The 144,179-nt window shown below is 44.0% G+C and overlaps 2 protein-coding genes across 4 annotated transcripts in view; one reads left to right on the plus strand and one right to left on the minus strand.

Moving 5' to 3' along the window:
• Positions 1-5,352: 5,352 nt before the first annotated feature.
• LRRC9 (leucine rich repeat containing 9) lies at positions 5,353-85,457 on the minus strand. 3 transcript variants are annotated; one of them, XM_083167270.1, is made up of 34 exons: positions 85,226-85,457; positions 80,136-80,250; positions 77,707-77,798; positions 74,127-74,345; positions 71,960-72,100; positions 71,670-71,733; positions 69,220-69,290; positions 67,259-67,441; positions 65,219-65,374; positions 61,715-61,929; positions 60,330-60,461; positions 58,304-58,483; positions 54,946-55,057; positions 54,390-54,501; positions 51,094-51,240; positions 49,573-49,694; positions 48,832-49,005; positions 47,524-47,643; positions 46,060-46,251; positions 43,749-43,874; positions 39,127-39,267; positions 34,659-34,836; positions 31,643-31,863; positions 29,562-29,684; positions 29,049-29,179; positions 25,624-25,732; positions 19,852-19,985; positions 17,674-17,810; positions 16,925-17,142; positions 14,784-14,852; positions 12,402-12,527; positions 10,325-10,508; positions 7,473-7,650; positions 5,353-5,585 (listed from the first exon to the last, which is right to left on the minus strand). In XM_083167270.1, the coding sequence occupies exons 3-34, from the start codon at positions 77,752-77,754 to the stop codon at positions 5,546-5,548; spliced, it is 4,503 nt and encodes a 1,500-aa protein (XP_083023396.1). In that variant the 5' UTR covers positions 77,755-77,798; positions 80,136-80,250; positions 85,226-85,457; the 3' UTR covers positions 5,353-5,545. The 3 variants fall into 3 exon arrangements, with proteins under 3 accessions (XP_083023396.1, XP_083023398.1, XP_083023397.1); XM_083167272.1 differs by lacking the exon at positions 85,226-85,457 and adding an exon at positions 85,173-85,191; XM_083167271.1 differs by lacking the exon at positions 85,226-85,457 and adding an exon at positions 82,791-82,912.
• A 54,248-nt stretch (positions 85,458-139,705) lies between these two features.
• The window catches only part of LOC146049530 (uncharacterized), a 7,254-nt gene continuing 2,780 nt past the window's right edge, over positions 139,706-144,179 (plus strand). Inside the window, exons 1-2 of the mRNA XM_083166066.1 lie at positions 139,706-139,839; positions 143,643-143,810. Coding sequence (XP_083022192.1) covers positions 139,755-139,839; positions 143,643-143,810 — 253 coding nt within the window. The 5' untranslated portion in view covers positions 139,706-139,754. The remainder of the gene's footprint in view (positions 139,840-143,642; positions 143,811-144,179) is intronic.

The following is a 144,179-nucleotide window of genomic DNA, read 5'->3' on the forward strand; positions in this document are numbered from 1 at the left end:
GTGTCCTAAGTATAGGCCTGTTAGTGAACAAATCATCTCCCAGTGGCAGATTTATTAAGCTCGGTGAAGTGATAAAGTGTCTGGGTTTTTATCACCGGCCAATCAGCTCCTAACTGTGAAGTTACAGGGTTGGTTTGAAAAATGACAGGTAGGAGCTGATTGGCCGGTGATAAAAACCAGACATTTTATGGCTTCACCGAGCTAATAAATCTGCCCCCCCCCCCCCCCCCCCCCAGTTCCATATGATTTCACAGCTGGTTAGTAAATTAGGAATCACCATTCGAATGTATGGTGATTCCTATTCGTATTCTTTTGATGGTGTATGCGTTCGTATTCCTGAATAGGACTACGAATAAGCCTGCCAAAAGAATACGAATGGCCTTATATCGGCCATAGTAAATTCGGAATATACTAATTTACGGCCATATACGGCCAGAAATGGCTATGAATAGGATAGTCGTAGCCATTTCTGCTTAGTAAATTTCCCCCAGTAATTGAAACAGATTCACTGGATTCCGCAGCCTGAATTTCACAGCCATCCAAAGTAACCAGAGGACTGATGTTAATCTAGATTGTCTGATAATTGCGTCCTTGTGCACAGCAGCAATCAGAGAAGCTGGCAGAAGGATTCCATTTGCACAAGACGCCACCTGCGGCTTTAGCATATTATCATACAAAGACACAGTGGCTGTGTGATCTATGTCCTCCTCTGAATCGGGCCTAATATTGTACTATAATATTTTACACATAAGACGTACACAAACACTGAAATATGTCACCGCTAAAACAAGATAAAAATCCGTTACCTTCCAAGAATTTGCGCGCAGTGCTCAGCAAATGAAGTTATTAAGCAATGAAGTTAGCGTAAGCATCATGATCATACGGAACATGTCAGATGTGTATTATTTTGTCGCTTCATATGATAAATGCAGGGTGTCTTGTCAAAACACCTTGTACTGTATTTGTTATATTGGTGCAAGCTGGAGAGCATTTCTTTAAAATGATTATCTGTCAAGAAAGCTGTCAATGTCAAGTAGCATGCTCTAGAAAAATAACTAGCTACAAGAGCCGTCCAAGCCTCTTGAAATGAGCGTAATAATGGATTCCTGGCAGAGCCTTCGACCAGCTCTGGGGATAATAATAGAGACAGGAATTCTGCCCATTATACAAAGGGTAATATTAACCTTTTCGCAGCCCAGCTCCTACCAAGAGGTAACACTAGGGGTAGATTTATTAATTAGTAGCTTAGAACACTTTGTTTGTGTTTCCGTCCATATTTAGTCCTGTTAAAAAATAAAATAAAAGAGAGATTCAGAGTATATTTATGGCCTGCTTGGCTGCACAGGTTCAAAAACACTAACACCATCATGTCCAGTCAGTAATACGGTGTGAGAATAAGAAAGTGATAGATTCTGGGAGAGTATTCCACTTATTTTTAAAGCGGCAATCATACATACTTGACGATGTATACCCTGAAAGATATTGATGACCAATTTCCCCAGTGTCCTGGACGAAAGATGTTGATGAAAGACGAGCTACAGTCTATAGGCTTTTTTTTTTTTAAAGATATCCAAATTGAGTCAATGAAAAACCTTGATGAACAACTGGCGGGTAAGCGCATCATCGTTCATCGTTTGAAGCATAAACACTGAAAGATATTTTGACTAATATCATTCAGAAGGGCCAAAATGCATGATATTGGTAAAAAAAAAAAAATCAAACAGTGTGTATGCACATTTACACTGCAAAACCAGGTTGATTTTGCCATGTAAATGGTTGCCGCTTTAAAAAAAAGTTGGGAAACTCTCCCAGAATCTCTCACTTTCTGATTCTTACACTCTATTACATTTGGTCCACAATGTCCTATGTTCTAATAGAAATGCTTAAATCAATTTGAATTGAGGGGAAAAAATAAAATGTTGTTAAAGTTTTCGGTTATTTTATTTTTTAATAAAGCATTGCATTGGTGCTTTGCCTACACAGCATATAGGGTCCATGAATCAGTCAGTGGAAACATGTATAGATTCTAATTGATTGCTATTGTCAACTTTTCCACTCCTTTCACTGCTTGATACATCAACCTTTAGTCACAACTGAATTTGCAGGCAAGCGTATGGCTAATGGACTGCATATCTCTGTATATGGAAATGCAAGTATCCTAGGATAACAAAATAAATCTACCGCTCATCCGGTACAGATTGGACATTATGGTGTTAGTGTTTTTGCAGTGACTGATACACTCATTCCACTGACTGGTATAAATTTACTAAGGATGAATGGCTGCGAATGCCCGTATTCGGGGACTATGAATGGCTACAGATGCCTGTATACCAATCACCCAGTTCGGGGGAGGAGCCTTGAACATAAACATACATTCACAGTTTCTCCCGTTAGAGGGAACACATGTGCGATTTGTTTTTTACCTGCTGGGATGCCTTCTTCGGAACCAAGAGGACGTGATCTTCCCCAGAGGCCCGGGCAAGTACCCACAGGGATTTCTAAGAAGACGACTGGCCATCGTTGGAAGCCGTAGGTGCGTATAGTATGAATGATTGTAGAATATAATAAAGATTTATTTTTCCATGTGTTTGTGTTTTATTTAACTATTTGTTCTGCTGTAATACTACAAGTACCAGCGGGTCCTTTAATGCCCACATGCTTGGACTTGTGGTTCTCCAAGTCCCTGCATGCTGGGCAAGCTTGCTGAGTCTTGTAGTTCGAAAGCAAAACACAATAGTATTATATCTATTTTTCAAACTATACCATCATCCCGGTGCCCACTGCCCTGGGGCATCGGGGACAGCCCTGGGCTACAGCCCAGAAGGGGGTATCGTGGAGGGGGACCCCTTTATTGGGGGGTCCCCACTCCCTCAGGGTTATAGTTGTGGGGGGGACCCCACGCTGTTTTTTTCAATAATTATTATTATTTTTTTTTTTTACATAGGGCAGCATTGCACGGATCGGTCTGATCCCTGCAGGCTGCTGCTTCATATGTATTTGGCGGCTGTAAATACGTCCGCCGAATACGAATGGATACAGCAGATTTGTAAATTTGACCTGTTTACAAGTCATATTTTCCCTGGGATACAGCTGATGCCGGTCGCATCCATTCGTACCCGAAATCGGCCATATCCCGGGTTCCTGGTAAATTTTTCCCTATATGCTGCATTGGCAAAGCTTCAACACAAACATTTACAGTATCTGCAGTAATCACTGTCACTAAGTCAGATTCCCACTTTCAATGAAGAGCTGGTAGGTCCAGTGGTGAGACCAGAAACCGTGTAAGGTAATACCATTGGATCATATTCGAGGGACGCGCTAGTCTGAATACGTCAGTATATTGCAACTTTTAGCAAACTGCGGACATGAAGCAACTCCAGCAGCTATAAGTGATTCTAAATCAGATACAGATCACTGAATTTTCACTGATGGTTGAAAGGGCATTTGCGGATTGCAACAGAGAACATAAGGATGTGTCTTATGGGCATGTAAACAGAGTTACTGTACTGCATATTCCTATTTGGAGTGTGCATGCCATTTTCAGTTGTATCCTCTGCACCCAGAGTTGGTGTAAGTGTTGTTACTAGAGAAGATGGCTGCTCTGGCGGTATTACAAGTGTATGAATAAATGGTACTTGTGTATTATCACGGCGCCCATCGCATCGCATACCATAAGGCATACGATGGTATGCAATGTGATATCGCGCGATGTTGTACAATGTCATACAATTTTAAAATTGTATGACATTGTATATGGCATACAATGCCATACAATGCGATGGGATGCGATTAAAAATTGTATAAGCACCCTAATGGGTGCTTACAATGTTAAATGCACGACCACGCCACCCCCCACTATAAACGTGAACCCGAAGCGTGGCGAGCGCAGCGAGCCCGCAAAGGACGGCGGTACGCGTCCTACGACCTTATTATACCACCACTATCCACTCGAGGTGGAGTTGATTTTATATAGTGTGGCGAGCGCAGCAAGCCCCGCGAGGGGATGCGCATAACTTCACAGGTATACACGTGCGCTCGCCACACTATATAAAATCAAAATCAATGTGGATAGTGGGGGTATGAAAAGGTCGTAGGACGCGTACCGCCGCCCCTCGCGGGCTCGCTGCGCTCGCCATGCTTCAGGTTCACGTTTATAGTGGGGGGTGGCGTGGGGGTGCATTTAACATTGTAAGCACCCATTAGGGTGCTTATACAATTTTTAATCGAATAGGGGTCTAAAATCGCATCGCATGCTTTTGGGTGTATGGCATGCAATGCGATAAAAACATTGCGCGATCAATATCGGGGGCGCCGTGATAATACACAAGTACCAAATGAATTGCATACGATTCAGATTATTGATGGACAGTCGCATAGGACTGAGTATTGCTGTGGGCACCTGGAATTGCATCTGCATTGTGATTGACTCTGAATCAGGCCCAAAGTAAATGATGCTGTGTCAGTAGCCAAAGTGGAACAATTACATGATGGACATGGATTTCTGAATGCCCCTTTCTAATGCATAAATACCTAAATCAGTGCTAAACTCTAAAGAACTTATTAATGTAAAGCATTACATCACAGGCAACATGGGATGTAATCACAATGTCAACATCACAGTATTGGCAGTTATGATGTCAACATTGTTGAAATGTCTGAATATGTCGGCATGTGTCAAATGTCAACGTGTTCACAATATTGACATCCGGAATATCAACAGTCTGGAGGTTTAAGGGGGGCCCTATGAGATTTTGTCAGATTTGACCCAGTTCAGGTGGATTTGGTCAATTTATCTGACAATATATGATGTGCCTGTCTGACAAAATCTTATGTGCCTGATGTGTAGGACCCAATGCACAATCCCATGCCATTGGCTATAACCAAGAGATCGCAAGGGATTGATCCTCCTGCACAAAGGATAAATCTTGAGTCAATCAGGTCCAACTTGTTGGACAATAAGTTGGACAAGTATAAGTCTACAAAATATACCACACCATTGAAAATGTGTTATAATAGTAAGTACAACAGGGTAGGCCTATTGTAATTGCCAACTGCTTTCATGGTCTCCCTTGATAATACAAAGAAAAAATTATGGCGAGTAGAAGTAAAACTTTTTGGGGTCATTTTCTAGGATTATGTAAATAAAAAAGTTGACTATCAAAATAAATCAGGAAAAAAAAAACATTCCCTATATAATAAATGTAATCTAATAAAATATATGTAGCCTAATCTGCTAGCAAATGATCTCTTGTAAAAAAAACAACAACAAAAAAAATGACATAGTATGTGACCATTTAGATTCAGACAAACCTGTTACTCAAAGCAAAACCAACACATCAAGTATTTACATCTACACGCTCATTTTATTTACATGGTTTTATTAAATAGAGTGTCATTGCCTATCAATAATACAGAGTATGTATGCAAATATTATGACTTTTGAATATATATGCAGTAATTATGTTAATGAGGTAGACTTGTAAATTTATATTAACAACCCCAAACTTCAGAACTGTTCTCCCAGTGATTTTTTTCAACAAAAACCTCACATTCGATTTTGACGGAAACTTCCATTTCCAAATAATCTGCAAGGGAAAAAAATTGTGAACAATATGAATGAATCCATACAGTATGTGTAATGTACCACTTTTCTGATTTAAATACAACCATTATTGCTATATTTTCAGTAACATTATTGCTTATTCTCTTGTTGGCAGTGGCACTGATAATGATAAAACCGTTAAATGATCTACTCATCTTCACATTACAAGGTTACAGGAGTGTAGATTTTTGCGAAATTTAGCCAAATCTTTTGTCATCTATTTTAACTTCACAGTCCTGGGCTTTGGTCTCCCTCTTCCCTTTTCAAGGTCCATCAAACAGTCATCATATTTTTAATGGGAGTAAGGCCCCGATCAGACCTGATCGCAGGGCTGTGAATTTTCGGAGCCCAGCGATCAGGTACACCCCACCTCGCCAGAGTGTCTCCTCACCCTTGTGCATGGCTGCGAGTAAGTCCAGACTTACTCAGCTCTGCGATGACTGTGGAGAGAACGAGATTGCTGATGACTTCAGGGGCTCTCCCTCCCAAAGACCGGGCACTGCCTGCGTTTTCCGGGGCACTCCCAGAAACCGCTGGGGTGCTACCCACAAATGTCAGCCGCCTGTCAATCCACTGGCGAAGGTCAGCAATGATGAGCCAAAGCTGGCTTTGTTCACAGGGGGACCCCGCACATGCACACTGTGTACTGTATGAATGCCCGGTCATTCGATAATTGGCAGCTGCGTAATTTGCAGCCCTGCAACAGATCTTAGTGTTCCTTCTAGGAACTGGGCAGGGCAGTGCTGCATGGGGGGGGAGCTTAAAGGGGGCGGGCCCGGCCGCTGCCAAAGCCACTGCCAGGGAAGCGCTGGCATCTACGGCGGCACTGGGCTTCTCCGTGCGCACCGGCTGGGACAGGGCACTGCTAGAGGGGCAGGGCACATTTTGCCCTTTAAAAATCAGGCAGGGCGCAGTGCCCCGCTAAAACAGCCTAGCGTGAACACTAGATCTGAATCTGGGCCTAGGCTCTGACTGTGCCTTGTATGAGATGGATGTGATCTTTGGATTGTTATGTTGGAATTTAAAACTCTTATTCCTCTTTGTCACACATTGGGCTTCCAAACCTAGTTACCTCCAGTAGCCTTACCACTTCCTGGCAGTGGGGGCTGCCACTGGATGCCAAGGACATCCCTGAGGCTATTGTGGTGCAAGAAACCCAGTGCTTGACATGATCCCAGGTTCTTCTCTTATGTTAGCGGTGCACGGGCACATGCTTGCCTATTCTCCCAGATTGTCCCAGAGCTTCCTGAAACTCTCGTGGCACTCCCAGCCCCCCCCCCCCCCCCCTCTGAAAAAAGACAAGTCTCCCAAAGGCCACCCCTCTCTCACTAGTCCTTGAAAGTGGGAGGTCTGGGGAGGCTTTTGATGCAATTTAAGCCCTGCTTCACGATTTACAATAATATGGCATTGAATAGCGGGTGACAGGGTCAAAATAATGCGATTGCACCATCCACCCATCATGAGGCCATGCCCCCCTTGTTGTACCAACCTGGCTGCCCCCTCCTACATTGGGCAGACAAAAGTCAGTAAGTATGCATGGATGCCACACCTTGATTCCCATTAGCTGACACTCTTTTATCCAATTGTAATCTGTTCTGGGATCAGCTGACTCTAGCAGCCTATAAAGGGCAGAGGCCAGAGCCAGAGCAACTTCACTCCTGTTACATGCTACATGCTAATATTTCTTAGCTGCTACTTCTTGAAATGTTCTGGTGCCTAGAGTATTCCTGCTTGCTACACCTGACTCCAACCTGCTAGAGTCTGTATACAGTATATGCTGTGCTCTCCAGACTGCAAACACTAGCATTCATTCTGCACTAGGTTATGCAGACAACAACCCAAGCAGTGGCTGCTATATAGTAGTACGCACCTCCCATCATGCTCCAAATTGTTTGCTTGTGTGTGTGCTGCTCGATTTTGACCAGCTGGTTGCAGCATGTATGGTGAAGAAATGTTTCTTCCTCCTCTTAGTGGCCTGAAAGCAAGTTCTGCATTCACGCTACGTGGATTGCTTGTTAAACCACCTCCATGGTGCTTGGACTTCTTATCTTAAATACAAAAGTGTATATTTAGACTTTAATACATTTTCACATCCTGCCTACATTATTTTTCTATATCTGGAGATCATCCAGTACTGTATATACAGTACAGTAATATTTATCTGACAAGCTCACTGTCCTTTAGGCATGGATTCGCTCACTATACATAATGCTCAAGGCCTGAGACAGTGCTAAAAGTTCTGACATCGTGGGCGGAGTCAGAGGTTGGCCCAACTATCCTCACAAGCTAGGGATAAAGGTTTTGTATATATCAATGGGTGCTCCCTTAAACGTGGAACAGATTCTAGGACAGGTGTGCCCTATTTCTGTTAATCTCATACATTGTCCTGTCGAATATGGTGGATGGAGTCAATTATCATGAATAACCATTGATTTCGATGTATGGAAAAAGAGAAGGGTACAAGCAATGTCTAGTACTATCTACTACATCAAATATATAATAGTTTTTGAGATGATAGAACTCCTCCCACAATGCGTGCCTCAAATTACAGGAGGGGGCAAATTTGTTACGCCGATAAGGGTTTCTTTAATTGGGGTTCTACCATATGCGTCGTGAATTCATATAAAGGTATCTTTCAATTTCAATTCTGGATGCGTATCAATACTCAATGAAATAAATCAGGAAGAAAGCTCATCAAGGTATCTTACCTTTCTCCAACCGACTCTTTGAATGGGGTTCAAAAAGGCTGCTCTATGCAGACATGCTTCAAGAGCCTGTGAATTGGGGTATGCATTGTGTGACAAGTTCTATCATCTTAAAACAGATTATCTATTTGATGTAGTAGATGATACTAGACATTATTTGCACCGTTCTCTTTTTTAGACTGGATATATGTGACAAGTGACTCTGTCCACCACATTCAACAGGACAACGTATAAGGATAATAAGAACAATACGGCACACCAGGCTTAGGAACGTAATATTATTTTTTTTTTTTTGCATTACCTCTGTTTCACATTTACGGAAGTACCCATTGATATATACAAAACCTTTTTCCATTTATATTGATTTCTGGGGTCATAGGGAATAGATCCCATTGTTTTATATAACAGACAGACCCCCTCTGAAGCGCCCAGACTCTCAGTACATATTTTACAGATTCATAGCCTCACAAGTTCATTAGCAAACGGAGCTTCCCATCTTCCACTTCAGCTCTTCTTACTGGTCTTCAGCACTGATGTAGATGAGTGGGCAGTACTGTAGATACCAATCTGAGGACAATTTTGGCACTTACATACTCATAAAACAATCTTGAACCTTGAAGAATAGGTATAAAATGCTAAATAGCGATTTCCAATAAATGAAGCATCAATTTCACTTCAGGACCACATCGCTATGGCTATATCAAAGGTGGTGCTTTGTATCCCAGCTGCAAATATTAGACTGATGTGTACATTCTACAATAAAACTGATCTGCCATCGGTTTGTTGGTTAAAGGTGGCTATACACTGCTGCGATGTCTCCCAGCAGTGTACAGTACTATATGTCAATCCCATCCCCCTTGAGCCGTCCGGGACCTTCCCAGGCGTCAGGATCGCATGTGATATACCTGTCTTTGTAAAACAATAGATAGTTGCTCCAATGTTCTAAAGCATTCTAAGGGCCTGATTCAGAGCTGATTGCTGTTTTTGCAGTCTGTACAAATGTAACTGTGAGGCTTCCACTAATTTGTGACTCAGACAGACTGAGTCACCCATTAGATGTCACAGACCCATTATTAAAACGCCTGTGCACGCCTTCATATTTTCGGACACACCCCCAAATGCCAACTTCCTATCAGTCAACCTCTGGCCACATCGCATTCACAACCCTATGCATTTCCTGTAGCTAATCATCCTCGCGCATGCGCGATTCGTATGGTCCGCATGCACAGTCGTTTGATAATCACTCCATTCTCTGATTAGTGATCAACTTTGAATGAGGCCCTAAACTCGACCTCTAGTAAATTCACCGCTTTGTAGCCTATTTATTTCCAGGCTGAAGGCATTAGCATAAAATATTATGACAACTTAAAGCATATGGTACAAAAAAGAAAAACCCTCAAGATCTCAAACATAGATGGTAAAACCCTGCTAGTTTTGTGCATATAATTCCACAACTGCTATTATTCTGGTACCTGCTGCTCTGAAAGCCTGTGTTTATTCTGCACCCCCACTGACTGTATGTATACGGAACACACTGGCATGCATTGTGTGTATATAGCACACTCCATGTCTGTGTTTATGAAGCACCTATAAAAACACATTTTCATTAACGCACAGCAAGGCTGTTTTGGATGTCAGCTTAATTGCTACAGGCTGACATCTTTGTCCTTATTTAATTGCAGCTGATTCTGTTTCTAAGCACTAAGCATACGCTTAGAAATTAGTCTCTGTGATTTTAATACACGGTGCTTAAAAGAAAAAGCTATGTTTAGGGTTGTTCAATTATGTCAACAACTCTTGGCAGAAAATAATTTGTGCAGAAATTAGCACTTAAGAGCCACCCAGCTCAGCACAGGGCAGCCAAGAGCCCCGAGAGTGTCGCAGGAATGAAAGCCTGAATTAGTGCTGTGATTAGGATTTTCTGCGTTTAACATCCATTTACATACGTGTACAATACGAGCATTTGAATGTAATAACAAACCAGAAACACATACTGAATGGATTGCAATTTACTTACATTTGTTTGATTCATTTGCAAATATGTCATCTTGTGTATTATTTAAATGGAGATCAGGACCAGCAAAGTGGTGGAAACCTCCAGGCAGGCAGACATTTGTAATGTATAACGGAGGTGGCTTGGTCAAGATTAATGTGGAAACTGGATTCACCACATCTGCACCGGGGTTCGGACAAGATAATGTCTGCACACAAAAAGATCAGAAGAAAAGTTGACCAATACATTTGAAGTTGTGCTTCCTCCTTGGAAGGAGTGACTCTATTGCTCTATCGCTATTGGCAACATCTCCATTTCCAAAATTTTTGTAAAAAACCCATCCCAAATAATGAATCAAACTTAAATTTGTTAATTTATGCTGGCCACACATCAGACCAAATTTTTTTCAACCATCCAATTAGTTGGTTTGTTGAACTGAAAATCTGGTACTGTATGGGGGCAAATGCCAATAAGCAATTTGCTCACAAACTCAGGAATGGACAAAAACATTCAGTGAAATTGTTTAAATCAAATAGGTCCAACTACAGTACATTCTCTGAGTGACAGTTGTCCATTTTCAGATTTGGGAAACAAATGACTTAATTACATTTGCTCCGATCCAGTACCAGGTGTTTATCCCATCCAACCAACTAGTGGGATGATGGAGGAAAGTTGGTCTGATGTGTGGCCAGCAGGATAAAGGTGTGTTACTCATCAGGGGCAAATGCAGTATTTCTGTTGGGGGGGGGGTTTGGGTGCATTCCATAATCTCCTGCTCTGTGAAACACTGAAGCAAGAGTCTGAGGAGTTGGCAGATGATCCTAGTACCAGCCCAGAATGTATATGTACACAGTGGTCTTTCATAATCTGAATATATACATGGTCTATAGTACTGTATAGGCCTTGTAAACATATTTATTCTTAATAACATAAGTGGCATAAATACACATACATAATAGAATCTGTAGGAGACAGGACTGCACTTTCTAAGCTCACATTCTCCCACCAAATGGCAAGGCTCCTGTCTCTTCTTCTTGGTAGCTACTGTCTGGTACAATGTACCGATTGCTTGTTTAGATCCTCGCACACATAGCAAACTTGGTAGAATCTGCTGCTACCACTGGTCATGTGCAGCTCTATCCCTGAAACTGCATGTTGTGGTGGCAGCTCCAGCAATCGTATTATACCTGTATACCGTTGCTATTGTGTCCACTTGCCTTGAGTAGGGGGTTTGCCTATGCTCGTAGCATCAATAAGGTGTCTGCGTTTATGGTCTATAGTTTCTAAAGCCACAAGTCTGATTAGTTGCTATAGGCATTAGTACTTTTTCTTGTGTATCACATTTCATGGGCCCCCTCCCCCTACACACACACACACTTACCAATGTGGCTTTATTAGATAAGTCCACTCTGACAAAATGGTTTTGAATTGATGTCAGCTTATCCAAATGCGCAATATTAAAATAATCTACCTCTTGTTCACCAATTTAGAGATTTAAGGAAGTACAGTCTCCGCCTGGCTGATACAATTAATTCCTAGGGCATCATGCTGCCAACATCCCCAAATGCAGATGTCATTTCCTACAGAAGCTCATCGTATCAGCATGTAATATTTTGTCATCCAAAGCATTATTTGTGTTCTTTATTCCCTATACCATACCTCCCAAAATTCAGACATTGGCCAAATGGGGTTGTGGCTTTGCGGGTATGTCGTGATCACAAGGCACACCCCCATTTTCATCACTGTGGGGGCAAGCCTAGCACTCTGTGAGCTGCTGGCATGCCCCCAGAGGACAGGCAGATTTACCCAATTTTTACATTTTACTGCCAGCAAAAGTTTTTGCAGAAATCCTATTTTCACGAATATGCAATTGAATAGGTGATTTGCTGGTGATTTTATACAGTACTTGTGAAAACGCCATTTTCATTCCAAAAACTGCAAAAGCCACGAAAAAACAGCAATTGCGGTGAATTCAGCCCATATTCATGAATTATTGTTATAGTGAAATATAACACAGATATCAGATACTATATACACTTTTTGTGTGCAACATTTAATGCCCGGTATACAATGGAGTGACATGAAGAAAGAGGGAGTTTACTTGTTGTTCCAGGAAATGCATCTCTGCCATTGCTCTTTCGTCAGCGGTCACAGCAATGCCATCTAATATCTTTAGGTTCTGCAGACGAAGAACAAGCAGCTGACGATGGAACATCTTACGGCAAATCTAAAGAGAATTAGTAAATTAGAACAGCAGCTTGGAAGTAATACAGTGACTGTATAAATTGCATACTTGTCTACTCACCCAAAACAGCGGGGAGGCGTCCAAAAATCAGGTGGAACTCCCGGCCCCCCAGAAATGTAGGCAAACCTCCTGCACCCCCTGCCAGCCACTCGCACCCCCTTATGGCCTCTCAGTTATAGAGCACAAATGGGCCATCTGAGGCATCATCCTAACTCCGCCCCACTATACGATGCCTGTTTTCACAGAGCTGTAGAGCGACGTGTGGAGCCATGATGATGCATAGTGCCACCACACCTCGTGCTGCATAGCCCTCCTTTGCAGCAGCAACACCCCCCTAGGGAAGAAACTACATTCCCGAAACGAATAGCAGCAAAGACATGACTGCTATCTCGTTAATCCTGGAAGCTGTATCTCCCAAAGATAACATCTGATGAGCTTGTTTAACTCATAGAGGGGCAGATTTATTAAGCTCGGTGAAGTGATAAAGTGTCTGGTTTTTACCACCGGCCAATCAGCTCCTAACTGTGAAGTTACAGGCTTGGTTTGAAAAATGACAGGTAGGAGTTGATTGGCCGATGATAAAAAACAGACACTTTATCACATCACAAGCTTAATAAATCTACCCCACAATCTGTTAAACCTGTGTGTCAAGAACACTGCATTTATTATAATGTCATTATAACTTTATAAATAGTTTTATCATATTACACTAGATTTTCTCTTTATTTTATCTCCATGTTTTCCAATACTTTATACATATGATGAGAATATTGAGAAGGTGAAGAAAAACATCAAATGAAAAAGAGAAATATGGTTCTAATTTATTGTAAAAGATTTTTTTTACCTGATATATTGTGCACATTAACTATCACATTAATTTATATTCCTTTGAGCTACAGCGCACTAATGTGAGAATTAGGGATGCCAATCCCGGGGCATTTTTTTTAATCCCGCAATTCGGGATTGAAAATTGCTCAATCCCAGGATTCACGGGATACCCGGGATTGAGTTAATCAATGTAATGATGAACTTTAATCCCCCCTCTAACCCTAAATCAATTGCCCGCAGTGTACTTACAAGCAGGCAGGAGCAGGACACAGGCAGGAGGAGGTGTGCGGCTGTTAGGAGCCGGGCCGTGCGGCGCACAGTAGAGGACCCGGGCAGCCATAATCCCGGAGGCGATGTGCTGCAGAGGAGATGACAGGCATGCGGCTGTCAGGACCCGGGCCGGAGGCGGTGAGATGTTGAGGAACCAGAGGAGGCCTTGCGGTGATTGGCAGGCAGGCTGCGCAGCGTGACCTCTGACATCATGTCACGCTGCGCACGGCTGGGGTCAGTAGCAGCCGGGAAGTGTCTGAGTAGATGATCAGACGCTGCCCGGCATTAGATTTGCGCATGCGCAGGCTAATCCCGGAATCCTGGGATTGGACCTTCCAATCCCGAGATTCAAATCCCGGTGTTTTTAGGGACAAATCCCGGGATCCCGCCGATCCCAGGATTGGCCACCCTAGTGAGAATGCTGTATGGCAAATACTGTTCATTTTTTAATTCTGCATGATTCTATGACTATTTGGATCATGAAATAATGTGGAAAAAAATTGTTCAGTTTCCTTTATTGAGAGGAAGTTCCTTGTCAGGAAGAGGTACCGGTAACAAAAATATATTTCCAACCCTCTTTATTGGAGTTGTGTACATTTAGAGTTAAGAATGTTTAGTTATATAATGTATATGTTTGCAATATAGTTTTTTTTTTTTAATTCTTGATATACGTCAGAGACCATTTCACCATTATATCACTTTAAAGGGACAATATGTATATGAACAAACAACAAATGTGATGTCAGTCTAAATATTACTGTATAACAACAAACAGCCAATGTGATGTCAATCTAAATATTACTGCATAAGAACAACCAATGTGATGTCAGTCTCAATACTATTGTACATGAATAAAAAACCCATGTGATGTCAAAGTCTCATCATTATTATATAATGAACAAACAACCAATGTGATAACTCCATCTCATCATAATTCTACATGAACAAACAACCAATGTGAGGTTATCGTTTCATTGTTATTGCATATGAACAAACAACTGTCAGGTACAACGAATGAATATTATTTTACAGAACAAATCTAAATAAAATACATATGTATTATTTGTATTCAGTTGATGCATAGTGTAATGGAAATACTTTAAAAAGATATACAACATATTTGCATTAGTAGATACTCACTGGATTTCCATTAATAGAAAGTTCTAGTAATGCAGGGATAGCCTCCAGCTTTTCTACTTCTGAAATTTCCTGTTAAATAGAAATATTGGTCAACTACTACTCAAACTATCGGCCTAATGTTTTGCTTTTTTGCTTTGTCTGCGACTTTATGCTAATGCCAGGAACAGCCTTTTCAGTGGTGTACAGCCATGTGCCTGATTGTGTAAGTACTGGTGTGCAAACTTTGAGCATCCTTAGATACAACAATTAAATGCACCTTATAAACGTCCACCACCTCCGCGCTAGGTGAAGACACTCCATCAAAGTATGGAGTCCAATGTGAGCGATTAAGCATCTGAGGGCCTGATTCTGATTTATAAAAAATTGCACAACTGGAGGGAAGTGGCTGTGCAATTCTGTACATTTAAAATTAAAATGCAGAAGAAGGTGTCTGTAGGAGAGATGCCTCCTGCATGCATCTGCAAGATCCAAGTGCTGCATCTGGGAAGCTTTATTGGGTCACCACTGAAACCATTGATCATGCCTCACAATGGTCAGTCTGTGAGGTTGAAACTAATGCCCGATACAAACCAAAACGATGCTGATCGTGAGTGGGTCGTAAGACGATCGTACGACCCACTCACCATCTGGTGGAGCTTACGACCCGTGTACTATCTGCATCCGATCCGATCCGATCGTGACCCGTACTCACTTGAATGCAATGTACTGTATGTATGTCCTGTTATCCCTCTTGTACCATGCTTGCAGCTGCACTGTATCCACAAAAAAATCCTAGTATACGAGAGTATACATGGCCAATAAAAGAGATTCTGATTCTGATCATTTTTCAGATCCTAGCTGCTGCAGGTAGGATCTGAAAAACTATCTAAGGACCCACGGGGCCACGCATCGGATAGGGATCAGATCTGAAATGCTCTGAAATGGCCCAAAACATGCCCAATTTACATACAATCGTTCGAGATTGTATCTAAAGTGGGTCATTTTGGGCCAAATCATTCTAGTTTGTACCCTATATTACTCAGACTGGCCAGAGGATCTACAACAGCTGGGTCCAGGAAGTCTATATCCAACGTCAAATGCAGATCCTGTGCCCAGCACTCCTACATAACGGGTGCAAAATTACCCTGCTTTGAAGAATGGTGACGGTTGCCGCCCCAACTCTGCCATCAAGCACCTTGCACATGTGCAGACCACAAACCATCAGATTTGAACTATCGGGTGTGACTATAAAAAGAATCAGTACCACAACCAGTTCAGTAACATGTCTGATACTCCCATAGCATGCCTTCGTGTGTATGAACAGCCACCACCCAGGAACTCCCAATATAGTTCCAATATATTTCACAAAGCTTATAGGGTAAATTTACTAGGATGGGTGTTCTATTGAAGATGGGATGTTGCCCATAGCAACCAATCATATTTCATCTTTTAACTTCTAGAAGGTGCTAAATTAATAACAAGTAGAATCTGATTGGGCAACATCCCATCATCAATAGAACTCCCATCTTAGTAAATGTTCTCCCCATGTCTCAATTGATACCTACTAACAGTGTAAAGCATGCGCCAGAAGAGTTTTTCTGGATTTTTTATATATGCAGTAACAAATAAAATACTCCAGGAACATTGGCATTGTATAAGACAGAGGGGTAGATGCATGAAGCAGTGATAAGGGAAGAGAAGTGATAAAGTGCCTGCTACTTTATCACCGGCCAATCAGCTACTAACTCTCCTTATTTAAACCCAGCCTGTAACTTAACAGTCAGGAGCTGATTGGCCGGCGATAAAGTGCCAGGCACCTTATCACTTCTCCTCCCTTATCACTGCTTCATACATCTACCCCTCAGAAACAATCCCTAAGTCCACTACATTAATTAGTTCTTGTATTATTATTATTATTTATTTTATTATTTATCAACAGTTTCTTGTATAGAGCAGCATATTCCGTTGCGCTTTACAAAACTATTATCACTAATACTGTTAAATACAGCTCAAATGAATAACAAGAGCTTTAGTGCTTACATCCGGTCACAGAAAACGAAATCACTGTGATTTTGGCGCACCTAACGCTTTTTTTAATTATTTTTGCATTTTGAACAAACTGTACCATGCTGCAAAAAATAATAAATAAAAAATAAACGTACCTGAATTTTATTGAATCCAATAAACAATTTCTTTAACCTAACCAGATGAAGAAGATTGTTAACATCTCTGAGTCTATTCTCTTCCATTCGGAGGGAAACTAGAGAACTCTGCTTGGCAAATGAGGTCTCAGTAATAAACTTAATACGGTTATGGTCCAAAACAAGCTCTTGAAGATACCGCAAACCATCAAGTCCTTCCACTTGGCTGATCTCATTTCCTGGTGTGAGAGATAGAACAGGACAATTGTTCTCCTTGCAGTGAGGATTATCAGTCTATTATATTAGCTGTTCTGCTTTATGAATGTTAAGTCCCATTTCCTACTACAAGTAAAGCCTTAATTGTTTAGCGATGTACAAATGACTTATGCCTGTTTCCGACCTGTCCTCAGGTTTTGCCAACACTCCATGTGTTGCAAAGGTCAGTGTAAGGAGTGTACACATAAGAACTGACTTATGTTGTATCTCTAATGATAAGGGGTGCGACCTGACTGCAGTGAAGTGTTCTTCTGTAGTTTCGGTGAGGGAACTGCAGTTAGGTAAAAGTATAAAGACACCTGTTTTCAAACTTAATATTTACACCAATTATAGGTTGTGGACCCCGGCGATGGTAACTACGAATACAGACAGAGAGCAGATGCAGCACAAAGATGGATGAATAGTATCATTTAGTTGCGTGAATGCAATATAGGATCAATTAGACTGACAAATTCTACAAGGAAAGATTTCAGAATGATGAAACTTGAACTTACCCTGCAAAAACAGTGACTTTAAATTCCTAAGTCTGCTGAGCTCCAGCTGAGGCATGTTACTGATACCATTGTAACCCAGGTGGAGCTCCTCTAAACTCTGCATTAACGGAGGCAGGGACTCCACAAACAATGTATCTCTGCAAATGAGAAAAATGGAAAAGCTAATGTTCTAATAAAATGATATTCTCTAAAGCAGGCATGTCCAAACTATGGCCCTCCAGCTGTTGTGAAACTACAAGTCCCATCATGCCTTACCACAGTTTTGCTATTAGAGAATGTTAAACTATGGCAAGGCATACTGGGATATGTAGTTTCACAACAGCTGGAGGGCCATAGTTTGGACATACCTGCTCTAAAGTATACAACTCCCAAACCATTACACGCAGGAGGAGTGTGTGGATATATTTAAAAAAAATAAAAGCCTATAAACTGTAGCTAGATCTTTCGTCAATATCTTTCGTCCAGGACACTGAGTTGAAGGGAAATTGGTCATCAATGTCTTTCAACGAAATTGGTCTAAAAAATTGCATGTGATTGACAGCAGGTCCGATGCGAGGCGCAGAACCATGCGCATAGCACCAGAGACTGCGAGTGGCACCAGCTGCAGAAGCAATCTGTTGGATTGCTTCCGAGTCGGGCAGGCTTGGCTGGGATCGCATGCGATCAATTTCACATGCAAAAAGACTATATGCAATATATTGTAGGCGATCCTGCTGCCAGGGAAGGTCCCAGGCAGCTCAAGGGGGATCGCTGGTGACTTATACGAGGGGACAAGTCACCCGTGTACAATAGAGAGCTGCAGTATCATCAATTGCATCATATGGTGGTAGTGTTTCCTTTAATAAAATGTGAAGGCTCTAGAACAGTGATGGCTAACCTTGACACTCCAGCTGTTGTTGAGCTACGCATCCCAGCATGCCCTGCTACAGTTTTACTATTTTGCCATGCTAAAACTGATGCAGGACATGCTGGTATGTGTAGTTCAACAACAGCTGGAGTGTCAAGGTTAGCCATCACTGCACTAGAACCTTCCTATATACTTTCACAGCTAACAGCAGCGTCTAGCCTGCCTGGTTCTGCCCCATAAGTGTTACTGTGCATTTTCCCTCTTAGATAATGCCGAGGAACTCTCAGAGCCAGAAGTGCCGGGATGGGCTACAGTGTCTAGGTCAGGCTTTCCCAACCACGGTCCTCAAGGCACACCAACAGTGCAGGTTTTAGTGATATCCAGGCTTGAGCACAGGTGACTTAAAATGTCGACATGCAAAAGGCCGGCTCGCCAAAAAAGGTTAAAAAAGGAAAACGTCAACATGTTAGACAAGTGAAAAGGAAGACGTGTTTTCTGTAGTGCTTTGCTTGCCATGGTTTGGGCATACTTTATCGTTCCCAATGGGAGTCCAAGTAGATGCTAAAGTATGAAAAAGTTCATAAAATGGAAAAAAAAGCAAAAAAATCATGTCAGCATTTTGGTGCCGACATTTTGCATGTTGACATTTTGTCATTTCTGAACTTTTGGTTCTGATCTAGCCACTTTAGGCTTCAGAAGCCCCTTTCTGAGCGATATTGTTCACAATATCCTACAGTGTGTATGGGGTTATATTTTTAGGGGCCCATCAGATAAAGTAGCCTGGTCGTGGTTGGTAGGCCCATATTTTTGGACAAAATTATGCTAAGCACCTCAAATTCACTCTATGGTATTTTGCAGAGTTTATAATTATTCTGATTAGCAGTGCTTAAGGTGCCCATACACGCTGTGATTTTAACATGCGTTTTGAACTTTTGAACGCATTGCATCGGTTAAAATCGCATCATGTACCTGCGATGCGCGTCCCCACGGGTACAATATTGTATAGCACAAAAAGTGTCTGCAGGCAGTGCTTTTTGTGCTACATCGCATCGCACCGCATCAGTTTTGTAGTACATGCGATGTGATGTCCATTAGGTAACTATAAACTCAAAAACAAAAAAAAGAGGCTAAAATCGCATCCCACCCGCACAGTACAGTAGATTGCAAATTCAAAACGCACAGCACACATATCGCAACGTGTATGGGCACCTTTAGTGTTTATAGTGTGAACCTGCAATTTCTCCCTTAATGAATATTGACAATCAGCCCTGGATCTAATGCATGAAACCACCTTGATTGCTTTCCACATTGACAACAGTCAGGTGCATTACCTGTTCCCCTTGCCTTGCTGCCCATATCCGCTGGAGTTCACTTTTTGGTGAAGTATCTGTCGGCTTGTTAGGTGATTTTGATTTTTTTGTCTGGGCAGGATTGATTCAATGTGATTATAGCTAAGATACAATTTCTAAAGAAAGAAGACATGTTAATTATGTTATTTAATGTTACAGTTTTAAAGAATGACAAAAGTAATTGTATCTAGCAGCAGGACTATTGTCCATGATTCTAGTTAGCAAAGAAATCCTGCTATTTTTTTCCTTCCCTAGACGTTCGCACAGCCTGGACTTGCACTAGCACACACCAACTGATCACCAACAAAGGTATTTTGTTTTTGGATTTCTGTTTTTAAATGGACTAATTCCGGAAGGTCCTTTTAAAAGAAAGGGGTTCTTTTAGCGTCTGACATTTACCTTTTGTGTGGAAGTAGACGGTGGATGTCTTTTTTTTGGACTTTTATATATTTTGTCCTTTTGGATTTTATTGTGTGTTTTTGGATTTATTAAATTCCCTTTCTACCAAATCATTGTGGTTTATTGGAATCAAAAGGAGGACAGAAAAGAAACCCTGATGTGACTTGAATAACTCGTGAAATTGTGAGTTTGGGTACGCATAAAAGAAACCGTTATAGGCTTCTTTTCAATAATTTTAAGGGAGTGAAAGTATGTCCCATGTTCCTGTCTCACGGGGTGAATATGGCGGAAGTACCCACTTAGTACAAAGATACCTTTATGTGTATATCACTGCCCACACTCATGTGAGTGTGTTACGTTTTTTTTATCCCCATTAGAATAAATCATGAGAATTCTCTCAATGAGCGGCCTCCCATCTGCTCGGACAGACCCCGCTGCCTGCCACTACGAGCTGCCCACCCCCCGGCACTGGGAGCTGCCCGCCCCATGGACTACGCTGCCCGCCCCCTGCTGCACAGGGAGGGAAGTCCTAGGTCAGGTGGTCAAACAGCCAGCAGGTCCAGCCACCGGCTCAGGTCTGATGCGCACGGGACCACGCATCGGACCTGAGGAGACATCAAACTGAACCGATTTGGGGTGATTTCAGGGCCCCATTTATCGGAATCGGACAAAATCGGCTCAGTGTATGGGCACCTTTACAGTTGAAGACAAACGGCAAGTGCAGGACATAACCATAGCTACATCAGCAGACAACACTGAAAAAAGTATCTAGGTGTCAAAAAAACACGAAGGATTTAATGCCATCGAAGATTGTTCAATTAAGAGAAGGTAAAACGGTACTGGTGTATTATCACAGCGCCCAATTAGCATACGTACGCATGTAACGTTAGTTAGTGCCATGCGATGCGATTTCAGTAGTTATTATGGTACTTCTATAGTGGTGTCTGTTACGCATTTAGCGTGACTGTGGTTGCAGAATTATCGTAGGTAACGTAAATTGCGTAGTCACTCAGAGATAGTATTCCCGCTCCCTGTCAGAATCATTCTGAGGTGAATTTCTGACAGGAATGGCAGCATCACTCAGACCTGCAGGAGAAGTGTCCGAAATAGCTGAACCTGACACTAATATGTTCAGCTTGCCTAAGACGGAGTTGGAGGCTGTCCAATTCTTTCAGCACCATCATCTGCTGATGCAGAATTGTACCAACGGGCACCCCATGCGCTTGACAGTTAAGGAGTGCATGTGGCGGTGCCATATCAAAGCATGCCATCAGAAGGTGAGCATAAGAGCAGGCCATTGGTTTCCGGGGTGCCGCTCATCATTCCTCACCCTGATACGATTTATATATTCCTGGGCAGAGGAGCTCACATCAATCCATTATTGTGAGCATCAGCTCCAAATTTCTAACAAAACGGGATGCGGGAGGCCTGCACCACGGACCTGATGGTGCAGCCGCAGCGGCGTATCGGCGGACCTGGGCAGATTGTTGAGGTCGATGAGAGCTTATTTGTAAAGAGAAAAAGCAATGTCGGCCATGTTTTGCCTCAACAATGTATTTTTGGCGGGATCTCACGTGAAAGTGGCCAGTGCTTTGTGACAGTGGTGCCAAAACGAGATGCCACCACTCTGATGGCGGCCATAAATGAGAACATCGAGCTGGGCACAACCATTTATTCAGATTGCTGGCGGGCCTACAGTACAGGGCAATTGGAACAGGCTGGATATAATCATGCCATAGTTAACCACAGATATAACTTTGTTGACCTCGATAAAGGTGTACACACATAAAACATCGAACAGCTTTGGGGCTCCTGCAAATGGCGGAACAAACGCCAAAGAGGCACATCACGTCACCATTTGCAATCCTACTTGCAGGAGTTTATATGGCGTAAAACTTTGGGTGCTGATAAGCCATTTGAGCGCATCCTTCACACGCTGACGCTGCTTCCAAAGGCAGATTGACTGTTTATCTTTTTTTGGTTATTTTTTTTCCTCATTAATGTTGTTGTTCTTGATTGATTGCTAATATTGTCATTATTTATTGTGATTACTGTGATTACTTGATTTAATGTGCTCTTTCATTATAACTTATTAAGTAAATACCAGTTTTTCTTCATTAATGTTGTAAATTCTTGATTGATTGCTATTATTGTCATTATTTATTGTGATTACTTAATTTAATATGCTCTTTCATTATTACTTATTAAGTAAATACCAGTTATTCGTTAACACACTTTGGGCCTTATTCTGGTCGATGCGTAAATTTCCGAATTCTTTCGGATGGCGTTTTTTAGCCGTTTGCGCATGCGTAGGCAACGCTATGCGCATGTGCCACGCAAGGTCTCCGTACTTGTTCTCACAAATACCGTACAGAAATGTGCACCGCATTAACTCGGGAGATATGGGCGTATTATGGGCGTCATTCGGAAGTACACAGGGGCGTAGTTTCAAAGTGGGCTAAAGTGGGCGTAAACATGGGCGTACACGAGGGAGTGCACTAATTCTGGTAGGCGCGCATTTGGACTGAACACCGACTGCAAACGAACCAAAAGGCAAGAAATATGCGGTGTCCATAAGCAAGTATTTCTTTGCGGACACCACTCGGTCATGCGCTAGGCATTCGGAACGCCCAATTAGTACTCCCGCACCTGAACCAATGTCACCTGAACACAATACAATCCCCTCCTCTACTTATTACTCATTAATTACACTCTTTTTATTGCTTCAATTGGAAACCTTGCAGCTTAAATGGACCATTACTAAACACACAAATCTATGCTGAAAGCACGGCTGCATTTGTTACACACATTTACACTGCAAGCAATGGACAGAACTTGCTATCACTAATATAAATATACATGTCACTTTTACATTTACCAAAAACAGCACACATTTGGGGATCAAAAGATAGTAGTATGTTTTGCGGAAATACACCGCATCGGTGCGTACGGCCATGTTCCCGTCCGTTCTGACGCGGTAAGACCGTGCAGAATATGTGTGTGTCCACCACACACGCAAGGTTTGGATGTCGTCCATAAACACGCCCTCTTCTTAAAGTGTGAGTCCGTCCGAATGCGGAGGACCGGTGGGCGTTTCTTCGTACCATGTCCGCACAGCATAGCGTGCGGACCGCTCAGAAAGAATTCGGAAAATTATGCACCAACCAGAATAACCTGCTTTGTCATTACTGTGTCAGATGTATGATATTGCAGGTGTGAATGTGTCCCGAAAACTATCCACGTCATCCAGAAGCGTGGCGAGCGCAGCGAGCAATGCAAGGGGAAGCGTTATGTGTCCTCCCGACCTTTTCATACCCCCACTATCCACATCGGTGTGGAGTTGATTTCATATAGTGTGGCGAGCGCAGCGAGCCACCAAGCCCCACGCGGATTACTTAAGATGCACTCGCCACACTATATACGTGGGGCTCGCTACCCCGCAAGGAGATGCGTTACGTGTCCTCCCGACCTTTTCACCAGTGTGGTGAGAGCAGCGAGCCCTGCGAGGGGATGCGGATTACTTAACATGTATTATGTGTTTCTTTGCGGGGCTCGGTGGCTCGCTGCGTTCACCACACTATATAAAATCCACTCCATACCGACGTGGATAGTTGGGGTATGAAAAGGTCGGGAGGACGCGTAATGCGATCGCATGCGTTTTTTAGTGTTATGGTATGCGGTGCGATGCGAAAATTGTACAGGGTGCGGTGAATAAATTAACTAGTGAGATCGCATCGCATCCATCTCATGCAACAAAAAGTGCCATGCAATGCAATGTGATTTCACTACGCAGAATAGCCCACTAAGAAAATAGCGTACCGGGCGCCGTGATAATACACATATACCGGTAAAACACATGTGGGAAGAGGGCCCTACTCATGAGAGCTTATCTCAAAAAGCATATGCAAACATTCACTGCATACCAGATTACACTTGCGCCATCGCCCCGCCCCCTTTTCAGGCCGGCTGCGCCTTGGAAGTAGCAGGTCCCGATTTAGAAAGAAAGTAAGTTGGGATATATGGTAATGAGATGAGGAAAGCGAAGAGATGATCATTTGTAACCCATCATGCTCTCTGATTCTCTTTTCACATTAAAGATTATGTTTTCTATAGATATATGATTTTTATTTAACCTTAAATATATATACTGTAATGCATACAATATACAGTATATATATATATATATATATACACTATGTCAGTATGAAATATAATTATATGTTGAATTACCTTTAATGGAACACTAATGAAGCCATCAAACATCCCTTACATTACTGTAACCATATACATTAAGCATGACTGAATGTGCGGACTTGTGTTATGCACAGAGCACTTAAGTAAGAAAGCCAGGGCAGATGGATAAATAGCTTCTATATTAATATAACTTATTTATAGTGATGTCAGTTGCTGACACATCCTTCCTAAGAGCTGTACTAATATCAGGCAATGCAAAAACTATGCTTCTATATTTAACCATTTCAAGTAGCTGTCCTTGATTCTATGTATCCGTGCAGTTACTTTCAGAGTGAAATATATATCATTCATAATTCAGGGGCAGATTGCTATAGATCCTGCACTGTACGTGCTCTGGAGATCTGACATTATCGCATCATAAGTGAACTCGGTATGACCTGTAACAGAGACAGCCATATGCCTACTTGCAGCACGCAGTTAAAAGAACAATAAACAATGGGGGTTATTCTGATTCACTCGGAAAGGCACAATCACTCTCTAGTGGACAACACCATGTGCACTGCAGGTGGGGCTGATGTAACATGTGCAGATAGTTAGATTTGGGTGTTTTATTGTTTCTGTGCATGGTAAATACTGACTGCTTTATTTTTACACTGCAATATAGATATCAGTTTGAAATACACACCCCACCCAAATCTAATCTCTCTGCACATGTTACATCATCCCCACCTGCAATGCACATGGTTTTACCATTAGAGAGTAATTGTGCCTTTCCGAGTGAATCAGAATAATCCCCAAAATGTAACAATAAATGCACAACAGAAAAAATGACATCACTGTAGCACAGAATGGGCTGATTTTTCAGTGACTGACAATCAGGCTAAAGGAGGCCACACACGCACCGATGCGGGCGGTGCGATGCTGTACGATGGGGTGCGCGCTCCCGCGGCACCTCATCGTACAGTACAAAAAGTATGTGCTGCACATACTTTTTGTACTAGCTTTTTCTAGCACAGCATCGCATCGCATGCACATCGTATGCACAAGGCATACAATGCGATGCTATGTGTGCTAGTTAAGCCCACAACGCACGCCGGGATCGGTGCGTGTGTGGGCTGCATAAGTTGTATGTTCTAACAGCGGACAAACCCTCTAACTTACCTTTAAGTGTGATAAGTAAATTAAACCGCTAAATGATGTGAGGTTGTTATTCTCTAAATTCACAGTGTGAACACTCCTGAACTGGTCAAATGGAGCGAGGTCTACGGATCTAGAGCACAACACAAGGTGACAAACAATTACAGAGATTAGATTTATACTACGCATGATACAAATACACTGTGCATCATATATACACTACATGGAAGAAAGTCATTGGACCCCACATGTCAATGGAAACCATGCGTTTATTTGCGTTTAAGGTCCAACTTTTGCAGAAATAACAGCAGCTACTCATCGTGGTAAACTTTCCACAAGTTCGTGTAGCACACATAGTGGGATATTGTGCCATTCCTCCTGCAGTACAGTCACCAACTGTGGTAGTGTAGAAGGGCGAGGCGATCGCTACCGCAACCTGCGCTCAAGTTCGTCCCACAGATGTTCTATGGGGTTCAAATCAGGGCTTTGCGCAGGCCACGCAAGTCGGGTGATGCGATTTTCGTCATACCACTCCATTGTAGCCCTCGAAACATGACACGTCGCATTGTCGTCCTGGAACACGCAATCGTCGTTCCCATAGAAATGCCACAACGTAGGTAACATGGAGTTATCCAGAATATCTCGGTAGGTCGCCGATGTCATGTTCCCATGCACCTGTATGAGTGGGCCCACGCCATGCCAGCAGAAACAACCCCAGAACATGATGCCTCCACCTCCAAATTTTACTGTTGGCACTACACATTCGGGTAACAGGCGTTCTCCAGGCAATCGCCATACCCACACTCTCCCATCTGATCGAAACAATGTGAAGCGTGATTCATCGCTCCATAGGGCTTGTTTCCATTGCTCCACCGCCCAGTTTTTCAGCTCCTTACACCAACGAAGTCTCTGTTGTGTATTGTTTTTTGTGATCAGAGGCTTGTGAGCCGCAGCTCGACCATGATAACCGAGTGCGTTTCCTGTCCATCATTTTATCAGCAAATGATCTGCTACGACGCTTGCTTCCATATTTATACATGTAGGAAGAGTCCATATTCACTTTGTCAGGAAGATTCCATTATTTCAGAGTTAAACCAGGGTATCCAATGACTTTCTTCCACAGTGTATATACAGTATTATATACTCTAAAATGACAATATATGCAGATCTGTTATCAGCAGCACAGCATGGCTTTAATGTGCTGGGAACACGTGTATATTGTGGATCGTGCAAAGAATTCCACTGAATTTCTATTATAGAATATGTATCAGAGATTTCCAAACGTGGGCCCTTATTATGGTCCGGACCAGAATATTCGCAAGGGCATCGATGGTGGGCATGTGCACAAGGTAATTTCTGTGCATGTGCATACACCGGTGCATGCACCCAAGTGTGCAGGCGGTGGGCGGAGAGGGGCCATTTGCATATTGGAATGCACAGAGTTTCATGGGCGTTCCCATGAGAATGGGCGGATGACGTGGGTGCAGGGGCTGGCAGCTGACATCAAACTAAGATGTGCGTGTGCCTTCCACATCATTCGAGGCCACCATTTGCCAGGCGGGGTTTGGTGGACTCGCAAGGCTGCAAATTCACAACCTTGCGAATCAACCAGAATAACCGCCTTGGTCCACAAGTAAACCATGCAAGATTACAGGTGACTTAATTGGATGTGGATCATTAAGTCAACCACAGGAAGGTCGACACATAAAACAGGTTGACATGGCTTTAGGTTGACAGGGTCACAAGCATTAGGTTGACATTGGGATGGTCGACAGTCAAAAGGTCAACATGGGTTTTTCACGATTTTTTGAGCGAAATGTTGAAACAGTCGACATGGACACCGTATCGGCACCGCATCCCCTCGCTTCAGGCACACTATTATATTCTCCCCCCATGCCCTAGTGGATCGTAGGGCATGAAATACCGCCTGTCAGGACATGTTGGTAAAAAAAAGTGAAAAACATTTCAACATTTTGACTGTTGATCTAAGGCCTATCGACCTTCAGGCGTCGACCTATTTCATGTCAACCTTTTGAATGTCGACCTAGTGACCGTATACCACTTAATTAGTTCATCTGATTTAATCATATTCCCTCTAGTATGGATATCCTTAAAACCTTCCCTGTAAGGGTCCCTTGAGGACCATGTATGAGAACCTCTGATACTCTATGTGTACAAATAATACCAATACTATAAAGCAATGGTTCCAAAAGTGAGGTGCCTGGGGTGTTGCAAGGTTCATGTTGGGGTTCCTGGGGTGCTGCAAGGCTCTCTGAGGGGGTGCCTTGGGTTGGTGGCCCAGGACCAAATACAATTATGTATGGTCAAATTGACAGGAAAAACCAGTGCCAGTGGCTGCCAATCAGAAGCACAATAATGCACTGAATGTCATTTATAATGCCGTCATTTCCATCTTTACTTGGGTTTTGTTGTCCATTTTTTCTTCATAATTAGCAGCTTGTGATTCACACGTCACCTTTTTAAGCATCATTTTAATTTAAAGCCCTGCAATAATCTTGGGGCTGCTGCACCCATGCAAGTGTGAAAAATTAGATTGTTCTTAAGAAGATGTTCACGGAAGGTTACCTGCTGACACAATGATTAAATAATACATAGGCTGGCCGCTAGGCCATATCATCTGTGAAAATATTAATGAAGAACATACCGGTCACATTAAAGCAATACGATATTTAAACCAACAGTAATAATATATTTAGAAATGTATCTAATAATAATAATAATGATATTTATATAGCACTTTTCTCGCAATAGGACTCAAAGTGCTTCACAATTGTTTTTACAGCTCAAAATACAAAACAAGCTTAACAATAGATGTCGGGTGTTCTAAGTGGATGTAAGGAAATGGTCTGTCTTATGAGTGTGAAATGGTTGTTGCTGTAGCAGGTGCATGCTCAGATGCTTAATTATTCACATTGGAGATCAGGGATGCGGTCAGTTTCCCAGCGGTCGGAATCCCGGCGTTCAAAATCACGACGCCGAAATCCCAACACTTTCTCCCTCCGTGGGTATCCACGACACCCATAGAGGGAGAATAAATTAGTGTGCCGAGCTTAGCAAGGCACCAGACCCACTGCATGGCGAGTGCAGCGAGCCCGCAAGGGGGAGCGATCCAGGTCCCCCCCTTGTCGGGATTTCGGCGGTCGGAATCCATACCGAATCCGGAGATCATACTCTGCTGGACTAGGGATGGGGAACCTTGGCTCTCCAGCTGTTGTTGAACTACACATCCCAGCATGCTCTGCAACAGTTTTAGCGTTGCCAAATAGCAAAACTGTAGTAGGGCATACTGGCATGTGTAGTTCAACAACAGCTGGAGAGTCAAGGTTCTCCATCCCTGTGCTGGACATTCTGCACTTACCATAGGTGTATAACTACAGTAACTAGCAGATTAGTGAACAAAGTCTCTGATAAATGTAGAGGTATTGTACCTGATTGAAGAGGATCTCCAATTTAACTCTTGCAGTTCTGTAAAATTTTGGTGTCCAATTTTTTCAGTAATCATATCAGAAGTGAGTCGACCCCCGAACATGTCCTTGGCATTTTCACTCTCCCCTGCATCCTTTAAATGGGAAAATATGGTATTGGAAACCAGTAGCACACACAGAAACGGATGCTGAGCAGTCTGACATATTAGGAATGATTTTGTACTGCACAAGGGGCCTGATTTAAGTGGAATGTGCTTGTGCAGCATTGTGCTGTGATGTTGGACACAGAACAGCAGCAAACAGGCTACGATTGACAGATGCTGCTGGTTAGGGGGTAGGGAAGGGGCTGCAATGCTCTGTTATCAGTTGCACATTCTGCCAATGCCTTGGTGAGCGTGTCTCTGCACCTGGGCAGCAATACCTTATATTTGGGTATACTTAATTCATGGCCATTTTGCAAACAACTCTGCATCCGCCCAAGATGTGCTTAGTTGCCCCATGTTTAGCAGTACTTACCACTGCAGATCCATCCAGAGCTTTTAGAGATGAGAGATGGAAAATAACAAACAGCCGGTAGTTGTCATGTTTCAGCGATAGTGGATTACTGGACAAGTCTAAAATCACAAGGTTGTTTAAACCCTAGGGGGAGATAAATGGGACAAAGGCTTATAATTGCATATTAATACTTATGTTAAATACTGCCAGACTACTAAAGTTCAATGCACACGTCACACAAAATGTTCCTTGTTATAGCAATTCTTATCCACTTCAAGCCCCCCCTCCCACTAATGCATGTATCCACCGTCAGTCCTTCACCTTCAGTCAAAGAAGGGAGTACTGAGTGTTTCCTGTATTATAGAAGTGCCATTGTGGTTTCTGTCTGTTCTGTTTGCCTTGATTTGGTTCTAGGTGTTGAACCAGGGGGACCCAAGCAGTATTAATCCTGAAGTACTTGCTGTCACTCTCTCCATTTTCTTTGTCCACACACTCAATGTCTAAAACCATAGAGTACCCACAGCCCTGTGTAATTCCCAGGTTGCTTGCTTCTGCTTTTCATTACTTTATGACATTAATACTTGTATAATAATATCTGACAGTGTTTCTTTAGTCGGGCTGTACACAGAATCAAGGGTGTAACTACCATAGGTGCAAGGGGTGCAGCTGCTATGGGGCCCAGAGCTGAAGGGGGCCCATCTTTACTGTCTAAGTAATAGGTTTTACATACATTTATTACCATCAGTTGCTAAATAGGGGGCCCTTACAACTTTTGCTATGGGGCCCCTGCACAGAATTACTGCTCATGTAATGTGCAGCCTTCTTTTGTCTTAGATATCTTTTTGTGCAATTTGTGGGGATTCGTAAGTTTGCAAAATTGTTTTTAGTTAAGCTATTCTACCGCAAGTACCTCCTTCTGCCCAATGTATTGTCCAAAGTGACAGTGACACTTTAAAGAAACAAAAATCGGTACTTATGTACTAATTGGGCTGCCGATTTTGAAATCGGGTCCATCGCATCGCATCCGACCATATCGCATGCGATGCGATGCGATGGACCCGATTTTTCCATAGGATTCAATGTTAAAATGGACTGAGTCCATTTTAACATGGAATTCAATGGGAAAAAGGGTCCTTTTCATACCCCTACTATCCAAGTGGGCATGGAGTTGGATATAAACCTGTGGCGAGCGTAGCGAGCCACCGAGCCCGAAGCGTGGCGAGCCCCGCGAGGGGACACAGAATACCGTTCGCTCGCCTCGCTACGCTCGCCACAGGTTTATATCCAACTCCATGCCCACTTGGATAGTAGGGGTATGAAAAGGACCCCTTTTTCCCATTGAATTCCATGTTAAAATGGACTCAGTCCATTTTAACATTGAATCCTATGGAAAAATCGGGTCATCGCATCGCATGCGATATGGTCGTATGCGATGCGATATCGCATCGCATCTGATTTTATGCCTTAAGTTAAGGCTTACAATCAAAAAATCGGCAGCCCAGATAATACATAAGTACCCAAAAATCTATCTGACTTTAAAGCACTATCAACCAACCGGTCCTAATTGTCATTTTTCAAAATAACCTATAACAAGGTAGCTAGGAGCCGATTGGCTGGCACTTTATCTCTGTCATCTTTAGTTCAATCCATGGCTTGGGAGGGAATTCAGACACACTCAGTCCGGGCCGAATTCGCTACCCCATCCAATGTTTTGGGCTTTTAGCGCAATAGGCACTGACATGGTGTGTCGACACGCTCAGTGCGGACATAATTCGCTACCCAGTCCAATGTTTTGGGGTTTTGCGCAGCCGCTTGTGAAGTTGGGCACGTTCTGCCCAGATCCCTGTTCAATGCTGTCGGGGAAGACTGCATTGAATAGGACCCCTCTGCCATTTCCCCCCTCGGGAATGGCGGCGGGAGATTGAATATCCCCCATAGTGTGTCAGTTTTTCTTCCCATGTACCAAATCTCACAGTTGTACCTACTACATTTAAGCAGAGTCTGACAACCAATGGAAACCAATAAAACTAGAATCTTCCCTCCTGCATTAAATATCAACAGTTATAACTGCATAAAAGAAATGCATATAATGTTTACCTTACCTTAAGGTGGTAGATTTCTTGGTTGTTAGTAATGTGGTTATTGCCCAAATACAGTTCTATAATCGTGTGGGCTTTCTGCAACCCTGCCACTGAGATGATGTTATTGTCCTCAGCAGAGAGGTAATGAAAATGAGACAGATTATCAATAACCTCCCTGTTAAAGCTGCTGAGGTGATTGTTGTTAATGCTGAGATGCCGGAGCCTCACAAGATTTGAAAGCCCTGGAATATAATTTTACAAGTGAAATCTATTACAATATACAGATTGTACAGAAAGCACCTGTAGCTCCAGGCTGCCGCTCAAACAATACAATAGGCCGGAAAAAAACACCACCTGTCTGCCTCTGATGCCTGGTCCAAAGAGGAGGAGAGAATATAGCCCCATTCACCTGTCCAGTGTGTGATTGTCGGGTAGCACATCCAATGAGAAGTCACAGTGAAGCCAGTGCAGACTTCAAGTAGCTCACTGATAGGTTCAGATTTTCTGAATTGTTGTGGGGGGCCCATAGGTAAGATCCGTCACTGCACAATATTGGGAAATATGTGTTTGATGCTTAGAGGAACTATGGGTGTAAATATAATTATTAAGTAATACCGTATGACCCGAGTATAAATCGACCCGGATATAAGCTGTGGCACCTAATTTGCCCAAAAAACTTGGGAAAAATCATTGACTCAAGTATAAGCCTGGAGGAACTAGAGGCAGATAATCAGCACCTAGAAGTAGAGGAGGGGGGGGGAGGTACACAGTGAGGGAGCAGCACCACGGTAGACCCCTGGGCACAGAGCAGGGAGCAGAGCCCGGCTGGGGACAGTAGGTGGGTCCCCTCCATCTCCCTGATATAGAGATCAGCAGCACTAGAGGAACAGAATCCGTTGGCACCCACCAGGCACAGGAGACACCCACTGGTGCCATGTCAGGACGGTGTGAAGTGCAGGCAGTCGGGGCTCCAGGAAGAGGAGGCCAGTGAGAGGGTGCTCAGACATCTTTGTCACCCTGACCAGCATGCAGCGAGAGGTGGGCTCCCATGGTCGCTGCTGGTCTGGTCTGTGTGCAGCCTGTTCTCCACAGTGGGCGTGCTGTGTTACGCGTCCCTGTCCCTCACCCTTGCCCCACACTTCCGGCAGTGGCAGCTCCGTCCTCCCTTCTCCCCGTATCCCAACAATGTGATCCTCACTCGAGTATTAGCCGAGGGGGGATCCCATATTTACACCATTTCTAGTATAGCATTTTAACAGCATTAATTAATTGACCTCCTAGCCATTGTAATATGCCATACCCTCCAAAAAGTCCATCCTGGTAGTCACCCTGATGGCACACATTTTTGGCTTGCAGAGTGCCTGAAATGGCAACCTGCAGCATGGAGAGCCATCCAGCATGTTTTACGATGTGCTGGATGCCAAGCTTCCTGACCATGTTCCCTTCTTTCATCATGTCAAAGAAGCCTTGACGCGGCTTGGGGGCATGTCATACACATGTCATACACCTGCGCAGGTATATGTAACCAATATCTCTGAATTCTATTATCATATAGTGTTCAAGATTGGTTACTAAAACTATTCAGTGTGCCGGGGGAACCAATGTCTTGTTACTGACTAAGTATTAACCCCTCCCTTGCATGCACCTGAAAAGTTTTACTGAACTAATTTGAGCATCTACCACTATCTGTATGTATGTTGTGAGAGGCAGAGAGGAGCTTGTATTAGGCGGAGATACAGGTCCTGATATGCCACATGGAGTAGTCTGGGGTTGCTCCAAGGTAGGTAGCTCTTAGTTCAGATATACCAAGTAAGGAGCCATTATCATGTGGCTCCTTGCTGACTAATTGTAGACCCAATTTAGGGTAACGGTGGTGTGGGGTGTGGTGCCCCTGGACTGGTTGGGCTGGGTGGCTTTAGTGCAGCATGCCCTTACATTCTATTAACACTTTTCCCTCGCTAACACTATCTCTCTCTTATTTTAATTACATTTCATTTATCTCTCTCTTTATGTATAGCTTCGGCTTCCTATCACTAATTATTAACACTTAGTATCTCTTATGATAGTTTTTGGGGTGCCGCACCCTGCACCTAGATATAGCGCTAGGGACCCCCAATATACAGAGAAGCCTTGACGCGGCTTGGGGGCATGTCATACACCTGCGCAGGTATATGTAACCAATATCTCTGAATTCTATTATCATGTAGTGTTCAAGATTGGTTGCTAAAACTATTCAGTGTGCCGGGGGAACCAATGTCTTGTTACTTACTAAGTATTAACCCCTCCCTTGCATGCACCTGAAAAGTATTACTGAACTAATTTGCGCATCTTCCACTATCTGTATCATGTCAGGGTGGCAGTATTTTCCTCACAGTCTACTGAGAATTCTCTGATTGGTGGTCCATCCTGAATTAGTGGTCCATGTCCTTAGCACATGCACATTTCTAAAACATCAACCCATTGGGTGAAATTTAATAGGATAAGAGATTCAGAAAGTGAGAGATTTGGTAAGAAATCTCCAGTTTTTTTAAAGCGGCAATCATTTATACTGTAAAGTCAAACTAGTTATGCAGTGTAAATGATTGCTGCTTTAAAAAACTGGAGATTTCGGTTCTTATGTATTATCTGGGCTCCCATGTTAAATGCACCCCATTTTTTCATACCCCTACTATCGAACTACGCATGGAGTTGATTTTATATAGTGTGGCGAGCGCAGCGAGCCACTGTGCCCGAAGCATGGCGAGCGCAGCAAGCCCCGCGAGGGGACGCGGTCTCATAAGAAAAACGGGAGCCCAGATATTACATAAGTACCGAGATTTCTTACCAAATCTCTCACTTCTTGAAACTCTCATCTGATTAAATTTCACACTTTGTGTGAACATTGGCTTGGTGACCGAATAATAACCAGGCCCATTATGAGAAACAGTAGGATTATTTGTATGGTGAGCATTTTTTGAGACTGAGTATATTCGATCTCCTGTATCAGGCAGTGACAAAACGGCCTTTGTGCTGCATGGAGTGTGACAAAGCAGATTACCTTCAAGTTCTGTGATGTGGTTTTCATCCAAACAAAGTTCTTCAATCAACGCACAATTTTCTAGGCCTTCGATTCTTGTCAGATTATTGTTCCTGAATGATGCCCAGCGCAGGTTTTTAAGTTTCTCTATATGTGTAATTTTGGAGAGGTTCTGTCCATCAAAATTTACCGATGTAATCTAGAAAAAAATGTGCAAGTTAATGCTTTGAGCAAAAAAATATTTTAAATCAATTTTATGCCAACAAAGCATATCTACCGCAATGGTTATTCATTAAATAAAGCAAAAAACAACAATTATGCTTGCTTTGGCAACAGCTACAAATGTATATACACCGGTTATCATAAATACATATTTCAGAAATTATGGGTGATAGCTTTTATTGGTGCTGCTGCCATTTCTGTTGCTTTTTATAATTTATAAATAAAGGCTGTGGGGCAGGGGAGTTGGGTTTAGGTGGCAGGGATTAGGTATAGACACTAGCCTAACCTAGGGTTAGGAACAAGTTGCAGGGAGGGGGGACAGTTTAGGGTTAGACTGCTGCAAGGGAGGGTAAGTATACCCCCCTAACACATCTGGTTTCCTCCTTCAGGATGCCGGCATCAGTACTCTGACATCTGGAATCCTGTCCAGCGAAGGAAACCTTATACCTGACACTGCCGCATATGTACAGTATTAACCCTTAACAAGAGATAAATGCAAGGGTGATAAAAGAGATAAACATCCAGCCAATCCAAGCTCCTTACTGACTTTTCAAACACAGCCTGTAACATGGTAGTAAGGAGCTGATTGGCTGGACGTTTATCTCTCTTTATGACCTTTGCATTTATCTCTTGTTAAAGCTTAATACATCTGCCCCACTATGAGAAAGCAGGCAGGCTTTGCCTTCAAATATTGAGCAGTATTCAATGCTCCGGCGAGCGGGGCACAGCATTCTCCATTTTTCATTAGCTGTGCATTCTCCATTTTTTCTCCCCCTCGCCATGCCTCCTGTTCACCCTATTCAATGTGTCAGTTGCACTCCGCCCCTGATGGCGAGTATTAAACAATCCCGTGTACGAGGAGTTAATAGCTCCTTTTGTATGCAGTGTTCAAAAATTGCAGAGATATGCAGAAAAATGCAAATTAGCTTTCAAAAACGATTCAAAAGCAGCCAAATGTGTGTGAAAACTGTATCTCCAAACGAGTGAGTGAGGAAAGAGAGGTGAATTATGGGTACTAGCTAAGGTGAATCATGGGTAGAATATGCAGTAAAAAAAAAAATGCATCGGGGGGTGGGGGCGGGGGGAGGAGGATTAACACAAAACAATAAAAATATATTAATATATTAATGTGGCACTTCTAAAGTAAAAAAAAAAATAATATAGATCCTTCAAATAATAAAAAAACACACTTGCAGACACCAAAAATAAATATATATATATTTTTTTAAGTACATAAGTTCAGTTCACCTAAAAAATAATGCAGAGAGCAAAACGGAGAGTCATACCCCAAAAAAAAGTGTGCTCCATTTTGCATTGAATACACAAACGGCGAGGTACACAAAGTTCCCATAAGAAAGCAATGATGATGACCAAGCGGCGAGGGGGGGAGCCGGGAGCATTGAATAGGGCAAGGAACATTTTTGGAGAGAGGACTTGCCTTCTTGCCAAAAAAGCGAACCTCGCCAGAAAAAAAAGTGAAATGGGAGCAATGAATACTGCCCATTGTGTCATTGCTGGTGTCTGCAATGGCAAATTGTGGACATCACTCCAAAATTACTTGACCCCTAAAAGTAGTGATTTTGTTTGTGGCATATGATCGCCATTGCATAATTTTCCCAGACTTGTTTCGAAGTGTTACAATTGTGCACAATGTTAAGCCTCAACTTTTAGCATAAATCTGGCACAAACTTTTCCTCTGGAATAAACCTGGTGCCACTAGTGGACGCATTAGAGAGACCGTGCACAGGCATTCAGAGATGTATCTTGACATGTATCCAGACTCAGGATAGTGCACAAAATGCTAAAACTCCTTTCCGGACAGATTCTAAAATGCTTCAAAAACTACATTATTCAATGAATATTTATCTACATTAAGAGTCAGGGTATTTTACAGATGTTTGAATATTTAGTATAATTACTATATATATATATATATATATATATATATATATATATATATATATATATATATATATATATATCTCCCCACAAAGAAAAAATGGGTGCACTCACCTGTCTTTATCCAAATGCAGGTGTTTATTTACATACCACAGCCGATAATTTAGGTGACAGTGGGCATGGTCAACGTTTCGGTCTAAGCATAGACCTTTGTCAAGACCCCCTTACTTCTGCCTCCACCAGTGCTTAGACCGAAACGTTGACCATGCCCACTGTCACCTAAATTATCGGCTGTGGTATGTAAATAAACACCTGCATTTGGATAAAGACCGGTGAGTGCACCCATTTTTTCTTTGTGGATATTCTGTGGAAGTGCCTGAATAATTTGGGACTTTCTGGTTTTGTGGCACCCTGGCAGCTGGCTATATGTAAGGAGTGTGCTGTCCTACCTGCATGGATATATATATATATATATATATATATATATATATATATATATATATATATATATATATATATATATATATATATATATATATATATATAGTCTTTTATATAAATAGTTTAATATATATAGTCTTTTATTGACATATACAGGTTGAGTATCCCTTATCAAAAAGAATTTTGGATAACAGATTATTCTGTATTTCAGAATATTTTTATATTTAAATTATGTATCTTGAGGTATTTTGCATTTACAGATAGAGCACCCTTCTTCTTTGCTCGGCGCCCGCCAGATCCCCTCATCTGCCGAGCGCCGGCAATAGAGAATGGGACACATGCCCCAGTCTCTCGGCGGTGGCGATGCGGGTCCCTGCCTGTCTCCACTTCATCGAGACAAGCAGGGTTAGGGGAGATGGCTGGGAGGCAAGGGGCACCAGGGGAGGCGGCAGGGGAGGCGGCGGGGACCCGGGACAAGGTCCATTGCCACGGGGCATGCAAGCATCTTGTGCGTGCGCGCCCCTGGCGGGAGGCAGCCGGTGGCGGGGTTGGCGATAGAACTGCCAGCCCCTGCAAAGTTAAGGCCGGCTCCATCTGTAGGTTGTACAAACACACCAAACACATGAAATACACACAAATATATTTAGTACTTGTGTATTTGCAGGACGCCCACTAAGCTATTTGCTTAGTGGGCCATTTTGCGTAGTGAAATCGCATCGCATGGCACATTTTCGTGCCGTGCGATGCGATCTCACTAGTTAATTTATTCACTGCACTCTGACCGCCAATCGCATCACATGCAAAATCGCATGCAATCGCATGTGATTTTGCGTGCGATGCGATTTAACAGTGTACATGTCTCTGTGATGCAATGGGATTTAGCACACCCCCACTATCCACGTCACCCTGAAGTGTGGCGAGGGGACGCGGTTACGCGTCCTCCCGACCTTTATACCCATTATCCACATCGGCGTGGAGTTGATATTATAAGGGGTGGCAAGCGTAGCGGGCCACCGAGCACGATGCGTGGCGAGCGAACGCGGATAACTTTACATGTATTCCGCGTCTGCTCACCACGCTTCGGGCTCGGTGGTTCGCTGCGCTCGCCACACTTTATAAAATCAACTCCACGCCAACGTGGATAATGCGTGAAAATGTTGGGAGGACTCGCCACGCTTAAGGCTTGGTGGCTCGCTGCGCTCGCCACACTTTATATAATCAACTCCACACCGACGTGGATAGTGGGGGTATGAAAAGGTCGGGAGGACGCGGAACCACGCTTCGGGGTGACGTGGATAGTGGGGGTGTGCATGGGTGCTTTTAAAATGAAGTACCGTCACATCTCATCGCATGGGTGCAAATACAATGAAAAATTGCATTGCATCACATCGCACTGCAAATGGCATGTGATGCGATCCTTGGGCAGGGGTGCACTAAAAATGAACTAAGGAAAATCGCATCGCATAGCAAAATTGCATGCGATGCGATGCAATTTTCCTAAGGTGCCGTACATATGTAAATTGGGTGCCCTGCAAATACACAAGTACCATATATTTTATTTGTGCATAGAACAAGGTTTCAAAACATGAAACAAAGTTTGTGTGCTATCTCAGGCACTGAATTTAAATGCCAAGCAATCATTTTATTGCACATAATTATTACCAGTTACATATAATGTCCTCAGTAGTGGCAGTTACATATCATGTCCTCAGTAGTGGCAGTTACATATCATGTCCCCAGTAGTGCTTTTTTAAATATAAATATTTTTTTCACTTTCTGGAATGTATGGTTTTCGGAATAATTTGGATAATGGATATTTGGATAAGGGATACTCAATCTGTATTAACATTTTCCTTCAATATTTCCTTTATTTTTTAAAAGTTAGCGAAAATACAGTATCATGTATGTGTGTTAATGTTCTACTTACCATATGATACCAGCTGTCATTAAATTCAGCACATGGATCAAGACAGTTCTTGCTAATTTTAGAGAAGATTTGAGCAGTAGGTAGAAGACTAAGACATCGCGGTCTAACATCATCTGTTCTTGCATTGATTCGCAGAGATGCCTGAAAATACAGCATTGATTACTGCTCTTCATCACACCACACATTGAATAACTTAAAGAGATATTACAGCTAGAAATGGGAAATAAAAGTAAAATAAACCTTTGAGTGTTTTTACCTTTCTTGGCATGCTAAGTGCCTTCTAACTAGTGATATGACAGAAGAATTCAGCATGTTGGGTAAGAGGGAACTGTGATATTATAATGCAGAAAGCTCTTCAAGTGTACAAGTGTAAAGCAGGTAAGGCCTGCCCCCTTCCCCACATATTGACAATATGGTTGTGCATTCCACCTCGTCCTAGGTGGAATGCAAACCACCTTATTATATAAAACAAAGGTGGTTTAAAAAGTTTTATCTATGTGGACTCAGGATTTACATAGTACCCAATCCCCACTTGGAAGCCACTAAAAATTATTTTTAAAAAGGTCTACAGTATATAGGCACTTATTCTCAGTTAATTTCAACAAACACATTGCATTATGGGGCGTTTTTTGTCACTCCATATAGTTCTACACCATAACTATTTTGTTTTTTAACCTTTTCCCTTAATTAAATAGGGATTTTCATTTAGACACTTTTTATAGTCACAATTAATGATACTTGTTTCCGAGAAGGGCCACACCGATTTTGATCGGGTCGGTCGCATCGCGTCGATCGCATCGCATGCGACCAAATCGCATGCGATGCGACCGACGCGATGGCCCCGATTTTTTACATTGATTGAAATGTGAATAGGGTCCCTGGGACCCTATTTTACATTGGATTCAATGTAAAATTCTTCTCCGGCCCCAAGTTTTAACCCCCTCAACGGCACCCCACGATTGACGGCAACCCGAAGCGTGGAGAGCGTAGGCGGTACGCGTCCTCTGACCTTTTCATACCCCTACTATCCACGTCGGCGTGGAGTTGAGAATATAAAGTGTGGCGAGCGCAGCGAGCCACCGAGCCCGAAGCGTGGCGAGCGTAGCGAGTCCCGCGAGGGGATGCGTATAACTTCACAGGTATACGCGGCCGCTCGCCACGCTTCGGGTTCGGTGGCTCGCTGCGCTCGCCACACTTTATATTCTCAACTCCACGCCAACGTGGATAGTAGAGGTATGAAAAGGTCGGAGGCCGCGTACCGCCACCCCTCACGGGCTCGCTACGCTCGCCACGCTTCGGGTTGGCGTCAATCGTGGGGTGACGTTCACAATGGGGGGGGGCCATATACAATGAGAAATGGCCCATATTGGCCCATTTCCCATTTTTTCCCGGATTACAATGTTAAAAATATTTTAACACTGAACCCTATGGCAAAATCGGGTCCATCGCGTCGGTCGCGTCGCGTGCCATGTTAATGCACCCGACCGACGCGATGGACCCGATTTTGCCTTTGCCGGCAAAATGGACCTGATTTCAAAGGAAATCGGGTCCATCGGGGGGTAATCGTGTACCTTAAGTTAAGGTACACGATTACCCCCGATTGTGGCCGTTCTAGGAAACAAGTACCCAATTAATATTAATAGTAATAAAAAATAATTTTATTTAAATAAAATAAATTAAATTAACTAACTAAGGAAGTGACATCACAGGCAGGTCCCAGCCAACCCCAGCACTCATTCACTTGAAGGTTGGATCTCTAGGTGTACACACATCTCTCACTCACAGGGTAAGATATTTAACTCTTTGTTAGGTATTTAATTATTTTTTATTATTTTTTCAGAATTTGTAAAAGATGGCTTCGGTTATAATTAATACTGAACTCTGTAAAATGTCATTGTTCCATTAGGAATAATTCCAACATACGGGGATTATATTATCACAGAATCTGTGTACAGAAATTTCACCAAACTCTACCTCATTAGGTATGGTGTTATGTTTTTTCCCCTGAAAAAGTATTGCTATTTGAGGCCATGATCTCCATTTGAGCCTTTTCTTATATATTTAACCCTCCATTATGGTGGAATATAATGATACATTTTCCTTCACTAGGTTTCTAACCAAGACATTAACTAATACACTCCCTTCTCAGGGTATTTAAAGTGATATAAAATAAAGATTTAAAGAAGGTATGTCATTAATCTAAATGAATTAAATTATAGAAATCATGTGGTTTATAAATTAAATCCCATTGGACAAATCCATTAGGTTTCTCATTTATGAATTCAACCATCCACCAGAAGTGTCTCATTTGGATTCTAGACATTGAATTACCCTTTTATTGAATTGTGGCTCTTTATCCCTGGGCCCAAAAAGGTTTCAATATGTTATATAAGGTATGTGCCTTTGAACCAGTTTAAAGAACATTTAGTAACACTGGTCCCTATAAAAAATTCAGATTCTCATTTTTCCCTCCATCTATGTCTTGTATTGTATTTTATGTAATTTTTATGTAAATATGTAATGTCCTAAATGTTGGTTCTTTACCAAATATATATATGAGATTCTTCTAGATCATGAACCCCTGATGAAGTCTCTAAGAGACGAAACGCATTGGGTACTGGTCACGTTTCTTGAAAAGAAAATGAAAAACTTCTTTCAAAAAGAAAAACTAAAAGTGTATTTATTCTAACTTATTTTATGATTTGAAGGACATTACTTCTTGAGGGCGCTTCTTGGAGTTATATATATATATGTATAAATATATATATATATATATATATATACACACACACACACACACACACACACACTCTCTGAGTGGCCAAATTATTATGAACAACCCCTCAATACAATGTTGGACCACCTCCTGCCCTTAATACTGCATGGATTCTTATTGGCATGGACTCTATGAGATGTTGGTAGATGGTATAAGGAATTTGAGACCATTTCCAATGAACTGTACTTTCCCTTAAGATTTGATGGTACTCGATCCCGCTGCCGTTCAATCTCATCCACACATTCTCAATGGGATTGAGATCTGGTGATTGTGCAGGCCAACTAAGCTAGGTAAAGTCTCTATCATGCGCTTTGAACCATCTGCAGACAATGCCAGCTTTATGACAGGGAGCATTGTCCTGCTGGAAGTTTCCAACCGCGGCAGGGTACACCATTAACATAACAGGATGTACTTGATCTGCGATAACACTCAAATACCCTTGGCCATTCAGACGTTGTTCCAATGGAATCAAAGGACCCACACACTGCCAAGAAAACATTGCCCAAACCATAAAATTGCCTCCACCAGCTTGAAGTGCTGTGGCAATGCAGTTGGGGTCCATGGTTTTGTGCTGTTTTCTCCTTATTCGCACCCTGCCATCTGTGTAATTGAAAACGCAATTCATCGGACCACGTGACCCTTTTCCAGTCATCTATTGTCCAATCCTTATGCTCCTTTGCGAACTGGAGACGTCTGCTCTTGTTCAAGGCAGACAGTAGAGGCTTTCGAACAGGTCGTTGGCTTCCATAGCCTATACGGTGTAATGTGCGGCGAATAGTTCGTTCAGAGACCTTTGCCGTTGCTCCTTGATTAAGATTCCCTGCAATTTGACATACTGTTACTCTTCTGTTGGACTGGACAATTCTTGCAAGTCTCCTTTCAGATTGAGCATTCAGTAGCCTGTGACAACCACAAGCCTGAAGTCGAGAGACCCAGTTTTCTGCTTGGCAAGTCCACTCTCTGTAAACATTAATAACTGCTGCTCTCGAACACTTCACAAGTGCAGCCGTTTTGGTGATACTGGTTCCGACGGTTCGAGCGCCTACAATCATCCCACTTTCAAACTCAGTTAAATCATGTTTTTTGCCCATTTCTTCACAAGCAACACAGTGCAATTGATGTTTCACTTGTCCTGCACTCCCTTTTTATAGCTATCTCGCCCTCTAGCAGCAACAACTTGAAGTTATGGCCGATCTGCGTATAAGTGCCAAGTGGTCATAATAATTTGCCCGCTCAGTATATATACACACTAGTAAGCCCGCTCGAAGCAAATGCTTCGAAAGCTAATCTGCTACATGTGATTGCCTCTGTGTTTGTGCATGTGTGAGAAAGAGATGTAGTTTCACCCGCTGCCAACAGATAGCAGTGTTTCAGGGACACACAATCAACACTAGTTATATATATATAGGATGATTGATATATAGGATATATATAGGATGGTCCATTTATGCTCCGGATTATTGTGAGCTGGATCTATTAAAACCTGCATTCATTTATTTGATTTGGATCTTTCTATGACTGGTGCTGTCAGTTCTGTTACCCGTTGTGGATCACATACAGGACGTTATCTATATCCCTCTTGACCTGGCACGGTCCCTATCAGCAGTCAGCGTGTGCGTTTGCTCTATGGACTATATATATATATATATATATATACACAAGCCTACACACACACACACACACACACACACACACACAGTATATATAAAGATAGAAAGAGACACAGACACACAGAGAGAGTTTTGTGAAGGTTGCCGTTTTCCCTTTCAGAACACCCAGGCCTGGTTTTCTAAATATTTCTCATAGTAAAATATAAATCTATACCATAAAAAGAATAAAAAGAAACCTGTGTAATTCGGGCTCCAGAAACAAACTTTGAGGATTCAAAAGCTTCATCTTCAGTGATCAGGACCCCATCCAGATGAGTCAGTGACTTCAGCCTTCCAATCACCTCCATACGCACTTGAGCTGGCTTGGAAAGAACAGCAATGTCAGCTAATGGGTTCTAGCATATGTAACTTTTTATTGTCCTGCTTTTGCAGTTAAATGAAAATAATGACAATGTGTATTACACATAAGCACAGGAGCAGCATCACATTGTGTTGCCTCTAAGGAGCTTTAAAAAAAAACTAGGTCATGTATTCAAGATGTTTCATTGAAAACTCATGAAAAGCGTTGTTGCAATTGCCAGTCTCGGCTAAATGATGACCTTCTTATTACAGTCAGTAAAAAGGCAGATTTTCCTTTCTGACATTTAATCTTGGACTTTGGACAATAAGGATGGGAGAAGAATTCATTATGAAGACAGTGAAAAGACAGCAAACCTAGTGGCTCTCAGTGCATCAGACATGACAATATGCTAAATGTGTGAGACAACCTTAGTGAAGAGGAAACTGAGAAATTGAGTTTTTATTCAATGTCAGATAATGTATTCCTATATATCATAGGTGTAACAAAGCAAAATAAAAATGGCCGGGTTAATAAACATTGATGAGCATCTAATGACAGCAGACACATAAATACAACCAATTGGGGTGATTTATTTTTGTAAAATGTAAAAACATTGACATAAACTACACTAGAGTAGTGCTTGAGTAATAACTAAAATGAAACATACTATACATTGCAACTGCCTATTTTACCTTGCCAAACTCATTTGAACAATGGTTCTACAAACAACCAATGCGGACTCAACAGTCGCTTTGGTAACAACATTAAAAGATTCAGTATGCGATTTGGGCCTGATTTTACCCAATACCGGTGGATAGGGCTGAGAAATCGGGTGAAATTGGCACATATAGCATGTGTGTGACATCCAATTCGCAGTCCCGTGTGCATCGGAGCCAGAGATTATAAGTAAGATCTCTGGGTCGGACCCCCTCCCGGCGGCAGGGAATGGGAGATACATCACATGCAGAAGTACCGCCTGCCATACTGTGGTCTGAGGAATGTCCCTGGCAGGCTCATGGGGGATTTGATGCAACTTCTCCGAGGGGAGAAGTTGCATTGTGTATGGGGTCCTTAAGAGTTATTTTTGTTGTACATCAAATATTGTTATACTGTAGAGGTTACTAAAAACATTTGTTCGGTATCCATATGGCTCATGGGCAATGTCTAGGTAGAGCGTAAATAGGTTGATGCCAGCAAAAAGGTTGATACGGCAATGGTTGACTCAAGAAAAGGTAAGCATGAGTTTTTCATGATTTAAAAAAAAATGTTTGGACTTTTTCATGGTTTACTATTTACGTGGACTGCGATTGAGAATGATAAAGTGTGTTGAATGCAGCAGTGCAGCTGGGCCGAAGCATGGCGAGCGAAATGAGGGTATTCACTACATTAAATGGGGATCCACGTGCTCAGGTGTTGGCATTGACACAAAAAAAGAATTCCATTTTTTTCCATGTCAACCTTTTGCTTTTGTTTAACTTTTGTCAATGTTGATCTATTGCCTGTCGACCATTGTCTGTGGTCTAATCCACACTTATACATGCTCATCATATTTGCATTACTACAAATATACTGTAGTACTTTGAAAAGAAAGAAAACAAGTTAGGCGGTGTGGTCTCATGGGAAAGCCAAGTTGTAGTGTCTCTCACACATTATGCCCAATGCTCTAGTAACCCATACACATTATGCCCACTGCTGTAGTACCCCATACACATTATTCTCAAGGTTGTAGTGCCCCTTACATATTATGCCCAATTTTGTAGTGCCCCAAAAACATTATGCCCATTATTTTTTGCCCCTTGCATTTTATGGCCACTGTGTAAGTGTTAATGCTCCTTACAATTTAGGACCATTGTTTTAGTGCTCCATACATATTACAGATGGAGCCCCTCTCTTTTATTGCAAGGGCTCGCCAGATCATCCCCGCTGGCGGAGAGGTACTCCTTTTGACTGGGACGTGCGAGCGTCATGCACGTGTGTCCCAGTCAGTCGGCGGCTGGGTGACTGAATAATAAATATATTTTTACCCCTTAAATTGCAACATGGTTCCTTCCAGATAGAAAGTAACTGGGTCTTGGTTTTTTTTTTTTTGCTTTGCTCCCAATACAGAATCAGCCCTATAATGGCCATAGACGAGGATAAAGGAAAAGTAGTGGACAATAATAGAACCAATCAAACTTCCCCAGGAAGTATTTGCTAATCAGACTGACCTTCAGCAAGGGGTTGTGAGCTATATTCAGTGACAAAAGACGTGCTGCTTGTTTGTGCAAGATGTTTATTTCCGTTCTAGTTTTTGTTAAGTGATTCCAGCTCAAATCTAAGTGCTTCATCTTTCCCAATGATTTAACTCCTTCCAGAGTAGTCACGTGGTTATGGCTGGCATCCAGATATTCCAAATTAGGCTGCAATTAGTTAACAGAGAGAATTGCCTTTGGTTTCAGAAACATAAGAGATACACGATGAAGCAAATTTACATTAATAATAATCATTTTATTATATACACACACACACACACACACACATACACAGAATATCGAATCAGGGCACTCACCAAACAGCAGTTTACTTTTTTCTTTCTATTTCTTCATGTCAAAAAAGACAGTATGCCGACGTTTCGGACACAGCATGGTCCTTAACCAAAGTGCAACTGGTCTCATGTCACAAGCCACCGACTTATATAGGGCACTAACTAACTGCACCTGTGTAATCAGGGCATGTGTCACAGACACTCCCCCTTCTTATTCCTACATATGCATATATTCAATAGCAGAGAGGTTGTCACATCCATTAAATCTAATGTATATATAGGTGGACACTAGTATTAAGTGATCAAGTGTCATGAGATCAGTTAGCACAATTGAATAACATACAACATATAAACAAATACATACATTAACACACTATATATACACCAGGGGCTTAAATGAGTATAACTCGCTCAGATGTTTTTTGTGATTCCAAAAAATCTCTTTGATGGACTTTCTATCTGTTAGATGGTATCTGATGGCCCTATATAAGTCTGTGGCTGGTGACATGAGATCAGTTGCACTTTGGTGTGGGATTCAGAACGCCATGATTAAGGACCATGCTGGGTCCGAAACGTCGGCTTCCTGTCTTTTTTGACATGAAGAAATAGAAATAAAAAGTAAACTGCAGTTTGGTCAGTGCCCTGATTCAATATTCTGATGCCTGATGGGAGCACCGCATGAAGAGAATTACTAACCGCGAGTGCATTGGTACTAATATTGTGTGTGTGTGTGTATATATATATATATACACACACACACAATATTCACACTCGCCAAGCCGTTGGCTCAAGGAGGGGCGGAATGGGGGCGGCAGCAGGGGAACGCCCAGCTTTTTATAGGTGTCCCCTAGGGGCAGGGGCACCCATGAAATTGGGCACCGTTTAGCTAACCGTTCACTAAGCTGGGAACATACAAAGCCTAGGGAACAGGATCTGAATTAGGCCCCAAAAATTGGTGTACTGCTTACTCCCCCCAGTTTCCTCAATGCATAAATACCAAATGTCATGGACAGCTAATTGCTTACTGTAAACAATCAGATAGGTAGATGGTGAGTTCCAGGTGTAGTGAGGAAGGCAATTGGTATCCAAACACATGTCTACATATCCCTTCTGTTAACACAATGATAATAATAAATATATTTCTCACCAGGCATGAGACATCTTCCAGGCTGGAAAACTCGTTGAAACTTATTATAAGCTTTCGAAGACAACGCAACTTTGAAATGTCTTTCAGTTTACTTAAACTGTTACCATGTAAGTTCAGCATCTGTTTAAAATGAAGTTGTTACAGTATTATTGTACCTTATCATATTACATAACATCATACAAAGAGAACATGACATCCAGGGCTACAATATAAAAGTTTAAGGCTACAAATACGGCCCCTCTCAGTTATTCTCTAAAGCAGGGGTGGCCAAACCGGTGCTCAATATCTACCAACAGTTCATGGTTTCCAGGCCATCTATGGATCTGTAGAATGTGTCAGTTAGGAATGAATAACCCACATGTTTGAAAATGTGATAATAAGTAATGACTACACCTGTGCACCATCTAGATGGCCAGGCAAACAGGGGGCCTGATGCGGGATATCAGCACAACTGAAGCTTCCATTGCTGCTGGCACTGGTCAGTGAGAGAACTCAGTCTGAGAATGGGAGCACTGTATCTGAAGAGACCCATCACTGCTGGTAAACTGCAGGGGGAACTTAGGGCCTTATTCTGATCGGTGCGGCCCGATCAGATTATGCGGCCGCAACCGTGCAGGCGAATCCCCGCCTTCCATACGGATCGCCACCTGCCGTCCGTACGCGGTTATGTGGCGATCCGCATGAAATTGGACGGGGATACGCCTCCTCCGTCTTGGGAGCAGCCCCTGCATTCGATGGTCGCCGAACATCGAATGCAGGGCCGCACGCTCCACCAGGTCCCGCAACACAAGACCACACGGACACTTGTCCGTGTGAAATCATGTATGGGGGCGGGCAGCTGACATCCGGCGATGTCAGATGCCCGCCCCGTACCCACGCGTCACGGCCTCATTACCATGCATACGCCCCGCGTTTGCATGGGAACGCCCATGAAACGCGGGGCGTATGCATAGGGTAATGAGGCTAAGTAGCCCCTCACGCCCCTCTACGCCCCCTGTGCGGCGTATAAAGAATCCGTGCGGCGAAATCGCCTGCACATGCGCAGAGTGACCTCTGCACATGCGCAGACGATCAACATCGGCGGTCCGTCCGCATGCGGGAATATCCGCACCGATCAGAATAAGGCCCTTTGGGGAGGGGGGGGTCACTGTACAAATTGATTACTTTTTTCTCCTTTTTTTTCTCGTTTTAGGGCAAATTCCAGCAGAAACGTGGAAAATCCTAAAGTGCTCACAAACTTTAAAACGCCACTGTATTAAGTGATTTCTAATACCATTGGATAAGGTCTGGCAGTCTGGTTATACTTACTGTTATTTGATTGTACATAGTGGCTTTTGCTACAGAGAGAATTGTCCTTTCATCAAGACTAATTATTTTAGGTCTGGGTTTGAATATTGGTTCCATGGAAATGATCTCTTCATCTAATTTCAGTTCTTTAGAGAGGTCGTCATCTGTTATAATGGAATACTTATTGGACTTTTCCTGAGACAACAAAAAATGTATGGAAAATGTTCATAAGAAATAGAAGCATTTTTATCTACCAATAAACTTTCTTATCTGGTTTCATAAATATTTGAATATTATATTGCTGATTAACAAGGACATCACATCATTAATCTGTCTGTAACATCAAGTAAAATTCTTTACATACTGGGGGTATGCAATCCTCCGCCGCTATTTCCGACGGGGAAAATAGCAGGGGGGCCCTATTCATTGCTGTCTTTACCTACATAATTGTAGAGGGATCACGGCAGAACGAGCCCGAGTTTAGAAGCGGTCGGGCCCATTCTGCCGATAATGGCCATGTATGTCACGATTCACGGCCGTTTACATGGACACGCCCCCATTAGCCAATCAGCAGAGGGGACATTGAATCCCGCATGCCGATTTACTATCGGGCAACCGCAAACTGGCCAGGAGCATGGCTGTCGGGAGGGATAGACAGCCATGATCCGGGATTGCATACCCTCCACTAGAGGAAAATTTTACTTTCTATTTTCCAGCCACAAAAAAAAAAAATGTTTCTTTATGCAAAGTTTAATGTTGTACCGATGTAATGTATTCAAAGTCAACGACGTACTCTGGCAGGACCAGTTCAGGGTCAAACACAAACCATTCGCACCGACGTAGGCTGCAGTCACAGTTCCCATATTCATTGGAAATACATGCTTCTGAAAGAATGCAAACAAATACAACACATCAAAATGAAATGCAACCATTACAGACTGCAAGGGATATAATTATTAAAGGTCCATTATGATCGATGCCAGGATGGTGAAAATCGTTCTTAATCGATGTTGTTCCAGGTCATAAACACATACTGATATTTAAAAATGAATGTAAATATGTGTTGTAGCCTCACAAGACCAACATCGCTTAAGACCAATTTGACATTGATTAAAATCTATTAAAATTAACTAAGAAATGTCAACCAACCTGACGAACACACCCCCCCCCCCCCCCGCCGCCGCTGCCCCAATCCCCTCTCCAACATGTGAGAGGATGTGTTCGCTAACACATCCCCTAACATATGGCCGCCCGGGAGAAAAATCATTTGATGGTTGCTCACCATCGAATGATTTTTCTGTCGTTCGCGGATAAATGTCAGTCTGAAATGACATTTATCTTGCCCATTGATCGCCGAATTGGGGGCAGGGCTGACCTCATTTGACCTGAGCAGGCAATGCCACGCCTACGTTCCAAGGGGAATGCCAAACGTTTTCATGGGGACTCCCATAAAACACTGGGCATTCCCCTGATGCCGCCCCCTGTCTGCCTCCTCTCCTGCCCATGTGAATGCTTCTGTGGGTGCGATAGTTCGCACAGGGGTCTGTGCATACGCATACCCCCACCACACACACACACACACACACACCCACCCACCACCACCACCACCAAATTTGCCTCCGTCTGATCCAGCCTGAATCGGACTGTTAATTGAAGGGGAAGTTTACATGGGATAATTCTCCATAGGATTTCACACAAATGTTTTTTCATTACCTCAAGATCAAGTGAAAAGTTGGGGATAATCCCTATTTTAAGGTAAAAATGTGGGGTTTTGTGTTTTTTTAAGTTCTTTAAAATGACAAAAATTCTGTACTTACAGGTATTTTTATGCACCCCCGGTAGACCATTTATGCTCTAGTCCAGTGATGACTAACCTTGACACCCCAGCTGTTGTTGAGCTACACATCCCAGCATGCCCTGGAACAGTTTTACTATTTGCCCAAGCTAAAACTGCTGCAGGGCATGCTGGGATGTGTAGTAGTTTTTTTTTTTTTGGGGGGGGGGGGGGGGGGGGACCTAAACTGCAATGTAAAAAGAAACTGTCATATTTGTGGACTACATGCAAAAGCAGCCAGTATTTACCCTGCACAGAAAATATCTAAATAAATAGCATCATGGTTTGTTACAGACGCAAAGATGCTTTTTTTGTGTGCTATACTTACAAAAATTAATCAGGCCGACAGCACAGTTCTCATACAGCCATGCATGGGTATTAAACCATGTTCAACAATGTGCAGTTTATGTGTAATTTTTTATATAATGGGTTAATGTACATCAACCTACCATCATCTGAAGAAGATAGATCATGGTCCTTTAATTTCAGCGGTCTGAAAACTGAAGTAGTATTAGGATAATTAGCAGGAGTAAGTGGAAGATCTTTATGTGCCTGCACATTATGGCCCAGATATACTTTGGCAATGATAAGTTTACCTGCAGATAGAAAACAGTACAATATTAGAAAGCAAATGTTCACCAGGATGTTTTTCTCATCATTAACTTTTATTAATGATTCCAAGATAAAAGGTAGAGACAACTAAATTGAGTTTCTGGAATAAAAATAGGGAAAAATGCATTACAGTACATAAGCAAAGGTGCGTACACAAACACTTAGACCAGTGGTTCCCAAACTGTGTGCCGTGGCTCCCTGGGGTGCCTCGGGACACTTGTAGGGGTGCCCCAGTTTGGTGGTCCAGGACCAATTAAAATTATTTATGGTTAATTATTTATGGGCAAAACCAGTGCTGACAATAATAAAATGTGTACAATCAGAAGCAAATCCTGCCCTTTACCACATAACTGACCCTAGGAATCGCATATAAACCCAATCTAATAAAAAAAAATTGGCCTAGGGGTGCCATTAAAAAATATTGATAGGATGATTCAAAAAGATTGGGAACCATTGACTGAGACCATACTTGCCTACCTGGCCCTCTCCATGAGGGAGAAAATGCTCTGTTCCTGGACTTCCCTGGTAATGTGTGATAGCAGCACCTGTGGTGAAACGCCTTTCTTATCAATTATCTAGATCCACACAGGTGATGGCAATCATACATTACCAGGTAAGTCCAGGAATAGAACCTTTTCTCCCTCATGGAGAGGGTCAAGTACGACTACTTATAGGCAAGACAGAAGGCACAGAGGGTAAGGTCTAATGCTGCCCATACACGCTGCTATGCGTGCTGTCCCGATGTGTGCTTTGAGGTGCGCGCTCCCACGGCACCTCATCGCACAGTACAAAAAGTATGTGCTTGCACATACTTTTTGTACTTAGGTTTCATCACATTGCATCGCATTGCATGTACAACGCATGCACAGCAATGCAATGCAATGTGATCCCTGCTAGTACAGCACGCCCTCATAGCAGCGTGTATGGGCTGCTTAAGACAGTGGTTCTCAAACTCGGTCCTCAGGACCCCACACAGTTTACTATGCTCTAGTCCAGTGATGGCTAACCTTGACACCCCAGCTGTTGTTGAACTACACATCCCAGCATGCCCTGGTACTGTTTTACTATTTTGCCACGCTAAAACTGATGCAGGGCATGCTGGGATGTGTAGTTCAACAACAGCTGGAGTGTCAAGGTTAGCCATCACTGCTCTAGTCATTGCTATTATGCTTATGTTACCCTCGCAGAGAAAACAAAGTAACAGAACATGACAACATGATTTCAGTGTACTCCAATGGCCTCCACAGTCACTAGATGTCAATATAACAGTTTGGGGATGAGGTGAAATGAGAAATATGGAGTATGAAATTGCAGCGGACAAATCTACATCAACTACAAAATACTTTAATGTTACTAATAAGAGTCTCTAAGGATTGTTTCCGTAAGCTTCCTGAATCCATCAATTCAGCCTGTCCTGTGGGTGTTAGTGTGGTAGCATTCTCCACACAAATAATCTAGAAACACTGACCCAATTCACAGAAGGAAATTAAGGACTGGCACTCCCTAATTGGTGTTGATTATTAGATAGACTGTGTCTAGATAGACAGCCAATAGGTCTACCCAAAAAGGTTGGCATAAAATAGGTTGAAAGGGTCAAAATGTGAGTTATGTGGCTAGAATGGGTCCGGTTGGTTAATGATACAAATACATGCATGACTTTTGGCAGATCTTCAGAGGCAATCCTGGGTCACGACTGTCAGTCCGCCCCAACAGCCGTGACCCTGCCCTGTTTACGTTTTGCTCGACTGCATATCACCAGGCGGGATTCAATGTCCCGCCTGCCGATCGGTGAAAAGGGGGTGTGTCCGCATAAACGGACGCGTATTGTAGAGATTCGGCCGTGATCACAACAATTCACGGCCTTTGTCGGCAAAACATGCCCAACAGCTTTTAAAGTCCAGCACGTTCTATCTATCTGCCTCTTCAATGTTTTGGGCAAGACAGCATTGAATAAGCGTCCGCCGCTATTTCCGCCTTCGGAAATAGCGGTGGGGATTGAATACGCACCTAAGTGTTTGATTCTGGCTATGTTCCTCAGATTAAATTTGATGGATTTGATTGCAGCTGATATCTGATGTTTAAGTGTCAAGCCACCATCCATCACCACGCCAAGATTCCGCACATGATCAAGATTGAACAGTCACCTCTGTCTTGCCATCAGAAGATCATTTAGCACATATACCACTAGGGCAGGGACTGATGTGAATGTTCACATATTCTCTGTAAAGCGCTGCGGAATATGTGTGCGCTATATACGAAACTGTTAATAATTAATAAAAAATTATCTGTTTCAAACTTCCTGGATTTGAACAGAGGTAGGAGCAGATAGGGACATCATTTTGATGGGCTTTTAACTTGTTCTATTTATATTAGTTAGCTTTTTAACTAAACCTTAATGTAAAACTAATTATTTCCAAAGTGATTACATAGACTATAATAGTGGCGTAACTACTGTAAGGCAGCCCCAGCAGCTGCTTGGGGGAGCAAGCAGCAGCAGGGTCTGTGTAGGCGCCGGCACCTGCTCGATGCACTGACATGCTGCTGCCTGCCGCTGCTCACTGGCTGAGCACCGGAGGTGAGTCAGCCGCAGCGCAGGTGCGGCAATGGCAGAGATGACAAATCCCTCCACTGATTCAATTGACTGTACACAGAGCCGGATATTGGCTACTGTGTACAGGATGGGCAGGCGGATGGGCATGCTGGGGCGGCCTGGGATGCGTCGGAGCCAAGGGAAGCAGCAGTGTCTGCCGGTTTCTCTTCCTCTCTCCTGCTTCAGCTTCTCCGTTATGCGTGTGACGTTAACACGTCACGCAATGGTGAAACACACTGGAGAGGAGCCTGGGGGGGCACAAACTTTTTGGCAGGGGGGAGCAAAATTTATAGTTACGCCACTGGACTATAATACTCTTCATTGCCTGTTATTATGGGGTTTATTTACTAAGATAGGAATTCTATTGAAGATGGGATGTTGCTATAGGCAACAATCCGATTCTATCTATTATCTTCTAGAAGGTGCTAAATCTGATTGATTGCTATGGGCAACACCCCATTTGCAATAGAAATCCCATCTTAGTAAGAAAACCCCAGTGTTTCACATATGAGTTTTACTTATGTGCAGCTGTAATTAGGTTACCGTGTTTAAAGAGCTCTGGATCATGGGGCTTTGCTTGCTCTAATCTAGAAGTTTCAGTAAATCCCAAACTGTTAGAAAGTAGAACAGTATTGCCTTGGTCTTGATCATCCTGCTGCGGAAAACACAAGAAGACACGTTAGGGATGAAGAATGTTGTGAATTACACAAATGATATTGGATCTATTGCTCAGGTAGACCAATATTATGCAACCTTTTTTCGACAATTCGGCCTAATGTATGGGGGTCTTTATAAAACGATCACTTCCTTCCTTTTTGTTATTTTTTCTTTTGACCAATATCCTGAAACCTATACAATATCAAAGTATATTTCTTTATCAACTATAAATTGTATAATATTGGTCAATAAGAATATTGATTAACTGTTTTGGATTTTGTATTTCTTTGTAAAGATATTGCTGATGATTTTTTAATTAAAAATGATACTTTACCATACAAAATACAATGCATAAGCACACCCCTCCTCTCACACCCCAAGGACTCTTCTACAGTTGTTATACATATCAGACGTTTGCATGCCATAAAAAAAAAAAAATTACCATTCTAGTGGCCTGAAATCCATATTCAAGAGTTTGTAGAACAGTGTCCTTTTCAACTGAACATCTTGGGTCAAAGGTGTAAAAAAGATATTCCAGCATCTTTTTGTAGCTGCTACAAACAGAAAGTAAAATTAAATCAGTAAGAAGATGTTAATGGGGTTTTTGTGATGTTACTCTATAACATTACTGTAATGCATAAGACTAAAGATGGCCATAAACTACACAATGATCATCAGGCGACCAAAATGACCAGATTAAGCATTTATGCTGGGGGAACAAGAAACAAAATGTTGTGTCCCAATGGTGAAAATACTTGATTTTTATAATAGATTTTGTTCTGCATTGTAATATGTTTGTGAAATGTCTCCATCTCTTAAGAGTGACCTGCAATTTATTAAAAATAAGAAACAAAAAAACAATCACATGCTTATTAAAACCTGATCAAAAAGACAAACTTGTAGTTCAAAAGTAAGTATGCGATTCAGGTTAGTGTGCTCACAGGGAAGTGGAGGTTAGGTTTAGGCATTAGTGGGGGGGGACTTAGGGTTAGGCTGCGAAGAAGGGAGTTAGGTTTAGCCTGCACGGGATGGTGGCTAGGGTTACACACTAGTGGGGAGGGATAGGATTAGGTTGCTGGAAGGGACGGTTAGGGGGGCAGGGAGAAGGTAATTATACTCCTTCACAATGCCGCTTTCGGTATTCTGAAAGCAGGCATCCCCGATCCAGGTCAACCATATGGTTTCAGATCCCTGGGTCGACACTATTGGTCAACGGTGACTAGGACAAATTGGTTGATACTTTACTATCCAAGTGGAGACAGAGGGAGAATATAATAGTGTTCCAAGCGCTGCGAGGCACCGTGCCCATGAGAGGGGACACGGCACACTTATATGGTGTCCACATTGACATATGTCATCATAGACACCAAATCCATTAAAAACTTGCGTCAAAATTCAGAGTGTTGCCATGTACATGTCGACCGTAAGCTTGTGTTGACCCTATGTCATTGTCAACCATTCTTAGGTGTCCACCTATTCACTGTCGACCAACAGTGGTCGACTGAGTGACTGTCGACATAGATATTGTTGACACATTATCCCAGAACCAACCATATGTATACTGCCACAGGAATGTCTCCATTAGTTAGCCAGCATACTACGGCTTAGATGCCTTTGATGTGTAACATTCTAGCGAATCTAATGTTACCATTCTCTGCTTATGATTGCCATAAATGACAGGCGGTCTGGTGATCTTTATTTACATGGTTGTGGCACTGCAAATATGACTAATAACGTTACAAGAGGGAACTCTTGGAATTTGGACGGTTAAAAGAAAAAATAAATCAGCAGTAATGGCAACTGGACAGCACCACCACCACATGCGGGTGAATGTGTAAGGTTTCAAATTCTTTGTGATGACTGGGGTTATCAGAATCTTATAAATCGTGGCAGGAGTCCTTGTAACAGGATGAGAGATTCGGAAAGTGAGAGATTTGGTAAGAAATCTCCAGGTCTTTTAAAGCGGCAATCATTTACACGCAAAATCAAACTTGTTTTGCCCTATAAATGATTGCAGCTTTAAAAAACCTGGAGATTTCTTACCAAATCTCTCACTTTCTGAATCTCTTATCCTATTAATTTCCCTCCTTGTATTTGGGTGAAGGACACATAAGGGTTCATTGGTAGAGCGTTAGAAGTTTAGGATTTGCAAGTATTGATGAAACTGTTCATTGGTAAAGGGAAACATACAGTGTAAGTCCTTTAAGCCTGGGGTAGCTCCAAGGCCCTTATTCTGATTGACGCGGACTTTACCGCGTACTTTCGGATCGCGTCTTTACGGCGTCTGCACATGCGTGGAGAACGCTACGCGCATGTGCCACGCCTTGACTCGGTACCAGTTCGGCCAAATCCCGTCCAAAACTGTTCACCGCTATCAGTCGGGAAATAGGGGCGTATTATGGGCGTCATGCGGAATGACACATGGGCGTAGTTTCAAAGTGGGCAAAACGGGGCGGAAACATGGGCGGACACGGGGGAGTACACTTATGTTGGGGGGCGTACATTCGGATACCACTCCGAATGCACGCGATCAAAAAGGGCAGAAATGTGCGGTGTCCACAAGTGTACTATTGCTTTGCGGACACCACTCGTTCATGCGGTAGGCGAACGTACGCCTAATGACTACAACCATTAACACCTGAACCCAATAGAATCTACTCCTTTACTCATTACTCACTAATAGGCCGCTTGTCAGTGCTTTAATTGAAACCATTGCTGCTTCAAGGAAACCTTAGTAATCCCCCACATATGCTGTACTTGTCACACACTTAAAAACTGCTAACAATGGACATGACTGAATATTAATACTATCAATACACATGTGTATTCGACATGTACTCATGAAACCACACATTTTGGGTAAAGTATGCGATGGGATGCGGTATTCCCGAGCATACTCTGTAATACTCTGTAATACCGTGCCGAATCGGAGTGTTTCTCCCGCACACGCATGCTTTGTATGTCGTCCGTAAACACGCCCTGTTCTTAAAGAGTGAGTCCGTCCGAATGCGGAGGACACGTGGGCGTTTCTACGGACGATGGCCGCATGCGGCAAAACACCGTGGCGTGCGGACCGCTCCGTAAGAATGCGGGAATTTTCGCACAGATCAGAATAAGGGCCCAAGAGAGATATTTCATCAAGGAATATAAATTTGTTCTAAAGCCATAATGAGGAATCTGACAAATCCATGCCAGGTGGGAATTATGATTGCCCAAGTTAAAGAGTAACTGATACGAGCATGATACCGTAAATTACAGGAGAAAAGTGAATACATTTACAAAATAAGGTGATGGTATTTGTATAGGACACAACGTTTTCACAGGCAACATACAGGTGTTGCGTGGAGTGAGGGCATTTCTTCCAAACTGACCTTTGGGGAGAATTGCAAAAATTAGATGTGAGTTTTTTGACCAAGATTATTATAGACAGTGGTGTTACTGGCTCATTATCAGATTATGGGGAATATTCTGATTCACTCGGAAAGGCACAATCACTCTGTAATGGACAAAACCATATACACTGCAGGTGGGGGCTGATGTAACATTTGCACCTTGGCAAAACCATGCTGCACTGCAGGTAGATACCAGGCAGATAGATTATGATTTGGGAGGGCAGGGCATGATCTATTTTATAATCCAGTATTTACCCTGCATACAAAACCAATATATGAATGTATGATCACCCTTTGCATTGCAACACAGTTTGTCCAGGCACAAAGCAGCTTCTTTTTGCTTTTCTCCCAAAGCAGAATAAGGCCCCAAGTCCGCTTTGTAAATGTCCTCCTGAGTCTGAAACTTACTCTGAGGTCACCGTACAATCTTCATTGTCCAGGTAGTCCTGCACTTTGTCCTCAAATGTGAATCGAAGAAAACGATTGTGCACTCTGATTATTTTATTTATTTTGACTCCAGAGATCCCGTAGGTTTTAAAGTTTGATGCACAGAAGCGTGATAAAATCAGGTCATAACAAGATTTAAACCTGTGTACAGAGAAATCATAATGTAGAATTTTAACTACTGAAACTGACAAGACATTATTGAGCTGCAAACCGAATATATAAGAAAGATAAAATAGGCCTGAGAAAAAGATATTTATAAGTACTGTACATCATGCACTGTATGCATCAAAGAGAAGTATAACACCAGATAGTATTTTCTCTCTACTAATAGAACAGGAAATAAAAATTTTGGGGTGTATTCAATTTGCGAGCTGTGGCAGCAAGAAGGGTCAGTATTCAACTGGCCCCCCTGCACATGCCGTTTCCACCTCGTTAGGTTTTTGTAGCGATGGAGAAGCGGCGCGTGCGGGCGCTAAAACAATGAGGTTCGTGGCTAAATGCAGCGGGCTCTCTGTATTAGCCGCAAGCCTCGCTGTTTGGCGGAATCCTCTTTGTCATCTGACAGCGAGGGTGCCCCCGGAATGTAGAATTGGGTGAGCGGCCAGCACGGGGGTTAAACAGCAAGAGTCGCTAGTTTTCAGCGATCCCCACCATTTAACCCCTTTGCCGGCCACATTGAGTACTGCCCTTTGTTTAAAAAAAAATGTGCAAATGTAACCCCCAGCAACAAAATGCACGTTGATTTGACAATTGACGTGTATTCCGACTGTCGGAACGTTTCCAACAGTAGGAAGATTGAATTCCGACTGTTGGATTGGCCGAAATTCCGACTGTCGGAAACGTTCCGAAAGTCGGAGTTAATGTTGAAAACCTCCCTATGCGCTGTGTTGGGAATAAACTGTAAAAGCATTTATAGGGTGCAGACATTAAACATATCAATGAACAACTTTGTACCGAGTTTGTACCATATAGAGCCTGATTTGGCTTAGACCAGCACACTATAGGATGCGACTGGTGTTCAGCTACCTGGTCCTGGACAGCTCTTCCCAGACATCCTGACCAGAGCCATCTTAACAACATAGTAGGTCCTGGGCAAAATAAAGCAGCGGAATTGTACACACCCATTTACAAAAATTATAAGATGCCACTCCTAAAGTCCTGCGCCGTCTCTGCACATGCTTCCATACAGTGAATGGCTATCAGCACACTAACTAGTGACTAACTCCAGATATCCACCCCCCAGCATGGCTGGGAGGCAGGTGAAGAATGAGGTCTTGCCGCTATGATTGTGTGACCACCACCTGCCCCTACTCAGAGACCCCTAGAATTGTGGGGCCCTGGGCAGCTGTCCAGTAGCCTGCACTTTAAGATGACCCTGATCCTGACACATGTATGCAGGGGTCAGTCCAGGGCACATTAACATGTTATAGCCTTTTAACTAAACTAGGTAATAAATCATTGACAGGCACTCTATATATGAAAAACCAAAATAATCCAACATGGATTGTGAACAAGGGACTTTGGTCCTTATTCAGATCTGATCACAGTACAAATTTGGCCTCAAAATGGGCAAAACCATGTGCACTGCAGGTGGGGCAGATGTAACATGTGCAGAGAGAGTTACATTTGGGTGGGGTGTGTTGAAACTGAAATCTAAATTGCAGTGTAAATATAATGCAGCCCGTATTTTACCCTGCACAGAAACAATATAACTCATCCAAATCTAACTCTCTCTATACATGTTACATCTGCCCCACCTGCAGTGCACATGGTTTTGCCCCTTTTGAGAACAAATTTGTACTGAGATCAGATCTGAATAAGGGCCATAAAGTATTTCTTAATATGGTGGCTCAACTAAACATGTTCACTGTAACTATGACATGACACTGTTATCTGTACTGCATACAGCAGGCTGCTAAAGCCTACTACATACTTACGTTACATACATGAATCTACAGTATTTTAGAGCTGTCATGTACTAGCTTACCATGAATCGGATGGATTGCCTTCTTCAAATCGAACATTCCCTACGGTTTCAAGCTCTGTCTGCAAGAACTGGACCTGGAGATCAAAGTATTCTTTCGTCTTTGCAACTTGTCTCTCATGAAAAGCGTCTATCCTAATACATTGACAGGGTGAAAGACAGACATGTACAAATTATTGTTTGCTCAACTTCCACAAGATCAGTTATATCTATATGGTCATTTAGCGATATCCATGCCTGAGCAGAGGTAACTTAATCAGTACCTCAGTTGATTAGATTCAATTTGAGTTCCAATGTTGCTGTGAGAGATGTGCAAAATGTCCGCTAAAAAATGGCAGCATCGCTCACAGCTAGTTTTTGGTTGGGCGCAAGATTTAACTTAAATTAATTGAATCATTTGCCAGCAATAACTGAAATGATTCATAATCCTCGATTACGGCCCTGGCATTTTTAGCGGATATTTGGCATAACTCTCACAGCAACATTGCCACTCAATGGGTTAAACCACCTGAGATAATGCTTGGATATCACTAAAACCTGCCTGGTCATACATCAGACCAACTTTCCTTTAACCATCCAACTAGTTGGTTGGTTGGAATAAAAATCTGGTACTGGATGGGAGCAAATTTAATTTGTAATTCAGTAATTTGCTCTCAGTGGAGCAGATGTATTAAGCTTTAACAAGAGATAAATCCAAGGGTGATAAGGAGTGATAAACGTCCAGCCAATCACCTGCTAACTGCCATGTTACAGCCTGTGTTTGAAAAAGTCAGTAAGGAGCTGATTGGCTGGACGTTTATCTCTCCTTACCACCCTTGGATTTATCTCTTGTTAAAGCTTAATACATCTGCCTCAATATCTGGAAACAGACAAACTGTCGCTCAAGGTGTCAGTGCTGTTGATCAATCTGTTTGATTTAAACTATTTGACGGATTTTTTTTGTCCATTTTCCTGGGTTTGTTGCAGATTGTCATTTGCTCCCATATAATACCAGATTTTTAGACCAACAAACCAATTAGCTTGGTTGGATTTTTTGGGTGGTGTGATGACCACTTCCAGCCTAATACTTGAGCAAATTACCAGAAGCCCTAGGCTGGTGCAGATGGAAACGGATGGTTCAGATTTTTAGTCTGGGGGCGTGTGGCGGTAGAGTTGGGTGTCGCCCATGGCAACGCCCAGCTTTTCATGGACATCCCCATGAAAGGGGAGGGGGGGGGGGGGGGGGTTTATTTACCGGGGCAGGCTCTCCTGACACTCGTAAGCTGTGATCAGCCCCTATGTCTGTAAACAACCCTTACAGAGTATAGATGTCGGCACCATTTCAATATTAAAACAAATTTGTGGTTCAAGAATCAGGTTGTGGGTGACCAGCAATGAACAATACTTACTCGTCCATCCTCAGGGTCCAGAAGTGGATTCTTTGTTTCAAGGTATCTAACTTTTGGCTCATCTGTTCGGCTAAGTCATTTTTGTTATTCTCTTCCTTTACCCATGAATCAGATTCTCCCAGAACCAGCTGATGTTCATCAGTGCTTTCGTGAGGTCTGGAAATGTCTTTTCGGCAATTTGCTGACGATTGTAGATCTGAAAGGTCCCGTTCCAACTACAAATAACAATACAATACTGTAGATACACACATATTTAATTCTGATCACTAAAAAAATTGTGACAATTAACATTTCTTTACTTTTGTTTCCAAGAAGTGTACTGAAACTGGGGTTGTTCTGTAACTTGCTGTGCCCATCAACAGGCAAGGTTCAGGGGTCAAACTAACAGTGGTCAGCAATGGGGAGGGGCACTAATTAGTCTTCAGGAATATACTACGTTTGTTTGCTTTTAGTAGATGCAGTTGTTTATTATTCATAGAACATACCTTACATTCATGCAAGACCATAACTAGGGGTGTGTGTGACATGTGTTGCTGCTGTTCAATAGGTGACACTGTCAGTGGCGTAACTACAAATTTTGCTCCACCCTGCCAAACAAGATTCTGGTGCCCTATAGCAATACCGAGCTACTGTGGCAAGTACTTGTATAGCACAGTCTATACTGCTGCTTAATAGGCAATAACTAAGAAACAACATAGACTGCACTATATAAGTATTTGCCACAGTAACTGGGTGTTGCTATAGTTACTGGGATGCGAGGCAACTTGTACATTATTTATATATTTGAATATATTTGATATTGCCTTTCGGTTATTTATTTATTTACAGTTTCTTATATAGCGCAGCATATTCCGTTGTGATTTACAATTTCGGTTACATTAGAACAAAAATTCTGAGGTTTAGAGGAGTGAGCAATTGTGAGCTAGTTCTGCTAGTTCAGCTCTAGTTCTGGAGCTGTGGCACGCATAGCGCCCAACTTCTGGTAGAAGTGAAACGCATGACTGGTTGTTCGGATGCAAGTTTCGCCGGTTTTCTATAACCTGCAGGTTTTAACTTAATCTGCAGGGTTTTGAATGTACATAGAAGGTAGCTAGGGGACCACAAACTTGACCTAATTAACCTTTGTGGTTTTGGAAACCACAAAAGTTCCCATGCCTATTAAGAGCAGGGATTCCCTTCCCATTCTACATAGAAAGAGAGCTCTGCTTGACTTACAGGTCAGGGGAGCTTAGCCAATCAAGGGAGTGCTGCAGCTGTAGCACTCCATGATTGGCTGCCTGGTCCTGCAGTGACAGCAGTCTTATTTCAAATACAACTTTAGAAATGTTAAATAATATCTAAGACTATAAATATTTTGGATATCAGGTTTTTCCATATTTTGCAATATTTGCATTCCATAATGAGACATTTGGGGGATGGAATCCATGCTAAACATAGAAATAATTTATGTTTCATATACACCTTATATACACAGCCTGAAGGTAATATCACACAATACTTTGAATAATTTTGTGCATGAAATTAAGTTTGACACAGAATCAGGGGTGCAACAACATTTTTAGGTTCAGTAGCGCACACAGGGGGGGTTTCTGAGTACCCAGAAACCCCCCCAGGAGTCTATGGAACCTAGGCTGAAAGCTGAGGGTCCCCTCTTTCCAAGGGTACAAGAATTTTAAAAATCGGCCCATGGGAACCGGAGATATCTGACTTCAAAGCAGTGGTCCCCATCCAAGCCTGTTAATTGCTTTCCCAGTCAGATATTTCAAGTTCTGTCTGAGGTGGGATTCTCTAGTTTTTTAATTCCTTTAACATCTAAAAAAATCTATTTCCGGGAACTGGAGATATCTGCAGTCAAGCAAGCTGTCCTCCCACCAGAAAATTATGAATAATAAGCCCACTCCACTCCACCCCTCCTCTGCGTATTAAACATCCTCTAACACCCTGGAAGTTATGTATCAGGGCCCCATTATTCAGCCCAATGCCCCCTTCTTCCACCCTATCTCCCACCATCTGTGCAGTAAAGGGGTAATTAGTGGAAATTACTGATCCAGGCCCTATATGCTGAGCGGTTGATATAATATCCCCTACCACCCGCGGGACATCAAAGCTTCCCCCACCCCTACTGCTGGAGGATCGGTAGGGGCCCCAATACATTGCTATGCCCAGGGGTCTGCACTGCTGTTGATGCCCCTGTATATATGTGTGTGTGTGTGTGTGTGTGTGTGTGTATATATATATATTATTTGTATTATTATTATTGTTATTTATATACATTTGGTCTATCTATAATACTTTAACAGACCCGGCATATACTGGGTCACCTAAGTGTCCATCTCCGTGCTTTTCTCCACCCCTCTGGAAACCCCCTTCTGAAAATCCTGCGTTTGCCCCTGAGGTTGGAGGCAAGTATATACAGTAATTACATTTTTGGGCCCCTAAATTGCTGCCATACCACCTAGCAGTTAGGTAGTTAGGTATTGGTAACACTCAATGGCGTTATTTAAGGTCTCCAGGGTGATAATCCCATTTAGGCCCTTATATAAAGCATAAATAAATTCCTTTATAGATCTGATCACTGTACAAGTTTGTTCTCAAAATGGGCAAATCCATGTGCACTGCAGGTGGGGCTGAAATCTAAATTGCAGTGTAAAAATAATGCAGCCAGTATTTACCCTGCACAGAAACAAAATAACTCACCCAAATCTAACTCTCTCTGCACATGTTACATCTGCCCATGGTTTTGCCCATTTTGAGAACAAATTTGTACTGCAATCAGATCTGAATAAGGGCCTTAATGCTACCAATAATGGAATTTAGGTATGCTTTATATATACCTTATACACGTAATTTTATAAAAAAAAATAATAATTTTTAGCATTAAACAAAATTTGTGTACTCATTTTGAGACTCAACTTATATAGTTATATCACAATTTAAAATGATCAATGCTTGGTACACACCTGGCTGACGGCCGATCTATTTAACAATTATCAAGCGTATACACACTTCCCAATTGTCCACCTGACGTCACAACTGATGTCTACCCAATTGAGACATCACTGGCTGGCAGTTTCTGCAGATACTGTACCAGCCCATACAGCGGCTGGCGGTTTCTGAAGGGCCGATGCGACAGCTCTATGAAGGACGTCAACCACGGACATATTGTGGGCACACACCTGCCGGTTGGCTCACAATATATTGGCCAAATTCTTGAACGTGTGTACCCAGCTTAAGACCTCCATGGGGTTCAAGATAAAATTGTGCAATTTTTGTGGCCACAAGGTACCCAACTTCGGACCGTTCCTGCATGATATCTTCAACTATTGCCTTGAAATGCATCACCCCCAAAAAGTCCTCTTTTTCTACTAAGACTTTTAACCAATTGCTTTATTTTTCGAATTAACAATCATATAAAAAATGTCACCTTTCAAAAAGATTATAAAGTTAGGAATATATCAATAATTGTTTTCTTATTCACTTTTATAAAAAAAAATTAATACTCACACTTTTTACTTGGAAAGTCAGTAGTTTAGTGTTGCCCATCAGTGTCTGTACCAACTTCATCTTCAGTGTTTTTAGTTTTTGTAGTTCCTCCCCAAGGGATCTTTGTACTTTCTTAACATGCATGTTATAGAACATAATTTTTTTCATAGCTGTAGTCTCGGGGGGGAAAAAAAATATATTAATTTATTTTATTTACTATTATTATTAAAGACAATACAGGTAGAGTATCCCGTATCCGAGTATCCGTTATCCGAATTATTCCGAAAACCATACATTCCAGAAAGTGACATTTTTTTTTTTTTTTTGCTAAAAACTCACTGGGGACATTTGTAACATCACTACTGTTGACATGACATGTAACTGGCACTATATATGTACAAGAAAATGATTGCTTGGCATTCAAATTCAATATCTGAGATAGTACACAAATTTTGTTTCCTGTTTTGAAACCTTGTTTTTTGAACAAATAAAATATATTTGTGGGTATTTTATGTGGTAATAAAATATATTTGTGTGTATTTTATGTGTTTATACAGCATAAATGCAAGATACTTCAAAATACATATTTGAAATATTAAAATATTCCAAAATACGGAATAATCTGTTATCCAAAATTCTTCTGGTCCCGAGCATTTTGGATACGGGATACTCAACCCTAACTAAATACATCTATTAACATGAACTGATACATAACAGAAAATGTGGTTTCAATTAAGGTTTTCATTCAAAATGTAACTTTTTTTTTTTTTTTTTACAATTTTATGAAAGCTTTTTATGGTACGCCCAACTTTAAGAGTCACAATATTTCTATCTCTGTCTTTTACTCAATTCCAGCATTTCTAAATATTGATTAGCGTAATTTACAAAAGTTGCAGAAGGGACAACATAACACATAATACATGGGACCTCATTCTGGTCCACACGCAATGCTGCGAAATTCGCAGCGTTGAGTGTAGACTAAACACCACCCGCAGTGTCGGTCACCCCCCCCCTCGCACCCACGATCCCCTCACACGGCTGTGAATGGATGATTTGCATATCTGATAGATGAGAGCCGATAGAATGCCACCTTCTTCCTGCCACTCGGACTCACAACGTGGGAATGTGATATATGTGCACCACAGCTTCTTTAAAGCATTTAACACCTGAGAAAAATGTTTTGAGAAAGTGGCTTGTGAAACCCCCAACAACAGTGCGGGGGATGAATCATCGAATCATTGCTGATTATCGAATGATTTCTCCAGTGCATGCAGATCAGAGACAGCTCTATGGTATCTCTGATCTGCAAGCGCCCTGTGCGGGAAGCAGGTGGCCAGCTGGCATCCGCTGATGTCAGCTGCCTGCCCCCTGCACCCACGTCATCGTCGGATTTCCCTGGGAATGCTGGGCATTCTCATGGGCTGTGCCAAACAACGGCAACACCCCTCCCCCACCCGCACTGCTAGGTGTAGTTGGCCGTGCCCGCTCGCACCCTGCATCTGCGCAAAACATCGGTAGAATGCACATCGGTAGAAACATATACAAATGCACGGGGGACCAAACAAACCAGAATAACCCCCATAATCCAAATGTTGGATTTGGCAGCTGGTTGCTGCTCACCTGGCCTGTGTTGGGACAGGGTGAGCAATGGCGTGAGGCGTCAGGAACTGGGACGGCGCCTGGTGAGCTGCTTTCACCCAGCCAGGTGGCGGAACGGGTGAGTGTGGTGGGAGGGTGCAGGAGGAATGCGGGATGACGGCACCAGGTGAGCTACTGCTGCTCACCTGGCGCCGTTCTCCCAGCCTCAATCCTAAATATTTTCAAGCTGGATTGAGATTGCCGGAAACAGGGACGTTTCCTTTAAAATCAGGTGAACCCGTGGCTATTCCGCCAATCCACCTGGTTTCCGAATGAATAATTATGGATGAGGTGGGTACCCTTCCGACCGAAATCAGTCGGAAACGTCTTTCCGACAAGATGGCAGTTTCAACTGTAAATTGAATATACTCCATAGGCTAGTTTGGTGTGAAAGTAAAAAATATGACATGTACTGTCACTTACTTCTGCTAAATCTTTTATTTGTTTCTGGTATACATCACGTGTGTCCAATCTCTGAAGCTGTGGTATATGATATAGCACATGGGTAGCATAATTCCATAAAAGGCAGACAGGGTTGGGAGTATATTGTGGATCTTTAAGGCCTAAATCCTTTAGATTGACCAGTCTTGATAGATTTGTGAGCTCCTGAAAGAATTGAAATATACCGTATGGCTGAATCAAGTACTGGAAAATGCAACATAACTTAATATTAACTCTAGCAGAAAACATACACGTTCACCTTCGATAATAGAAATGGAATTGAATAGATTTAATCCATAGCAGATGGTGTCCTGTTTGTCTTTGATTGAATATGCAGTTCTTTGCCCTCACAGTCCTTAAAATTCCAGTTACGCCTACCATCTACTCTAACGCACGCTGGGCGCATTTCTGAATACCCAGAAACCGGTTTTGAAGAATCTGTAAATCACAAGAAACCCTTGTGATTTACAGATTTTTATTTCAAATGTTATCAAATATTTTAAATGTGGGCGGGGCAGAAAGTGGGCAGTGATGTATATATATGTCTTGCACACTCAAACAATGTTTTTGTTGTGTTTTACTGTGTTGTCCTTCACTAACAGAAGGGATTTATTGGAGGTGCTGCATATTAACTACTAGCGCAGCAATCTAGTCAGATCGCTTAGAAATAGCCTTCACATTCAGTGGCGCACACGCGCGGGGGGGGGGGGGGGGTTCTGAGTACCCAGAAACACCCCCCCCCCCAGGAGTCTAATAGGCTAGGCTGAAAGCTGAGGGCCCCCTCTTTCCATGGGTACAAGAATTTTAACAATCAGCCCTTGGGAACCAGAGATATCTGACTTCAAAGCAGTGGTCCCCATCCAAGCCTGTTAATTGCTCTTCCCAGTCTGATATTTTAGGTTCTGATTGACTTAGAGTTTTTCTGAGGGTATATTCCAAAAGCTCTCCCCCTTTGATGGACACTAGTAGCTTGTCTCTACTTTTCCCAGAACCAGAGATCAGCCTTCCAGCACCTGGTTACTGCTCCAGCTCCACACACCTGGTATGTAGTTTTATTTTCTCGTTGGCAGATTGCTCTGCCTCCTGAACTCTGATCCCCTAGTCCCCAATACCATTTGGTAGGTGGGATTCTCTCGTTTTTAATTCCATTAAAATCGAAGAAATCTATTTCCGGGAACTGGAGATATCTGCAGTCAAGCAAGCTGTCCTCCCACCAGAAAATTATGAATAATAAGCCCACTCCACTATACAACCCTCCTCTGCATATTAAACATCCTCTACCACCCTGGAAGTTATGTATCAGGGCCCCTTCATTCAGCCCAATGCCCCTTCTCCACCTCATCTCCCACCATCTGTGCAGTAAAGGGGTAATTAGTGGAAATTACTGATCCAGGCCCTACATGCTGAGCGGTTGATATAATACCCCCTACCACCCGCGGGACATCAAAGCTTCCCCCACCCCTACCGCTGGAGGATCGGCCCCAATACATTGTATGTACATATATATATATATATATATATGTGTGTATATATATATATATATTATATATATATATATATATATATATATATATATATATATATGTATGTATGTATGTATGTATACATATACTGTATATATATATATATATATATATTTTTTTTTTTTAGATATATTAATATTATTTATATACATTTGGTCTATCTATAATACTTTAACTGACCCGGCATATACTGGGTCTACTAAGTGTCCATCTCCGTGATTTGCTCCGCCCCTCTGGAAACCCCCTTCTGAAAATCCTGCGTTTGCCCCCAACATTGCCCCATAAGATTCAGCCTTAGCAGAGATACACTAGCAAAATCATATTAGATCGTACTTTCAGACAGGATTAAATATATTTTATTGTGATGGAAATTGCAAAACGATTAACTAATGATATGAAGACAAAATTATCTATAAATACCTTAAAAGAAGATATTTTATTGCCAGACAGGTTTAACCGCTCAAGACAAATGTTTGGATCTAAACAATTTCCTGTAAAGCAAAACAAAAATAATACAAGTAACACATTTATCATGAACCCCAGTAGGGTCTATTACTTAGTAAACCACCATCATTACTAGGCAGAACTTGCAATGGTATGGTTCAGGGTGACAGATCTGTGTTCTAGATAGACAGTCAATAGGTCTACCCCAAAAGGTCTAAATAGACCTATTGCATGTCCACCTCTTTGCATTGACCTATTGACGGTCAACAGGGTCAAAAGGTCAACATGACAAAACGTGGACATGCAATAGGTCAACTGGGTCAAAAGGTTGACACAAGTTTTTAAGGATTTTTTATTTTTTTTAAAACTGGCTTGTTCTTACTTGACCATCCATGTCGGCATAAGCATGGCGAGTGTACGTATTACACTAATTGGGGGCCCATGACAATTGTCGATATTCACAATTTTTAAATTGTTGACCTTTCCCTGTCAATCTTTCCCATGTGGACCTCCCCGAGACCCTGTCCACCGTCAATAGGTCGACCTCAAAAGGTTGAGATGAGATGCAATAGGTCTTTTTAGTGTGGGTGACATTCAATGGGATGCGATTTTTAGTAAGGTTTAGTAAGGAATTTGCGGGTGAAAAATGAAATATGGTGCGATTTTTAGTCATGAAAATGTGCAAATTTGAGTTCTTCAATATCATACTGGTCTCATGTAAATGGGAATGCATTTTCTGGTGTGAAAGGGGTATTATTTCAAATAGCCGGGACCTGCAGTGATCTGAATACAGCCGGGCAGCCCCCTGCTCTCTGCCTGGCTGTCAATGACTGTCACTTCTGCCCGGCCGCTGTCCCCCAGTTACGCAAGCATGTATTCCCCCTTGGCAGTGAGCATGTAATCCCACATGGCAATGAGCATGGAACCCCTGGCAATGAGCATGGAACCCTTGGCAATGAGCATGTAGGTAAGCAGCACTTATGTAGCATAATTTTTAATTGGCATTATGGTGTTTGGCAGAATACGTAATGGACATTATGATGTGTGGCTCAACAATGGGCCTTATGATGTAAATTTTTAATGCGCGTCTTTGGCGCAATATGTCCATGTTTATGAAGCATATTGTGAATGTTGGCTCTATCTGTGTAGCATTATGTACATTTGGCTCAATCCATGTGGCATTATGTGAATTTTGGCTCATTCCATTTGGCATCATGTGTAAGGCGCAAGTGTAATGGGGTCTAGTATTTTGTTGCATAATGTGTAGAAGTTGTATATGGTGTGGTACACTACACTCAAGAACATGCTCCCTTTAGAGTGGTCACACCCCCTTTTCCCGAGCTCGCCTTCGCCATGCACACAACTACATCCTTCACTTTTGTCGCCAAGGTGGGCCTGTGTACTATAAAGGACAGAGACTATTTTTTAATCCCATTTCCACCCTCTCTCTCCGCTCTCTTAGCATGTACACTGGCACCACTAACACCACTCCCTCCGCCAACCATCCCCTCTCCTATCATGGTGCCCTGTCATTTTCTCCTGGATCCGCCCCTGTACTGGGCATATGATGTAAGATGTGTGAAAATTTACATTAAAAAGGTAACTGGTTGTCAGGGTAGATGATTATATTTACTTTGCTACATCACCCTACAGACACTGATTTTTTTTTAAACAGTCAATCTGCCCAGCAGCATTTATTAATCCAGATAGATGCTAGATGACCTCCAAGCAGAGGCGGGATACATAGATTACGGGTGACTACATATTTACAGGCAATAGGGAAGAATTGAAAACACATCCTCTGCACAGATGGGATGTGGTTAGCATCCCAGCGGGTGAGGGGATGCGTTCATTAGGGTCGACCCTATTTAGGCCAACATGCATTGAGTCGACAACTGAAGGTCGAAATGGCTTAGGTCGACACATGAAATAGGTCGACATGCCTAAGGTCATCATGAATGGAAAGTCGACAATGGGAAGGCTGACAGTCAAAAGGTCGACACTTTTTCCACTTTTTTTTTTTAGCGGACTTGTGCCGACAGGTAGTATTTCATGCCCTACCGTCCACTAGGGCGTTGTGCCGAGCGTAGTGAGCCATGCGAGGGGATGCGATGCTACGATCCAGTGGCCATTTCGCCATTCTGGACAAATAAAGTGAAAAACCCCATGTCCACCTTTTGACTGTAGACCTTGTCCAATGTCGACCTAATGCATGTGTAGACCTAACCCCATGTCGACCTTCAGTGGTCGACACAATGCATGTTGTGCTGTCAACCCTATGATATGACTCATACTCAGAGAGGGTTAGGTTAGGGAAGGCGGAGGGTAGATATAATTTCCTGACCAGTGACCCGTCGGTGATCTGACAGCCGGCATCCCCACTGCCGGTCATCCCTATGTTTCCCGCACAGATTATACTTACGGACCTATTTTGTGTATCAAGTTTGCAGCCAGGTTAAGCTCTTTCAAATTCTGCAGTGTGTCCAATCCCTGGTGGGGGGAGAACAAAACAGCTTTTATATTGTAAATGAAAATCTAGTAACTAATAGAAAGCCTTATAATGAATCATTTTAGTGTGAAGAAAATAGCAATGTGTTGGGAATATGTTACTGTGACAAATGCATGGTGCATATACTGTATTTGTCTATTTGCCTCAGTGTGCTGCTGGGAATACCCAGCATACCTCAGGAGTAAACAGATGTTATGGTGTACTGACCTGTATTGTCTCGATTTCATTATCATTCAGCCATAATACTTCCAGCTTAGTTAGATTTTCCAAAGCCTCTATAGTAGTTATTCGGTTATTGTAAAGGAAAAGTTTTTGCAACTTTAGACAGTTTTGCAGATCTTCAATTCTCTGCAGAATAAAAATAAATAAATATTAAAAATATGTATGTAAGTACGTATGTGAGCATGCTGCATGTGAAGAGTTCGACCCTGTCCACGTTCTCATATTAACATGATGACAGCAGTCACACCACACCCCACTGAAACATGTAGCATCTTGTAAGCTCCCAACTGTCATTGTTAGTAGTGTTATGGGAACTACATTACTCATCCTAATTTAGAAGATGGTAACCGAATTAAGTAAAATACTGGTTTTCTTACTTAGGGATACAGTAGTTTGGGCCCCTCCACCCTCCATTGGGTCCTAAGCAGAAGACTAGGTTGCACAATACATTATCTGGCTCTGCGTAGCTGTCTAAAATCAACACTAATGGCCCCCATACATAAGTAGGACTTGTCTAACCCAATACCATTGAGCTCCCCTGATAGCTCCCTGGAAGTCCTTCCATCTGATTTGGCACTTGAGCCATTTTTATGTGCGATTTATCGTTTAAAAAAAGGCACAGAAGGACTCCCGTGCAGCTGCTAAAAAAGCAGGCGAGATGTGCAATGACGGCTGCGTCCGCAATTTATGTTATGTGCCACAGGGTCAATCTCTGGATCAGATCCGATGCACATGGTGCTGCGCATCGGATACCAAACACATCTGATTGGGCCACTTTTCACCCAAGTTTTTGGCACAATCCGTCAGAATCGGGTGAAAAGGGCCAAATCGCACTAGTGTATGGGGGCACTAAGACTTCACCCCATTAAAAGAATCAATATGTCTCTACTACTCTGTATACAAATATTAATGACATGTGTTGCTGCTTATTCTGTCTTTGTTTTCTTAAACAGATATCATCAGCTTAAGGTGTATACACAAGGTGCGATTTTGGGTATTGCCAATTGTGACTATACTAGAAATAACTCATTCAAATACAGGGTTGCTATTTCAGGGGGTATATCAGCATCGCAGGCTTTTATCGGTCACTTCAGTACACACATACCGATGTACTACCTATATAGTCCATATCGGTAGTTTGTATCGCATCGTGTGTATGCATCTTTACAACTGTGTTATTTCAATTCTTCAGCATGTGTCAAAGTAGAGAATGTTAAAATATGCCTTCCACTCTTCCCACTGGTCTGCTGGAATGATCTGTTTTGGGTTACCCCGTCTCTGGGCAAGACCAAAATGTATCTATATTTCAGTAATTGATTACCTTTTGTGGCAGGGACAGCATATTTCCACATGAGGGTAATGTGGAAGATCCAGTCCAGGTTTTAGAGCAGCAACAGGAAATTAGATCCAGTCCAGGTTTCCTACACTGATGTGATCAAGGTTTGGCTGATTAGCAACACCTGTGGCTTCCTGTTATATGTGTGTCCAGGGCAGGAGGTCATTGCTCCCAATGCTGAAAAGCAGCTATGTGATAGGCTGGTAATGTAATATTACATTAGGTGCTCTGGAGTGTACCGACTGTGAAATCTGTGGAAAACCCTGCAATGCTGTAACTTTGTTTGCTGAGCTGTTAACCTGGTATGCTGTTTACCTGCTACAAAATAAAGACCCAGACTTCATCTCTGTCCAGTGTATGTGATTCCTTGCAATATTTTATAAATGTGATTTGCTTATTTCTATATTTTATTATTATCCTTTCATATTACAAAATCGTGCTAACTTGTAACAACTATCTCAGAGGTTTATTTACTAAGATGGGAGTTCTACTTCACATGGGATGTTGCTATGGGCAACCAATCAGATTATATCTATTATCTTCTAGAAGGTGCTAAATAAATAAGAATTTGTTTCTGATTGGTTGCCCACAGCAACATCCCATCTGAAGGAGAACTACCATCTTAGTAAATAAACCTAAGAGGTACATTTAGCAACCAGATCAGATTCTATTCCTTATTTATTTCGTTCTTATTTATTTACTTCTAGAAGATAATATATAGAATCTGATTGGTTTCTAAGGGCAAAGGCCCATCTTCAATAGAACTCCCATCTTAGTACATTTACCCCTGACAGCTACTGGCAGAGAGAAACTTACTGTTAGTTGACACTCCGAAATCCATAGTTCTTGGAGTGCCAGGCAGGACTGCAGGCCGCTAATACTGTCTATATTTTGTCCAATCAAGGTCACTTTGGTAAGATTTGGAAAGTAGGAGAGCCCCACTATTCTAGGGTAACCGGAGAAAAACATTTCAAGCGTTGTTGTTGCCGGTCCATCTTTTCTAATCCTCTCATAATTGACGCCGTTACACATGCACTGCAAAGTAAAGCACAACCGTGGCACGTTATAATCAGTGGTCCGCGCAATAACACTCATTTCTTATTAAATGATTCATTTTGTCCTCTTGCATGATCAAGTCATTCTTCCATAGAAGTGTATATGTTCACTGAGCTGTATACATCATAGCTATTTAACACTTATCCATCCATTGTCTAGAAAGCTATGTCATCTTTTTATAATATTTTGCCCATGCCTATGCTGGATACACACCTAAATGATGGATTGACTGCCACCTGATGGCATTAACCAATTGCTCATACCCCTTTACCGATCTATCGCCCAACATACCTAGCCACAGGAACAGACAGTGACACCATTGTTGGCGGTTCCTGTGGCCGGTATATGAGTCAGCCAGCAGCCTACATTCACAGGCACATATGGTGAGATTTGGCATATGCCATGCAGGACGATTGTCTGTGAATGACTTTTCGCCTACCTATCAGGTGAATTCATGAACCGAATGCGAGGGGTTGATATTTTGTTTATCAGCTGTATAAAGTATATATTGTATAGTGTGTAGCCAACTATTAGTTAACTGTCCTTCAAAATAAATCAGAAATGTATTCTAATAGTATTACGGTGACACATTTTATCAGCAAGTCTCTATAGTTTTATTCGCAGATTGCAAGATCTGTGGTCCCACAATGGTTCTATATGTACTCATGTGTGCCGACTTGTCTCCCAAGTGGATTTAAAGGGTCTTGCCCTCTTGTGCAGCTGGAAATACCACTCTGAATATGCTTCTTGAAAAATGTAACCTCATCTCAGCAATTCAGTGCAAAACGGACTCGCACTTAGCTAGAAACGCCCTCAATCCATTGGGATCTTTTGTCAATAACAAACACAAAACAGTATGTGTCTTCACCTATAAGCATATGTACCGCTTTGGCCTGGGCTATCAGGTTGAACCCTGACATTTCTGGTTTGCAGATAGGCAACCGTGAGCATACATTGGCATAGCTTGCAGATTCTGCCCATGTATAACTCACACATATGGCTCAAGCTAGCTTTAAGATAAACTATTCAAATTCCATGGTAGTAAAATTGAAAGCACCTCCTCATATTGTGGAGGGTTACAAGAATTATTTTTCATCTTCTCAACACCCATCAAGAGTTAAATATTTATCAATTTAATTAAATTATTGACTTCTCTCTACTCTCTGCTCACAACTTTAAGGCTTCATGAGCTCCACTTGGATCTTAGGGTATGGCACAGTGGAACCATATCATGGTTGGAGAGGTTAGCATTATTAAGGTGAATGTTCACACAATGGGCCTTTACTCAGTCCAAATGCTCCCTATACATCTTATATGGGGCATCACGGACGGTGTAATGGTTAGCATTACAGTCTCATAGCGCTGAGGTCATAGGTCATGGATTTCCACCATGGCCCTAACTGTGCAGAGTTTGTATATTCTCCCTGTGCTTACTTCGGGTACTCCGGTTTCCTCCCACAATCCAAAAAAATACTGGTAGGTCGATTGGATTCCAACAAAAATTAACCATAGAATTTCTGTGTGTGCATGTGGTAGGGAATATAGATTGTAAGCTCCACTGGGACAGGGACTGATGTGAATGTTTAAATATTCTCTGTAAAGCGCTGCAGAATATGTGTGCCATATATAAGAAACTGTTAATAAATAAATATGTGTTAGGCATGATATATTGTTTCAACATTCCACATTTTATAATAGATCATGAAGCTGTGGTGCTGGGACAAATACTGGATTGGACTAAGTCGCAGTCAGATAAGCAATGGGTGGGTTATGATCGGAGGTCACAGCTCACCTCTCTTATATAATTAGCCGCCTGGTTGTTTAAGCTACCAATGGTTTCCCATCCAACTATAGGCCCTTCACTGGCTTGTTGAAACCATTTGCATATACAATCTCCTTACTATCCGCAGACACTATTGTTTGCGAACCTCTCCTGGCATCTCCCTCACTGCATTCCACCTATGGACAGGTGCAGAGATATCATGTGTGCGCCAGCTGGATTTAAAGGTTTGGAGTTTTCTTCAAATTAAAACATTTTCTTCTTAGTGAAACAATGTCTAGGGCTTGTAGCACGCCACAAACTACTTCTGACAAGACAAATCACCATTGACACAAACATCCTTAATATAACAATGGAAATCCCAAATTTTAGTAAGAATGGACTTATCAAAAGAACTTGAATTTGCACCTAAAATACACCACAATGCACAAAATCAATGCACTGATTTGTTTTAGTGTGTTGACATGTGAAAACCAATTTTACTCTAAGTTCCATCAAAAGCCCCGCTAAAATCACACAAAAAGAACACATCTTAAAAGCTTTGCTGATTGTTGCCATGGTCCTCTGGACTTCCCTACAACCCAATGTCACCCTGTGGGGACCATGAAACCCGAAGAAGAAAGCCCAGGTTACAGCACTCACAGTCTACCCATGGCTGAGGCAGGTTTTGGTGTAGAATGGATCCAGGCAGTGATTTCATCTGACCTGCACCAGCTGACTAAAAGTGCTCTGGACCAAGAAACAGGACAGAGGAGCCGGCAGGTAAGAGTGCCGCAGAGACTACATAGGCCAATGGGTTTGAAGATTTGTCGCTTTGTGGCGACTGGTGGTGCACGCGCGTCCCAGTTTTTCAGTGGACGGAATCCCTGCCTGTCTCCGGTTCAGGGAGATGGGAAGGGTTATGGGGGGGCTGTGGGCACCGACGGGGGAGTGGCGTGGAGGGTAGCGGTGGGATCCGTTGGAAGGGGACGCGCGAGCACCATGTGCGTGCGCGTCCGCTTCCGACGGCTGGCGATCCGACTGCCAGCCCCCAGCTGAATGAGGGGCGCTACATCTGTATAGTGCATTCAGATGCCACTTCTAAAGTGTCTTCCCGTGAGAAAACAGCAAAAAGCGACACAAATTGCAAATTGCATATGACAAAGGTTGTCACATTTAAAGGTTCCACATGCATTAGGTTGACAGGTCAAAAGGTCGACGTGAAAAAGGTCAACATAGAAAAAGGCCAACCTGAGTTTTCCCCTTTTTTTATTTGGTATCTATGTTGACATATGACGACATGAACACCGTATTAGTGTACCAGGTCCGCTCGCCATGATTCGGCATGGTGCCTTGCTGGACTCAGTACAGTATGAACAAGTTGGTGTAAAAAGAATAATAATAATAATAATGAAAACACATGTTGACCTTTTGACCATGTTAACCTTTTTTATGTGTCCACCCATTGACTGTCGACCAATAGTGGTCGACCGATTGACTGCCAACCTAGACACTCGACCTAATGACCACATCACTTCTAACCAAAGTACAAGAGAGGACACTAAAAACATCGATTTTTACCAATTCTTTAATAATTTCTTCTGAGTCCAAGCAGTCTATGGAGACCATTTTTCATAGCATTAGTATTGGACAGTCATGCCAAGTCTCTGTTCCTGAATACAAGAAGGCACAAAGATACACAAACTCATTATACAGCAGAAGAACATATGATAAAGCAGGAGAGATATAGTGATCACAAGCAGGCAATATGTTCAGCAAAGTATAAAGGTCCGTACACAGCCCAGTGTGTATGGATAACGATCACAAGGAAAATCACTGGGCTGAAAAACGCTCAGTGCATACTCGTTTTTCTTTTTTATTATTTCTTTTTCTCACATTTTTCTCAACAGCATTAATAACAATGTATAAAATAATCTGCTGTAAAAGATACTCTGCTTTAAAGGACCCCTTAATGCAGTGGTAGCCAACTACGGTCCTTGAGAGCTACCAACAGGTCACATTTTCCAGACAACCTAGCTGCTGCACAGGTGCACTCATTACTAGCTGACACATTGTAAAAGATCCACAGGTGGAGCTAATTACTTCACTTGCGATTCTGTGAGGAAATCTGGAAAACATTAACTGTAGCTCTCGAGAACTGGAGTTGGCTACCCTTGCCTTAATGTATGTGAAAAGAATCTTAGAAAAACATGGATTTATGTTAAAACAGGCAAAATTACTAAAAAAAATAATGATAAAGCATTGTTGGGTATGGATCATATGGTCAAGCCATAGGTGGACACCTTTTTGAAGGTTGATATGGCTTATGTTGACAGGGACAAAAGCAGTAGTCCTCATAGAAAAGGAGTTTTTCACATTTTTTTTTAAAAGTGACTTATGTCGACATGGACATCAGTGTACCGGTTTCGCTCACCATGCTTAAGGCATGGTGCCTCGCTATACTAGGCACACTATTCCATTTTGCTTCTGTGTCCACTTGGATAATTAAGAATGAAAAAACACCTGTTCTGGAAAAAAAACTGTGAAAAACTCATGTCGACCTCTTCTATGTCGACTTTTGTCCCTGTCAACCAATAGTGGTCAACCTATTCAGTGTCTATCCATAGACTGCATACCGATCCACTCCCCATTTTTTGTTATAGTTAAATGTTTAAAGCTACTTCATTAATAGGATTATGTTGTATTTTTATGATGGCAACTGTATCCTATAATGGCCTGCTGTGAACTATCCATGACATTAAAACCGCAGTACAGACAGTTGGGCACCAGGTGGCTACATGACCGCACAAAAAAATTCATTGCTTTTCACCAAGCTGACTGATGAAGTCATAAATCATTCCTGGGCAGAAAGAATATAGCAGAATACTGTATAACTAACATTTCATTTGTAAAAATTATGTTTTGGAACGACATACCAATAATCTTTTCAAAAATAACACATAAGGAGGGAAGGGGGTGGGGATAGGTACTTTTTTTCAACAATACAAAAGTAAATAATACATATAATAAAACCTTCATATATAGAAGAAAGATGCTTATGTACAGTACAACAAGCCTGACCTACACTCCATTAACTTTAAGTGCACCAATAATTCATCAAATCAAAAAGGATATAAAATGTAAAACCTGCAGCCATAACTTTTTGTTATTTAATTAGGTATCCAAGCAGTGTTTCAACTGGACAGATAGTGGGCCAGATGCAGTAAGCTTCAAAAGTGATAAAATGGAGAGTGATAAACAGCCAGCCAATCAGCTCCTGTCTGACATTTTTCAAACACAGTCTGTGACATGGTAGTTAAGAGCTGATTGGTTGGTTATCACTCTCCACTTTATCACTTTTGAAGCTTAGTGCATCTGGCCCAGTGGCATTTAGGTCACCCCTGTCGGCACCGAGCAGTACTTGTGAGACACCCATCACAAATAAAGATTCATATAATCAAAGATGTTTCAGTCATAAAATATGGCAGATAAAGACAGTACATTTCTTCATGTCATTTTCTCTAAATAGCAGATAAGTGGGTTTAAAGACATAAATACTGAGGGGTGGTATTGAGAATAACAGGGGAATACAATTATCTTTTTGCCCCCTACCACCTTCTCCTGCTAGCAGCCATATGCGAGCGGATGTGTTTGCTTACACATCCCCATCGCATGTGGCTGCTAGCAGGAGAAATCATTCGATGGTCGCTGAACATCGAATGATTTCTTCTGCCTTCGGAAATAAAAGTCATTCTGTAGAAGGGGGTTTAGGGTTGAGGGGGGCAGCAGAACGCGCACTTTCTAGAAGGTGCTAAATAAGTAGATTCTGATTGGGTGCCCATAGCAACATCCATCTCCACTAGAACTCCCATCTTAGTAAATAAACAAGAGAGAGAGAGAGAGAGAGAAACAAAAATATTAGCCCATCTAAATCTTGAAGTAAATCAATCTTAAAAAATAATACTCATCTCACGGACTGTACGGGCCAGCAGCAGTACGCAGAGACTCACCTCACTAGTGGCCTGTCAAGGTCCCTTCTGCGCCTGCGTGACTGACCTGCATCACATCACATATACGCACTGCACTGGAAGCCCAGTATTGGGATTAGAAGGAGTAGCAGATTTGCTAGAACAAAAATAATAATTAAAACGGTAAATACATTTGTTTAAAAAAAAACTGCCAAAAAAGTTTACACTTATTTCAGTGTGAAAAATGTGAATTTTTTTTATTTCAGTTAGAAAAGATGGTACTCTTTACTTAGAACGGCGCCCACGATTTGATCGTGGGCATCGTTAGTAAAAAATCTCGGGCATCTCGGGCATTGAATGCACTAAAAAATCGGGTGCGATGCGACCGACGAGATGCCCGCGATTTCCCATAGAGAACAATGTTAAATGTCTCAATTGACCCAATTTTCCTGTTCAATGCCTCAATTGACCCGATTTTTCCATAGGAAACAATGTTAAATGGGCCACAGAGGCCAAATAGGCACCCTGAAGTGTATAATGGCCACCCAAATTGTTAACGCCACCCCACGATCAACGTCAACCCGAAGCGTGGCGAGCGCAGCGAGCCCGCGAGGGGCGGCGGTACACGTCTTCCGAACTTTTCATACCCCCACTATCCACGTCGGCGTGGAGTTGAGAATAGAAAGTGTGGCGAGCGCAGCGAGCCACCGAGCCCGAAGCGTGGCGAGCGCAGCGTGCCCCGCGAGGGGACGCGGACAGCTGTGAAGCCCGCGAGGGGACGCGGATACCTGTGAAGGTATCTGTGTCCCCTCGCGGGGCTCGCCACGCTTCGGGCTCGGTGGCTCGCTGCGCTCGCCACACTTTCTATTCTCAACTCCACGCCGACGTGGATAGTGGGGGTATGAAAAGGTTGTAGGACGCGTACCGCCGCCCCTCGCGGGCTCGCTGCGCTCGCCACACTTCCGGTTGACGTTGATCGTGGGGTGGCGTTAACAATTCGGGTGGCTTTTATACACTTCAGGGTGCCTATTTGGCCTCTGTGGCCCATTTAACATTGTTTCCTATGGAAAAATCGGGTCAATTGAGGCATTGAACAGGAAAATTGGGTCAATTGAGACATTTAACATTGTTCTCTATGGGAAATCTCGGGCATCTCGTCGGTCGCATCGCACCCGATTTTTTAGTGCATTCAATGCCCGAGATGGCCATGATAGGCGCCCTTCTAAGTAAAGAGTACCGGAAAGATTTCTTCCATTATTTGTCAAAACAAACTATCGCTGATTATGGATTACACTTAAAAAAAAACAGCGGTACTTGTGTATTATCATGGTGCCCATCGTATCGCACCGCATACCACTAATTAAGGTATGCGATGGCATGCGATGGACCCGATTTCAGCCTTCTCCCGGGCTGAGTATACAATTTTAAAGTTGCGTCGCATCGCATGCCATTATAATGGCATGCGATGCGACGCGATTTCCCATTGATTCCCATGTTAAATGGCCCCCCCAGACCCGATTTTTAATTGTATACCCACCCTGATGGGTAATTAGTATGTTAAATGCCCCCACATTGTTAACGGCCCCCCACTATGAACGCCAACCCGAAGCGTGGTGAGCGCAGCGAGCCCGCGAGGGGCGGTGGTATGCGTCCTCCGACCTTTTCATACCCCCACTATCCACGTCGGCGTGGAGTTGATTTTATAAAGTGTGGCGATCGCAGCGAGCCATCGAGCCCGAAGCGAGGGGACGCGCATAACTTCACAGGTATACGCGTCCGCTCGCCACGCTTTATAAAATCGACTACACACCGACGTGGATAGTGGGGGTATGAAAAGGTCGGAGGACGCGTACCGCCGCTGCTCGCCACGCTTCGGGTTGGCGTTCATAGTGGGGGCCGTTAACAATGTGGGGGCATTTAACATACTAATTACCCATATACAATAAAAAATAGGGTCTGGGGGGGCATTTAACATGGTAAGAAGGCATCTGGGTGCCTGTACAAATAAAAACCGGGTGAAACCGCATCGCATCACATGCGATGCGATGCAATTTTTTATTGTACAATGCCCTGCGATGGAAATCATGGGCGCCGTGATAATACACAAGTACCAAAACACAGTGGCGTAAGTTTATAAGAGATGCCCGGAGGCAGAAGTGTGATGTTGCCCCCCCCCCCCCCCCCCCCCCCAAAAAAAAAACCCTACTTTCTTAAGACTATTGGTTAGCCATCCTGTAATGCAGACACACCCACAGAGGCACATGCACACACACATATACACACACACACACAGCCACACACATATACACACAGCCACATACATAGAGCCACATGTATACACACTGCCACATACTGTACATCATATGTATACACAGACAGTAGCTACAGTGCATATGCACATACCGTAAACACACAATTATACACTGCCACAAACACACACAAACACATGTATACACACAGCTACATATGCACATATACCCACATGTATACACACAGCAACATACAACAACACACACATATGTATACACACAACCACACACACATGTATACACACAGCCACACACACCTCTGTAAACACACAGCAACATATGCACACATAGCAACAAATGCACATAAACATAGCCCTATATAGATACACACACATACACACACAATACACATAAATAGTTTAACAAACACTACAAAAGAGTACACTACCTTCCATAGCATGAACAGAAGATCGTGGGGGGTGGAGAGCTGGACGGGCTGCAGGGCTGTCAGGAGGAGACAGGGGCTCTGTGTGTGACAGGAAGTCCCGTCTCCTCCTCTCACTGACTGAGCTCCTGGAGCAGCGCTGCTGATCACTGCAGCGCTGTTCTTATACAATATTCTGGCTGGCTGCTGGCACGCAGGGGCTGGAGTTCAGAGGCAATGGATGTCAGCCGGGTGTCCCCTTCAAACGTGGCGCCCGGCGGCAAATGACTCCATTGCCTCCGAGACTTCCGCCACTGCCAAAACAGCAGAAGGCATTAATTCAAATTTTGACACTCCCGGGGCTTTCCAGGGTTTAATAGACAATGGGCTCATCAACAAACAATATGTAGAAATATTTTAGAGATTTACTTAAACCCGTTATCTCTTTCTCTGTCTCTTTCTATAAGGGGCGCAACTAGAACCTTGTGTGCCCCACAGCAACGTTTTTAAGGCGCTCCACAAGAGTATGGCTAGTGCCGCACAAGAGCTGTAGTTATTGTTGCCAGCCCACAAAGCAATCCAATGCACCGCTGTCCTTTATTAAATCTCTGTGGGTTCAGGGCAGTGGTGGGGGTGGGGTTGCCAGAGCAAGTATGTGGGGTTACCAGGACTGAGTGGGTCACTTACTGTGCTTTCACCCACTGCAAAGGACTAGGACTCTATTGATTTATTTTATGCTATATAATAAAAGGCTAACTCTGCTCCATCCCGCACTCAACTTCCCCCCACCTGCGCTGAGATGCCCAGCCTCGGATCAGACGCCCGGCCCTGCCAATTAGTCACACCCTCCCTACTGGTGCTCGTGCTCAGGAAGTGAAAGGGGGCAGGGCTACATGGGAGGACATCAGTGTGATAGAACGCAGGGTAAGGGAGCGCATCGGTGTGATAGAACGCAGGGTGCGGGAGCACATCAGTGCGATAGAGCGCAGGGCATAGGGTGAGGGAGGGTGTTGGTGTAATATAACACAGGCCGTAGGGTGAGGGAAGGCGTCAATGTGATAGAGTGCAGGCCGCAGAGTAAGGGAGCTCCTCAGTGTTATAGAGTGCAGGCCATGGGATGAGGTAGTGCATCAATGTGATAGAGCATAGGCCGCAGGGTAAGGGAGGGCATTAGTGTGATAGGACACAGGCCACATGGTGAGGGCGTCAGCGTGATATAAAACAGGCCGCAGGGCAAGGGAGCACATTGGTGTTATAGAGCACAGGCCATAGTGAGTCCAGTTTATGTTCCAGCATAGGGGAGGTTGATAGTATTTGAGGGGGTAGGGGCCCCCAGAGATATCAGTGCATGGGCCCCTAAAATTTCTGTTGCCGGCCCTGCAACCGAGGGCATTATTATCCGTACATGGCACTACTGAGGGCATAATGTGTAATTGGCACTAAAATGCCAAAGAGGTGGTGGTTGGGGGGGGGGGGGGGTTTGCAACATTGATAGTTACTCCACTGCGCATATAGTGTTACCCTGGTGCCACCAGGAGAAGATGCAGAAAGCTACATCTCCTGCTATGAAATGCCTGGCAACGATCATGATAGTTTTTTGGCAGGGGAAGCAAAATTTGGTACTTCCTCATCTTTACGGACACCACTTACGCTACAGAACTTATGTACAGGGCTTAAAGTGGTCATGCAGAGGTGGGGGAACTCATTTCTCTATGCCATAGGGTTTTTGCCATCCCACTGCAAACTAAAATGCTTTTCTGTGAGAATTACTGTGCAGGGCCAATGTGGAGGTTAAAATGTTCTACCTCACCATTAGAGTTGGTGGAACTCAGTTCCACCCCATTCCCCCTCACTTTAACCCCTGCTTACGTAGCATTATCATCCCCTTGCGGGCTCGCTTCGCTCAACACTCTTTGGGCTCGGTTGCTCGCTTCGCTCACCACAACTTTACTAAAGGTAATAGACGGTGGCGTGGAAAAAGGAGGGTGGTGCCAAAAATCCTTACGTAGCGGTTAAGTAACGGCTAATGTAACTGGCATAGCGGTGGACGCAAAGATGAGGAAGTAACCAAAACTTATATTTACGCCACTGTCCTGGACTTCCCTAATTTATGATTGCCATCTCCTGTGATTAAACACCTTTCTAATCAAGTAACTCGTTAAACACAAGTTACAGCAATCATACATTTAGAAGGAATTCCATCAGTGCATTTTTTAACTGAATGTTGGGTATTTATAAACTTACTTGCCTATCTTATCTGCTAATACACAACACTCCCAGAGGGGGAGTCTCTGCTGCTCTCCAGCACTTGTGTCTACCACCAATTACAGATTCCAGCATACCAAACCACCCCAGATGATAGGACTTGTAGTCACACAAAACTGTCTACATCTGTACTATACAAACCACTTCTTTTAACAGCTGCAGGACTGAGGGTGAGCGAGCATCGTTATGCTTACGTATTTTTCTACCGAGGCTCTAATAAAATGGCCGACTACTTGCAGGTGTCGGTGCCGGTGCCTCTCGGTAATTCCTCCTTCAGATCTCCGAGTCGGGTGAAAATCCTGTCCGCCTCTCATCAACACGCGAGGCCTAGTAAATCGCTTGGCTCTCAGCATAAGTTGTGTTCGTTACCCGGGACACCGTTACTATGACAACGCTGTTAGCTGCACCAAAGGAAGACAAAATCTCCGCCAAAATGGCGCTTCTCCTACTTCAGGCAGTCAGAAAATGATGGCTCGGTTCCACTCAGCATGTATGTCAGTCAGTGAGTATATATACAGCTGTATAGTTTCTCTTTTCTTCTCCCAAAACTGCTTCAGTAGCTGCCTAATGTCATACACTTTATAAAACAACTTTAATGCGTTACTGAATCCAATAAAAAGTGTTTTAGAGGATAAATTTAATTTGCAAGTCATAAATATTATTTTCTATATATACTAAACTGAATCCAATAAAAAGTGTTTTAGAGGATAAATTTAATTTGCAAGTCATAAATATTATTTTCTATATATACTAAGTAGTTTTATCTAAAATATGCTGCATTTATAATGTATTCTGGAAACCCGTGGAAATTGTTGTTAGCTAGTGACATATTTACAAAATAAAAGAGGTCTGAGCCGATCTTGCTGTCTCTGTGTTTACTTTATAAAACAACACTTATATAATACCTTGCTACTCTATAGCAGCACACATTTTAAGAGATAATTCAGTTATGACTAGGGTTACCACCTTTGTGTTGAGAGATTCCCGGACAGTGGCCCGCCCCTAGACACACCCACAGTCCACCCACTGCCCCACCCCCGTCCCCGTCCCTTGACCCAGTTTATGTTTTTTTTACCTTTGTGAAATCATTCTTGATTGTGCACACCATAATGCCAATTACATGTTACATCACACACAGTAATGCCTATTACACGTTATGCCACACACCGTGATGCCTATTACATGTTACAAAATACACCGCAATGCCTATTACACGTTAAGCCAGGACTCAAAAAGTTTTTTGTACAGGAAGGATAACATGGACAGTGCACGCCAAAAGGCGTGTCAAAAATTTACAAAATAATGGCGATTACACGTCACACAACTATTACATAGTATACCACATGCCATGCCCATTACATGTTATGCCACACACCGTGATGCCCATTACACATTATGCCCATTACTCGTTATGCCAGGACTCAATTTATTTCTATGTAAGGATAACATGGACAGTGCACGCCAAATTCACCGTAATGCCGATTACATGTCACACACCCATTACATAGTATACCACATGCCATAATACCCATTACATGTTATGCCACACACCGTAATGCCCATTACACGTTATACCAAACACCATAATACCCATTACACATTATACTAAACACCGTAATGCCCATTACACATTATGCCACACACTGTAATGCCCATTATATATAATACCACACCCCGTAAAGCCTATTACATATAAGTGCTGCTTACCTACAGCCCGTTGCTACGGTGTTAATTCTTGATGCCAAGGGTTTCATATTTCATGCTCGATGTCAGGAATTGCATGCTCTGTGCCAGGGGGGTACATGCTCTGTGCCAGGGGTTATATGCTCTGCCAGGGGTTACATGCTCATTGCAAAGGGGGGAGTGAGAGGTGAGGCCAGGCAGGGGGAGCTGTGAGGCCAGGCAGGCGGAGCAGTGAGGCCATGCAGGGGGACATGCACAGTGTATATATGATATGGGGGTGGGGGGTGCACATAGTATATAGTATATGGGGGGGTGTGCTCAGTGTATATATGATATGGGGGTGGGAGACATGCACAGTGTATATAGTATATGGGGAGCATGCACAGTGTATATATTATAGGGGGGTGGGGAGTGCACAGTGTATATATTATATGGGGGTAGGAGTGCACAGTTTATATATTATATGGGGGGAGCATGCACCTACGTGATCCTGATTTTGGGGTCCCCCCGAAGCGATGAGGCAAGGCACGGTGAGCAGCAAGGCCAGGCAGGGGGAGTGGTGAGGCAGGCAGCTGGGCAGAGAACTGAAGAAACTATCAGCGACAGCGCAGCGCAGCCCACCCCAGCGGCTGTATCCTATATGTCAGTGCAGGTCTGCACTATTTGAAATCTCGCGCCAGCTCACACAGTCGGGACTGGCAGCCGCTCCCGATTGGCTGCGCGAGATTTAAAATAGCCGCAGACGCGGTCCTGTCTCCTGCAGTGCTCTGTGATGCTAGTCGGGTCAGGACAGGTCACCGACAGCGGCTATTATCGATGCCTGCCGGAGCTTGGTTCCCGGCGACGGCAGACCGACCCTCCCTTCCTGCTCTGTTCCCGGACAATGTATAGTCCGGGAACGCCACCTGTCCGGACTCCGGACACCCGGTTTAATTACCGGACTGTCTGGAGTAATCCCGGATGGATGGTAACCCTAGTTATGACTGGCCGGAATAATTTCCTGGTTCCAGAATTGTCTGCACAGGGAGTTGTATTCCTCACGTACTTCTAACCATCTTTTAGGCTAATGCACAGGTTCTTAAAGTCGGTTCTCAGGATCTCATACAGTGCATATTTTGCAGGTCTCCTCACAGAATCAAGTAAAAAAATTAGCTCCACCTGTGGATCTTTTGAAATGTGTCAGTCAGTAATGAGTGCAACTGTCAGGTGACCTGGAAACCGTGAACTGTGTGGGGTCCTGAGGACCGATTTTGAGAACCACCGAGCTAATGCTTAGCATTCAACAAGACCCACTCCATTAGGTTCAAAATGCTTTGCTCCTGGACTTCTCTCTTAATGTATGATTGTCATCACCTGTGTTGAACTAGTTAATTGATGAGAAGGGTGTTTCAACATAGGTGACAGCAATCATAAAGTAAGAGTGAAACTCAGAAACAGATCATATTGTACCTAATGGAATGGGTCACATTGGAGGGTATGCTAATGATATGGCTGTGGTCATCCTACAGAGATACCCAACGGTCACTGTGCGCACAAAGACGCACTATCAGTTGCCCCATCGGAGACTACACCAGCCCTATGGAAATGCCAAATTCTGTCTTGACATGGACTCTGGACTGGTGTCAGTGCAACCACATCTTTAATGTAGTCGCTGACTTCAAGCTGCCCACGTCTGGCTAACCACAGGGCCGGATTAACAATGGGCCTGATGGAGCTTCATTCTTCAAATAGGGAACCGGAGATATCGCTAGGCAAAGCTGGAACGTTTTCCCCATAGGATAACATAGGACCCGCTAATTCCAACCCCCACCCAGTTCCAACGGCTGCCAGTTCCCCCTCCGGCATCACAGAAGCTCGGGTCTAACCCAAATCGCTGGGCCTTCAATCAGATACCAGGCTGGTCCATATGGGTTCATTGGTTCTAGAGATATCGTGGGTAAACTGATTGTTTTCATTTCTGAAATGTAATTTCTGGCTGTTCATGTTGTTTGAGGACAGATTTCTCTGAAATCAAAGGCGCAGTTTCACGGGACCAATATCATTCGAAGCCCACATGTAAATGGGTCAGTTGGTTCCGAAGATATAGGGGGGTATTCAATGTGAGGGTCACAGCAGTCGAGAACATGCAGGCGGGATTCAATGTCCCGCCTGCCGGGGAGCGAGAAGGGGGCGTGGCCGCGAGTTGCGGCCGGGAAGGGGCGACCTGCAGCCGGCAGCTCGTCACTTCCCGGCTGTTCTCGGCAGAACGAGCCCGACAGCTAGTGATGTCGGGCTCGTTCTGCCGAGATACCCTGCTCAATGCTGTCGGGGAAGACAGGTGCTCGCCGGAGATTGAATATCCCCCAGAGCTGGTTGTTTAAAGGGGGGGCGGGGGTTCTCTCCCCCTCACACCAGAAAATGCAGGGACTAGGCTAGTGTTAAAGGGGCCAGCCCAGGAATGTCCCTGCATGATCCTGGGACCATATTCCCGTGTAAGTCCCTGCATTTTCTGGTGTGAAAGGGGTATTATTTCAAATAGCCAGGACCTGCAGTGCTCTAAATACAGCCGGGCAGCCCCCTGCTCTCTGCCCGACTGTCAATGGCTGTCATTTCTGCCCAGCGGTTGTCCCCCAGTTACCGCAAGCATGTATTCCCCCTTGGCAATGAGCATGTAATCCCACATTGCAACGAGCATGGAACCCCTGGCAATGAGCATGTGGGCAAGCAGCACTTATGTAGCATAATTTTTAATAGGCATTATAGTGTTTGACATAATACATAATGGACATTATGTTATGTGGCTTAACATGTAATGGGCATTATGGTGTAAATTTTTAATGCACGCCAATGCCCCTGTTTATGAAGCATATTGTGCATTATTGCTCAATCTGTTTGGTATAGTGTGTATTTTGGCTCAATTCACGTGGCAAAATGTGAATTTTGCCTCAATCTGTGCGGCATAACGTGAATTTTGACTCAATCCACGTGCCATAGTGTGAATTTTGGCTCAGTTGGTCACAGATTGTCGTATCTGGGGAATCGCCGACTAGGGTCGTGACACTATGTATTGTGTAATTTTTTATGCCTCTTATCCCAATTATAGGATTTTGTCGGTACTAAGACATTTTTTAACACTATAGATTATAGAGCATTACGCCACCAATTTTTGTTTTCTCTGGATATTTTATGCAAATACATTGAGCATTTGGGAGAACATTTGGAGTTTGACCAATCAATGAAAAGAAACCCAGATAGGAGTCATTATACCTATTAAATCTTGATTGTGGTACGCAATATTTTAAGCACTTAAAGATACCTTTATGTGAGGAATATCACCTATTCTTACGTGAGGGTACACCACCCTATTAGAAATTTCTTTGGGTGAAAGAACCACTAGTCACTCCATTGAAAGAAACCTTAATGCACTTCCTAGTGGGTGCTCTCACTGTGAGTGTGATATCCACTAAGGCTCAGTATTTTGGTTAAATGAGAGGATATATCATAAGCTACAGTATTATGCATAGTTTGTGTTTGTTTTTAATTTATTTACATATCCCAATAAAAACCTATACAAGAGATAATACATGGAATAACAAGCATACCTGTTGCTGAGGATTTATTTTCATCACTGGGAAAACACATAAGGAACGTATAGTATTTATATTTATTTTTAGCACCTTGAGGTGTAATCTGTTTAATTTTTTTTTTATCCTGTGAGAGCAAGTGTAGCAGCCAGGGCCCCATAGCAGCTGCACCACCTGCACCATCGGGAGTTACTGCCAGTATTAAGTATAGGCTGTGAGGGGTTTAGGGTTAGACTGCTGGAGGGGTGTGTTGGAGGGGTGTGGGCCAGGATTAGGGTTACAGTACTTACCAAAATGTGTTGGGATTATGACAGTCGGGCTGCAGCTGTCTGTATTTTGACCAATCCAACCCCTCCTGCACGCCTTCCAAGTTTCTCCAATCTGCCAATGAATCACAAACACATCCATTATCTGCAATGCCAGCCTTCCTAAAATCTAACACCTTTGTTTTTTTTTATACCATGAGTCAGAACCTGTCTACTGACCCATACTGCTTGATGATCTGTGGATCCTAGGTTCTCAGCTACATTTAGGTCTGATATTCTGTCACAATATGTGAGCATCTAGCAGGCAAATTGGAGATTAAAGAAAAGAGGTTGTGTTAGCCTTAGATATTAAAATGATTTCCATAATATAATGTATTCAAAGTAGGAAGCAGTAATTTGTCTTTGCTTTTCAATAAAAACAGAATTTATAAAAAAAAAAAAGTAGGAAGCAGTATGTACTTGTAAGTAGTAATCCACTAATGATAACCCCTATCACACTGCATTGACGGTTCCACCCAGGATTCTAAACATGGATCCAAACCATTCATACTGCACCTCAATTGGGGTTGAACCCGTGTTTATCTCTGCTCGCTAACCAGTTTGAAACTGGACCGTTTCAGATGGCACAAAAACCCGGGCTGCTGCATGTTCACATGTGATAACCAGGGTTATAACTGTGAGACTGAAACGGGTATAACCAGTGGCGTATTTATAATGGGTGCAATGATCACTGTGCACATGAGGCCTTGAGTCCCAGAGAGGCCCACATCATGCACACACTGGACCCATTTCTTAATACTTACCCTTCAGAGTCCTGCAATGAAGACAGCAGCACTCCTAAAATCACAGTGAAAATGGCCGCTACACCAGTTTACTGGGGGTCTGCACATGCATAATAGTGCTCAGACTTTATTGTGCTGGGCAGTCGGGAAGCGGCAGCTAGGAGAGAGGAGTGGGCCCATCGGAGGAGGCTGCACACGGGCCTCCTCCTCTCTTATAGCGTCCCTGGGTAGAACTTAATAATAAGAAGTAATAGTAAGATGGGGGTAGGGCTGTATGTAAAAGAGTAAGTGGGACAGGCAAATAGCAATTGTAGGATGGTGCTTTAGGTAGGAAATGGGCCACTATATATTTTTCTATTACCGTGAGGCTATTTGACTATTAGGCAACTTAAGGTGCCCATACACTGCTGCGATGTCTCGCAGTAGTGTACGGACACCTGATAGCCGGCAGGGACGCATGTGTTCCATCACAATTTGTTGTGATGGATCACATGCGTCCCTGCTCCCTGCCATCTTGCCGCCATGAGGGAGGTCCAAAGTCTGGTGGTCGCACGGCCAGCAGGTCCGACCACCCAACACATCGGACCTAAGGTGACATCAAACTGACCTGATTTGACGGCCCGATTTGTCGAAATCGGCCCAAATCAGGTCAGTGTATGGGGGCCTTTAGAGCATAAGGAAAAGAGGTAGTGTTTTTCCTTAGTCATTCGGAAGATTTCCATACATCGTCTTGTGTTTGGCGTGTTGGGTGTCTCATGTGCGGGCATGTCCTAAGTGCATCACTTACACTTACATTTTTTTTTCTCCATTGACAAATTTCAAGTTAGTCAAGTTATTTGTTATTTGTCTACAGATAATGTTACACCTGACCTCACCCTGTCATTTCAATTGCAGATATTTTCCTGCCACTGCCATTGAATGCTTTATTAATCCAACCTGTGTAACAAGTATGAGCCTGGGAGTTTTAATTTATTTCTGCAACTGAAGATTCTTCTCACCCTAGTGACTTTACACCTGACAGTACATATGCTTTCCTAAGGGTTTGTCTGCATAATTACACCTTATACTAATAATGCTTTTCTGTTTCACCTGAAACCTTTTGCCTATGCCGCTTTCTGTCTGTGGAATTCCTTACCTTTCAATATCTTCCCTATGGCCCATATTCCATGTGGCCGGCGAGGGGGTTAAGCGGTGAGGATCGCCGAAAACAAGCAACCTTCGCCGTTTACCCCTCGTGCCGGCCGCTCACCCTATTCTAAGTTCCAGGGCAACCCTCACTGTCCGTGGACAGCGAGGATTCCCCCAAACAGCGAGGCTGGGTGGCCCTGCAGGTGGTGTTACCTGATGCTTGAACACACATAGTGGCTACTTTTACCCCTAAAACCATCTGAGGCAACCATATGGGTCCATTGCATAGGTCAGTGCTGGCACACCCTGCCAGCGCTGACCTATGCAGTGCACCCAGATGGTTTCTCTGCGGGCAGGATGTGGATCACATGGATATTTCTGGTTCTGTGCAGGGTTTATCATACTACTACATAAGTATTTGCTTTCCAATATATGCATTGGGTCCTGGTATGGCTCGCCTCCTACAGTGTAACCTTCGTAGTGCGACCACCATGGCTGCCTCATCTGGTGCACTTGTGGATGGGATGAAAAATACATGGACCTGAGTATACACTGAAATCACCAATTTAGGGTAATTTCTTTTAGGGGTAATCTATTCCACCCAGGGTAATCCTACACAGAGCGCCTAAAATGGCTGCCGCACCTGGTACCTTTATTAGGGTGGAGTACGAAACCCATGGAAGTTATTATCCAAAATGCTGCACCACTCCTGCATTATGCTTACTGTGTTACTTTTGTCTGTGACTTGTCTGTTACTATACCACCACAATCCTCTGTATTATGTGCAATGTTATAATGTCTGTCAAGCGCCTTGAGACCTGTTGGAAAAAGTGAGCAATATAAATTAAACTTACAGCCGCGTCTGGCTACATTAACAAACTGAATTGTTGTTACTGGGCAAAACACAATCCTCATCGGTTTAACAAAAGGCTTCCACATCTGAAAGCTGAGGCCTACAAACATCGACCAAGAAGCATTAATGAACTGATGGCTGCTACACACCAAGAAATGATTATATATATATATATATATATATATATATATATATATATATTCAAAACAAGTAAAAAATAAACCATTCTATTCAGATTTACACTATGTACTAATAATTTGAATACCATGCCTTTTTTGTTGACCTTTAAAGTCTGGGGATTTTTTTGGTGTGTCATTCAAATGGGATTATCAGTGCCATTTTTCTGCATAATGCACAAAGATGAATTTGCAAAAGGAGGCAAGTACAGTATGCATGATGCTATGCCTAGGGAACAAGACAACTGGCTCTTGGAAGTAGAGCACTACCCAGAAAATCCTAAAGGCCCATACACACTGGGCAACTTTGAGCTGAAAGTCGCTCAAAGCAGCATGTTTTAGCAGCTTTCAGCTCAAAGCCGCCCAGTGTGTATGGCCCGGCGGTGAGCGGTGAGCACTCCCACACATAGGCGCCGAAACCGTGGGTGCTCCGGGGCCCGAGCACCCACGGAAAGTGAGGAGCACCCACGGCACGGTCCACGGCAGCGGGGGGGGGTCCCTGCGGCGGATGGGAACTAGTAGTGGTATTAATACCGCTGCTAGTTCCCATCTTCCGCAGGGACCCTGCTGCTGACGGCATATCCGCTGCTAGGACCCCACTGCGGCGCTGCCAGGATCCCCGACACGAGCAGCGGGTGAGTCCCGGAGGCAGATGGGGGGTGATGGTAATCTGCTAGTATTACCAGCAGATTAGCGGCTTTGAGGACGGCTTTGCAAAGCGGTGCCGGGAAGGGGGAAAGCCGTTCAGTGCATAGTCACCCGGTGTGTATGGACCTTAAGGATGCTGCAGGCAGCCCCACAGAAAGAAGGGTGTCTGTCCAGAGCATCTCTTACATGTTTTGGGTAGCTCAGCAGTACTGCCACATGCAGGTGGTGGTATGGTGCCCACGGCCCTGTGCCCCGGGAGACAGTACCACTCACATAACCCTAGCTGCAGCCATGTGTGCTCACCGGTCAGAACACTGGCCCTGACAGATCGCTCAGCAATGTGTGCTGAGCGATCTTGCTGAGCAATCTAGAAAGGCTCAGATTGCTCAGCAAAATCTCCCCATGTGTAGGGGAGACACACACACATCTCATGAGGTTAAATGTCTAACACCATGCTAATTTATGAGATAATCACCTGAGATTTTCTCTGTTAACACATTACACAAATCAAAGTTCCAGCCCTGAATTGACAAAACAAATGCATTAATTAGCTATTAATCACTCTTTCCATTTGAGTAAATAGACAAAACTAATCTCTTGGAGTTCATTCAAAACAATTACCTGTAAAATTAGGCATAGAAAGAAATGGTAGACCGAAACTAAAAGTATCAACTGTGTAGTTCACCCCATAAGAAACAAAATTGTACAACATACAGTAGGTAATAGTAGGTAAGTATCTATTCACATGTAAAATGAAATCAATAGGTGATTGTTATTGCTATATTATGCTTTCCTAAATCAGGAGATGCTGCTTGAGTTGATTCCATTTGGCAGCACTTAGGGCCTTATTCTGGTTGGAGCGGCCAAACGTGCGTACGTTCGCTATTAACGTACGCTAGCCGCACGCGGCCGTTGGGGCTAAGTCCACCCACAACTCAGCCGCATACGTACGGGCATAAACAACGTAGAAGGGGAGTGGCGTACAAATGAGCGTACGCCAACGTACACGGACGGGCCAGCCCTTACACTCCGACAACTGGCGTACAACTGAGCGTACGCCGCCGTTTACGGACGTCTCTCGTCCGTCTTCCCACCGGCTTCTTGCGGAGATCTGAGCGTACGCCAGCTTGCACGGACGGGTCCCTATTGTTTTCAATAGAAAAGTCAGCTTATGTCACCGCTCGTGAGAGTGACCGTACGTCCGTGTACGCTGACATACCCTTCATATATATGGACCTGCAAATCTTGCCTTTCAACTATAATTATGAAAAATAATTAATTGATTGAATTAATTAATGTGCAAAATAGTGGTCATGGGCTTAAAACATCCTTTGTAGGTGTTAGATGTGGTTTATGTTATTGTATCCTAAATACAAAACCTATGTTTGTATTAGAGTGAACACGTTGACACATGTCGACTTGTGTAGATTGAGTGTGCTACTGTGTAAAGTCTATGAAAGCACGTAGTGAATGTGTCTAACTGTTTAGCAAATACCTACCTTAGCATATATAAGCAGGTCTTCAAAAGATTCTTACCTTAAATTAAACAAACCTTTAAATGTCGAGAAGTATAGAAAGATAAGCTTCCAATGTGTTTGAGTGCTGTGTGTGGCTTGCAGGTAGTGAAATCATGGTTTGGATTTAATAGACTGCAGCATTGCTTATTACATTCAGGTGTATGTGTTTGAGTAGGAATCAGCGTTAATTAGCAAACTCAGGCGCACGCTGGCATGCGGTATCTGTAGGGGTGGTTTGAGATGGCGGTTGGCAGCCGCCTGTTTTGTGTCCGAAATGAACGGTGCCTTAGTCGATCGTGCGGTAGTAGCACCGCTCATTTTTGGTGCACACCCCCGTGTACGCCCATATTTACGCCCATTTTCCCTCATTATTTCGGCCGCTCCCCTCTTCACGCCCCTATGCCGCCCCCAATACCCGTACACTCGCGTACAGGTTTTTTCGCACGTAGAGACCCGTCCGTAAGCGTTGGTGAGTGGTCGCGCCTGCGCATTAGCGAATGTACGCATGCGCAGATCATAAAAAAACCCGGGACGTACGCGTACGGCCCGGCCGCTCCAACCAGAATAAGGCCCTAAGTGTAGTTGTGTGTATATTCCCCATATATATAAGGCAACTGCAATTTATCCCCTTTAGCTGATATTTGTGCAAATATTAGGTTCTTTTTTATCTCTTTAATAACTGTACAGTAGTTCCTTCTTTGAAGCTTAGGGGTGTTCTAATACGGTATGATACAGGATCCTGGCACTGAAGTTGCCAGCAGTCACATTAACAACGGCATCCCAACAGTTCTTCGTAAGGAAGGTAAGCCTAATCCTTACCCTTCTCCAAACTATCCCTCCCAGCAACCTATCCCTTCTTCCCCTCAGCCTATCCCTAACCGCAACCTAACCCTAAACCTCCCCTCTAGCAGTTAATCCCTAATCTTCCCTCCCACAAACCTAATGGCCCATACACACTAGGTGACTTTGAGCTGAAAGCCGTTCAAAACAGCATGTTTTAGCAGCTTTCAGCTCAAAGCCACCCAGTGTGTATGCCCCGGCGATGAGCAGGGCATACATTGCTGGGAAAGCCATTCATCTGCTGGTAATACCAACCGATGAGCGGCTTTGATGATGGCTGCACTATGCAAAGCTTTCCTCTCCCCGCTGACAGCACCGGGCAGGGGGGAAGCCGCTCAGTGTGTATGCACAAAGCTGCTTTCCCCTCAGTGATGATAGCGATCATCGCTGGGAATAGACGCCCAGTGTGTATAGACCTTAACTCTAACCTCTCCCACATACTTATGCTCAGGATTTCGGCTGTCCGGATACCAATGTTAGGACTCAGAGGGGTTTCAGAATTCTGTCTGCCAGCACCCTCTGTGCCAGGTTGATAACTACATCCCTCCTATTAGGTGGGCTATCCAATTGGCCCTAACAAGCAGACATTTATCGGAGATTATGCTTCTTGTGCCTCAGGCATGCAAAGCTAAATCTCTGATAAGTGTCCCTATCAACCCTGTTTTTCCACAAAAACACATGAATCCGGGAACTTATCCCGGATCCTATGTGTTAGCAGCTGGAAAGTGGCAATATGACGGATGATAAAAACAGGCTATAACTGTATAGCCCGAATAATACCATCAGACAAAAAATTGCAAGATTAAACCATTTAGACCACCTATCCATCATCAACAAACACTGTAGTTCATAGAACATTTTAAATTGCTATGGTTTGCTACATAGTAACATATACATAGCAACATAATAATTAAGGCTGAAAAAAGACGTAAGTCCATTGAGTTCAATCTATCCAACTTGTTACTACTGACTTGAGTAAGTTATATCTATAGGATTCCCTTAGTGGCCAGAAATGCATCCAGTTTTGATATAAATTCATTAACAGTAGTTGCTGTAACCACCCCACTGGCAATGAGTTCCAGAATTTTACTGCTCTAATGGTGAAGAATCCTCTTCTTAATTCAGTACAGAATTTATTTTCCTCGAGCCTCAGTACATGCCCGCGTGTCCTAAGTATAGGCCTGTTAGTGAACAAATCATCTCCCAGTTCCATATGATTCCCAATCCTGTATTTGAACATACTAATCATATCACCTCTCAACCTCCGTTTCTCCAGTGAAAACATATTCAGCCTGGTTAAACTTTCTTTGTATTCTAGTGATTCAAGACCTTTTACTAGCTTAGTCGCCCTTCTCTGTACCTGTTCCAATTCATTTATGTCCTTTTTTTTGTAAACATAAAATTTTTATTGCAAGAAATTTTGTCAAGTCAAAACATTTTGTATGGAAGGGGGGGGGGGTACATAAAGGAAAAAGGGAGGGAAGGATACATGTACAAAAAAAAAGAGATACAAAAAACAATTGCATTGAACTGCTGAAAGAATAACAGTCACAATTACACAAATTAATATCTCTGATTGGAAAACAAGAACATACCAGTATTTAAATCAATAAAGGTGTTGTCTGACTCTAGGGGTAAATAAGATAACACTATACGAGATTAATGGCCGATAGAGCATGAGGCTGGAGTTGATACCTCGATAGTATCACTGAGCAAATTTGAGATGCCCGCTTTGTCACAGTAGAGGGACCAGCCAAACCATTTAATCAGTATTGAGTTTGGCGCACAGGAGTATTTTGCTCCGGAAGTTTCAAAAGTATTTTTTTACGAATGGAGTCTATGGTCGGGATGACATCTGATTTCCACAATTTAGCAATCATGGCTTTGGTGGCAATCAGCACGTGACCAACTAAATATTTGTCAGCAGCAGAAAAAGAAGGTGGAAAAATATGTAGCAGTGCTAGGGCTGGGTCAGGGGCAGTGGGGTGGTTAAGTATGATGCCTATCAGATGAAACACATCAGCCCAGAGAGGCCGCAGAACCGGGCACTCCCAAAAGATGTGAATAAGGTTTCCAACTAACCCACACCTTCTCCAACAGAGGTTCGAGGTGGATGGCCAGATCTTATGCAACCTCTCAGGGGTAAAGTAGGCTCTGTGGATGAGTTTAAAAAACATTTCAGAGTGGTGCAAGCAGCGCGAAATCTTAAAGCAAGACTTAAAGATACCATCCCAATCATCCTCAGAGAAGGACACGTTTAAGTCTCTTTCCCACTGTGCTTGAGAAGTTGTTTTATGTCCATCTGAGGCTGAGAGGAGCTGGGAATACCATTTAGAAATTAGGGAGATTGGTTAGATGCTGGTAGGTGTGCTTGGAGCCAGCTTCTTAGTTGTAAATAAATAAAAAAATCCTGCTTAGGAATATTAAAATTATTTTGTAAATCAGTAAACGACCTGAGGTGTCCACCTATGTAGAGATCACCTACGGAGGATATGCCCTGAATAACCCATCTATTCAGCTGGGGGATAGGGATTAGAGATTTAAGGGCCTTAAGTGACAAAGGAGGGGCTGGTAGGGTTGCCTTATCTGTAGACTCTACCACTTTATGCCAAACATTTAATGATATTTTGATAGATTTACACTGTGCTGCATATTTACGCGATATCGCAGGGGGGAGCCACAACAAGTCTACCAATGGAATCGGGTGGGAATAGGAGCTTTCTAGGACTACCCAGGGTTTTTGAGCGAAAGGAGATGTCCAGTCCCTAACTTGATTTAGGATACAAGAAGCAAGATATCTCTCTAAGGGCCTTATTTTGGTTCATTCTTTCTGACAAAATCCTTCTTAGATGGGCAAAACCATGTGCACTGCAGGTGGAGCAGATGTAACATGTGCAGAGAGAATTAGATTTGGGTGGGGTTTTACTTCAAAGTGAGATCTATATTGCAGTGTAAAAATAAAGCAGTCAGTATTTTCCCTGCACAGAAACAAAATTACTCACCCAAATCTAATTCTCTCTGCACATGTTACATCTGCCCCCCCTGCAGTGCACATGGTTTTGTCCATCTAAGAAGGATTTTGTCAGAAAGAATGAACCAAAATAAGGCCCTAAATCCGGGAACGCCACACCACCATTAGTTTTGTGTTTTATTAGAGTTTTCTTTGCTATCTTCGGTCTAGTCCCCTTCCAGACATATTTAGTTACAAGTTGGTTAAATCTTTGAAGAATGGACCTAGAGGGAAGTCCTGGGATAGACCTGAATAAGTACATTAATTTTGGTAGGAGAACCATTTTGGTTGCAGCAATTCTCCCCAGCCATGAAACATCATGCATCATCCAGTCTTTAGTTAAATCCGAAAATACCCTCAACAGCGGGTTGTAATTACAATCTATGATGTGCTTTCCGGGAGCTAATTGAATTCCTAAGTATTTTAAAGAACAAGATTGCCAAGAGTAGTTATAAGTTTCTCTCAACTTGATGACTATATCAGGCGGGAGGCCTAGTGGGAGGGCTTCTGTCTTGCTGGTATTGAGTTTATAGTACGAAACTTTCTTTCGTACGAATATTCTTGCAGTAACCTATATAGGGCAGGAAGGGAATTTATGGGGTCTAGGATGCATAATAGAACATCGTCGGCAAATAGACTGATCTTATGGGAAAGATTGCCAATTATCGGGCCTAAAATGGAGTCATCACATCGAATGCGTTCAGCTAGTGGCTCGATTGCAAGTGCAAATATTAAAGGGGATAGGGGACACCCTTGACGAGTGCCATTAGTGATTTGGAAGCTTGATGAGGTACATCCGTTGGTGAACACTTTAGCGGAGGGATGAGAGTAGAGGGCTAAAATAGAATCTAATATTCATCCCTGGAAGCCAAACCTCTCCAAGGCTAATTGCATAAAGCCCCAGTGGAGCCTATCAAAGGCCTTCTCGGCGTCCAACAATAGGACCAGGAGGGGGATCTTTTCTGTTGAGCAATGCTCAATAACGTCTATTACCCTGCGTGTGTTATCTGGGGCCTGCCTATTTAAGACAAAACACACCTGGTCATTTTTAATGAGGGAAGGGAGAAGAGGGCTTATTCGGTTCGCAACAAGTTTAGCATAAAGCTTTAGATCCGAATTGAGAAGCACAATGGGTCTATAGTTTTGGACCGAGGTAGGGGGCTTACCTGGTTTAGCTATAGTAACAATGCAGGATTCAAGCATTTCTGAGGGAAAACACATCGGATGACATTCTATGGGATGCGATTTGCGTTTTTTGGCGTTAATTAGACAACTAAATGGCGATATCGCATTTTCCCTTCAAATCGACAATTTAATGGGATGCGCTAAGGGACTGAAATCGCATATTATGTGCGTTAAGGTATGCGGACCAAAAGTGCGAGATTAATTCGCATTTTTATCGCATCCAGATGTTTTCGAATAGAAAAGTATACAACTCGCTTATTTAATGCAATGCGCATTTGCAAATCGCACTTTTTAGGTGTCTACTTATCACACTTATTTCAGACAGGGTTCTGTTTGGCGATTTGGCCCAGAACTCATTCGCTGCTGAGGAAGGACCTTTTAGGGTCCGAAATGCATTTGGCGTGTCTCGCTATTTAATCGCTGCAAACAGACTTGACTGTGGTTATCCCTGGGCTCCAGCTTCTCCCAGTATCCGGACCTGGTGTGAGTTTTGTGCCCTAGAACCATCTGTTGGACCGCAGTCCTGCCTTGAGCGACTTTTACCTATATGCTTGTATTAAGCATACAAATTGACGTGATTATTTGAGGACTCTACCAGCAATAATCCCATTTTTTCACGGATACCTGCATTTGGTGACATTAACTCTTTTGTGATTATTTTCACATGAACTGAGTTTTTCTTTAGAACACCACAAGCGCTAATTCTTCAGTTTTTCACTTGTTTTGCTATATGTTTCTATTGGGTGATTATTGGATGTCACCTTAAACTGTGGATAAGCTGCATGTGTGTTGTGCGCACCTGTTCACAAACCATCTTGTATTGTCCAGAACTCATTTTGGTCAAGTGCACACATGGTTAATTTCACCACAGGTGCCCTCATTTTCACTCACAAACACCCCTACATAAACCCCAACATCATTAAGGACACCTGTGAGGGTTTCAAACATGGAGATTTTGCAGACTATTTTGGAGTTGCTTATCTGTGATGTGGCCCATTTGGAGGAGCTGCGCAGGAGGGAGGAAGCTGCGCAACAGATCCTGGTAGCCCCCCGACTACTGCGTACCCCACGTATGTATCGTGCTCGCCTGTACCTGGACTCCCTCTCGGATCAACAGGTTGTGGGGATGGTTACGCTGAACCCCATTAACCTGTTGGACTTATATGAGCAGGTGAGAGATGATTTGGACCCTTTTGGGGGAGGCAACTATGCAATGTCTGGCCAGCACAAATTAATGTGTGCCCTCTACTATTTGGCCACAGGCTCCACTCAGTCTGTGACCTCATGGGCCTTGGGGGTATCACAGGCCACTTTCTCTAAGCATTTTACTCAAGGGTTACTTGCTATAAAGAAGTTGTGCTGGACATACATCAGCAGCCGTTACTTCTCTGGTAAGCACATGTGCCCTGTACTCCAAAATGTACCTGTGGTGTAAGTGTACTCATAAACAAATTATTGACCAATACCATCTGTTTCCACCAACATTTAGCCTAATACACAGTGCCCAACGGATGCAGATGGTGGTGCTGACCTATCCCTTGCTGGTATCTAGCTTGTAAGTACATTTGATATATGTATGAATGAAGTTTGCAGTCAAACATGGCTCACTGGTGTTGTGGAACTACACGTGCCAGCATGCCCTGACACACTCCAACCATTACAGTCCAAACCATGAGTGTCAGAGCCTGCTGGAATATGTAGATCCACAACCTTAGCCAGCCAAGGAGTTACCCCACACTACTTTAGTTCAATCCCATTGTCATATACCATTACAATATGTTACAATTCACACATTAATTGGTATTTAGAAAAAGACACAAACACAATGGTATGCGGTTAGATTTTTTTACTTCTAACTTCTTTTTTAGAAGCATTCTGCATTTTGCCGTGTGAAAAATAACAACTGTGCGGGCATGTTACAAGATGTTTGGCATTTGACAAAATGAATAAACATATATAGCAGCTACCTTCTCCCAGCATCAGGCAGCCCTACACCACTTCTAGACCCTGCACCAAGCCCACCATGGGTCCTAACACTCCGACGGGGTGGGGAAGTGGGGGAGCCACTTATTGGGGTGCTGGATACACTGCTGAGGGTTGATGCTGCGCCACCTCCCACATTGGCTTCCTGCTGCTGTATTTGGGCCTGCATAGCTAGTAAGGCATTGGTCTGCGCTGTGCATGATTGGGTTAGGGCAGCTATACTTTGCACCAGGCTGCCAATATGCCTATTCTGTTCCCTTATAGCAGCAGTTTGTTCTGCAAAACGGGTGTCAATGCTGTTAGCAATGCGCAATTGAGTGCCTACACCTACCCGTACACTACGTGAAATTTTGCGTAACTGAAGGAAGGTGTCACGCATGTACCCCTGGATATTACCTATTTGGAGGCTTTGGGAGGCCATGAATTCTAACTGTTTGTCCTTGAAATTAACCAAGGAGTTAGCTACTTGGGAAGCAGAAGCTGCTGTGTGGGTGGGTGGGGGTGGGTTGGGAGACACCCCACTTGGGGGAAGATCACTCTGTGACAAGGTCTGTATTTCTTCCTGTGCCGCAAAGGTGTCGACCGGATCAAGAATGATGTCCATTTCGTCTAAGACCAGTATTGAAGATTATGTTTGGTTTGACCCTAGTTGTATAGCACCTGTGGATACAGATGAAGAGGTAAGTACTGATGCATATATAGGCCACATTGTCGTCTATACTGTTTTACATAGGGCTAGAGATGCTGGACACACATACCTAGGGGTGTTATGTACTTACACATGTACCCTGATACAGCATGTAACATTGACATTAATAATATGTCACATGCCTAGCTCAAATGACATTCATTTCCATTGCAATGTAGCAGCAGGAGATGAATGTAGTGTGAGATATTGTTCATGTGACATGGGTATGTGTACTGTATGTGTAATGGCGTTTTTTTTAACATTTACCTGCTTCCGCAGATTCGGCAGCAACGGGCCTTCTGGTCTTGGATGCCGCAGCACTTCGGGATGGACAATCTGTGCAAGGAAAGATGGGCAGCCATTATGGACCTTGCTATGGCTAAGCATTTTCTGAAAACATGCATTGAAATGACAATAATGGACAATACCCTATGGATAAGGACTGCATTATTTCTGCAACACCTTTTTTGGGTTTAATGGGAAAGATTTTTTTTAAACATTATTATGAAACTAGTGTACACATGACAACTATTGGATAATCGGTGGTATGTAGGCATGGCAGCTAAACCACCAGTACATAGTTACATAGTAGGTAAGGCTGAAAAAAGACTTGCGTCCATCTAGTACACCTCTGGGTTTTTGGCCACATACATGTTAGGCTGCTAGAAAGAATGTTACAGTGTTAATCAATATGAGCAGTTGTGGAACTACAGGGCCCAGCATTGTCAGCAATTTAAAAGTAGGAGCAGTCAATTTCTTGTGCATGACCTTGCTGGGCTATGTAGTTCCACAGCAGCACTTTACTTAGCATAACAATACAAGTGAACATTACAGTTCTAATACATTGGCATGTATGTTTAACATTGCATGGAGTCACACTTACCAGCTCTGGATGGCGTTTGCGGCCTATCGGAATCCGCTACGTGCGTGCCAGGCAGGACCTCAGGGGGTATGATGCGCTTCAGCTTCACCTCATACGCATTGTAGCACACAGTGGTGGGGCTTCCTCCTCCAGTCTTGGTGGCCTCCTCCAACTCCATGGCCATTTTATTTTTCAACTGCCTTTTGATGTCGTTAAACCTTTTTTTCACATTGCGGACCAGGCGCTTGTGCTGACTAACAGCGTTCACCGCCTGGGTGATGTCCTTCTGATAACTACATCCCTCCTATTAGGTGGGCTATCCAATTGGCCCTAACAAGCAGACATTTATCGGAGATTATGCTTCTTGTGCCTCAGGCATGCAAAGCTAAATCTCTGATAAGTATCCCTATCAACCCTGTTTTTCCACAAAAACACATGAATCCGGCAACTTATCCCGGATCCTATGTGTTAGCAGCTGGAAAGTGGCAATATGACGGATGATAAAAACAGGCTATAACTGGATAGCCCGAATTATACCATCAGACAAAAAATTGCAAGATTAAACCATTTAGACCACCTATCCATCATCATCAAACACTGTAGTTCATAGAACATTTTAAATTGCTATGGTTTGCTACATAGTAACATATACATAGCAACATCGTAATTAAGGCTGAAAAAAGACGTAAGTCCATTGAGTTCAATCTATCCAACTTGTTACTACTGACTTCAGTAAGTTATATCTATAGGATTCCCTTAGTGGCCAGAAATGCATCCAGTTTTGATATAAATTCATTAACAGTAGTTGCTGTAACCACCCCCACCAGAATCCTCTTCTTAATTCAGTACAGAATTTATTTTCCTCGAGCCTCAGTACATGCCCGCGTGTCCTAAGTATAGCCTGTTAGTGAACAAATCATCTCCCAGTTCCATATGATTCCCAATCCTGTATTTGAACATACTAATCATATCATCTCTCAACCTCCGTTTCTCCAGTGAAAACATATTAAGCCTGGTTAACCTTTCTTTGTATTCTAGTGATTCAAAACCTTTTACTAGCTTAGTCGCCCTTCTCTGTACCTGTTCCAATTCATTTATGTCCTTTTTTTTTTTTTTAAACATTAAATCTTTATTGCAAGAAATTTTGTCAAGTCAAAACATTTTGTATGGAAGGGGGGGGGTACATAAAGGAAAAAGGGAGGGATGGGTACATGTACATAAAAAAAGAGATACAAAAAACAATTGCATTGAACTGCTGAAGGAATAACAGTCACAATTACACTAATTAATATCTCTGATAGGAAAACAAGAACATACCAGTATTTAAATCAATAAAGGTGTTGTCTGACTCTAGGGGTAAATAAGATAACACTATACGAGATTAAAGGCCGATAGAGCTTGAGGCTGGAGTTGATACCTCGATAGTATCACTGAGCAAATTTGAGATGCCCGCTTTGTCACAGTAGAGGGACCAGCCAAACCATTTAATCAGTATTGAGTTTGGCGCACAGGAGTATTTTGCTCCGGAAGTTTCAAAAGTATTTTTTTACGAATGGAGTCTATGGTCGGGATGGCATCTGATTTCCACAATTTAGCAATCATGGCTTTGGTGGCAATCAGCACATGACCAACTAAATATTTGTCAGCAGCAGAAAAAGAGGGTGGAAAAATATGTAGCAGTGCTAGGGCTGGGTCAGGGGCAGTGGGGTGGTTAAGTATGATGCCTATCAGATTAAACACATCAGCCCAGAGAGGCCGCAGAACCGGGCACTCCCAAAAGATGTGAATAAGGTTTCCAACTAACCCACACCTTCTCCAACAGAGGTTTGAGGTGGATGGCTAGATCTTATGCAACCTCTCAGGGGTAAAGTAGGCTCTGTGGATGAGTTTAAAAAACATTTCAGAGTGGTGCAAGCAGCGCGAAATCTTAAAGCAAGACTTGAAAATACCATCCCAATCATCCTCAGAGAAGGACACGTTTAAGTCTCTTTCCCACTGTGCTTGAGAAGTTGTTTTATGTCCATCTGAGGTTGAGAGGAGCTGGGAATACCATTTAGAAATTCCTCCCTTATGAGAGGGAGCACTCGCTAAATTTTTAAGATATGGAGGGAGGAAGGGAGATTGGTTAGATGCTGGTAGGTGTGCTTGGAGCCAGCTTCTTAGTTGTAAATAAATAAAAAAATCCTGCTTAGGAATATTAAAATTATTTTGTAAATCAGTAAACGACCTGAGGTGTCCACCTATGTAGAGATCACCTACGGAGGATATGCCCTGAATAACCCATCTATTCAGCTGGGGGATAGGGATTAGAGATTTAAGGGCCTTAAGTGACAAAGGAGGGGCTGGTAGGGTTGCCTTATCTGTAGACTCTACCACTTTATGCCAAACATTTAATGATATTTTGATAGATTTACACTGTGCTGCATATTTACGCGATATCGCAGGGGGGAGCCACAACAAGTCTACCAATGGAATCGGGTGGGAATAGGAGCTTTCTAGGACTACCCAGGGTTTTTGAGCGAAAGGAGATGTCCAGTCCCTAACTTGATTTAGGATACAAGAAGCAAGATATCTCTCTAAGGGCCTTATTTTGGTTCATTCTTTCTGACAAAATCCTTCTTAGATGGGCAAAACCATGTGCACTGCAGGTGGAGCAGATGTAACATGTGCAGAGAGAATTAGATTTGGGTGGGGTTTTACTTCAAAGTGAGATCTATATTGCAGTGTAAAAATAAAGCAGTCAGTATTTTCCCTGCACAGAAACAAAATTACTCACCCAAATCTAATTCTCTCTGCACATGTTACATCTGCCCCCCCTGCAGTGCACATGGTTTTGTCCATCTAAGAAGGATTTTGTCAGAAAGAATGAACCAAAATAAGGCCCTAAATCCGGGAACGCCACACCACCATTAGTTTTGTGTTTTATTAGAGTTTTCTTTGCTATCTTCGGTCTAGTCCCCTTCCAGACATATTTAGTTACAAGTTGGTTAAATCTTTGAAGAATGGACCTAGAGGGAAGTCCTGGGATAGACCTGAATAAGTACATTAATTTTGGTAGGAGAACCATTTTGGTTGCAGCAATTCTCCCCAGCCATGAAACATCATGCATCATCCAGTCTTTAGTTAAATCCGAAAATACCCTCAACAGCGGGTTGTAATTACAATCTATGATGTGCTTTCCGGGAGCTAATTGAATTCCTAAGTATTTTAAAGAACAAGATTGCCAAGAGTAGTTATAAGTTTCTCTCAACTTGATGACTATATAAGGCGGGAGGCCTAGCGGGAGGGCTTCTGTCTTGCTGGTATTGAGTTTATAGTACGAAACTTTCTTTCGTACGAATATTCTTGCAGTAACCTATATAGGGCAGGAAGGGAATTTATGGGGTCTAGGATGCATAATAGAACATCGTCGGCAAATAGACTGATCTTATGGGAAAGATTGCCAATTATCGGGCCTAAAATGGAGTCATCACATCGAATGCGTTCAGCTAGTGGCTCGATTGCAAGTGCAAATATTAAAGGGGATAGGGGACACCCTTGACGAGTGCCATTAGTGATTTGGAAGCTTGATGAGGTGCATCCGTTGGTGAACACTTTAGCGGAGGGATGAGAGTAGAGGGCTAAAATAGAATCTAATATTCATCCCTGGAAGCCAAACCTCTCCAAGGCTAATTGCATAAAGCCCCAGTGGAGCCTATCAAAGGCCTTCTCGGCGTCCAATAATAGGACCAGGAGGGGGATCTTTTCTGTTGAGCAATGCTCAATAACGTCTATTACCCTGCGTGTGTTATCTGGGGCCTGCCTATTTAAGACAAAACACACCTGGTCATTTTTAATGAGGGAAGGGAGAAGAGGGCTTATTCGGTTCGCAACAAGTTTAGCATAAAGCTTTAGATCCGAATTGAGAAGCACAATGGGTCTATAGTTTTGGACCGAGGTAGGGGGCTTACCTGGTTTAGCTATAGTAACAATGCAGGATTCAAGCATTTCTGAGGGAAAACACATCGGATGACATTCTATGGGATGCGATTTGCGTTTTTAGGCGTTAATTAGACAACAAAATGGCGATATCGCATTTTCCCTGCAAATCGACAATTTAATGGGATGCGCTAAGGGACTGAAATCGCATATTATGTGCGTTAAGGTATGCGGACCAAAAGTGCGAGATTAATTCGCATTTTTATCGCATCCAGATGTTTTCGAATAGAAAAGTATACAACTCGCTTATTTAATGCAATGCGCATTTGCAAATCGCACTTTTTAGGTGTCTACTTATCACACTTATTTCAGACCAGGTTCTGTTTGGCGATTTGGCCCAGAACTCATTCGCTGCTGAGGAAGGACCTTTTAGGGTCCGAAATGCATTTGGCGTGTCTCGCTATTTAATCGCTGCAAACGGACTTGACTGTGGTTATCCCTGGGCTCCAGCTTCTCCCAGTATCCGGACCTGGTGTGAGTTATGTGCCCCAGAACCATCTGTTGGACCGCAGTCCTGCCTTGAGCGACTTTTACCTATATGCTTGTATTAAGCATACAAATTGACGTGATTATTTGAGGACTCTACCAGCAATAATCCCATTTTTTCACGGATACCTGCATTTGGTGACATTAACTCTTTTGTGATTATTTTCACATGAACTGAGTTTTTCTTGAGAACACCACAAGCGCTAATTCTTCAGTTTTTCACTTGTTTTGCTATATGTTTCTATTGGGTGATTATTGGATGTCACCTTAAACTGTGGATAAGCTGCATGTGTGTTGTGCGCACCTGTTCACAAACCATCTTGTATTGTCCAGAACTCATTTTGGTCAAGTGCACACATGGTTAATTTCACCACAGGTGCCCTCATTTTCACTCACAAACACCCCTACATAAACCCCAACATCATTAAGGACACCTGTGAGGGTTTCAAACATGGAGATTTTGCAGACTATTTTGGAGTTGCTTATCTGTGATGTGGCCCATTTGGAGGAGCTGCGCAGGAGGGAGGAAGCTGCGCAACAGATCCTGGTAGCCCCCCGACTACTGCGTACCCCACGTATGTATCGTGCTCGCCTGTACCTGGACTCCCTCTCGGATCAACAGGTTGTGGGGATGGTTACGCTGAACCCCATTAACCTGTTGGACTTATATGAGCAGGTGAGAGATGATTTGGACCCTTTTGGGGGAGGCAACTATGCAATGTCTGGCCAGCACAAATTAATGTGTGCCCTCTACTATTTGGCCACAGGCTCCACTCAGTCTGTGACCTCATGGGCCTTGGGGGTATCACAGGCCACTTTCTCTAAGCATTTTACTCAAGGGTTACTTGCTATAAAGAAGTTGTGCCGGACATACATCAGCAGCCGTTACTTCTCTGGTAAGCACATGTGCCCTGTACTCCAAAATGTACCTGTGGTGTAAGTGTACTCATAAACAAATTATTGACCAATACCATCTGTTTCCACCAACATTTAGCCTAATACACAGTGCCCAACGGATGCAGATGGTGGTGCTGACCTATCCCTTGCTGGTATCTAGCTTGTAAGTACATTTGATATATGTATGAATGAAGTTTGCAGTCAAACATGGCTCACTGGTGTTGTGGAACTACACGTGCCAGCATGCCCTGACACACTCCAACCATTACAGTCCAAACCATGAGTGTCAGAGCCTGCTGGAATATGTAGATCCACAACCTTAGCCAGCCAAGGAGTTACCCCACACTACTTTAGTTCAATCCCATTGTCATATACCATTACAATATGTTACAATTCACACATTAATTGGTATTTAGAAAAAGACACAAACACAATGGTATGCGGTTAGATTTTCTTACTTCTAACTTCTTTTTTAGAAGCATTCTGCATTTTGCCGTGTGAAAAATAACAACTGTGCGGGCATGTTACAAGATGTTTGGCATTTGACAAAATGAATAAACATATATAGCAGCTACCTTCTCCCAGCATCAGGCAGCCCTACACCACTTCTAGACCCTGCACCAAGCCCACCACGGGTCCTAACACTCCGACGGGGTGGGGAAGTGGGGGAGCCACTTATTGGGGTGCTGGATACACTGCTGAGGGTTGATGCTGCGCCACCTCCCACATTGGCTTCCTGCTGCTGTATTTGGGCCTGCATAGCTAGTAAGGCATTGGTCTGCGCTGTGCATGATTGGGTTAGGGCAGCTATACTTTGCACCAGGCTGCCAATATGCCTATTCTGTTCCCTTATAGCAGCAGTTTGTTCTGCAAAACGGGTGTCAATGCTGTTAGCAATGCGCAATTGAGTGCCTACACCTACCCGTACACTACGTGAAATTTTGCGTAACTGAAGGAAGGTGTCACGCATGTACCCCTGGATATTACCTATTTGGAGGCTTTGGGAGGCCATGAATTCTAACTGTTTGTCCTTGAAATTAACCAAGGAGTTAGCTACTTGGGAAGCAGAAGCTGCTGTATGGGGTGTGTGGGTGGGTGGGGGTGGGTTGGGAGACACCCCACTTGGGGGAAGATCACTCTGTGACAAGGTCTGTATTTCTTCCTGTGCCGCAAAGGTGTCGACCGGATCAAGAATGATGTCCATTTCGTCTAAGACCAGTATTGAAGATTATGTTTGGTTTGACCCTAGTTGTATAGCACCTGTGGATACAGATGAAGAGGTAAGTACTGATGCATATATAGGCCACATTGTCGTCTATACTGTTTTACATAGGGCTAGAGATGCTGGACGCACATACCTAGGGGTGTTATGTACTTACACATGTACCCCGATACAGCATGTAACATTGACATTAATAATATGTCACATGCCTAGCTCAGATGACATTCATTTCCATTGCAATGTAGCAGCAGGAGATGAATGTAGTGTGAGATATTGTTCATGTGACATGGGTGTGTGTACTGTATGTGTAATGGCGTTTTTTTTATCATTTACCTGCTTACGCAGATTCGGCAGCAACGGGCCTTCTGGTCTTGGATGCCGCAGCACTTCGGGATGGACAATCTGTGCAAAGAAAGATGGGCAGCCATTATGGACCTTGCTATGGCTAAGCATTTTCTGAAAACATGCATTGAAATGACAATAATGGACAATACCGTATGGATAAGGACTGCATTATTTCTGCAACACCTTTTTTGGGTTTAATGGGAAAGATTTTTTTTAAACATTATTATGAAACTAGTGTACACATGACAACTATTGGATAATCGGTGATATGTAGGCATGGCAGCTAAACCACCAGTACACCTCTGGGTTTTTGGCCACATACATGTTAGGCTGCTAGAAAGAATGTTACAGTGTTAATCAATATGAGCAGTTGTGGAACTACAGGGCCCAGCATTGTCAGCAATTTAAAAGTAGGAGCAGTCAATTTCTTGTGCATGACCTTGCTGGGCTATGTAGTTCCACAGCAGCACTTTACTTAGCATAACAATACAAGTGAACATTACAGTTCTAATACATTGGCATGTATGTTTAACATTGCATGGAGTCACACTTACCAGCTCTGGATGGCGTTTGCGGCCTATCGGAATCCGCTACGTGCATGCCAGGCAGGACCTCAGGGGGTATGATGCGCTTCAGCTTCACCTCATACGCATTGTAGCACACAGTGGTGGGGCTTCCTCCTCCAGTCTTGGTGGCCTCCTCCAACTCTATGGCCATTTTATTTTTCAACTGCCTTTTGATGTCGTTAAACCTTTTTTTCACATTGCGGACCAGGCGCTTGTGCTGACTAACAGCGTTCACCGCCTGGGTGATGTCCTTCCACATAGCCCTTTTGCGCTGTGCAGTGGTCTTGTGGTGAGATTTGCCAAGCAAACGCTTAAACACTGGCAGGATAGCCCGGACAAGTGCTGCATTTTCTTCATTTGAAAAGCGGACCTTTCGGCCACTTTTTGTGTGGCCAGCTTCCACCTCCTCCTCCTCCTCCTCATTTTCAACTCCAGCCATGTAGCCCTCCTCCTCCATGCCAGTGTCTTCCTCCTCCTCACCAGCATCTTCCTCCACCTCTGACATGTGGCCCTCCTGCAGCTGGTGTGGGGTATGGTCTAGGTCTTGGCTGTAGGATGGGGATGCCAGCGGATCCTCCACCTCCTCCTGCTGGGGCTGGACGCCCAGGGCCTGGTGTGGGGCTGGCCTTGCTGTGGCCATGCTGCCTGCCACACTGCTGGGTCTCCCACTTGTCTGGCTGCTGCCACTGGTCCCTCTGCCACTGCTCCCTCTGCCACTGCTCCCTCTGCCACTGTTTCCTCTGCCACTCCTCACTCTGCCACTGCTCCCTCTGCCACTCCTCACTCTGCCACCAACACCTCTTCCTGTACTCACACTGCCACTGCTCCTCTCCATGCTACTTACTTCCTATCAAAGAGTGAAATGGCGCCAATGCCCCTTTATATAGGGGGTGTGATGCATAATGGAGGGGACACAGGTGGGCCAATAGGTTGTGGGGTTCTTAGTCATGCGGAGACAGTTTTGTAAATCGCACTCCGGTTGGTCCAAAACTCGCACATGATCGGCGGAAGAACTCGCACTTTTTTGTTACTTAAAATCGCACCACTTCGCCGCAAATCGCACCTCTTCGCACTTTTCAGGCTCCAATGCGCATCACATTAAATATGCAAATTTTGACAGAAAAGTGCGATTTGAAAAAGTGCGATTTGCGGCGATGTGGTGCGCTAAAAAAACATGCGCATTTATCTCAAAGCATAGAATGTCACCCTTAGTTACAGAAGCCTCATTAAAAATTTTGACAAGTATAGGAGATAGTTGGGATTTAAATGTCTTATAAACGTTGGATGGGAAGCAATCCGGCCCGGGGGCTTTGTCAATCGGAAGGGAGTCAATAGCGCACTGGACCTCCTCCAGAGTCCAAGGGGCGTTAAGGGATAAACAATCTATCGGAGACAATGTAGGGAGGGTGATTTTATCGAAGAAATTCCTCATCCCCCCAGCATCAGGCTGGGGGGTAGAGGGATCCCCCCACAAATTGTAAAGTTTAGAGTAATATGTCGAGAAAACATTAGCAATCTCATTCGGATCGTATACTTTTGCTCCATGTTCTGAGTAAATAATGTGGATCTTTTCTTTGGCTCTCTTACCCCTCAGCTTTCTAGCCAACATTCTACCCGCTCTGTCACCGAGGCGGTAGTACTTTTGATTCAGCCTAGCGATATTGCGATGTACAGTGGCTAGATAGTGACCGTTAACCTTGTCTCTGGTTTCGTTTAACCGCTTAAAGAGAGATTTGTCAGTCGGGTCAGCCTTATGGGCTGCTTCCAAAGAGGCAAGGGCAACTTCCTCTTGTTCTATGTATTTTCTATAATCCCTTTTAAGTTTGGCCGCTATCTGAATCGCGGACCCTCGTACCACCGCCTTAAGGGCGCACCAGTGAGTAAATATGGAGGTGTCCCCTGGGGAGTTTTCTGAGAGATAATGTTCTATCGACTCTTGAATTACTTGGCGGGTCTCTGGCTGGGTGAGGCTCTGTGAGCCTAGCCTCCATGGTCCCCGGGCAATTTTTCTAATGGCTATATCCCACCACCATATCCCACTCCCGACCACGATCTAGGGAGTATTTTGACCTGACGGAAAGAGTTAATAGACCATTTATCCGAGAGAGCAAGGTCAATTCTCGAATATGTACCGTGTGTGTGAAAAAAAAGTGTAGTCCCTCACTGTTGGATTTTTAACCCACCATAAGTCAAATAGGTCGTACTCTGCGAGTAACTGCTTGATACTCTTCGAGGGGGGGGGGGGATTGACTACGAGACGTGAAGCGTGTTCGTGAACTATCTATTGATGGGTCTGGAACTAAATTAAAGTCTCCTAGCAGTAGCAAGGCCCCTTTAGCTAATTGCTGGATCTTGGTGAAGAGTTTTCTGCAGAATGCTAGTTGCTTAGTATTTGGGGCATAACTAGAAACTATAGTTACTTCCTTATTCTCTAAGCGGCCCATTAGAATCAAAAATCTGCCCTCAGGGTCAGAGACATTGTTGAGGGAAAATGGACATTGTTGGAAGATCAGAATTACAACTCCTGCCCTCTTGGCAGGGCCATTGGCTGTATAACAGTAAGGGAAGTGTCTATCACGAAACAGTGGATGGGGCAGAGGCTATAAAATGAGTTTCTTGTACAGCTACAATATTGGCCTTGTGCTTGTGGAAGTAGTCCAGCGCTAGCCTCCTTTTATTAGGTATATTGAGGTCCTTCGCATTAATCGAGATAAAGTTAACCATAATCACAATATGGGTACATAATATGAAATAACATAGTCAGACGAAAAAACAAAGAAGACTGGTATGTAGTGAGAGTGACAGGAAAACGAAGTAGAGGGGACATAAAATAAAGGGGTTGGGTGGGATAAAGACCCCCTGGGGGGAATGGTAGGATGCCAAACCATGGCAACTCAGAGCAGGAGTGAGGGGGTAGGGGATGAGCAGGCGGGGAACTGCTACACCTGGACGTTAGATCAGAGTCCAAGCTATAAAAGGGGAAGAAAAGAGAAAGAATGTGGAAAAACAATCTGTCTGAAAGGAAGGCACTTTCAACATTAAGAATATATGGTGAGTAAAGAGTCTCTGCGCCGCACAGATTACAACACTAAGTACTACGAGATAGCTTCAAACCATGTATCTGGCGGCAATACCTTGTCCTAAGGGAAGGCACTTTCAACAAATATAAGTAAAGAAAATATTAAGACTAACTTTTACTAGATAAATTCAAGTGCTATATCTAGCGGCAACAAGCCAATGAGGACCGTAGAAAGAAAAATATCAAAAGATTCCACTTCTAGTGATCCGGGCCTGGAGAAGACCAGTCCAGCTGAAATCCACTCCCAGACGGGTGGCCTGGAGAGGCAGTGGCGTAACTATAGCTCCGCAGCCCCCGCGGTGGTGGGGGGGCGCAGAGAAATTGGGGCCGCCGCCGGGGGGGCTGCGGGGCTACAGTTACCCGCGGTCTGCGTCTCGCCCGGCTCTCTGTCGGGACCTTCCTGACGTCACGGTCCCGGCCGGCTCCTGCTGCAATGAAAACTGACAATTAGAAAATGGCTGCCCCCATACTGCAGACAGTTTTCTGTCTGCAGTATGGGGGCAGCCATTTTCTAAGAGTCCGTTTTCATTGTAGCAGCAGGAGCCGGCCGGGACGTGACGTCAGGAAGGTCCCGACAGAGAGCCGGGCGAGACGACGAAGACCGCGGTTAAGAAGGGGGGCAGGTTAGGTGGGGGGCGCCGAATAAACGTGCTGCGGGGAGGGCGCTGAATAGTTAGTTACGCCTCTGGAGAGGATCTGGCAGAGTTCAAGGTTGAAAGAAAGTGCTTCCCTTCTTCAATAGTCGAGAGTACTACTGTGGAGCCGCCTCTATTGATCAGCAGTTTGGTTGGGTAGCCCCATCTGTAGAGGATGTGTTATTTTCTAAGGGCAGCAGTGATAGGATACAAGCAACGTCTTTTGGCCAGCATAGCTTGAAAGAGATCCCCAAAAATTTGTAGGGAACCAAGAGCCTTGGCCGATTCCTCCGATGGTCTGGCTGCCTTGAGAATTGCTTCTTTTATATGGAAGAAGTGAATCCTCATAAGAACGTCACGAGGAGCCTCTGTTGGGGCGCCCTTGTTTTTGGAAAGTCTGTGGATCCGATCAATCAGTAGATCTGAGGATGAGCTGTTTGGAAGGAGTTTCCGGAAGATATCTGTGGCAAAATCGTTCAAGCTGCTATTGGAAATTGCTTCTGGAACCCCTCGGAGTTTGATGTTGTTTCGACGAGATCTGTCCTCCAGATCAGAGAGCTTATCTCGCAGGGCAGCAACCTCGGTCTGCAGTGCTTCGTGGGAAGAGATCAGGTCATTATGCGAAGAGGCAAATTCACCCATTTTGGATTCCATGTGGTCCGTACGGTCCCCCAAGTCGTCAATCGATTTCTGGCATTCTTGTAAAGTGTTCTTAAACTTTTCCGACACATCTTTCTTAAATTGAGATAGAAGAAGCTTCATGGTGCCTACTGTGAGGGCTTGATTGTCATCTAAGGCATTTGCATTGGGAGGAGAGAGATCCATCGGTGACGAGGTAGGCTGCGCAGGGGAGGAGGAATTAGGTTTAGGAGAATGTGACCCTGTCTTGTTTGCTTTCTTAGAGCACAGAGAGGAGGACTTAAAGAAGGCCACTTGTGGTACCGGTTTGGGTGTCTTGCAGCGTTTGGTAGGCATTCTTGAGGTTGACAGCACTCCCCCAGCTGAGTTGGGAGAAGATCAGGATCTCGTAGATAGAGGCGGGTAAAATGGAAGTGACAGGTATTGGTTCACACAAAAGACATATCCAGGTGTATAGTCATCCGCCTAGGGCATAGCTTCTAGAAAAGCATAGAGGTTATGATAAGTCGCAACAAATTCCAGCACCTCTAGGTGGCGCCCCAGCCTAAGGAATTACTGAGTCAGTGATATAGAGATAGTAATAATGTAGGCAACATGGAGGTTTGTTGAGTATAAACAATTCAATGGAGGTGGGGAACACTGCCCTAACAAGAAGCAAGCACCTCACTGGACCCAGGAATGATCTAGGTGAAGTGAGGCAATAGAAGTCTCTGGGGCAATACAATGGTTAATGGAGGGCCCTGGGAGGGCTATGAGTGCAGCCCGGGTAGAAGTACCTGGTTGATTGTGGGGCTCTTGGCAGGAGGTCTTGTGGGTCTTTTCTGGGGGTTAGGCATGATCCAGGGGTCCCCACAGGTCTGGGTAGATGTTCGCTGGGCCTGAGAAGTAATCAGAGGGCTTGGGGCCTCTTCCTAGCCGTCCTGGAGCCGCCGAGCGGTGACGGAGTTCGTGCGGCTGCAAATTTAGGCCCCGGCTTTAGTCGCGGACTAGGCCGTGATCACCTAAGCTCTGCTGGACGGAGCTCGGGTCCCCAGAACCCTTCCCCACACACCGGGGGGCACGAGGAGGTCGGGAGAAGCTTCCAAACGCGGCAGGGAGCCCCAGGAAGAGGGTAATAGAGGTGCGGGAAGCAGGAGCACAGTTATGTGCGTCTTGCCTCGCTTGCATCCAGGCCACGCCCCCCTTTATGTCCTTTTTTAAGGTGCGGTGCCCAGAACTGAACACAATTTTCCAAGTGTGGTCTCACCAATGCCTTGTACATATCACATTGGCATCCCTTGAATCCATACCCCTTTTAATGCATGCCAGTGTCTGGTTTGCTTTTGCCGCTGCACTTGAGCAATGTGCACTATTACCCAATTTTTCATCTATGATGACCCTCAAGTCCACTACAGAAGAATTCCCTATAATAACTCCATTTAGCCTTTAAGTAGCTTGTTAATTTTTGGGTACTTGTGTATTTTGGCGGCGCCCATCGCATCGCATACCATAACGCATGCGATGCGATTTTGTTGGTTAGTGTACGATGGCATACAATTTTCAAATTGTATGCCATTGTACATGGCATACAATGCCATACGATGCGATTAAACATTGTATAAGCACCCTAATGGGTGCTTATACAATGTTAAGCACCCTAATGGGTGCTTACAATGTTAAATGCACCCCCACGCCACCCCCCCACTATAAACGTGAACCCGAAGCGTGGCGAGCGCAGCGAGCCCGCGAGGGCGGCGATACGCGTCCTACGACCTTTTCATACCCCCACTATCCACGTCGGCGTGGAGTTGAGAATAGATTAGTGTGGCGAGCGCAGCGAGCCACCGAGCCCGAAGCGTGGCGAGCGGATGCGAATACCTGTGAAGCCCGCGAAGGGACGCGTTTACCTGTGAAGGTATCCGCGTCCCCGCGCGGGGCTCACTGCGCTCGCCACGCTTCGGGCTCGCTGCGCTCGCCACACTAATCTATTCTCAACTCCATGCCGACGTGGATAGTGGGGGTATGAAAAGGTCGTAGGACGCGTACCGCCGCCCCTCGTGGGCTCGCTGCGCTCGCCACGCTTCGGGTTCACGTTTATAGTGGGGGGGTGGCGTGGGGGTGCATTTAACATTGTAAGCACCCATTAGGGTGCTTATATGATTTTTAATCGTATAGGAGGTCAAAATCGCGTTGCATCGCATCGCATGCCATCGGGTACATGGCATGCAATGCGATGCGATACGTTCATCGTACGATGCAGAAATCGGGCGCCGCCAAAATACACAAGTACCAATTTTTGTTCCCATAATGAATTACTTTACATTTTTCAACGTTAAACTGCATTTTCCACCTTTCCGCCCACCTTTCCAGTTTATTTGAGTCACTTTGTAGTGTTTCCACATCCTCTCCTGAGTTCATTTCCTTACTCAATTTCGTGTCATCTGCAAATATTGTAATTTTACTCACTATATCACTTTCAATATCATTAATAAATATATTAAACAAGGTGGGTCCCAATATTGAATGTATGCCACTTACCACCACTCCCTGTCCCCTATTGTGCAACCAGCTTTTAATCCAATTACAAATTTTATCCCCTAACCCTAAATTACCTAGTTTCATTAATAACCTTTTATGAGGCACCGTGTCAAAAGCTTTAAGGAAATCAAGCAGTATTACAGCAACAGATTTCCCATAGTCCAGCCCCCTACTGACTTCCTTGTAGAAGCTAATTAAATTAGTTTGACATGATTATTATTTTTTTGACGAACCCATGCTGAGCCTTAATTATCACTTTCTCCTGTTCTAAGAAATTTTGGATACTATCTCATAGGAATAATCCTTTGTGGAAAACTAAATTGTATCTCTATGCCATTAATGTTTCACGATCGACTTCTACGCCATTTAATTTGCATCTCCATAGCTTAAACCTAGCGATCGAGGACAGACGTTAAACATTAATGTTTAAATTGTAATGGCATGTCCCCTTTCATGTCTTTCTATGTAACTTCCAAAGTATTAGAATCTGATCGTCCATACTTATTTGTTTAACCTTGTTGTAATTGTCGTCACAGACGCAAGGTCAGTATAGTGATCGCAATGTGATCACAATACATGACCTTAGATATATTTGGACTGTGTTATCTAGTGAATCATTATGTGGGACAACAAACAAAGAAACAAAGAACTATAAGTCCAGTTGAAACTAGTTTCCCCATTGCTCAAGACAAAGAACTGCATGCTTCGGACGATACTCTCGTGAACAGGAAGACATCCCAGTGAAAGGGAGAACCAATGAGGAGATGCCCAGTCTCTTTGCTTTTAAACAAAAAAGGAAGAGCGGTACTTATGTATTATCAGGGCTCCCATGTTAAATGCACCCCATTTTTCATACCCCTACTATCCAACTATGCATGGAGTTGATTTTATATAGTGTGGCGAGCGCAGCGAGCCACCGTGCCCGAAGCGTGGCGAGCGGATGCGGTCTCATAAGAAAAACGGGAGCCCAGATATTACATAAGTACCGGAAGAGCTAACCAATGGTTAGTATAGAACACTTACTTAGAGTTGTTTTACCAAAAGCAGCTGTTTATGGGAGTAGTCGGCTCCCAAACAGGTAAAAAATAAATAAAATGGACAAAAAAAAGCAGTTTCTAATTTAGCCATCTTGATTTTTACATTTCTTATTACATTCTTTATATGCGGCAAATGATTTGGGTGTCCCATCTTGTTGAAACATTTTGAATGCCCTCCTTGTTTAGTTATTTCAAATGTGACTTTGCTGTTAAGCGACATAGGTTTCCTTTTGACATTTGTTCTTTTACTTACCCTAGGGATAAATTTATCATTGCCCTCCAGCAGTATTTTTTTTAAAGTTTGCCACCTTTCAGTAGTATCCATACCTATAAATAATTCCTTCCAGTTTATATACTTTAAGGACTCCTCAAACTTAAGTTTGCCTTTCTGAAAATTAAGGACCTAGTTGCTCAATATAATTATCTTTGTTAAAATCTAAATAAAATGTGATCATATTGTGATCACTGTTCCCCAATGTCTCCCTTATGGTTATGTTAGTAACAATGTCCCCGTTGTTGCTTATCAAGAGATCCAGGATATTGTTATTTCTGGTTGGACTTTCAATAAATTGATACAAATAGTGGTCATTTAGGGCATCCAATAAAACATTTCCCTTAGTGGTACTAGTTGACCTATCCTTCCAATTTATTTCTGGGTAGTTAAAGTCACCCATAATAATAATGTCCCCTAAGCTGGCCGCTTTTCCCACCCGTAGCAAGAGGTATTTTTCCTCCTACTTATTTCTGTTGGGTGGTTTATAACATGTTCCTACTATAAGTTTTTTAGCCCCTTTAATATTACCTGCGATTTCTACCCATACCGATTCTACCAACTCCATTGTGCTCTCGTTTATGTCTTCCCTTATGTATGGTTTTAAGGATGGTCTAACATGTAAACAAACCCAACCTCTACCCCTTCTACCTAATCTGTTTTTTTTCTAAACAGACTATAATCTCTATGTTAGCCTCACACTCATGTGATTCATCCCACCAAGTTTCAGTAATCAAAATCTTCCTCCAAATCTAGGGTCTCTAAGTTCCCCCATTTTACCAGTTAAACTCCTAGCATTCAGATAAAGGCATTTCAGATCCTTGTCATGTTACCTGTTACAGTTGCAGAAGGTTCCTGAAACGATAAATCCATATCATGGACAATATTTGTACTTGGCTGTGTGTCTCTCATACACTTTTCGTATATCATATTCCCTTTTTCCTCCCTTCCCCTTGCTTCCTCCACAATGTCTTTGTCCTCTATTCTACACTCATTTATTGGTTTAAGGTTTCTTACTATAGACTCACCCCACCCTCCTAGTTAAAAAAAAACTCCTCAAGCCTTCCCACCATTCTACCCCCGAGCACCCCTGCCCCCTCCTCGTTCAGGTGCAATCCATCGTGACAAAAGAGATGGCACCTGACCGAGAAGTCCGCCCAGTTTTCTAGGAATTCATATCCCTCCTGCACCAGTCTTTCAGCCACACGTTAACCTCCATAATCTCCCTCTGTTTCTCCCTGGGCTAGCTTGTGGCACGGGCAATATTTCTGAGATGATTACCATAGATGTCCTCGCCTTTAGTTTCAGTACTTTCTATACAGTAAGATTCGCAACATCACCTATCCAACATCAAACTAGTAAGAATCGGATTTAGAGATGGCTGTAAATCTAAGATGCAGTTTGGGTAAGAACACTCCCACAAATTTTATCTCAACTGTATTCATTATTAGATGATTAAATACATCCAATAACATGAATGCAATGTAACTACCTACCTAAGAGGCAATGGCGTTAGATTAGTTGCTTTGCAATCAATCACATTCTTTTGAGACAAGACCCATCCATAGAAAAAGTCACATCACATGATGGTCAGAATATTGAACTCTTGTGGGTAAATTTACTAACATAAGAATCCTATTGAAAATAGCATGTTGCCCATAGCAACCAATCAGATTCTACTTATTTTTATTTTGCACCTTCTTGAAGATAATAGATATAATCTGATTGGCTGGATGTACTCTTTGGTGACTTTTACATCATGGGGCTCAGGATCATTAAGCCTGCCTCATATGTTATTTTCCCTTATTCACTTAACTCCTAGTTTTACAACACCCAACAGATCCACCGATTTTCTGTCGGCATGAGACAGAATTCTACCCGAGATGACAACAATCCGTTCTACACTACATATCTGAAAATAAATGAGTATATATGCTTGTATCAGGGCCGTAACTAGGTGTGTGCCAGTGGTGCCCTGTCTACAGTGCATGCGCTCCCCAGCCAACGGGTTCTTAGTCAGTCACAGTGCTGTATGTCATGCAGAGCGCTGAGTCTAGGACACAGAGGGGAAGCGCTGTGCTGATACTGATCTCCCACTCTGTGTCCCAGACTCCGCAGAGGCAGTGCCATGACTGACTGAGAATAGGAGCAGCCCGCTGAGGAACACAGTGCAGCGCGGAGGGGATGCAGAGGTCACTGGCTGTGGTGTGGAGGAGGGAGGACATAGAGGAGCAGCAGTGGGCACCGCAGCTTAAAAAAATAGGGGAAGGGGCATAGAGCTGACACTGCGTGGAAGGGGCATAGAGCTGACACTGTGGGGAAGGGGCATAGTGCTGACACTGTTGGGAAGGGGGACAGGGCTGACTGGGGGGAAGGGGGACAGGGTTGACACTGGGGGAAAGGGGACAGAGAAGGGGGACACTACTCCTTTGGGCATAGTGTGCACAAGCGGTGTTAGTCCTGTGGGCATTATGGGGGACATTTACCAAAATGGATTCGTAGAAAAAAGGTGTATTCGTAGGGAGAAATACACCTTTTTTTTACGAATTTGTATTTTCGGGATTTACAATCCCAAAAATACAACAATTCGTAGTCCTAAAGATGGAACATTCGTATTTGTATTTACAAATACGAATGTCCTACACCATCGATAGGATACGACAGAAATCACCATTCAAAAGAATGGTGATTCCTGATGTACTGTACTAAGCAGCCGTACTGATAATACGGCTGCTAAGTGGTGTGAAACACCCACGCAAATACGACAGGAAAATAGAACACCATTTTCCTGTTCTATTTGCTTTAAGCCTGCACGGATCAGTCAGATCCGTGCAGGCTTCGGTGTAAAAAAATAGAAAAATTAAATAAATAAATAAAAAAACGGCGTGGGGTCCCCCCCACAGCCGAAACCAGCACCAGGCTGAAGGAGCCGGGGCCGGTAATTAAAAATCAGGGAACCCCGATTTTTAACAACCAGCCCCAGGCTCCAGGTCCGGGGCTGGTTCCCAAAATACGGGGGACAAAATGACTAGGGGTGCCCCGTATTTCAAGAACCAGTCCCAGGCACAACCAGCCAGCAGGGTAATGTCACAGCCGGGGGACACTTATGATATAAGGTCCCGCGGCCAAAACATTAACCCTACCGACCAGTCAGCCTGGCCAGGGGCCCTGGGGGAGTGGGGACCCCCCAATGAAGGGGTCCCCCCCCTCCAGGACTTACCTGACCAGGCTGAAGCCTGGTACTGTCCCCGATGCCCCTGGGCGGTGGGCATCGGGCTGATTATGGTGTAAAAAAAAAGATGAAACTATTGTTTTTTACTGTGGCACTACAAGTGCCAGCAAGCCTCCCCAGAAAGCCTCCCCACCAATAAAGGGGTCCCTCCCCCTTCAGGACTTTCCTGACCAGGCTGAAGCCTGGTGCTGTCCCCGGTGGCCCTGGAGCGGTGGCCAACCGGGCTGATTTAAGTGTAAAAATTAGAATTAAAAACTATTGTTTTTTACTGTGGAACTATGAGTCCCAGCAAGCTTCCCCCGCAAGCTGGGACTTGGAGAACCACAAGTCCCAGCCTGCTGGGCATTAAAGGGCCCGCTGGCACTTGTAGTTCCACAGTTAAAAAAATAGTACACAAAACACACTGACACACTTTTAAAATAAAACTTTAATACATACAAAGCCCACACATACTAATACTTACCTATCTTCTTTCCGTAGGTATCCCTGGTCCTGTGTCGTCTTCTGGTCCTCCTGTGTCATCTTCTGGTCCATGTCGACATCGCTGTCCATTTCCATGTGGAACTACAAGTGCCAGCGGGCCCTTTAATGCCCAGCAGGCTGGGACTTGTGGTTCTCCAAGTCCCAGCTTGCTGGGGAGGCTTGCTGGCACTTGTAGTGCCACAGTAAAAAACAATAGTTTCATCTTTTTTTTTACACCATAATCAGCCCGATGCCCACCGCCCAGGGGCATCGGGGACAGTACCAGGCTTCAGCCTGGTCAGGTAAGTCCTGGAGGGGGGGGACCCCTTCATTGGGGGGTCCCCACTCCCCCAGGGCCCCTGGCCAGGCTGACTGGTCGGTAGGGTTAATGTTTTGGCCGCGGGACCTTATATCATAAGTGTCCCCCGGCTGTGACATTACCCTGCTGGCTGGTTGTGCCTGGGGCTGGTTCTTGAAATACGGGGGACCCCTAGTCATTTTGTCCCCCGTATTTTGGGAACCAGCCCCGGACCTGGAGCCTGGGGCTGGTTGTTAAAAATCGGGGAACCCCTATTTGTCGGGTTCCCTGATTTTTAATTACCGGCCCCGGCTCCTTCAGCCTGGTGCTGGTTACAGCTGTGGGGGGGACCCCACGCTGTTTTTTTTTTAAATTTATTTAATTTTTCTATTTTTTTTTTACACACTGTAGCCTGCAGGGATCTGATTGATCTGTGCAGACTGCCTACACTAATTCGTATTAGCGGCCGTATATATGGCCAGCTAATACGAATTGTTACACCATCGGAGGGTTACAAAGCAGTCGTATCTGACTACTTTGTAATTTCCCCTCCGGAACACGACTTTGCATACGACTCAAACAGTCGTATGCAGTCGTAGGGGAAATACCAATACGAAAAACTAGGTTTTTCATATTGGTAAATTTCCCCCTATGTGTGTAAGGGGCGTTACTCCTGCAGGCAATATTGGTACTATTATGTGATCACGCCCCTTTTCCTTGAAGCCACACCCCTACATTTTTGCAACGCGACTTCAGCACATACTTTGACTATGGGTTGGGGGCACCAATTCACTTTCTGGCAATGCTCAAGTGTGCTGGGAAAATTGAAATCCAATTACTCCACCATCAATGCACCATTGGTTGCAACATAGGCTCCTCGAGCAGCTGCTGCCTTGCCAAAGTATCACTTGTAATGTTCCTATGATATGGCCACTGTGACTACAGTGCTACAAAAGCATTTGCAGCACCATGCTATATCATGCCCATGATACCTTCTCTCTACAAAACCTTTACCTTCATCCCAGTCTCCACAATAAAACACCCATGGATGACAGAAGCCATCACAGTTAGTAGTGATGCCGTACCTGAAAGCATATCCCATTGCATACCTTGGTTTGCATGTGTGCAGTTTGAATTTTCCAGACTTTTTATATTGCTTAACTTTCCTGTTTGTGTCCCATTGCTCATGCAGATTATTAAATTGTAAGATGTTTGGGGTTGGTCCAGTGGTGTAAATATAATGGGTGCCATGTGCATGAGGCACACGGGCCCCTGATCCTAGGGGGCTCACACTGCACACACTTCACCCATTATTTAAATATTTACCCTTCAGAGTCCAGCATCAGAGTCCAGCTGCAGAAATCACTGTAAAAATGGCCGCAGCGTCAATCTCTAGTGTTCAGACTCCACACTGCTGCTAGATCGTAAATCCCTGGAAAAATGGTTGCCACACCATTTTCCGGGAGATCTGCACATAGTAGGGTCTGAGAGCTCTAGTGTTCAGAGCCTTCAGACCCTATTACTCCCTCCATTTCAATCGCATTCTCATCATTCAGCTGCCGACTAATACAGGCGGAGATACGTGTTAGAGCCTCTTCTAGGGATGGCCATCGTTGCCTTTGCCATCGATGGCAAAAGTGCAACTGGCCATCGATAGTGTATAACTATTCAATGGATGACCATCAATGTTTTTGTATATCGATGGTCATCCATTTTCTGTGATTGAGTGGCCTGTGGGCCAATCAAAGTGGGGGCGGGGCTTCGCGGGTGTCAGGGGCACTTTAGGGAAAAAGCAAAAACGAAACTATTCGTTTAAGCTTTACATCGATGGTGGGAAACCATCTGGTTCTCCCCCATCGGTGGCAAAACTATTCGACATCGGCCATAAACCATCGATGATTTCTAATCATCGATGGTCGATGGCCATCCCTAGCCTCTTCTGGTACCAGCATTTCAAGTTACCACCCGTGGTGGACAAGCTCTAGCACAGTACGGTAATCTCTTCACCAGCTGCGAGCATGGACTGATTCAGTGGAGTGGTCACTTTACCAACACCAATTGCCATTGGAGTGGTAACTATAACAATACTAACCAACTCAGCAATAATAATCTTGCCAGTACTGTGCATATTTTCTACAAGCTTCTAACACCTACTAATAAGGTGAATCCAATACCTTATTCATCTATATTCATATAATCAATAGAGCTTTTTTACATCTACTAACAATAATTGAATGTACAATTGTAGAGACTAAATAATCTTTCTTACCTTTAATTCCTTTTAAATTGTTATTGATAAATCCCTCATGATGAAAATCATCCCAGATTCCTCTATGCAAGAGTGATATCCAAATCAGCTGGAACTTATTGTCAAGACAAGTTCATATACTATATTTTATTCATTTTATTGCATATATTTATTGTATACTTTACTGGCTTTTTTATTGTGTATTATATATATGTGTATTATATATATGTGTATTATATGTATGTAATTGTGATTAAATGAGCCATTATTTAAGCGCAGTCTCCTCTAGATTTTTTATTTATTTATATATTTTTTTTTTCTTTACAGCATGGATGCGGCTATGATGCTGGAGATCGGTATGCCAGCAGTCGAAATACCATTGTCAGAGTCCTGACTGGTGGCATCCCATCTGCCAGTCACGCATACTGAATCCATACAGCAATATTGTATCCTGCAGGATATTTTGTTGCCTTAGGTTCCAGCTATATTAGGGTTTCCCAATTTGTGTGTCGTGGCACCGTGGGGTGCCAAACAGCACTTGCAGACAGTGCCGTCTTTCCCATTGGGCACGATGGGCAGTTGCCCGGGGGCCCTAGGACCTAGGGGCCCCCGGCCCAGCCCAATGGGAAAGATGGTGGCCGGGGTCCGGGAATCCGCTCACCCTCGCTGGGGGATCCGGGCAGGGGGATCAGGGCGGTGGCGGTAGCTAGAAGCCTGATTCGGCGAAGCTCTATTTGCCGGCGGGGCAGGAAGCGCTGTTGCATTTGAATAGACTGGCCGGACGCTGATTGGCTGAATTCAGAAAATCAGCATCCGGCCAGTCTTTGAAAAGGCAACAGCGCTTCCCACCCTGCCGGCAAATAGCGCTTCACCTCCTAGCTAGCAGTGAATTTAATTTCGGGGGTCCGTGTGCCGGGGTTCTGATCACCCTCACTGGGTGATCCGGCAGGGGGATCAGGGCATCGGTGGCGGTAACTAGGAGCCCGAAGCGGCGAAGCGCTATTTGCCGGCAGGGGGGGCGAGAAGCGCTGCTGCATTTAAAATGACTGGCTGAATGCTGATTGGCTGAATTCAGCCAATCAGCATCCGGCCAGTCTTTTCAAATTCAACAGCGCTTCCCGCCCCCGCCGACAAATAGTGCTTCGCCGCTTCGTGCTCCTAGCTACCGCCACCGCCGCCCTGATCCCCTTCCCCAGCGAGGATGGTCGGATCCCCGCCACCCGGCCACCATCTTTCCCATTAGCGCTATTTGCCGGTGGGGCGGGAAGCGCTGCTGCATTTGAAAAGACTGGCCGAACGCTGATTGGCTGAATTCAGCCAATCAGCGTCTGGCCAGTCTTTTCAAATGCAACAGCGCTTCCCGCCCCGCCAGTTAATAGCGCTTTGCCACTTCAGGGCAGGCTCCTAGCTACCGCCGCTGCCCTGATCCCGCTGCCCGGATCCCCCAGCGAAGATGATCGGATCCCCGGCCGCCGGAAGCTGACTGGCTGCCGCACGGAGCCAGAGAGGTGAGGGTTGGGGAGGTGACTGTGGGCTCCTGGGCAAACTCATTTGGGGGGGGGGGGGGGGGTCCAGTGAACTAGGTTGCCCAGGGGCCCTTCCTAATGTTAAGACGGCCCTGCTTGCAGAGGTGCCTTGATTTGGTGGTTCAGGACCAATTCAAATTATTTATGGTCAATGTAATATGCAAAACCAGTTCTTGTGGCTTCTAATCAAAAAAACATGAAAAACTGTGTGGAATTTGTATATACAGGTTAAGTATCCCTTTTCCAGATATCCAGAATGTACTACTAATGTCATACCTACTGGGCACACCTCTAGCTGGCACTACTGGGGAGATCTGTAACCGGCACTACTGGGGACATGATATGTAACTGGCACTACTGGGGACATGATATGTAACTGGCACTACTGGGCACACCTATAACTAACTGGCACTACTGGGGACATTTATTTGATTTATTAACAGTTTCGTATATAGCACACACATATTCCGCAGCGCTGTACAGAGAATATTTGAACATTCACATCAGTCCCTGCCCCAGTGGAGCTTACAATCTGTATTCCCTACCACAAACAGTATACATGCAAACACAGATAACTGTGCGGAGTTTGTATATTCTCCCCGTACCCGCGTGGGTTTCCTCAGGTTACTCCGGTTTCCTCCCACAATCCAAAAATATACTGGCAGGCTAATTGGCTTCCAACAAATTTAACCCTAAAATGTCTGTGTGTGTGTGTGTGTGTGTGTGTACATGTGTTAGGGAATATAGATTGTAAGCTCCACTGGGGCAGGGACTGATGTGAATGTTCAAATAGTCTCTGTAAAGGCCCATACACACTAGAAGATTTTCATTTGAAAAGACTTTGCCAAAATCTCTGACAGATATACCTTTCACCAAAGTAGTGCGTACACACTGAGTTATTTTCCCCAAAGAGCAAGATATTTTCAGGAGGCGAAAGACTTTGCTGAAAATCTTTCATATTAAAGGCTATTTACATAATGGGCGGGTTTGAATTCCAATGGTGGGAGCAAGGGCCATCTAATAATTCAGTGCCACTAGGAATTTTGGGGTCTGGGACTGATTCCCCCCCCCCCCCGTACCTTTGTCGGCATCTGTGATGAGGGAGAGGGGATTGCGGTGGGATGCCGGGGGGGTGCGATGGGAGACACGGGCAGTGCGGTGGAACACGGATGGGTTAGTGGTTCTGCTCCTGAGCTTTACACTGGCGTCTGACATCAGGCGACGGAGTCTCTGCTGCTGCTGGCTGCAGCGGCTCGGCTCACTGGCACTGCGGGGGTGCTGAGGATAGAGCTGCCTGGACCCTACCCTCTGTCAGAGCGGCGGGGCCCGGGACAGTTGTCCCCATAGCACTCCTGTTCAATGCATATCATTAGTGGGCAGTGGTGCCAGTAATATATACATTGCGGGCCTGTGCCAGCAATGTATATATTAATGGCTAATAAATTAAACATCATTGGTGCCCGCTGGCACTGGCTTATGAAACTCATTGGTGCCCAGCGGTGCCAGTAATATATACATTGCTGGCACATGCCAGCAATGTATATATCACTGGCTTAAGGATCTCATTGGTGCCCAGTGGTGCCATTAATATATACATTGCTGGCACATGCCAGCAATGTATATATTACTGGCTTAAAAATTAAAACATTGGGGGACAGTGGTGCTCCGTGTGGAGCAGGACAGAGGGTGCCGGAGGGAGCAGGGTGTAGGGGGGTGGGGCGTCAGCGTGTCCGTCAATGTGGCCGGGCGGCAGAGCTCTGGGACCCAGGAGAACAGGAGGACGGCGGGGGAGCGATGCTCTGCAGCATCCAGCCGCAGCAGCAGACTGAGAGTGGCAGCGCGGACCAATCCTGCAGGGTGAGTATTATGACAGGCGAGGGGCGGGGCGGCGGGGGGCAGCGGGGCGGTCCGCCGGGCTGAAAGTGGTTAATCTTTCAGCCCGGCAGGCGTACACACATGGCGATGATGGATGAAAAACCATCCATCATCGCCACATCTGCTGGTAAAACCAGCAGATGAACCACTTAACTAGCGATGATGCGGGAGCGCGCATCATCGCTAGTCGGCAATCTCTGGGGCATACACACTGGGCGATTTTCAGCCGAAAATCGCTCAAAGCGGCTGTTTTGACCGATTTTCAGCTGAAAATCGTCAAGTGTGTATGGGCCTTAAATCGTTGCGGAATATGTATTCGCTATATAAGAAACTGTTAATAAATAAATATATCCAGCCTGTAACATGGCAGTTAGGAGCTGATTGGCTGGCTGTTTATCACTCTCCATTTTTATCACTGTTTGAAGCTTGATACATCTGGCTCCCAGTGTCTACGGTGCAGGGGTGAGTGGTGAGCACTGATGCGCGCTCCCGCATCATTGCTTTCCAAGCCGCTCATCTGCTGGTATTACCAGAAGATTAATGACGGAGTGAACGGCTTTCCATAGGGTCCTGATATGGAAAATCATCCACCCACGGGAAAAAACACGCAGTGTGTATGGACCTTTATTCGCATCACTAATGCAACAAAAGTACATTGCAAGGGTACCACAACTACTGGGACTGGCATCATTTGTATATTTATGTACAACTTGGGTACAAAAGAGTTCTGCTACAAGTGTCTGAGCCATGCCTCTTGTCATCTATCATTGTGTTTCATCTGTGACGTTTTACACAAATTGGCCATGATGCGAATAACACAACTGTGGCTGAGCATCTAAGTGGCACCAAGGATCTTGAGCCATGTGGGGCAAAATATACTCTATGTCGTATGAGGGCACATCTGTAGTCATTATTATTAATATTTATTTGCACATCCCTTTAGTATTTTTGCTTATTTTATAAGGAGACAATTGAAACTGAAGCCAGGGATCTGATGGAGCATAATTTAACCCCTTAGTGAACCCCATTAAGACTTTTTTGGTTGCTGCTTTAAGCTGTTGCCTGACTACATGTACATGATTGACAGGTTTTCTAGCCAATGCTGGTGTTAGGGCAGTGTTGTGGTTTGGTCCTTTTTTATGGAATCCCTGCCCCTTCCCTTGTTGTGCTGTATGCCTTATATTGTGGCAGCAGTAGAATTCTTTCTTTGGTTTAAGTTATTGTATTATATTTAGTGGGTGTGCCCTCTTTATGTTATTTGATGGCCAATTAAAATGCCCCTCCCAGTACACACACAAGCCTGTTCAGGTGTGTAATTGATTTATGGAGAGTAGAACACGGTTTGGTTGTATGAATTTATGTTTGTCTCGTTATTGTCATCTGTTCTTTTGTCTGAAACCATAATAACTTTAATCACAGTCTTAATGATTATCAGAGAAAGTAATTAGGAATTCAATTCTAATATGGTCACCAAAATGCATTTTAATCCCAACTATGCTTGTCTGTGTTTTATATGTTATATAAGTGATAAGAATTCCAGAGCTTTGTGTGAAGAAGTCATATGTATAATAGATGCAGCCCAGCTCGTAGGGGACCGAATTTGGTCCCCCGCCGACAGTTGGGCTTTGCGCATGTGCAAACCTCCCGAGTGAACGCCTTTGCCGAGTTTCACACACACCGAGGCGTTCGCTCCAAGATGGGCCGGCAGGAGGTGGCTATGGAAGCAGTGGAACACCCATCGTTTTATGGGCACACTCCTAGAAACATGGGGCGTACCTCTGCGAACGCAGGAGTGTGGATGCCTGCTTGGAGCTGGTGGCTGATGTCACATGACTTCAGCGCCCACCCTGAATTCGGCCATCTCCGGCCAGGATACAAGTCAGTTTAGACTGACTGTTATCTGCGAAGCGGAAAAATATCATTCGATGGTGAGTGACCATCGAATGTTTTTTCTCCCATTGGCTGCATGCAAGTGGATGTGTAAGTGTACTCATGCGGTGGGGAGGGGGGGCGAGTGGCATTTACCTTCTCAAATATATGCAGCCTAGCAAACAGGTCTGAATCAAACCAAATATTGGTTCTAGTGGCCTGATTCAGCATGGAGCACATATGATCAGCTGTTCCCAGGAGTTTAGCATACAGTATGTGATCCATAGCAATGTAAATGCAGGAGAGGATGCATACCAGTCCCTGTCTGCATTTGCAATAGTAAAACTGCAACCACATCACAGTTCTAGGTCTTTATTCTGGTTCACTCGCAAAAGCAAATTCCTTCTCAAATGAACAAAAATATGTGCACTGCAGGTGGGGCAGATGTAACTTGTGCGGAGAGAATTCGGTTTGGGTGGGGTTTTACTTAAAAAGTGAGATCTATATTGCAGTGTAAAAATAAAGCAGTCAGTATTATCCCTGCACAGAAACAAAAACATCACCAGGGGCGGATTGGGAATTAAAACCAGCCCGGGAAATATCCTGAAGCAGCCCCAACGGGGGGGGAGTGTTCTTGCACGCCGGAGCCGCGCCCAATTTTTAGGGGGTGTGGCTTATCAATATGGGGGTGTGTCCTATTTCAACGAGGTCACGCCCAATTTTTGCCACTGTGAGGGCAAGGCTAGTGGCTCTCTGAGCTGCTGGCTATGTCCCCAGCCCCCCAGGCTGCAAAATAGGCGCATGCGTACAGCGTTTATTCTGCAGCCTGTGGGGCTGGGGGGATAGAGACAGTGGGGGGGGGGGGGGGGGACAGGGGGTCTCCCAACACAGTAGAGTGGCAGGGTGGAAGAGGATGCAGGGAGGGAGGGGGGGACGGAGGGTGGCGTAGAATGCTAGGAGGGGAGATGCAGAGTGGCTGAGAACGAAGGGAGTGAGGACTTACACAGGGTGGCACAGGACGCAGAGTGTGAGGGGGGCATGGTGGCACAGGATGCAGGGTAGGAGGGGGAATGCAGAGTGGTAGGGGATGCAGGGAGGGGAGTCACAAAGTGGTGGAGGATGCAGGGAGGGGAGACAGTGATGCCTATTATACATATGCCACACACCGTGATGCCCATTATACATATGGCACACACCATGATGCCCCTTATACATATGGCACACACCGTGATGCCCATTATACATATGCCACACACCGTGATGCCCATTATACATATGCCACACACAGAGATGCCCATTATACATATGCCCCACACCGTGATGCTCATTATACATATGCCACACCGTGATGCCCATTATACATATGCCACACACCATGATGCCCATTATACATATGGCACACACCGTGATGCCCATTATACATATGCCACACACCATGATGCCCATTATACATATGCCACACACCGTGATGCCCATTATACATATGCCACACACCGTGATGCCCATTATACATATGCCACACACAGAGATGCCCATTATACATATGCCACACACCGTGATGCCCATTATACATATGCCGCACACCGTAATGCCATTATACACATGCCGCACACCGTAATGCCATTATACACATGCCACACACCGTGATTCCCATTATACACATGCCGCACACCGTGATGCCCATTATACATATGCCACACACAGAGATGGCCATTATACATATGCCACACACCGTGATGCTCCATTATACATATGCCACAGACCGTGATGCCCATTATACATATGCCACACACCGTGATGCCCATTATACATATGCCACACACCGTCATGCCCATTATACATATGCCACACACCGTCATGCTCATTATACATACGTCGCACACCGTGATGCCCATTATACATGTGATGCCATTATACATATGACACACACCGTGATGCCCATTATACATATGCTATCCACTGTGATGCTCATTATACATATGCTGCACACCGTGATGCCCATTATACATATGCCACACACCGTGATGCCATTACACACACACCACGATACCCATTACAGATATGCCACATACTGAGATGCCCATTACATATTATGGCACATAAACGCCGCTTACCAACATGCTCATTTCAAGGAGGTTAGTGCTTGTTGCCAAGGGGGTTTACATGTTCCTATCCAGGTGGAAGCAGTCTGACTGCCTTGCCCCTGGAGCCGTAGGCTGAGCGGACCCTGCGCCCACATACCTTTGTGCAGCAGGGTCCGGGGACAGGCACCGGGGGTCCGGGGACATGCAGCGGGGGTTGTAGTCCAGGCACCGGGAGACGGGCAGCCCCGCGGCGGCTTTATTCCTTGCCTGGCGGCGGGAAGCGCTGCTGATTTTGACTTGCCGGACACTGATTGGCTGAGAGAATTCAGCCAATCAGCATCCGGCAAGTCTTTTGAAAATCTGCTTTCCGCCGGGCAAATACCAGCGTAGCTCACTATAGTACAAGAAATAAAGCCGCCGCGGTGCTGCACGTCCCCGGACCGTGCTGCCTGGAGTACAAGCCACGTTGCCGGACCCCGCTGCCCGTCCCCCGACCCCCGCTGACAGCGCCCCCCACATGCAGCGCCTGGTGCGCATGGCCCCCAGCACCCCCTAGTTACAGCCCTGTCCAACATATATAAATAATTTAGTTTTTTGTGGTGTTTTTTGGTGGTGGGAGGGGGGGGGGGCAGTATGAAATTACTGATGTGCCCCTCTCCCTCATGTCCATGCTGTATGTCCCACTCCCCACACAGAGATATACAGTATCACAGTGTGGTCTGCAGTCCATTCACACACATTACCTGTCTCCTGGACGAGGACCACAGGAGCCACCTACAACAGATCAGGGCCAGGCAAAGTTGGGGGCGTGGCCTAATCGCGGGACCCCCGTGGCCACGCCCCCTTTCCGAAGATGCCCTGCTGCTGCCGGAGCCCATAGCAGGTACCGATCAGCAGCACCCCCCTAGGCCGGCTTGGCTGCTGGGGATCATGGTTCACTTCCCACATCAAAGCACCGCGGGAGGAGCTGCTTGCAGCCGCGCATGTGCAACAGCCCTCCCGCGGCCATCTTTGATATGGGCAAAACGCTGTGGTCGCAGTTGTGCGGTCCGCGGCCCGGAAAAGGGGGTGAGCGGCCGGTGCTGGGGACATATGGAGCGGCCGACCGGGAAATGGCCCGGTTTCCCGGCAGGCCAATCCGCCCCTGAACATCACCCAACTGTATCTCTCTGATCCAGGCCCTACATGCTGAGCGGTTGATATAATACCCCCTACCACCCGCAGGACATCAAATCTTCCCCCACACCTACCACTGGAGGATCGGCAGGGCCGGTGCTAGGCTTTCATGCGCCCTAGGCAAAATTTTAGCTTGCCGCCCCTACTCCCCCGAAAATCTACTTTTGAGCCTCTCACATAACTCTTGAAAACCCCTATACAACCCCCCCAGCCCCAACCAGCCCCTCCTCCTCCTACCCTCAGCCCGGAACGCGTCCCCAGCATCCAAGTCATTCACCGCCCCCGGAGCGCCAACACAGGGTTTGTACTTTGCAGAGAGTCGCGCGGTGTGCTGCTGTGCATCCCTTTGAGCGCCCGCCAGGGGCGGATTGGGAAGTAAAACCAGCCCGGGAAATATCTCGAAGCAGCCCCAATGGGGGGGGGGGGGGGTAGCGGTGTGGCTGTTGCGAGCCGCAGGCGCGCCAAATTTTCGGGGGTGTGGCCTATCAGTATGGGGCGTGGCCTATTTCACCAAGGCCCATTACACATATACCACACACCTTTATGCCATTATACATATGCCGCACACCCTGATGCCATTATACATATGCCACACACCGTGATGCTCCATTATACATATGCCACACACCGTGATGGCATTACACATATGCCACACACCTTTATGCCATTATACATATGCCACACACCGTGATGCTCCATTATACATATGCCACACACTGTGATGCTCCATTATACATATGCCACACACCGTTATGCTCCATTATACATATGCCACAGACCGTGATGCTCCATTATACATATGCCACACACCGTGATGCCATTACACATATGCCTCACACCGTGATGCCCATTATACATATGCCGCACACCCTGATGCCATTATACATATGCCACACACCTTTATGCCATTATACATATGCCACACACCCTGATGCCATTATACATATGCCGCACACGTGATGCTCCATTATACATATGCCGCACACCCTGATGCCATTATACCCATGCCACACAACGTGATGCACCATTATACCCATCCGCACACCCTGATGCCATTATACATATGCCGCACACCTTGATGCCATTATACCCATGCCACACAACGTGATGCACCATTATACCCATCCGCACACCCTGATGCCATTATACATATGCCGCACACCGTAATGCCCATTATATATATGCCACACACCGTGATGTCATTATACATATGCCTCACACCGTGATGCCCATTATACATATGCCGCACACCGTAATGCCCATCCTACATATGCCACACACCCTGATGCCATTATAAATATGCCACACACCTTTATGCCATTATACATATGCCACACACACTGATGCCATTATACATATGCCGCACACCGTGATGCCCATTATACATATGCCACACACCGTGATGGCCATTATACATATGCCGCACACTGTGATGCCATTATACATATGCCACACACCTTTATGCCATTATACATATGCCACACACCCTGATGCCATTATACATATGCCGCACACCCTGATGCTCCATTATTCATATGCCGCACACCCTGATGCCATTATACCCATGCCACACAACGTGATGCACCATTATACCCATCCGCACACCCTGATGCCATTATACATATGCCACACACCTTGAAGCCATTATACATATGCCGCACACCCTGATGGCATTATACATATGCCGCACACCCTAATGCCCATTATATATATGCCACACACCGTGATGCCATTATACATATGCCACACACCTTGATGCCATTATACATATGCCGCACACCCTGATGGCATTATACATATGCCGCACACCCTAATGCCCATTATACATATGCCACACACTGTGATGCACCATTATACATATGCCACACACCGTGATGCTCCATTATACATATGCCTCACACCGTGATGCCCATTATACATATGCCGCACACCGTAATGCCCATCATACATATGCCACACACCCTGATGCCATTATACATATGCCACACACCCTGATGCCATTATACATATGATACACACCGTGATGCTCCATTATACATATGCCCCACACCGTGATGCCCATTATACATATGCCCCACACCGTGATGTCCATTATACATATGCCGCACACCGTGATGCCATTATACATATGCCGCACACCGTGATGCTCATTATACATATGCCGCACACCGTGATGCCCATTATACATATGCCACACACCGTGATGCCCATTATACATATGCCACACACCGTGATGCCCATTATACATATGCCACACACCGTGATGTCCATTATACATATGCCACACACTGTGATGCCCATTATACATATGTCACACACCGTGATGGCCATTATACATATACCACACACCGTGATGCTCCATTATACATATGCCACACCGTGATGCCCATTATACATATGCCACACACCGTGATGCTCCATTATACATATGCCACACACCGTGATGCCTATTATACATATGCCACACACAGAGATGCCCATTACACATATGTCCCACACCGTGATGCTCCATTATACATATGCCACACACCGTGATGCGCATTACACATATGCCACACACGTGATGCTCCATTATACATATGCCGCACATCGTGATGCTCCATTATACATATGCCACACACCGTGATGCCCATTATACATATGCCACACACCGTGATGCTCCATTATACATATGCCACACACCGTGATGCCCATTATACATATGCCGCACACCCTGATGCCATTATACATATGCCAAACACCGTGATGCTCATTATACATATACCACACACCGTGATGCCCATTATACATATGCCGCACACCCTGATGCCATTATACATATGCCAAACACTGTGATGCTCATTATACATATACCACACACCGTGATGCTCATTATACATATACCACACACCATGATGCCCTGCTTCTGAGGGTCGAGAGAAGAACAGAATCCAGGGGGGGTCTATATGCTGTTATGCGGGGGGGGGGGTCTCTTCACAAGTGTAAAGGTGCCCATACACGCACCGATCCCGGCGTTCTGGGCTAAACTAGCATCCATCGCATCGCATGCCTAGTGCATGCAATGCAATGCGATAAAATGACAGTACAAAAAGTATGTGTAGCACATACTTTTTGTACTGTGCGATGAGGTGCCGCGGAACGGGCATCTCATCGTATAGCATCGCACCGCCAGGATCGGTGCGTGTATGGGCACCTATAGTTGCTGCCTGTGATGGAGTTTTGTGCTCCTTTAAAAAAAATATATATACACACACATAAGGGGGGCACAAAACTTCATCACATGCAGCAACTTATAAGCACTTACACGTGTGAAGAGACCCCATCACACACACCCCCTCCGCATAATAACAGCAAAATGAACCCCCCTCCCACATGCAGTACATATACATATATATTAAACCCAGATATATAAAAAAAAAAATTTTTAAACAGAGGCCAAAATCCAATGAAAAAGATGACAGTCCCTTACACTTTATGCTGCTTCCGCCTTCCCCCTCTTCAGAGCAGCCGTCAGTCAACTGTCTCAGCCGGCCCACCCACGCTGCAGCCACTCGCAATTCTAGGCGCTGAGTCTTTGAAGTGTACTCAGTGGCCGGGTGCGCGGTGACGTCACCCGCGCACCCGCGATCGAATTTCTGGCCACCTCGTCCTCTGCATAAGAGCCGCGGGAGGAGCTGCGTGGAGCTGCGCATGCGCAGAAGCCCTCCCGCGGCCATCTTTAAATCTCACAGTGCCGCAGACAGCCGCGGCCATATTTGTTGTGGCATATGATGCTGCGGCCGCGGCCGCTAACGCTGTAGTCGAGCGGTCCGCGGCCCAGCCATGGAGGCGGGCGGCCTGTTTTGGTCACTTATGTACCGGCCCACCGGGATATTACCCGGTTTCCCGGTGGGCCAATCCGCCCCTGGCGCCCGCTGGCAACCCGGCACTGTCTGCGTAGCTGGGTCAGTGCTCCAGCAGGATTTCACCTGACTGCCCGCCTCTCCTCCGTCCAATTTACAGCATTAATTCTGACAGCCGCCAGACAGTCACACAGACAGTGCCGGGTCGCCTGCGGGCACACAGAGATGCACACAGCGCGGTTCTCTGCAACCCCGTGTTAGCGCCTCTGCTTTATTAGGGGGAAGGAAGCTTACCCTTGCCCCTTTCCAATGCCCCTGCTTGTGTTGTAAAATAATGTAGTCTCTTTCAGAGACATATTAGTGTGCTGATCCCTTCAGTTCCACCCCCTTACTGCCGGCGCCCTAGGCAGCTGCCTAAGGCTGCCTAATGGTAGCACCGGCCCTGAGGATCGGTAGGGGCCCCAATACATTGCTATGCCCAGGGGTCATACACTGCTGTTGACGCCCCTGTATGTATGTATGTATATGTATTTATGTATGTATGTATGTATGTGTGTATATATATATATATATATATATATATATATTTTTTTTTTTTTATTATTATTATTATTTATATACATTTGGTCTATCTATAATACTTTAACTGACCCGGCATATACTGGGTCACCTAAGTGTCCATCTCCGTGCTTTGCTCCGCCACTCTGGAAACCCCCTTCTGAAAATCCTGCGTTTGCCACTGAGCACCGTGATCACAGAACCCATCCTGCATGTGCACAGTTTCCCGAATATCAAAACCACTTGTGTTTATTGTACTGCCAAACAATTGTAGTAGTTATAACAAAAGAATATATTACAAAATGGTTACAAATATGACCTGATTAATACTGTAGGTGGCTGTTGCAGGTGAATCTGCTTACTTGGGCAGGGTGACTGGAAAGGTGGAATACTGTAATCTGCTGCTTACCTAATGTGTTTGGAACATGTCATTTGAATCCACTTTAATATCTAAACAATATATGCACATCTTGTTAACCAGATTGTTTGCCTGAAACAAAAACTCTTCTCTTCTATATTATTATGTAGCTTTATGGTATTGCACAACACGCAAAGGGAGTAATATTAATATGTGTTAAATATGAGAAATGCATAAAGACACACTTTAATTAATGGACAACTCCCTAATTGTCAGCATGTGGTAGTGTATAAATGCAGACACAGCAAGTTAACGAAGCAGACTCATCACAGCTTCAACATGAGGTCCCTGGGATACCCGCTGCTGTTCACCCTCATCGTCGCCCTGATATCTTCCACGTCAGGGATGTACTTGCAACGACCAAGTAAGAATTAGTAGACCGTACAAAAAACTTTGGGTCAGATGCACTAAGCTTCAACAAGTGATAAAATGGAGAGTGATAAACAACCAATCAGCTCCTGCCTGACATTTTTCAAACACAGTTTGTGACATAGCAGGTACTGTAGAAGCTGATTGGCTGGCTGTTTATCACTCTTCATTTTATCACTGTTTGAAGCTTAGTGCATCTGGACCTTTGTTCTTCTGTAAAATATATATTAGGTACTTGTTAAGTTTCACGGCGGCCGATATATCGGATGCGATATTGGCCGATATATTGGCCAATCCGATGCGATTTTTCACCTGCACTCGCCACACTATATAAAATCAACTCCATGCGTAGTGGACAGTGGGGTTATGAGCAGATTAAAAATCGCATTGGATCGGCCGATCGGTATACCGTGAAACTTAACAAGTACCATATATTATTATTAGAACGATAACTATAAATCGCACACTGTGCAGTGAATGTGCACAGTAATGTAAGGTGTACATTTACTAAAGTAAAGTAAACCAATCAAATTCTAGCTTAGTAAATACACGATAAGAAGAATCATTTAATCACACCTTAGTAAATTTACATCTAAGTGTACAGAATAGAAATAGTAAGATTTTTGCACTTGTATATCTTGTATGATTTACTGTATAATATAGTACAGGTTGCGTATCCCTTCTCCGAAATGGTCGGGACCATGAGCATTTTGGATAAGGGATTTTTCCGGTTTTTGCTATATTTTTTTTTAACATACGTCCCCTGGTGGTGCCCCAATGGTCCTGGCGGCCTTCAGGATCCTCTTCAGCGGTCCCAGGGGTGAATTGCGCGAGGTCGCAGGCACGCCGGAGACATCACCGGCGCGCCCACGCACTTGCACAATGCACACCTGGGACCGAAGATGACACTGAAGAGGATCCTGAAGCCCGCTGTGGACCCCAGGGGATGTGGTAAGTATGAAAAGGGGGAGGGGGGGGGGACAAAAAAAACCCCTGAAATATTCTGAAAAAAACACGGTTTTTCTGAATATTTTGGGTTTTGGATATACGGGAACTCAACCTGTATTGCACTGTGCCATTTCTTTTGCTTTCTCTTATTGTGCAATTGTGCACACTTTCACTTTCCCAGGTGTGCGGCTATTTCTGCTGTGTATAATATATATTGTAGGTCAATTTCTACCTTGGGCTACAATGTAGCACATTTTTAACCTTAAGTATTAAAAATATTCTATACAAAAAAGGCTATCTAGTATTTAGGCTTATAGACTTTATTTTATATATATATATATATATATATACTCAGCTTATCTATCCATGAACCTATATATCTACTGAATGCATCTTATTCTTCCATTTAATGGACAAGACATAACCCCTTTAGGACTCACTACAGCCAGTTATGTCCTTCTATCAGTATTTAACAGCAGATGCCCCTGAGGAGGGGGAATTGCTGTGGGCCTGCCAAGAGGTAATTAATGTTACCAATGGCCTATTACTGTGATGCTACAAAACATTAGCCGCCGGTAACAGGGGCGGATCCAGGATAAAATGACAGGGGGGCACCATGATAAAAGAGGGTTTAGGTGGGGGAGGGCCAGTGTTAGTGGTGCCAGTGTACATGCTAAGAGAGCGGCAGGAGAGGGTGGCAATGGGATTAAAAATAGGCCCTGGCATTTAAAGTACGCAGGCCCACCATGGCAACAAAAGTGAAGGATGTAGTTGTACGCACGCCGAAGGCGCGCTCTGGAAAAGGGGGTGTGGCCACTCAACAGGGGGCATGTCCTTGAGTGTAGTGTACAACACCATATACAACTTCTACACATTATGCAACAAAATACTAGACCCCATTATACTTGCCCCTTACACATGATGCCAAATGGAATGAGCCAAAATTCACATAATGCCACACGGATTGAGCCAAAATTCACATAATGCCACATGGATTGAGCCAAAATTCACATAATGCCACACGGATTGAGCCAAAATTCACATAATGCCACAAGGATTGAGCCAAAATTCACATAATACCACATGGATTGAGCCAAAATTCACATGATGCCACACAGATTGAGCCAGAATTCACATAATGCCACACAGATTAAGACAAAATTCACAATACGCTTCATAAACAGGGACATTGTCCACCAAAGGCGCGCATTAAACATTTTTACACCATAATGTCCATTGCACGTTAAGTTACACAGCATGATGTCTATTATGTATTATGCCAAACACCATAATGCCTATTAAAAATTATGCTACATACAAGTGCTGCTTATCTACATGCTCATTGCCAAGGGTTCCATGCTCATTGCCAGAGGTTCCATGCTTGTTGCCATGTGGGATTACATGCTCATTGCCAACGGGGAATACATGCTCGTGGTAAATGGGGGACAGCCGCCGCCAGGCAGAAGTGATAGCCACTGACAGTGGCAGAGCCTGGCTGTATTCAGAGCACTGCAGGTCCCGGCTATTTGAAATAATACCCATTTCACACCTGAAAATGCATTCCCAGGTTGGCCCCTTTTACACCAGCCTAGTCCCTGCATTTTCTGGTGTGAGGGGGAGAGAAAACCACCCCTCCCCCCCTTTAACCAGTTATCTAATTTAACCGGCTATATCTTCGGAACTAACTGACCCATTTACATGAGACAAGTATCATATTGAAGAACTTTTGAGTGGGCTTTGAATGATTTTGGTCCAGTGAAACTGGAACGTTTGGTTCCAGAGTAATCTGCCCTCAAAGAACATGAACAGCCATGAAATTACATTTCAAAAAGAAAAAAAATCGATTTACACGCTATATCTCTGGAACCGATTGACCGATATGGACCATCCTGGTATCATATTGAAGGCCCAGCGATTTGGAATTGAATGGCATTAACCACAAGCTCCTGTGATGCCAGGGGGGGAACTGGCAACCGTCGGAACTGGGTGGGGGTCGGAATTGACGGGTCCCATATTATCCTATGGGGAAAAAATGTTACAGCTTTGCCAGGCGATATCTCCGGTTCCCGGGGGGCTAGAGACACGGGGCTGAGCTCGTTGGAAAGCTCTGGTCCTCATCTACAAATCACAGGGGAGGCACGTGCCCAGGTGCCCCCCCCCCCTGAATCCGACACTGGCCGGTACTAAGTTTGGCTATTAAATGGGGCCCTTGACTTTATTACCTATCAATGAAGGCAGCCAGAGTAGTGTAAAGTGGTTTGCACCTTTGTAAAATGTTTATGTTTTACATACAGTACACCTATCCTCCAGTAAATCAATGAATCGATCTACCTCCGTGGAACCAATTTGCATAATTTCTCTATTTTCTCATTGGTGGTTTGGAAAATCCGCTTCTACCTTTTGCATCGATAAGATCACCGATCATGGCCTCACGGATGATCAGCAGAACGGATTGTCAGAACAGAGACTCATTGGGGGTTATTCTAGTCCATTCTTTCTGACAAATCCTTCTTAGATGGACAAAACCATGTGCACTGCGGGTGGGGCAGATGTAACTTGTGCAGAGAGAATTAGATTTGGGTGGGGTTTTTCTTCAAAGTGAGATCTATATTGAAGTGTAAAATCATGCAGTCAGTATTTTCCCTGCACAGAAACAAAATAACTCACCCAAATCTAATTCTCTCTGCACGTGTTACATCTGCCCCCCTGCAGTGCACATGGTTTTGTCCATCTAAGAAGGATTTTGTCAGAAAGAATGAACTAGAATAAACCCCATTGTGATGATGTTGCCTTTTCCTAGTAAAAAAACAAACTCCACAATAATGTAATTGTTCACTATCTCTCTCGTAGGGTGTCCGGCACAGCTTCCTGATGTAGAACTTGGTGGCTGTCCAAGGCCAGTGAGACCATGCCAACAGGATAACGATTGTGGGAGGAGTCAGAGCTGCTGTAATACTGGGTGCAATTTGCAATGCTTAAATGGACTAAGTGGACTAAGTGCACTAAATCCCTTTACTGGTAAGAGCGCTCGGGGGTCCTATAATGAGGCAAACAACAATACCAATATGTGAATGAATGTATGTTAAGTTGTATTAGGTAATACAGTCTTTAGAGTGAAAGAATAATATGATGTGACATTGGAGCCGATCCTGGATCACACATATTGATCCGAATTCGTCCCTTGCCCCAATGGTCGGGGTTTGCACAAGCACAAGTGCATTTCCGAGCATGTGCTAACCCTGACTGTGAACAGCCGTGGCGATTTGCTCACTCTCCGGGCAGTTCGCAGAGGGGAGGGATGGAGGGACTTGGGCGGTGGTGGCGTTGGGCCTTGGGAACGCCCAGCGTTATATGGATGTCCCCAAGAAAACACTGTGCATTCCCATG

The sequence above is a fragment of the Crinia signifera genome, chromosome 12, assembly GCF_055691185.1.
Source record: "Crinia signifera chromosome 12, ASM5569118v1, whole genome shotgun sequence".
Taxonomy (NCBI): domain Eukaryota; kingdom Metazoa; phylum Chordata; class Amphibia; order Anura; family Myobatrachidae; genus Crinia; species Crinia signifera.

Excerpts from the sequence above, each read along its gene's own strand:
- LRRC9 (XM_083167270.1), bottom strand. The coding sequence starts at position 77,754 with ATGGTCTCCATAGACTGCTTGGACTCAGAAGAAATTATTAAAGAATTG. Across the intron at positions 69,291-71,669 it reads AAACTTGATACACAAAATAG|GAAATTGTTTAGATCCAAAC; the intron begins GTCCGTAAGTAT and ends TTTGCTTTACAG. Across the intron at positions 14,853-16,924 it reads TTGGATTCAATAAAATTCAG|GAAATTTCAGAAGTAGAAAA; the intron begins GTACGTTTATTT and ends TCTATTTAACAG.